A 134288-nucleotide genomic window follows, 5' to 3' on the forward strand; every position below is an offset into this window, starting at 1 on the left:
GGCGATATATGAACAGAAGAGACTTGAAAAAGGATATACAAACACTCAGTGCTGTAAGAGGGATTTGGAAAAAGGGGGGAAAGGGCTGCAAAGAAAGAGAGTTCAGAAAGTGGAGGCTGGACCAAAGGAGACAAACCCTAAGAACTGGAGTAAGGCAGAATGAAGGAAAAAATCCCTTCCCTGTCATTTAAATATGAGCAGACACTGGGACATCAGATCGCAGAGACAGTGGGGCTGGTACACACTCCTTTGGCCCTCTGCAGCTGAGGCACCCACAGCTCTTCCGAAAAGGCATGAATGGGACTTGGGTCCTGTCTGGCAGGTGGCAGCAGTCCTTGACAGGGATGGTGAGCAGTGGGACAAACACTGGTCCAGAGCCCTGGGGGTTACTGAAATCCCTTCTGGGTCTGATTCCTTTCTTATCCAGTTGGGAGTGGCAAATAAATCTGAAGGGAGGGCAAATAAACTTGGTTTTCTGGCCATTTTCTGTGTCATTGTTCTTCCCCAGCCCGGGTTGGAGATTGGCTGCCGACAGAGGAACAAGCAGGGCAGTGTTCCTCAGCAGTGGCTACCTTCCTGAGGGGCAGGAGACCAACTCCCACTCCACTTCTCCCACACCTCCTATGCAGGGCCCCTGCAGATTGGATGGGGGAAGATGCCATGAGCTCTGCAGTATCACTGACTCTGCATCCAGTGGGCCATGGACAACTGTGTACGAACTGACCTTGCCCCACTAGTTTTTGCTGGTTATCTGTTCACCAGAGAGAGGGTGATCTGCCAAATTGCTCCTGTCTGTGCTGCGAGACCTCTTCTTGTGACAACTACAACTGGGGTCTCTTTTGGTGAGAGAACTCATCCCATACTGCAAGACTTGAGGTTGACCAGCTGCTGATTTGGCCGAGGAAGCGGGGTCTCGATATTTTGCTAGGCTCTCCACTAAGTTTTCTTGTCATCACAAAGTTTCTAGAGTGAGTATCTGCTGTAGGAGTTGAAAATGTTCTTGAAATCCCTTCAAGCTGGTTCCCTGGATCACATCCTTTAATCTTGTTATATTTTATGACTTAGCACTGAAGTGTCTTCATGTTGGGTCTCCAGCAAGGAGCTGAGGCCAGAGCTAGGTTCATCTCATTGATAACTCAGCAGGGCCTGCAAAGATCAACAGAATTTTCACGGGTGACTTCTCATGGTTGAAGGGTTGGTGTTGGTCTATACTAGCCCTGGTAACAAAGAAAAGTGAAGAAATCAACTACCAGAAGCACCTGAAGGAAAGCAAGCTAGAAAATGGAAGATGTGATGGACAACATTCTGGTACATTGAGTGCTAAGATCCTCTTCATGTCCCAGTGCACTAGCAGCAAGAATGAGGATGAGTGAGTGTAGAGAGTCCTTCTCATCAGGAGACCTTCCTTTCTTTGTGAAAGACCCCACATTTGCCTTCAGAAGCAGCTCAGCATGTTGGAGGAAGCAGAGCCTGCTTGTCTTGGGAAGATGCCACAGAGATGAACATGTTGTGATGAGCCCACCCCTAGATTGCAAAAGTCTTAAGAAGGTTCAAATTGGTATCCACTGTCCAGCAACATGGTATTTTCCCTGGACTTGATGTCCTCCACCCTCAGGACACACCTGATCTCCTGCATCCCCTTCCCCACCCTACAGATGCAGGTCTGAATGATGCCCTTTTAGCACCAAAGGGTCCTGGGCCAACTTGTTGCAGCACAGCAGGGTCCTCATGAGACTCTGTGACAAGGACTGGGGACTCATTTAGCACATGGGGAGCACTAGATCCCTCAGGAGTAACCATGCTATCAGGGAAAAAGTGTGGGACTCCTGTCCTGGGGATGCACAGCCACCTCCTCAAACCACCTAGATCCCTTCCAGCATCCCACCACCCCAGCTTCTCAGGGGGGAATCTTCCAGCACCATCTCTGGGGTGGTCATGCCACCGAGAGCAGCCCAATGCCAGCAGTTCAAGTGAAGAGGCTGGCACCACGGAAAGCAGGGAACGTGCTGGTGACTGAGGTGGGGTGGGGGGCTGCTTGCATCCCCTCCCCGCTGCCCCTGACCGACTGTATTCTGGCTCTGAGGAGTGCTTGGCTCCACCTTCCGCCCTTCCCTCCCCCGGTGCTAAGCAGCAAAGCCAGCTAGAGACATCCAGCCGGGGTATTAGTAAAAACCAAGCCTCCCTCCAGGAATGGCACTCGCTTGAGAGCCTCCCTGTGCTGCACGCCCCGACGCCGCTGGGGCTGGGAGGGAGAACAGGGGGACTATTGGGATACAAATCACAGCCCTCGCAGGATTTGCCCGGCACATCGGCCAGCAATGTAAGTTTTCCTACCTGAGCTCGCTTGCACACGCGCACACGTTTGTTCGCGCTTTCCCCCCCCTACTTTCTCTTACTTTTTTCATTTTCCCCAACGAAAGTCTGTGTTGCCCTCTGAAACTAGAGGGATAGCCGCCCTTGCTCTAGACTGGCTTTTTTCTTCAGTTAAGTCAGGGGCATGCTTTTCTAGTGCTTCTTTATTTTTTCTTTTTTATTTCTTTCTTCTTCTCTATTTTTTTTTTAATTCCTGAGTGGGGAGGATAGCAAGGCCTTTATTTTTAGAGTGTTTCTTTCTCCAGGGGGAAATTGCTGCATGGCAGCAGGGACTTTTAGAGGTGACTACAGACAGAAGGAGAGAGGCGGAGTGTGTGGGGCAGGCAACCCAAAGCTTTGGCTTGTCTCAAAGTTAAATTTGGGGTTGTTTGTATCTGTATATTTATAGATATATGCATGATGTGAGTATGTATATGCGTATATACACATGGACAGGAGTGTGTGTATGGATGAAGTGTAGATGTATTTTAAGCCTTTGGTTTATCAGCTGCAAGAGGAGGGTGAGGGATGAGGTGTTCCCACAGAAGCACTTTCCTATAGTTGGGATCAGGGTCTCTGAGTCTGGACCCAGGGCCTGGGCTGATTCCCTTCACGGTGGTACCACCCGCTCAGATTCCCTGGCAGCTGGAATATAGGTCCCTTCTGACTTATCAATACCGTGTTGGCGCTTCCCCTCTCATGCCTCCCCCTGGGAATTTCATTGTACATCTTTGAAAGAAAGGAGCACTTCCCCACACAAGTTTTGTGGCTGTCCCCCATATCCCACTCCCCTGTAGGGTGCTATGCCCAGGCAGGATGGTCTGTGTCTCTCTCCTTTCAGGTCCCCAACCTTCCTTATCCCTTTTGCTGTAGGCCCTTCTGCATATGTCAGTTCCACACAATTGCAGAGATAGGGAGCAATATGCCAATTAATCAGGGGCCCCGACCCATCCCCACCCCCATCGATCACGGGTTTTGCGGTGTGCATGGCAATTGCTTTGCTTGCGCTTTTAGTGAACAGCCCCTGACTCGTGGTCAGCTCTTCAGAGAACTTGGAGTACCTTTCAGCTTTGGTGGTTGCTTCTCCTTTTCTCTTTTCCCCGCTCTTTCCTTTCTTTCCTTTGTTTTTTTTCTTCCTTCCTCCCCTCCCCAGTGAGAAGAAGGACAGCGAGAAGGAAGAGAGAAGGCTCGAGATCAACAATGGCTGATGACCAAGACCTTTCAGAGGTGGAGATGAGCCCAGTGGGCTCTGAAGACCACCACTGTCTCTCGCCAGGACCCTCCATGGCGTCAGAAAACTCCCCACATCTCACTGGTTCTGGGAACGGGGAGATGGGGAAGGTCAAGAAGGAACAGCAAGACACAGAGGCAGATGATGACAAGTTCCCGGTGTGCATCCGTGAGGCGGTCAGCCAGGTACTGAGTGGCTATGACTGGACCCTGGTGCCCATGCCTGTCCGGGTCAATGGAAGTAACAAGAGCAAACCCCACGTCAAGCGGCCCATGAATGCCTTCATGGTCTGGGCACAGGCTGCCCGGAGGAAGTTGGCTGACCAGTACCCGCACCTCCACAATGCTGAGCTCAGTAAGACCTTGGGGAAGCTTTGGAGGTAAGAGCAAGCGGCGGAGTGGGATGTGTGAGGGCTGAGGTCCGGAGGTGTCCTGTGGAGGACTGTGCGGTCATGTGGAAGGATGGAGACTTAGCGGCATGGAATGCATTTCACTTGAGGGGACTTTCCTTCTCTATGGGGAACTTTCCTTCTCTATGGGGAGCATAGACATTGACTGGAGCAAGAGTAGTGGTTGAATGTAGTGAAGGATTCCTCAGCAGAGCTCTCCTCTATCCTAGGAGGCAGACCTTTTCATGTGTTTCCCACTAAGTTTCCCTGTTGTTCCCAGCCAGGACAATTCTGGTCCTCCCCTGCCTGACTGCCTGGAGATCTCGTTTTCTTGGCTTACCCTCCCTGCTGGGCCAAGTTGTGCATAGCAGGAAATGGGCTGAGCTTAAGACTTAAGCCCTAAGTCACTGGTGTCTGCCTCAAGCCTGTTTGAACTCAGGTCCCAGCGCCAGCAGGGTTTCATTTCTGAGCAGTGCCACAAAGCAAGAGGGAAACCAAGTTACAGCTGAGGATGAAGGTCAGGGGAAGAGAGACAGGCAGTCAGAGCCCCACATCCATCCTTCCCAGGATGGTCTCAGTTTTTGCAGGTCATGCAGGTTCAGCAAGATGGGTAAGGAGAGACCTGGCTAGAAAGTGGGGTATGAGGCTTAGCAGCAAGGAAGAGACCTACAACAGTCCCAGACTTAGCAGGCTCTCTTGGAATATGCTGACTCAAATGAGCCACATCTCTCTTTGCAAATGAGCTGAATCTCCCTTTGCACCCAGAGAAATGCCCTCCCTTCTTGCCAGCACACACACGCTTGTCCTTCTGGCCCCATCCGTTTGTGTGGCCATTTTCATTTTGTCTTAGTGCGGATCCTGGGTCCTTGACGTACCCTCTGCTCCTTCCTCCAGAAGACTGATGGGCTGCCCTGATTGCAGCTGGCCCGTGAGTGTGCAGAGAGCTGTCGTGCCCAAGCCAAACGTGTGCGGCTGGCCGTGCCACTTCCATCCCATCTGCCAGTCTCTGCCTATAACCCCACCAAACAGTTACCAACACTTACTGACACAAGTGCCCAGCACAGTCCACTGCCTTGCACCAACCAACGCAAACCAAGGCTCATTCTCTCTCCCGCCCTGACAGCATTTCATAGAGGAAGCCCTCAGTCTTGGGTGGGCCGGGAGACATTCTTCCAAGCAGAAGCAAAACATACTCCGTATAGCAGCTGATGGTGAGGTCTTTTAATTTTGGCTTCAAACCTCCTTGCTTGCAAGGGACCAACCCCTTGGGCATTAGATTGTGCCTCTGCTATGTTAGCCCATTTACCGTGACTCCTCATTGCTTAGTGTAACCCCAGAAAAGAGATTTCTTTGGGAAGTCAAAGGCAGGCTGTTGATTGCAAGTGTCTAATCTGATGCAATTTCCTGCTTTGACCCCCTCTGCCTTCCCTTCCCTTTATCATGGCACTCGCTCCCACCTGGGGCTCTGCTGCCAGCCTCTGGACTGTGAAGCTGTGCTGAAAGGAGTGAGTGTGTGAGTGTGTGTGTGTGTGTGTGTGTGTGTGTGTGTGTGTGTGTGTGTGTGTTTGTGTGTGTAGAATCCAGCTTTTTTGTTCCAAAAATGTTGATTTCAAGGTATCATTCCTCTACTGCAAAATATTGCCAGATGTTAGAGAAATAGTCTCCTTCCAGACACTGCATTTTCCTTGAAAATATAGCAGAGCAGCACTACTCCACAGGTATTGCATTCAGAGTGCAGGGAGACATAGCCACCAAATGTCCATGCACCCAGCTGCCTCCCTGCTCCAAGGGCATGGCTCCCGCTGCTGGCCGCATGAGACTCAGAACAGTAGGACACTGCTGCTGGACAATGGTCAAGGTCCCGGTGTTTCTTAGGGCACTGTACAGCCAGGAGAAGTTTGTGGGGTCAGGCCTGGTGTTCTTGTGTGCTGCTGAGTTTGCCACCTGGGTGCTTTGCTGAATGTCTCCCCTCTGAGTGTTCTGAGTGCAGGCTGAGGTTCTCTAAGCTGTGCCAGAGCAGAGTAAGCTGGGTTGTGGGTACAGGCAGTGTCTGGCCTCGGTAGGACCTCATGTGTGTGTCTTTCTGTGAGGCTGGGGAAAAATACCAGCCACAAAACTCCAGGGAAGGTAGCCCAAAGGCTATAAGGGTAGTAGCCCGGAGACTTGCCTTCCAGCCATGGCATGGTTGGGTCTTCTTCCACTGAGGTTCCCGCTGCCACTATTTACACTGTTCTCACTGCTATTATCTACACTGTCCCACATGTATAGCTCCTACACATCAGTACAACTGCAAGCAGCCACAATTTTTTCTGGATGGCTTGGTCTCAAACTTTTGACAAGGGTCAAAACTTTTGACAGGGCCCTGCAAAGGGCCCTGGCTCACCCCTACAGGGTGGCCACCCAAACCCTACAGCCATGGCTTGTAACTCTGGAAAATGTGGGTTACTACTATTTCCATGCAGGCTGCTCTGACCTTATACAGACAAAGGGCATGTAAGGCAGAGAGGCAAATGCAGTTGAGCACAGAGACTGCCTGCAGACCACTGTTAAACTGAGCATGTCCCCAGCAATCGTCACTGAAAGGGGCTGGGAAATCTTGAGAGGCAGCTAGCAGATGGAGCGGTAACCTCAGTGCCATCCCATGTGCCCCTCTGCAAAATGGGATGCAATGGCCTGGGCTTTTTTTTCAAGCCCAGAATACGCTCCATCTCAGTGCCACCACCATGTCCCCTATAGGCCCCAGTCCTTATTCGAAAGGATATGCCCTGATGGCCACACTACGCACCTGATCCCAAATGTGGTGCTAAGGGGCATTCACCTTCCAAAGTCTGTACCTGCTTAGGGCGTTTCATGGGTGCAGACACCAAATGGGAGGTACTAAAACTGAAGGGAATGTTTCTGTGCTTCATGGTCAGGAAATCTCTCCTAGGATGCTTTCCTTCCCCAGTGTGGGACAGGGAGCAGATCTCAAATGGAGGCTGGCTGCTGAAAATGTCAGCATGACTATTAGCCAAAATGCCAGCCAGCACCACCTCTAGGGCGGAAAACAAGAGAGACAAGGGAAGAAGGGGAGGAAGACTTAATAGGGAGGAGCAAGGGTCCCCAATGAGGGTATCTTTGCATGAGGGTAGGCAGCACCCAGGGAGTTGGTTCACGTGCACAAAATCTAGGGCCGTGGACCCGTAGGAGAGAGCCTGCCTGGCTGCTTTCTGCTCCCAGCCAGCCCTTGCCTTGCATCAGCCCCAGTGCCCAACCCCATCACCGCACTGACTCATTGCCAGCTGAGTCCCAGCACAGGGTCGGGCCTCTGGCTGAGCCAAGGTGCCTGGCACGCAGAGCGGCGCAATGCCAGGCAGCAGAAGGGGAGGCTGCAAGAGGTGGGCAGAAAGATTTTAGCCCTTCTTTCTCTTCCCAGAGTGCGGCGCTGGATGCTTGCCCCTCTCCCCTCAGCTCGGGGGTGAGCATTTAGTGTCGGGTTCGGATAAGCCCCATGAAGGGCATTGCTCTGTGATCCATAACTTCTCTGCCCGTGCGAGATTCCTTTGCATTATGGCCTGGGGACCATGAGGGCAGGAGGGGGAGGGCAGGAAGCAAGTGAAATCCAAATCCCCCCAAATCTCCTGGCCTTTGCCTGCTCGCACCAGTTTCACTTTGCTAAAGCCGATTTGAGTTCTGATCCCGACAGGAGGGAGGAGGGAGCAGGCAGCCTTAGAGACCAGAAGGCAAAGATGCAGGGAGTGGACTTACCTCTGTCCTGCTGGTGGCACTGCCCGTGGGCTGCTGTCAAGGGGAGAGGAGATGAGGCACTTGAACATAGCTCACAGGGCAGGGATCTGACTCCTGCATAGCCTCCAGCAGCTCTGGTTCACACCATACACAAGATGGATTTCAGAGGTTGAGCTTTGCAGGTTTTGCCTCTATTCTCCATATCCCAAGTTCTGCAAGGATCAAAGTTTTGCCAAGGCAAGGTCACTCCCAGTCCACGATAACTACAAGGGCTGGCCCTTGGAGAGCTGTCTGGAGCAGCACAGGCTGAGGGATTAGAGCCCTCCAGGACGTGTGAGTGTGGTATACGGTGGCAGGAGGGAGACAGGAAAGCTGGTGTTGGATTCATGGTGGCTCAATTGCTTTAATCTCCGGGATTAAGGCAGTGGAGGAATGTGGTGTGTGGCCGCGACCTGCTTAGGCTGCCCGGAGTGAACCCAGGTCAGCACTATGATGGGCTCCAGCCCGTGCCACACACCTTCTGGCTGCCAGATGAGGGGATGCACAAGGAGCAGGAGGAAAGTGGGTGCTTAGGAACCAACCCATTACTTGCTGGTCCCCTCTTTGATCCCCCACCAGACTTACCCGTGTTTTCCTCGAGCCATGCCTCCTCTTCATCTTCAGTTTTTTGGGCCCGTTCAGGCCTCTATATCTTCCTCAGAGCCTACAGTTTAACAGAATTGGTCACATTTTAGTGCAAAGGGCTACAGGGGTGCCAAGGTGCTGCCAAAGTCCCATCCCATGTAGTTATTTTGCTGGGGACATAACAAATGAAATTTTTTTTTGCTATTTGTGAGCCCTGCTATTCCTTAACAGCTGTGGAGAATTCCCAGTCATGGGAAGACTGGTCACTTCTGAGAGCGCTGGTTTTTGGCTGGATGTAGAATGACCTTAAGTCACAAGAATATTTGAGGAGGAAAACCATAAAATGAAATTGAAGTGCTTCTGGCTGAAACGCTGCTGAAGCCTTGAGCTATGAGTTTGATCTCATCTTCAAGTGCTCTGAGCCATCCTTCCTGTGCACTTCACCATTTCCTTGGAGAGCCTATCTTAAACTAGAGCAGCTCATGATCTGGCAGGAATACAGAGAATGAGCTTACATTTCTGCAGTGCCTTTCATCCAGAGACCAAAGCTCATCTATTTCTACAAGGCTAGCAACATAGCGGCTAAATTTTTCACAACTGCTTGGCCGAGTTCAAAAAAGGCTGGCCCTTTGTGCTTCAGCCTTTTGCATTATCCATGTCTGAGGTGAGCAGGAGCTACAGCAATAGCAGAATACACTGTTTCTGCCCCTTCCAAAATTTCTTTGAGTCCCTTCTAGGATATTGCAACATGATTAAAGGCCTAGCAAGCTCCAGACAACAACATGGATACTGTGGAGCCAACACCAATTGCTGCCATTTTTGCTCAGTGGAGTCTCAAACTTGGAGTAGAGCCTACGGAAGAGTGGGAGGTTAACCTGGAACAGAGTCTGGGGAAGAGCAAGAGTCATGGGGAAGGCAACACTACAGGTAGTGATGGTGTGCCACTCTACCTTTGTCCAAAGGATGATCCCAACTGCCCTTAATTTGCACAAGGTTTTTGAAAGCAGCTCGTCCAACCTTATTTTACACAGCTATGAAAGGCTGTGCTTTGCCCTTTGGTGATATAAGAGAGGGTGTTAAACTTACTGAGGTGAGAAGCATCACACAGGTGGGGAAGGGGGACCCAACACTAGCACCAACCAGTGTCAGAGCCTAAGGAATAATAATGAGTAGGAGGAAAACATTACTGTCTCCACTGAAACACTCCAAGCTTTTCCTGTTGTTCTGGGAAGTACCCTCAGTGGGGCAACACCCTGGCATTTGGATTTACACGCTGTGTCCCATAGTGCTGTGTATAGGTGTTTTTTTTCTGACATATCTGCCCCACTCCTTCCCCTCTTCTCCTCTTGACCACCTTGGTCTCTGCAGGCTGCTGAATGAAAGCGACAAGCGGCCCTTTATCGAAGAGGCAGAGCGGCTGAGGATGCAGCACAAGAAGGACCATCCTGATTACAAGTACCAGCCCCGTCGGCGGAAAAACGGCAAGGCCACACAGGGTGAGGGTGAAGGCCAGGTGGAGGGGGATGCTGGCGGGGCTGCTGCCATCCAGGCCCACTACAAGAACGCCCACCTGGATCACAGGCATCCCGGTGAAGGGTCGCCCATGTCTGATGGTCATCCAGAACACTCCTCAGGTGAGTCCCAGGTCTCTGTGAATCTATTGATCTCTTAGCTACAGTCAACTCAGAGGCTCAAAAAAGACAAGTCATCATGGTGAAAGCCTTGGCAAGGGGGCTCAGACCTTGCACAGAGTTTGACCCAACAAGCTCTGCTGGTGTCAGCAGTTCTGGGACGTGCCTGAGTTTTGTAGGCACTTGCATTCTTCTGGTCTCGTTGCACCCTCCCTTTTTTCCACAAGATGACATAAAAAGGTTTGGTTTAGGCTATTTCTTTCTCCCTCCACTGAAGTCTCCAACCAGACAGCTGTTGGCATACTGGGAAGAACAGAGTTATGTATAGAGCCAGGCATAAAGCAGTAACTCACCTCTTCTCTCTCTTTCCTCCTCAAAATGTTCTTCACATTGCAGGTCAGAGCCACGGGCCCCCCACACCGCCTACCACTCCTAAGACCGAGCTGCAGGCAGGCAAAGCCGACTCCAAACGGGAAGGGCGTTCCCTTGGGGAAGGGGGAAAGCCACACATTGACTTTGGCAATGTGGACATTGGGGAGATCAGCCATGAAGTGATGTCCAACATGGAGACCTTTGATGTCAATGAATTTGACCAATACCTGCCGCCCAACGGACACGCCGGCCACCCAGGCCATGTCGGGGGCTATGCGGCAGCGGCGGCTGCTGGCTATGGCCTTGGGAGCGCCCTGGCTGCAGCCAGTGGACACTCTGCCTGGATCTCCAAGCAGCATGGAGTCTCCTTGTCCACTGCCACCTCATCAGTGGTGGATTCCAAGGCCCAGGTGAAAACAGAGGGGTCCACCCCTGGAGGTCATTACACTGACCAGCCCTCCACCTCCCAGATAGCTTACACATCCCTGAGTCTGCCCCACTACGGTTCGGCCTTTCCCTCCATCTCCAGGCCACAGTTTGACTACCCGGACCACCAGCCCTCGGGACCCTACTACAGCCATTCCACTCAAGCCTCTGGCCTTTACTCTGCCTTCTCCTATATGGGACCTTCTCAACGTCCCCTTTACACTGCCATCTCTGACCCTGCACCCTCTGTGCCACAGTCCCATAGCCCCACACATTGGGAACAGCCTGTGTACACGACTCTCTCCAGACCATAGGGAATGGGAAACGGTGACCGAAGCAGCGATGGAAAGGCTCCGAAGAATCAGCACAGGCAGAAGAGCCTCTGAACTCCAAGGTCACTCAGTGCCCATCCAGTCACCAGAATGCACTGAGTATACCGAAGTGCCTTTCTTGACCCCAGCTATCATTGGCACACCCGCCTTGAGGAAGGTTTATCGTCCTTTCGCCCTTTACCACTTTCATGCAGGCCACACGACTGGCTTGCCACACCTTATTGGCCTTCTAGATGAGGAGGATTCTAGACATGGAGTGACTGGTCTGTGGTGGGTTTTGTGTGCACCATGGACTGTACAATGAGAGAGACTGTCCTTTCCTTCCCCTCCCCAGATTGCTCCAGGGAGTTAGCAAGTGTTTCCAACAGGCTACAATGGCAAGCACTTTGTCACCTACCGCAAGTGAAGGGTGGTTGCTCAGCCTTGGTGAATTTGTAAGAGGAGCAGTAGGGAGGATGGCATGGACGGCTTCCTTGCAATCAGCATCGTGCAGCAGTCCTGCCTAAGATTCACACGTGCATGAATCTTGAACCACTTGGAAGACCAACCTACACCTGCTTCCCTGCTGATTTCCACAGCTGCACCCTAGCTTTTCTCCCCACCTCCTCTCTCCATCCTGTCTCTGTTTAATCTTACACTTTTTCCAGCATGGGGATTTTAAGCCTTGCCTGAACAGTGCATGGGACTTGGGAACAGCGTTGTCAGTCTTAGTGTAACTCATATTACAGCCTGTGTGCACATGTGTGTTCATGAATGGAGGTGGAGGAGAGGTGGGGAAGGACCAGTGAATCACTATGGTGTTGTGGGTGAATCCTCTTTTCTTAAAATTACTCTGTATCATTCATTTATGTCGGGCATTTCTGGCCTCTCAGTCTTTTCTAATCTCTTCAGAATCCCAAACAACCTGTAAGCAAACTTGGTCCTTGCTCTTCCATGTTTGACTGTGCCTTCCTGAAATGAAGAGGCACCAAGAAAGCTACTATGCACTTGTCAACACCCTGAGGTGATTCCAGTACTCTTTGAACCCCCACTCCAAACCCAGGCTGATGGGATCTGTGTCCCCACTCATTTGTTCATCATGTCTCCCAGTCAGTCAACACCTCTCTCCCATCTACACTGAGGATGGAAAGATACTCCTGTGGCTTTAAGCAAGGTAGATACAGGCCCAATCTTGGATGGGTGTAAAGAAGCCTATTTAGGTGCAAAGGAATCTATTTTCCCCTTTGGGTTTCAAACTCAAAGCAACCAGCTCTCCCAGTCAGACTAATCTCCTTTTTCAGTCCAACACCTGAGGACAGTCTGCTTGCTTCTCCTTTGTCACCTTCAGGACTGGGGTGGTTTGTCATGCCAGGGAGTGAACTGGCACAAAACTCACTGCAGGAAAAGATGACTCCTGCCAATTGATCACAGAGACCTTTGTGGGACTGTCCAGTGCATATTCCAGTCTAGAAAGAGACTTTAACCAAACGTGGACTGAGATGGGCGCTGCTGTATCCCTCTGCTGATATGACTGTCAGATGCCTCTCCTGCCTCCCTTAGCTACAGATGACTTATCCTTGTGGTGTCTGAAAAGATCACGTAGAATGTTTGCTCCTTGTACGCATGTAACTTCTTCCAGCCCTGTCCCCTTATTTATGCAAGTAGCACCTTCCTCCCTCACCTCCCTTTCCTCAGTCTCTATGCTGTCCTAGCACCATTAACTCTGCATTAAACATATGGAATAATAAACTTAAAAGTTTCATTTTCACATGTCTGGGTTTTTTTGACGTCTTCTCTTCAAGTCTCTGTTTTTTCCCCCAGTAAATGTATGATGGGTCACATCACCACCATAAGGATCCTGTGCACAGCTTTCCTCTACCTTTCAGGAAAAGGACACAGGCAGAACTCTGGCTGACCAGACCCTTTCATGGAGGTGAAGCTCATCTTCTGCTCACACCCCAGCTCCAATCATTGATTCCGTAAGAAGTGCACTAACACTGATTTCTGTTCTTCAGCTGAAATTCAGCACACGCAATAAGGAGCACTATTTTGCATGTGCTTCACCCAAAAATTTCTTAGTGTAATTGTTAATGCTCCCTAGGATAGAAGTGTGGGATTTCTCATCTTGGTTCCTCATCACCAGGTAGCAGGTAACATACCTTCAAAAAAACTTCCCCACATACACAAACTTTTGTATTTTGGAAGCAACCTTTAGTTTCTCTGTAGAAACTCAACCCCCCAGCCTCTTGCCTTCCACAAGCAAAAACGTAAATACAAACACTCACACACACAGAGTATATTCCAGATTAGATGTATAAACCTTCTTACTTGTTGAAGACATTCTGGGTATAGTCAGATCTGAGAGGGTATCTGAAGTTTCCGGAAAGAAAATGTGTAGCAGGTATGTTCTGTGCTTCAGAACATCTCTTGAGGCTAACAGCAGGAAGGTAGGAGCCCAACTAAGAGAGACTCCACAACAATTACAGGTTGATTCCAAAGGGTTTCAATGCTGATGCACGTGAGCAAATACAGTGAGTTTGTGTTCACTAAACACTTTATGGGCGAGTAGAGTGAGCAGAACATCTGGGAACACATTCAAAACTTTTTAAAAAGCACAGCACTATTTGGATGAAGTTCTGTATAGGGTCAAGAGCATCCATAGCAGAATGGCTTAATGGATCTAATAACAGTGATGCCAGCTAAAGAGTTCTGTGCAAAATAGGACTGACCATTTATGGAGAGGAGAAATCTCTACCCCAAATTACAGGCTTTAGGAAGAGCCCAGGAAGGAACTACTGCACTGCTGATCAGGTCAGGACTGTGTGGGGGGAAGAAGGGAAGCCATGGTGGAGTTAGGGGTATGAGAGCTGATCACAGGGATGTGAGAGAGAAGTGACACGGCATGGATGAACAGAAGAGTGGAAAAGAAAGTTCGTAACTACACCTAAGTACCCTTCTCCAGCTCCTCATAAAGCAAATTAAGAAAGCAAGTAGGCTCTGCCTCGACCATTCTCCAGTGGAAAGAAATGCTTCCTCTCATGTAGGAGGATGCTCACAACTAAGACAGGACTGAGAATGCCACTGGAAACAGAGGGGTTAATCACTCGTCTTGCAGCCTAGCAGGAGCTGGCCCGGCATCCTTCCCTATCCCTTTAATCGTATCTGATACAGATGCAAGGCTGGGGAGGGGAGGCGGGTAGGGAACAAAGAAGCCATTTAAAAAAAAAATCAAAAAAAAGGACAAGAAAACGACCCCGCGCTCCATGGCAGACGCCAAAATGATTGCACAAAGGCACCATTTCAGGGTTGAAATTTCACCGCACCAACGTGATTAAAGGATTCCATGGAGGGTGGGGGGAGAGGGCTGAAGGCAACAGTGCTGCAAATTAACCTTTTCTTGGTAAGGATGGCCTGGACTAGGAAGCATTTGTGTTCCTCACAGTCAATCCCCTTCCCACACCTGTGAGCACCTCCACATCCCCTTTGACCTGTCAGTTTTGCCCAGGACCCATTCAATTCTTGCATTATTGCCTTGAAAACCAGCCCCTCCTGTGCACATCAACAGAAGATGCTCAGACTGGTGCTTTTACAGGGAGCAGTAAGAGAATGACATTCATGGTTGGTTATATGAGCAGAGTTCCCAGGCAGGTGGGTATAAACTCCCTTTGGGACATGGATGCTCATGTGCAGGCACTGACCACATATGCAGCATGGAGAATGAACACTTTATATATACAAGCACAAGCTTTAACACAGATTAGCTGGAAATACTCTTTCTAGGCCAGTGTAAAAAAAAAAAAATTAATATAAGGCAGAAACCATAGGTGAGGTGCACCTTCCCCCTTCTTCTCTTTAGAAATAAAACCTGAAAATTCTGAGAGCACTTTTTAGTAAGAAAATTAAGAAAGACTTTATGTGTTCTGCCCAAGAGCTCAGATCTTCCTCACGTAGAACAAATATCTTGATGCACACAGAACAAAAAATGAAAAGTAGGTAGCTGTTGGCTGGAAGCCCTTGCAGATTGTAAGGCATCCACCCAAATCTTCACTCGAGCATGTTACCTCCCTGCACATCAGAGGTAAGAGTGCAGGTACCTAAAGGGGCCAAACGACTGATCTTTCATCACACTACAGATTAAAGGAACTTCAGGATTTGACTACTGTTGTGCCACTGTAAGAACCACCAGGGTATGAAGTGAGATGGCTGGAGAGCACCCACCCCTCCAGACCATCAGTTCCACCGCGTGCCAGAGAACGGCTGCACAAGGAGCGAGCGAAACAACCACCTACAACTGCGAAGCTGGTGGGGCTGCAAGTGGCGACTGCGCTTCCGGCTGGGGCAGTGCCACTGAAAGGGGATCCCCACTTCTGATAAGCGGTGGGAGCAGAGAAACAATAGGTGATTTGATGAGAGTGCTCTACGATACTCCTGAGAAGCCCCACAGTCAGCACTGGCCAAAGAGGAAATTGGGAGTTTCCACAGCAACCTGCTCAGGGCACAAAGGCCCAACTGTCTAGGGAAAAGCAATGAAGGTGTCTCAGCACTCTCATTTTAAGAAGGAACAGCGGTGGAAGGCTGGAGTCTTTCTGAAGTCAGTGTACCTGCAAGATCATTTCTGTACAGCAGGAGTTTAATTGTATATCAGTCCTATAACCAGGGAGGAGCAGTGTTGGAGGAGGAGGAAGCAGTTACAGCAGACTTTAGCCTAGCTAAAAGATAAGGGGGAAAAAAAGTTGCAAAAAAAGCATTGCACTTGGGTCCCTAATTTTACTAATACAGCCCATGACACAGAGAGAAAGAATAATAGCCAAGCTGTTACACAGAAAGTCATCTCTGGGGCATGTAGGACTGAGATGAAAGAGGAAGTGGGAGGGGAAAAAACCCAAACACATTTAACTTAAAATGAGGAGATTTAAAATTTATTTACATAAATACTAAACAAAATTAGAAACATTCCTGAAAAAGAAAAAAAAAAAAACAGCTGGTGGCTGGAGTCTGATCAGTCTGTGATAATTAACTCATCCACACCCCAGTCTTCATAGCTCCCATCTGGCAGGTAACGACGGATGATTATGGGGATCTTGCGTGCTCTGCAGGGAAGACAGAGAGGTGAACAGAAATATCAGAGCCTTCACTGTATCACTTTAGCAGGCAGTGGGAACTCAGGTGCTTGGTGGTTTCAATAAGCTCATCATACTTAACTGAGGGCTGTGTAGCACCAGTGATTTGATATGATATAGTGAAGTCCCAAAGCTTTAAAACAGTCCCAAAGCACTGAGTGCCCTTAGGCTACAAACACCGAAGACCCACAGGTCAGACCTCTGTTGCTAGTGCAGGAATTGAGCCCTGTGATCTGAACCCACCATGAGACAACATCAAGTATCTAACACTGATATAGGGGGAGAAGCAAACTGTGGGACAGCAGGGAGCTCTGCTGTGGAAAGGCGGGCCTGCAAATGGTCATCCAAAAGCTGCCTCTGCTACAGTCAGAAAGGATTTATTTACCTTTCTGTAAGCAGGGGCCAAGCACAATAAGCCAAGCACGCAAGGGTGCAGGAAACACACATTCTCACCAGACTGACCCTTATTTTAATTTTTGCCAGGACTTCATTTGAACACAGAGGTCTGTTCAGATGGTTGCTTTGAAACAATTCCATTTGGGGAATTAAACTGAGTCTGGAAAGATGAGGACCTTGAGTTTGCATCACAGAAATAAAGAACACGGGGACTGTGAAGTAGAAGAGGTCCAGAGCACTCCTAATCATCAGTATTTGCACAAGCAACTAGGATGGAAGAGAGCAGCTGTGGAGAAGCTTCAATGTGAAAAAAGGGGAAGGTAACTATAGAGCTTACTGAAGGAAGACAAATTTGTCTTGGAATAAACTGCTAAATGCTGGGATGAGGAGAGGATTGCTGGCTTTATGGGAATCAATACACTCACCACCAAATCTGTGACTTACTTGAGTTCTTTCATGGCAATCAGCAAGGGGTCTGTCTCTCCTTCCAGCTCAACCATCACAGGGGCACACATCCTGAGAAGAACATCAACAAGCACTTAAATAAACACACAGAAGAAAAAAAGGGACAGCTCAACATCTGTCACCTGTACAATGGTCAATAAAGGAGAAGGGTGAGACTGGCAAAACTGATTTGCTCTGTTACGCACTTCAAGAAGAAAATTCTCCCAGCTGGCTACAGAAAGAACTTTTACTTGAATGTTCTTCTTGTGCCATCCCTCAGCCTCTGCTGACCAGCTCATGCTCAAGGACTGGTCAAACCCACACTCATCTCCCTCTGCTGTGCTTAAACATGAGGAAAAGAGCAGTTCTACAATTAATCCAATGGAAAGGGTGGAACTGCTGTATATTGAGCATGCCTCCTGCAACTCCAGCACATCTCTTATGTTCTGACTTGCTCACAGCTTCCAGGCTTTTATCAGGGGAAGAAAGGGGCTGGATTTACAACATACTTTACCTCTAGGAAGCAAAAAATTATGCATTTTGCAATGGATTGTGATGACACCCATCTACTGGGTAGTGGCAGCAGAGAAACCTCACGTTACATGTGGGTGAGGCCACGGGGGCTGCTCGCCTGGGTTCAGCACCAAAGGCAGAAGATGCAGGTGAAGCAGAACCAGGTGGCAGAATGTTGTGGATTAAAGGCCTGGCATGGGCCCATCTCATCTCCCCCCATCTTTCTGGCCTTCTGCCAATTGAAAGAAGTGCACAAAACAGGTTCACAGAGCAGAGGCTGTGCAGAGAACAGCTTGGAAAAGTTGTAAGGAAAGATCTGATCACTACCTGCGAGCTTCTAAACAATACAGAACAGAGGCTTCATTTCAAGGGTGGATATAACCAAGATGAAACTCAAAAACTTGTCACTGCCTAACAATCTAATTCAAAATGCAGTTTTTCCAAAAGCACAAAACTTTTTGATATTTATTATTATAATAAATCTAAATAGGAAAACTGATTGAGAGCAGCAAGCCTTGACAGCACTTAAAATAGGTTCTAAATGTTATTACCTATTATGAGTGAAGCCTTATTATTGCACATTAAAAACTTACAAGTGCAAACATTATTGCACTTTAAAAAACTTACAGCTCGCCACAACAGAACTGCACTTAAAGTGAATTTCAGGTTGGTTTCTCCTGTCCGATTCCTACAGCCCTGTGGTATCAACTGAACACATTTTGGAGCATCCTGCTTTTACATAACAGTTTTTACATAACAGTTATGAGCTTTCCAGTCCACATTGGCTCTCTTAGGAAAGACAGAAATCAGAATCGGCATGTCCCATTCTGTACTAATTTTTGCCTGTGACCTAGGAAAATTCACTGGGGCTAATAAATGCTCCCCTTCTCTAGGCACAAGTAGCACAGTCTCAGCCAAGGAGAGACACAGAGACTTCAGGTGCAACTAAGAGCTCCACGGTTCTGGGCATCAGTGTTGACCAAGAGGATGACATGCAAGCTCAGCAGCCATGCAAAGGATCCAGGAGTTTTTAAGGGAAGAGGAAAGCACGTTTCAGTGCAAAGGGACACGCAGCTGTGGCGGCGGTGGGGACACAGCGGGCAGTACTCACGCTATCTGGAGAGCACGGGTGCCCAGGACTCTGGCTCGCTCGTACTTGGTCATGTAGGGTGTTGTAATCCGCTTCTGGTTCGCCTGCTGTCGCTCTCCCGAGGGCAGGATTTCCACGTTCTCCTGTCCTTCCTGGTAGAAAGCAGATCGGCACCGCAGCTCAGCTGCGCCCGCCGCCGAGGCCCTGAGGTACCGGGAGGGCTCCCGAGGCCTCCCCAGCTCCGGCCCAGCGGGACCGGCAGAGCCGCGGGGCACTCACCTCCTCCGCGTTCTCCAGGTCCTCCAGGCCCTCATCCTCCTCCACATCGTCGAAGTCGTCCCCATCAAAGCTGCGGAGGAGACACGAACGTCACACGCGGGGCCGCCGCCTCCCCCCGACCGGCCCTGAGGCGCGACACGCCACTGCCGCCCCCCCTCCGTGCCCCCGGCCGCCCCGCTCTCACTTGTCCTCGTTGTCAGACATGTTGCCCGCCCGGCGGAACTGGGAGGCACTTCCAGGAGCCAGTTCCGGGCGCTGCCGTGACGCTGCCGGAACCCATCCGATGCCGTTGCCATGGCGACCGCCTCCGTGTCCTGTCCGCCAGCCCGGTCGCGCCGCTCGCCGCCCGTCGCCATGGAGGCGCTGGGGACCGCGGGCCGCGGCGGGGGCTCGAGGCCGGGCAGGTCGGCCCAGTACAGCCCGGGCACCCGGGAGCTGCTGAGAGGTAACGGCGGAGCGGGGCCCCCCCGTGCCCCCGTGCTCCGGCCCGCCGTGCCTCGCCCGAAGGAGAGCGTCCCACCGTGGTCCGGGAACGGGGCGGGCCCGTCGCTGGTGTCGCCGCCCCGGCTGGAGTCTCCTAAACCTGCATGTTCCCCATTGGGTTCGGGTCGTGACGGGGGGAGGCCCCGGGGCGGGTTCCCCAGCCCGGCTCCGCTGCCTCTTCACCCACACGTCGTGTTTTTCAGCGATGATGGAGGAGCTGAAGCTGACACATTCCCAGAGGCGATACCTGATGGACTGTGTGAAACGTGAGTGAGGCGCCCGGGCTCTCCCGACCGCTGCTGTGCTGTTGGTGAAGAGCTTTTGCCGCTCACCTTGAGACGGAGGCGTTCGTCCGCAGCCTGCTTGGATGAGCAAGTGCTTTAAAATAGCAGCACGGCAGCTGCTGACACGCTGGGATGTGAGGGGTGAGGTGTCCCTAAGGGTCATCCAGGAAACAAGGCACAACATGGTGACTTGAACCACAGTCTGTCTCGTACCAACGACCAGGGTGAGGCATCTGTGGCATCTGGAGTCTTTGCTTGTGATGCTACAGTAGACCAACAGGCAGGTCTTCTGCTGGCACTAGGCCAGGATCCTTGTGGTCCCTTCTGTGTCGCTTACTGTTATTTTTGGTTTCTTCCCCAGGAGGAAATGCCCTGCCCCTCCAGTGGCCCTCCACATCCAGCAAACAGCCAGTGCCTGCTTCCTCCCCACCAGCCTGTCAGCCAAGCAGGCTTCCAGCTAGACCACATCTCCGACCTGCCAAGGTGTGCCAGGCGGGAGATGCCTACACTCGAGAGAAGTTCAAGCCACAGCCCACACGTAAGTTGCTGATAAATACACAGTGACCCTTGGACCCTCTCTTCCCCTTCTGTCCATCCCCTGCCTGCAGTCTCAGTAGTGGCAGAGTGTATCTGAATTGCTCCATGTCCTCATGCTTTTGGTCTTTAGAGACACTTTAGAAATGGATCTCTGACAGAACATCTACTTTAAGTGCTTGCTGACTTCTGCCCCCCAGCTTGGGGTGGGGACAGGCAATAGGGACCTGCACAGTCCTTGAGTAAGAAGGAAGTACTATGTGACTTTCTAGCACATAAATGTGAATCAAACCTCTGATGTTGGTCTGATTGGCTCTGTCCACTTGTGTGGTGCTTCAACAGTTCAGTCCTGGGATGGACTGATGTTAATGTAACACCTCCTCTGTCACCGTTAGCAGGGGAGTGGTGTGGCCAGGCTCCTCCCTGAGGAGACAGGCTGATAATAAATTCCTTTCCCTTGGCATTCACAGGAGATTTGGAAAAGGAGAAGCAAAGACTTCAAAACATCTTAGCGACAGGGAAGGATGAGGTGGAGGATGAGGTGGAACGGGTGCTGGTTCGGACAAAGGAAGAGGAAATACCTGAGCCTGACCGGTTTGAAGAATGTACGTCTTTACATCCCCTGGAGGGAGGCAGGCAGGAAGCCTCGGAAGCCAGCTCCCTCCGAGGGCTGGGGTGGCAGGCTGTGTTGCCAGTAACCTGGAGCCCATTGCAGAAGGAGGCACAAAGCCCAATTTCCAAGAGAAAGGCCTTGCTGCTGTGCTGCTGAGATCCAGCCATCCTTGCAGAGCTTATACTGCTGGCAGATTAAAGCTCCCTGGACTGCCTGCACAAAATGAACTCTGCCAGCAGGGGAATACCCTAAGGATGTGCAGGGTGACCTGGGCAGCAAGCCCAGATACTGTGTGTCTTTCCCCAGCAAGCATAACTCAACATAGATTAGGTCACTTTCCAGCCTGACTATGGTTTGGGCTGTTTCACTCCAGGATCACAGCAGTTACACTAGCAAAGCTTAAATGTTGAGCAAAATTTTAAGCAGTGAAAAACTTTGGCCTGAAGAGTATGCTGGGATAGCAGAACCCTGCTTAATACCTCTCTGTGCTTGAATCTTCAATGTATGTGTACACCCCAGCCAGCCCTTCGCTAGCCAGGACAGCTCAAAGATGGGCAACACCAGAATAACGTGTACAGAAGGGGTGCTTTGGTCCCTGCTGCAGGGAGCCAGTGCAGCTGGCATCACACATGCTTGGTATCCTCCAAAACTTGTCACAAGCTGAGTGTTGTCCTTCGCACATCTTTGACAGGATTTGGACCAGCTGGCTGCAGGTCTGTGCTGCAAAACAGCAGCTAATGTTTCCTGCCTGGTCCTGGGAGCAGAGATGGTTGAGATAACTGGGTGATGTGTGTCAACTAATGAACCTCAACAGCAGGTTCTCTCTCCATCCACAGACTGGCTAAATTGCCCACAAGCAACAGAGAATTGTCTGTACAAAGAAAACCAGAAACCTACCATTCCTGGAAGTTGGGGAGGAGGAAGAAGTTGGGCAGAGGGGACATTTCCCATTGTGGAACGGTCTACTGGGGTATTGTGAAGATGTGCAAAATGAGTGTTAAGAACATCACCCTGCCTCTGGTGGGACTGCTGTTCAAGTTGAGCTAGGAAATTGAGGGTTCAGAACTAGACAGAAACATGTTTTCTTGCCTTTTGGCTGTATCCTGTTTCCACAGTTCTTTCTCTTATCCATTAGTGGTGAATGAAATTCAGGACAGGAGGGAATTCCTGGCGCAGATGGAAGCTCTAGGACAGGACAAGGAGTATAAAGGGATTGTCCTTGCTGAAATCTCACAGGTACGCAAGGGTCTTGTCTGTACAGTAAGTGGAGGGAATGCCTTGTGTCAGAGACCATAAAGCAGAGACCTCTGGTATCTGAGCAGGGAAGGGGACAGAGAGCTGTTTCCCTTCATGGCACAGCTCAGGCGTGAATTTGGGGAATGGTGGGTAGAGGTTTTTAGCCTTTCTTTTCATCTCTGCGTGTAACTCAATCAGGGAAATTGAACTTTTGTTCTTGAGATTGGCAAAAGAAGAAAAAAAAAGCTGATGGCTTTCTCCCTGCTCAGCCCTTTCTCTTTGTACTTTGCAGAAAATGCATGAGATGGAGATCATTGACAAGAAGAGAAGTGAGGAAATTAGAAAGATGATGACAAAAGACTTCCCTGGTGGGAACAAATCTGATCTCCATGACTAGCCAAGGACAAAACACGAGTGCAGTTTGTTCCCACCTTTTCTTCCCAGACTCTTGGCATCGGAGTCTTAAGGACTGGTCTTTTCCCAAAGAGGGGGCAGCACCATCTGTTGCCCAGCGGGCAGGACCAATTTGTACATAAACGGCAACAGAAGTTGTTGTAAAATCCTACCCACGCACCGGATCCCCTCTTGCTCAACAATATTAAAGACATGGAACCCCATGGCAATCAAAACATAACAAAGCAGAGCCTCCTTTGCCTATGCAATGCCTCAGTACAGCAATCCACCCATAGAAATGTCACTCCTTCCCATCTACCCAGAGGTGGAGGTTTCTCATGACAGCATGATGCTAACACACACACTGCCACCCACACCTGCAGCCCACTCGCTGCTGTCCCTCCTGACTCAGGGAACAATTCAGGGAATGGCTCTGCTGGCAGAAGGCAGGGAGGAGGATGCAGCTGTGTGGCCTTGCGCAAGCATGAGCCCCCTCCCCCGACATTGCTGCAGGTCAGTGTGACTGTGCATCAGCAAAGCTCTGGCAGCAGCTGAGCTGGGCAGTCACTCAGGAACACAGCTGTGCCGAGCAGGGAGAGGGGATTTCAGACCAGTGCCTGCTGCTCTTGGCTGTGGGTTTGCTGTGGTTTTTTGGTTCCTGAAAGCACGGTATGCAGAATAGCCATCAGCTTCCCACAGAGCCTGGAAATGGCTGTTTGCTTACCTCAGACATACCCACACCTTTGTACTCTAGCAGGCTGAAGCATGATGCCTTGCTTTTCCTGTGCAAATCCCAGCATAAAGTCCAGTTTCCAATTTCCTTAAGATCCCATCCTCTGCTTCTAAGCAATACTCTTGTCAGCCACTCACCAAAGCCAGGCAGCATGCCGTGTCCAACATGACTACACAAAGGAATCAGAAACCTAAGCCAAGATCATTTTTTAAATCCAATGTTTCTTTTATTTCTGTTCAGGTGAATGGAAGTCACGGAATTAGTACAGTATAATTTACAAATCAATCTTCTGATTGGGCGTGGGGCCAAGGGGTGTCAGGCTGCAGTGATCCCAATGGCCTTTGGCAACAGTGACATGACAGCAGGCTCTAAAGCAAGTCTGTTTCTCCTTGGAGAAGGGTTGTGCTTTGGGGTCTCCCCTCCCCTACCACTGCTCCTCATCAGCATGCTGGGGTAGGGAAAGGTGAGATGGCATCACCAGTGCAGGGCTGAGCTGGCCAGCTCCCAGCCATGGGGGCCACACTGGGGCTGAGGAGGGGCTTGGGTCCCTCTGGTTTTGGGAAACGAGGATCCCTTTCCAGAATGCCATGCCAGCCACCTTGCAAGGCACTGCTCGAGAGCATTTTGGCTAAAGCCTGTTGGGTTTTTAGAAGGGACTGCAGCAGATGGCTCAGGGCTGGTTATGTCTAATTTGCTAATGAGAAGGCATGATGAACAGCTGACCAACCAAACACCCATGAAACTACTTCTGGCTGATCCAACAATTCAATAAATAATTCTCCTCGCCTTGGAAGAGAAGGCAGGAAACAAAAATGGAAGGAAGGAGGGATGGTTGGAAGAATACCACCCCCCATTCCCTCCTCCAATGTACACACACGCACACACACAACAAATAAAATAAGGGGTTTAAAGTTTTAGGATGGGTTTGAATTCATCTAGTAAAGGAGGTGTAAAAAATAACCAGCCAACACCTGCACACTTTTAAAGTATACACCGACGAAGCTGGGTAAAGGTCAGTTGTGACCACGCCTCTCTCCACAGCCGCTCAAGGGTGGCACTGGTGAGCAGGGACACAGCCTAGTGCCCCTTGCCAGCGCTGAGTCAGTCTTGAGCTTTTCTGTCCTTGCCCGGAAAAGGGACGTTCCTCCCTCCCCAGGAAGGCAGCAGTGGTGTTTAGCAGCAGTGGGGGTCCTGAGTAGGGCGTGTGCGCTATGTCCCAGCAGCTGTACACTGTCCCCTTGGGTCCTCTCAGCCTTGTGACAGAGCCCACCCAGCCCTAGCACTCAAGGGAGGGGACAGCTCAAAATAAATAGGGCACCAGTTATTTTTTTGGCTATGGCTCTAGAGCCTTGTGACATGGGAGTGTTTTCTTAACCTTTTAGTTTAGGCCAGTAAAACCCAAAGAATCCTGATTCTAATGTCAGAGTTTTCTCCCGAAGTTAAAAACGGGACAGAAAGGGCACAAGAGTGGGCAGTCAGGGAGGGACAGGGAGGCCCAGTCCTGGCAAAAGTCAGAGGCACATGGAACTGTCACAGTTAGAGCAGGAGAAAGGACGGGGTGCAGTTAGTGCAAGTTTTCCCACAAACACAAAACTCCTTGGCTTGCTTCTCAGTTAACGACAAGAACGCGCAACGGGGTAATGTATCTGAGAAGCAAATCCATCTTCTCCCCGCCTCCTTAGCAAGGCTTCATGGAGGGGATGGCCATGCCCCTCTGCAGCCTTGGGAAGGGGAGCACTTTGGTCAGACTCCCCCACTCTGGGCTGAGGGCTGGTATCTCCCTGGGGAGGGAGCAGGGAGAGAGGCGAGCCAGCTGCAGAGAGGCCAGGGCTGTCTGGCAAGCACTTCCCTCCCACTGCTGGTGTTCCCCTGCTCTAGCTTTTCTCCTTGGGTGACTTGCTCTTGGAGTCATGCTTGTTGCCCAGCAGCTTAAGCACCTTCATGGGCTTGAATTTGCCTTTCTTCTTGCTCTCAGTCTCCGTCTCCCTGTGAAATTCTGGGATTGCAAAGGGAGGTTGTTACTTTGGGATGTCAGTGGTAGTACAGACACATGCATGACAACAGAGCCAAGAGAGCCATGAGTCAAAGCCCTCCACTGTATGCACACTTCTTTCTCTGATAACAGCAGGGAGCAGCACAACTGCAGCCCTACGGGAAATTCTACCGAGTTTACAGAGAATAGATTCAATCTCTCCTGCACACAATTTCACAAATGGCTCGTGCTGCCCCTTGCTGGGGTCAGCAGTGAAAACATCACTCCAAAAATCTTCCCAACTGTTTCTTACCTTTCCTTTTAATCATGGCTTCCAACATTTTATCCTCCTCCTCTTCTCTGAAAGAAAGAATGGGAAAGAGGTCAGCAATTCAGCCCTGAAAACAGCTGCTGTATTGTTTAAGGCTAGAGAGCCTCCTATTTAGAAGCCACAGAGGGGCAGATCCATCACTGTCTTGTGAGCATTTGCTACCAGCAGGTTAAATCCCACATGCTGCACTTAGTGACCTGTCTTTCCCACACGAAGCATTCAAAGAGACAAATATGGGGAAGCCTGAGAAAGACATCAGCAACATGGACATCTTGGGACACCCCCACAAGTTGCTCATGTGGTGCTGAGTCAGATGGGCTATGCTTTTCCCTTCTCCAGCCCACCCCACTCCTCACTCACCTCTGCCGGTCCTCATCCAGGCAATTCACAATGGCATTCCTCTGCTCGATGATGGTCACCAGCTCCTGCATCAGCACCTTCTCCCTCCCTCGGTCCTCGTCAGTCCAGTCCTTCTCTACCCACCCAAACCCCAAGGAAGGAGAGGCAATTACAGGGCTGAAGGAGCGCTGAAATTCAGAGCTTTGGGGCAGAGATCCCCAGCATGATCCCCTCTACCCTGCCATGTTGTGGGGCAAGTTGAGCTGGTAGTGCTTTGGGGACAGAGCCCTGCATGTGGCATCCCATCGGGACAAAAGGAACGTGTCCCTGCACAATGCTGGGGCACACAATGAGATGGGACAGTGGTTCTAGACCCAGCTGATTGTGCCGGCATCCCTACAGATCTGCCTCTCTTCACCTGAGACCCACCTGGACAGAGGGGAGATGATGCCCAGGGGAAAAATGATCCTTGTGGGGTCCCTTCTGATTCAGAAAAAGGGGTAACCCCACCCAGAGTGGGGTGCTTTACCTGGCTTGTTGAGGAGGCACCGCAGTTCATACTCCACGTCTGACTGCCGCTGCTCCAGATTCTGCTGCTTGAAGCTGCAAGGGAAGGGGGAACTGTCGGGAACCACTGCAAGGCTCCAGAGAGCAGGAACATCACCCCAAAGTATGGGGTGAGTTTGGAAAGAACCACTCAGATGCTGATCTTGTCCTGCATATCCAGGGAGCCAAACACCAGCAATGTGGGAAATGACTGGATGGTAGGCCTTGAATTTGAGCAGTTGCAGCTCTGAAGTTGCAGAGGAATGTAAACAGCTCTAAGGAAATATTTACTGCAATGCTGGATGGAACAAAGGTAATGTAGCCGAGACCAAAGGTCACCAATCAAAATGTGTATAGTGTCACCAATGACAGCATGCACAGTGTCTTCAGTGTCACCAATGAAAGTATGTACAGTGTCTTCTGTGTTACCAATGAAAGTATATACAGTGTTTTATGTTTGAGACTTTTAACCAATTATGTTTGTAGCACGATAGTATACAAAGAGTATAAAAGAAACATTTGAGAGGAATAAAGTAGCCATGTGCCTTTCCCTGCTGAGTGCATTCTTGGCCATCGTCAAAGCAAGGACCAGCCCTGGCTGCTCAAGGCCTTCCTTAAAGAGATACTGCTGGGGCTCTGGTGACTTGTTGTGGATCAGTTGGGTATATTTGGAAAGATTTGTCTGCTTACCCTTTCTCCCTCCCTTTCTAGGCAAGGAGGCCCTGTCAGGCTCTCCCTTGGAAACACTGTTTCAGGAGGGCTGAGAAAGGGCTCCCTGAAAGAGGGTCAGTGCCTCTCCACACACTTGCATACACTTACATGTAGATGAGCTCTGACTCATGGCGCACTAGCATGTGCTTCTCATGGATGAGTTTGAACCAGTCCACAAGCAGGCTGTCCTCAGGGTTATCTGCCAAGCAAAGGGACAATTCAGAGCCATTCTCAGCCCTGGTGATGCAGGCACCCCATCACACTGCAGCAGGCTGGGCTCTGCCAAGCCAGGAGACAGGCACTGGGCTATAGCCAACCCAATCTCAGCCTGTTCCTGAGTCCCAGAGAGAGACCTTAGCTTTTCTCCCACCTGTTTTAATTCTAGGGACATCTCCATGTCCAGGGTATGGTTGTGACCAATCTTGGAGCCCAGCACATCCTCTTTTGCTCTTCCAACCCCAGCATCAGCAGGGAGGAAGTCATTGCTGCAATCTCTTTGGGTGGAGAGAGGGCAGCCCTGAGGTCTATCCTGCCCCACACACACAGACAGCTCTCCCCACATACCATTCTCAGCACTGCGAAGCTTTTCCTCCAAAGCTACCCCACGGTGCTCCAGCTGGTCCAGCTGATGCTCAATGGCATCCATCTCCCCATAGATATCTTCTTCAGGGATGTACTGATCTGTCTGCACCTGCCAAAGCATAAACCACCAACCTCTAGCTTCCAGTGGTAACTCAAGGGCTAGTCAACACTAACAGGGCCAGAAGAACAATAGAATATTCCACCTAAGTGCGGATCTGAAATCCCCACCCCATCTGGAGCAAAGGGAGACCATGGTGCTGCCATGAACAGGGTCTAGTCTACACACCATCCTCCCCAGCCACAGCCGCCAGCTGCGTCCCTGCCCACAGATGCATCAGCAGGGTGCATGTATACTGCTACAGCCCTGGGGGGTAGCAGAGAGCTGGCTTTTCCCTCCCTGATTCTAAGGGCCCTTTTACCTTGCGCTTGATCAGTGGGAAGCCATGACCTGGTGCAGGAGGACGCACTGGTTTGGAGCCCTTGGGAGGTTTCTTTGCCGAGGGGGAGGTGGCAGGTGATGGCTTCCGGTTGAAGGGGTTCTCTTTGCAGGAAGACTGGAGAGGAGGGACAAAAGGAGATACATGGGCATCGAGGAAACAGAATGGATACAGCATTCCAACAGCTGTGAATGAGCAGACAGGGCAGCCCTAGGGTTTATCCTGCCCCACATCCTCCTAAAGGAGGAACACAGCACTTGTCTTCACCAGCTGCCAAGCCATGGGGCAAAAAGCCAGCTGTGCTCCTGTTTGGCATCAGTTCCCCAACTTCTCTCCAACAAGCACGCTGAATTATTTTCCTTCACAGTTCCCTTCCTATTTGCTCTGAGCAGATGACATCCTGCCTCTTCTCTAGCATGGGGCAGGCAGAGTATGAGTAGAGACACCATTTAACAAACATACACTTGAACCTTGCTTTCAGGGGGTCACACATCAAACCTACCAAAGGGGCAAGCTTGGAATCACAATTCCCCTGTGACCGAGTGATGGATGGGGAAGAAAAGCCCTCTGATCTGGATGGGAGGAAGGTCACTATCTCACCTTCAGCTGTGGTTTGGGTGAGGAGGGTGTCTTGGGGCTTCCAGCTCCCCCCTCTGAAGCCAAGAGGATGGGTGTAGGGCTGGCCCCAGCTGGAGGCTTGGGGGGCAGCCGGCTGGGGCTGGTCTTTAAGCTGCCAGTGGAGACGCTCCTGCTGGCATGCAGGGTGCTGGGCTGCATCTCCCCACTGAAGCTGGCCAGCTCGCTGGAGGAGGAGAAGGAGGAGTTGGTGGAGAGGCTGGCTGGAGCAGCAGGGCTTTCACAGGAAGAGACACTGGCCAGTGGCGTATCGGCACTAGAGGTCTTGGCAGCTGTTGGCGTGTGGACAGTGGGCTCGGAGGAGCTTTTGGGCACTGAGGCCTCATCGGTGTCTCCCAGCACCTTGGCTGAACTCTCAGAGTTGATGCTCTCAAGGCTGAGGGCTGGAGATGGTGTGGAGGATGATGGCTCAGAGTGTGACAGCCTGGAGATGGGGTGGTGGGCTGCAAAGCAAAGGGAGAGCTCAGGAAGGAGTGAAGGGAGAGCCAGGAGAGAAGGGAAGGGTGGTATACACTGGACACAGGGGTCAGCACAAAAGTCTTGCCTGCAAATGCTGTGCTCCAGTGGGTAGAGAGGACATGGCTAGTGCAAGTTTTAGCACAACCATCACTGCATAAAGGCCTGGCCTGCCAGTGATGCTGAGGCACCCGGGAAGGGGGAGCCTCCAAGGGGATGCATAGGGGTTGCAGAGGAAGGATAAGGGAGCAAGGGGAAGCTCACCTAGTGGGGAAGCATTGGGAGCTCGTGGAGCTGGCCGCTTCTTTGTCTTTGGGCTGCTGGTGGGAGTGATGCCGTACCAGGGGTGGAGAGGCTTGGCAGTAGCCTCGCTCTGCTCCTGCTCAGGCATGCTCTTTTGGGCATCAGCACTCTCCTCTTCCTCCTCATCCTCCTCCTCAAAGGGGTTGTAAGGTTTGGGCTCTGTGGCATCAGACCTGCTCTCCTCACTCCTGACTTTCCCCACCTCCTCCCCATCCTCCTCCTCTGAAGTCCTACTTGGAGTCTCATGGCTGTTGCCTGGGGGAGGAGGGGGAGCTGGCTTCTTCTTGGGCTCTGCTTGCACTAAGGCCATCCATGGTGGGTCCTTGGCTCTTGCAGCAGCTCCACTACTGGTAGAAGAGAAAGAGAAGTTGAGGCGGCAGGGAGCGGAGACAAGCAGGGATGGTGAGGCACTGGAGAGGGACTTAGCTCTTGGGGAAAAGGACAGATGGAACAGGATATCTCCCACGCAGAAGCAGCTTTACCATCCAATGAGTCTTCCCCAGACACAGTGTCTTGCTCTCCATGGGCAAACCTATGGGCCTGAGGGAAGCACAGTCTGCCTGACTTGCCTGCTGGACCCAGTGTTTTGGTTTCTGAATATTACTGCTTCCATCTGCTAGGCAGTGGTAAAGGCTGAGCTTTATGGGCATAGCTGGTCTCCCCTCCCTGACACCACTACTACACCCAGCTCTGCTCCTCAAGCTGTGGACAGAGGGGGAGTTGAGATGAGATATATACCCTCTGTGGCACATTCCTCTCCAACATCCGAGAGTCCCAGGGATGCACTCTTCTTTGCTAACTCCTGTGGCTGAAAACACTGCTGGTCCTCTGGGGGCACAGCCCACACCATGGCTCAGTGAATCACTGCTGGTCAGGAAAGTGGCCACCACTTGCCGCACACACCTGCTCTTTGACCATTGCAAATGTGGGATGTTTGTGCAACCTCTGTCCCAAAGGCAGGCAAGAATGAACCAACAGCAGTGGGCTCCTGGGTAAGAGCCCAGAAGGTGTAAAGGTTGCAGCCAGACACTCACAATGACCCTGGACTGGACCTTTCCCAGGACAAACCCTCCACAAGGCAGACAAGCATCCCCTTCTCAGCACACATAAGCAGAGCCATTTCAGAAGACACTTGGCCATCTGCACATGCCACAAAAATGCTTTTATGAAGCCCTCAAACACTTAACAAACCCTGAGGGACAAAGGGCCTGGGAGGTATGGACAAACACTGTTAGCCTGACCATGCTGGGCTGGCACCTATTAGGAAAGGGACATGGTCAAAGCCTACATCCTCCTAAGAACAGGGCCTGATGGTGGTGGTAGAGAAAACCACAGATGTGCTGTTACCATAGCCCCAGCTTGCTATGGATTTTTCAGGGATCTGCAAGCAGAAGGACGTACCGATCAGAGGAGCAGGGTCTTCCTCGAGGTTTTGGGACAGGGGGACTGGGTTCAGGTACTCGACCTAGAAAGACACAGGGTCAGACTGTCACAACACCAAAAGGACATGAAGAAAGAGGTTAAATCAACACAAGACACCTCTTACACATCTTCCTACTGGTGGGCAGCTATTCCCACACTCTGAAGACCTCAAGGCATTTCTCCTGCAGCTAGTGCAGCCAGCTAACCCCAAACATTCCCTTTGACTTTTTCTCCCCACCTCACCCTCAGAGCTGCACCTGGAGACATGATGTGCCCCATTTATCCCCACACCTGCAAACTGCTCTAGCACTGCCACCTTCCCTCTGCACTGGCAGCAAACTCTGTAGAGCTCTGGAGAAATATAAGGGAACAGGCAGGCATGAAAGCTAGCACTACTCTCTCTGCTCTAGGGATGGCTGGCAATGGCTGGCAGTCAAGGGCTTAGTGTCTGAGCCCAAGATTTATTCAGAGGTAGAAGAGTGTTGTGCTGCAGAGAAGGAATGAAACTCATCCAACTTGCAGCCGACCACTTTGGCTGCTGGGAATGTGGAGGGTAACCCCTGCCACCACTGTGCCCTCTTACCGTTCACTATGCCAGGCCCACCCTCGCTGCTCTCGCCCTGGAGAGTGGACCTGGGCCGGGGGACGGGGTGAGAGGTTGGAGGGGAGAGGGCCGAGGCATCGGTGGCCTTCCTTGGGGCAGGGGTGGGGCGCGAGTCTCTGAGCTGTCCATCCAGTGAGCTGGCTTTGTCCTGGGTGAGCACCGCGGGCTTGCTGGGGAGGGGAGGTCTGGAAGGAGTTTGGGAGATTGGTGTCCCACTGCCTGTGTGAGCAGGGGGCATTGCTGTCTCTGCTTTGCTGGGTGTGCTGTCCTTCTCTGCTGGGCCAGCCAGGCCCTCTGCAGGCGTATGGGTCTCTGCCATGCTCTCCAAGGAGTTGCCACTGTCCTTCCCCACCTCTGCTCCTGCAGGGAGGGCATCCTCTCTCATGTTGTCAGCCCCAGTCTCAGTTCTTAGCTCTGGTGACTGTCGGTCTGGGCTGGGCCTCCTCTCTGCCTTCCCACTCATGGCCAATTTACCACGATGCTGTGTGCAGACAAAAGTCCCCGCCTCTGACCCAGGCTTGTATGACCCTGGGAGCAGCGTGCTGGAGCACTCCTTACACCTGCCAACAAGAGGAGAATGCTCCATGAGATGGGGGATACCATCCTGCCCCTCATGGAAGGCAAGGCACCTGGGAGATCCTTGCAGCGACATGGAGTTAGTTCCCACCCCTGCTACTAAATCCTAGTGTGGTCTTGGGGGAGTCATTCAGAAAAGAAGAGGAACAGAGAAATGTCACCATGCCACTGTATGAGCCCATGGGGAGTTCACAGCTCAAATACTGTGTGCATTTGGGTTCCTCCTTCAACTCAGAAAGAATTTAATAGATGTAGAAGGGCAACAGTTGGTATTGGCATATGGCATGGTTTCCAGACGTGGAAGGGGGAGAGGGATCAACCATTCACAGACATGAAACAGGGAGTATCAACTGGAATTAGGGAGCAGCTTGTTCCAAACTGGCACAGGGAAGCTGATGGGCTCCTTTGCAGGGGTCAAAGGTCCAGGTGGGTTAAGGAACCATCAGACATGTTTGTAAAACAAACCCCCACAAACTCTGATTATTAAATAAAATGACATCACTTCCAACTCGGGAAATTCCTGCTCTGGAGGCTTCAAGAGCAGTCAGGAGAAACAGCATACAAGGCTGGCCCGGTCTCATGCTCACCCTCACTAATGCTGACCATGGCACCCAACAGGGCCACAGCATTTGGCTGTAAGGACACGGGAATTAAGCAGTGGACCGTTCATACACTCTGCCTTGCCTGTTGAAACTGGGCTAATAGCTTCCCTGTCCTGTGCTGTCTGCCACATCTCCTTGGATCATCCACTCTTTCCCCACTGAGCCTCTGAATGCTTCCTAATGAAGCCCTTCAGGCACAAGACTAATGCACAGCATTGGCAACTAAATCAGCCCTTTTCCACCTGGGAAGGAAGGTGGATAGCATACATGAAAGACAGCCAAGGGCAAGGGCTGATCAAGCACTCCCATGAAAAACAAGCTTGTTCCTTCTTGTCCAAATACCTGGTACTTGCAGCAGCTGGCTGCCCTACACTGCAAGAAGATAGCTTTGGTGAGGAATTCTGCTCTGGGCATCCAGTTGACTGGGATTTCCTTTGAAATGGAGAGCAGAAGCGTGAGGACACAGAGGCTCTAGAGAGAAGGGGTATGATGAAATGAAGAGTGGCATGTTCAGACAAGGGGAGAAAGTGATTTGCTTTGGATTTATCTCCATCAGCCCACAGGAAATGCTGCCAAAGGGCTTCATGACCAAACAGCATCCATGAATCAGCACAGGAAAAAAAAACAAAACTGAAAAAATGATAAGAAAAGCATGAGGAGGCAAAACATTTGGGATAAAATTACAAGGATCTCACTGCTCAGTCTGAAGGGCCATCAGCTATGCTACGGCAGATATGGCACCTCTCCTACTCCTGGCCATGAAGACAGTGGGAATGCTGCACCTGCACCCCAAAACTCCTGCTTTTGCCACAGGTGCAGACAGGAAGCTTGATGGGCCCCAGCTTAGCTCCCCTCCTGTGATGCTGTTTCTATGGCACATCTCCAACTGGCTTAGGCAGGTGAAAGAGGCCTCCTGTATCTTCACAGTGGCTCAATATTTCTGTCCTGAGATGCCAGCTCTTGTCCTGTGGCCCATGGGAGAGATCTCATCCCTTCATCATCAGAGCAGGGAAAGCAAAGTGAAATGATTTCACAGGTGCTACAGGTAAGGACCTGCACGCAGGAAGTAACCACAGAGCTGCTGACGTCTAAACCCTCATTCCCCAGTTTGTTAACAGCTGCAGCTCTCCAAATGCTCCCTGACAGCTCAGCACCACCCAGGCAGCATGGAAGCCTGTATATCCAGTTGAGGATGTGGAGTGTAGGTGGAATGAGATCTGTAGGATGATGTCATAACTTAGACCTCATTGAAAAGTGAAGTGGAGGTGGTCCTGGGTAGGCAGGTGGTAAAGAAGCAGAGCATCCTTGTTCATGTGACAAAGGAGAAGCTGAAGAGGCTGGGATCCCAGAGGGAAACGACAAGTCAGCAAGTGAGGCAGGGAAGAAGGGAGGAATGGAGTACAGGGTTGGACACAAGGGGCTAGCCAGACCTCTGGGACAGGGCAGGTGGCAAGAAATGGAACATCTTCAGTATCATTTCAAGCACTGTTGTTGATGCTCCACATTGCCCAAGGACACAGACATGCAAAGACGGGGTGCAACTGGCCACAGACCTGCAGTTTGCCAAGGAGATTGGCCGCCCCACCAGGCCTGGCCATGACATACCTGAAGCAGTGGCGGTGGTAGAGCTTGCCCTCGGCCAGGTAGCGCTGGACCAGGTGGACGTGCTGCTGGCAGGCTGTGCAGGTACTGCTGGGCGTGGTGCGCTGGGACCGCTCCAGTGGCTCCGAGGGGGCATCATCCTGTGACACAACACACAGGAAGCTCAGGCTGGGGGCCACGAGCTGCTCCCCAGACCACAGATCCTCCAGAGCAGCTGCTCCCTGTGCAAGGCCCATCGCTGAGGGCTTGTGGTGCAGTTCAGGGGTTGACCTCAGGGGCTGACAACGCACAGAACAGCTGCCCCCGAGGCCAGGCACAGGCAGGCTGCCTCTTCCCAAATTAGAAGGGGCCACTTCAAAAAGTGCCTTGCCCCCATTTATGGCTGAAGGGATGTGGAAGGGACTAATCTATACCCCAGGCAGCAGGGCCCTGGAAGACACTGAAAAATGTCCCATCCCAGACATCTGCTAAAACCTGAAATAAAAGGCATCTTTTCTGCTCTTCTAGTCTCATATTCCCGCTCTTGCCTTATCTACAGGGTTATCTTCAAATAGGAAGGAGTGTTTGTGCCCTGCGTGGCTCAAGGAACCAATTCAGCCCAACCTCTTGCCTGCCAAAGACCAATTACAGTCCACAGACTCCTAGAGAGAAATCACCCTCTCCACTGGATCCCCCAAGGAACCAAAATCCCAAACACCCCTCAACTCCCAAAATACACAGGCAGCCCCCTGCAAAGATCCACTGTACTCTGACAAGCTCTCTCTCATCTCCTCACCCACAGTGCAGGGAGCACCACTGTCTCAGGCTGGCTTTGAATCAAGAAATTGGGTACCTGTGGTGCTGAAGGACTCTCGACCGCAGCCACAGGTTTCTTGTGGGACAGCAGAGGAGGTGAGGAGGCAGCAGTTGGGCGCTTCATAGACGGAGGGACGCTGGCTGGAGGCAGAAGGGAAGGAGGATCAGGCACTGGGAGCAGCGATGACTCACACCACCCAAGTGGGGGAAGGGGAGGGGAAAAAAAATAAAATCATCCAGCCTTGTGACATAGGATGGGACTTGCCGCTCCCAACACTTCAGTGCTTATTTTAAGTGGAAGAGACGAACACAATCTAATAATGGGTCAGCTGTAAGGCTGCCAGAGAGCCTGGCCCTGCTGTGGATCCCCTTCTGTGGCCCAGGGATACCAGCCTCCCACTGTGATTTTATTTACTCATCAAATGCTACTTGGCTTCCTTGTAATTGACTCCCTAAGCAACGGTTAAAGCCCAGAGCACCTGGGGTAGCTGCTGATGTATTATTGTGACCCACTGGGGCCCAGGGCTTCCAGGCTGTCAGTAGGTCTGTGAAGCATCTCTTGCTGTCAGGGCTGGAACTCACATACCAGGCCCAAGCAGGATTCCCTGGCTGGGAGACCAGCACCCCTGGAGAATTACATGCAAGTGGAAGAGATTTATCTGATGTTGTGGCTAGAGAGCAGAACAGAGGAGACCTGGAGCCCTCGTCTGTGAGCTCAAGTTGCCATTGTAGGGACAGATGAACTGATCTGAAACACTTCACCCTGGCTCCACTCCCTCTGTCCTCCAGTCACTTTACATGCACCAAGGTGATAAAAATTAGCTGCATTAGGTGGGCTCCTATCTAGCTTTCTCCCATTTTAGTGGGTTAGAGCAGATCACAAAGGGGTCTAGTGAGCACCGGGGGTGGTGGCCAAACCCAAGCAGCAGGAATGCAGGCAGAGGGAGGAGAAAGGCGTTTCTCTTTCCACAGCCTGAGCTGTTATATCACTCCCCACCTCTTGTGAAACCTCACCCTAATGCACGCCCTCCTCCAGGCCTTCCTCAGGGGCACCAGCAAGATGCAGGAGAGGCAGGTACTACCTGCTCCTCTCCTCCCCCACAAGCACACACAGCACCCAGTTGCCACAGGAGAGAGGAAGCAAAGGGTAACGCTGGGTTTCCTGTACTCAAACGGGGGCAAACTGGAAGCCAGAAGGGTGGGAGGACACTCACCTTGGCTGGGGTTGTTGAAATGGTTGTAATACTGAGACACATAAGTCATGATGCTGAGGCAGTCAGGGACTTTCATGGAGACCATATCATTAGGATCTAGAAGGGCTGGGATGCCCAGCTCCCGCTCTGCCAATTCAAAGGCCTGGAAGAACAGCAGAGAGGTATTAAGGAGAGAAAATTGGTGCTTTATGGAAAGTAACAAAGAAATTAAGCTGGAAGGACCCTGCAGAAGTAGCAAACCTATGGCATCCCTGATGGACAGAGGCTCCAGACATGCCACCTGACTAGAAAGGTAGCATCAGAAGTAAGGTTCCTTTCAAGTTTTCATTGAATAAAAACCCCAGCATTTTTTCAATCTGTGAAAAGGGCACACCAGCAGTGCCCTCATGCAAGAGCCCAGCAGAGCCTTGGCTGGCACCGCGAAGGGCGGAGGGCTGGCAGACATTTCCAGCAACAGAGCCAAACACCAGCTCTACTGAGCAGTGTCCCCAGCCACCCCACGTGCTCATCCCACAGAAATACTGACACTGCCCATCCTTTCATGCTCTGGGGGGCCACATCTTCCCCTCCCACTAACATAGCCATCCTGACTCAACATCCAGCAGCCTGCCATGCACAAGCCACGTCAGTACTTTTCCGTGTCTCAGCAAGCAGAAACAATGACATTGTGATAAGAAGCACACAACTCCAGTTGCATACACAGCTACCTGAAAGGAAGGAAAGAAGGAGGGAAAAAGCTGCTTGAGAGCTTCCCACTTAGCAGTGTATGTGGATTACTGCCTATACACTGTGCCGAGGGCAGCATACCCACATTCATCATCAAGGGAGCAGGGGTGCAAGACTATGGTGGGGACTGAAGAGAAGGTAAGCCAGGAGGAGATAAGAGTTGTTTGGGCACTGAATGGTGAGGTACCAGGTGCACAGTGTGGGTAAAGACTGAAGGTGCCTCAACTCTGGGGCATGAGATGCTGTGCAGGGTGTGGGATCTAAAGAAAAGGGATGGAGAATTAAAAAAAAAACTGGATATTTGCAGTTACTAGGGGTAAAAATGCCACCTGTTGACACCCTGCTCTGCTCAGCCTGGCTTTAAGATGGTTCTCTGGACTGAGCCTTGCTGAATACATGGCTGCAAGAAGCCAGGAGCAAGGAGAGATCCCACCTAATAAGACAAGATACCTGTGGTATGGGTCTTGAATGGAAAAAGCTGCTAATGGCTGAAAGAGGCCAGCTGGTCTAGGAAAGGATGTGCCAGGACACAGTTGGAGAGTCCTAATCCTATAAATCCAAATCACAGAATGGCTAGGGTTGGAAGAGACCTTGGAGATCACCTAGTCCTACCCTCTGCTAAAGCAGGTTCACCCAGAGCAGGTTGCACAGAGTTGTGTCCAGGCAGGTTTTGAATATCTCCAGAGCAAAAGACTCCACTTCCTCTCTGGGCATCCTGGTCCAGCTCTGTCACTCTCATAGTAAAGAATTTTCTTCCTTGTATTCAGATGGAAATTCCTGATGGAACTTCCAGTTTGTGCCTGTTGCCCCTTCTCCTGTCACTGGGCATCTCTGAAAATAGTCTGGCCTCATCCTCTTGATATTTGTATGTAGCTCAACTCATCTTGGAAAGGTGATGGGTAGGGTCTCTCCACAGACTACCAGATGGAGCCTTTAGCAATTAGGTCTTTCTCTCATTAACAAAACCAGGGCTGTTGCTGCTCTGTCCTACCAATAGCCTCTGGAGTTGGACACCTCCCCATTCCCCACTGCCTGCTTCTGCTACTGGCTCCAGCTGTCCCAAGCAGCAGGGTAACATTGAAGACCAGGTTTCCAGCATGACCTTCCTCTCTGCTTATGCCTGGAACAAAACTAGCTTCCATTGCCTGCAAGTCTGGAACAACTGATGTCAAGATGATGTTGCACCATTTAAATCTTCACCTGAGATGTTGTCTTGACAACTGTTAGGATAACCAGTACAGGCTGGATGCCGATGTTTCAGATTCCCTTGTTTCCAGAGAAGCTCCTGCCTGTCACTTACAAACACAGATTTTTCTTACACCTTCACCACCGTCACAAACTCCTCCCACACTGCATGACTTCCATCAAATCATTCTCATGTCCCTTCTTCCTTCTGTCGCAGAATGGGGACTTACCAAGCGGTTATTCTCATAGACGTCATCCTTGGAGAGAGAATCAAAGTCTCTGAAATGAGAAAGCACAAAAAAGCCACATGAGGTGCAGAGGAAAAGTGCCCCTATGCCATTGCATGCAGGTTCCCAGGACAGCCAACCTTACAACAACTCAACACGTAAGACTCGAGATAAACAAAACCTTGGCAAAGGACATTTCAGCTTGCAAAGGGACAAAGAAATCAAAGGGAAATTGCAATTAAAAAAAGAAAGCAAGTCCCAAATGGGTGGTGATCAGGAAATTAAAATGTCATTCTTGTCTCTCGTTACCCTTGAGATTAAAGGGGTAGAAATACCAGGACCATGTTTCAATCAGCACCAAACACTGCTGCACTGAAGGGTGCACAACATCACCCCAAACCTGCTCTTCCAAGGCCACTGGCACAACAGCAGGAGGAGGATGGGGATGCAGATTCTTTAGAGAAGGAGCCACCTGTGATATATCTGCTCCTCCAACAGGGTCCTTAGACAAACCTCCTTGCAACACCTCAAGGGATTTAAGGTCACTCCAGAATTTGGGGTGACACAGAAGATCTTAAACTGCACTTCTGTCCTTGCTATCCCCCCAACCTTTGCAGTGCACACATCCTCAGCTGCAGTCTTTAGAACTGAATGCAGGGTGCTCAGGGCACAAGGGGGAACCTCAGCAGTTCCCAACTCAGGTACGTTTTGTGCATTTCCCTCGTACGCCTGGATCCCTTTGGGGGATCAAGTCAGTCAGGCCACAGGGACTGATTAATTGCCTTCACCAGAGGAGCAGAGGGCAGAGAATTACAGTGGTCTGCAGGCTTTCAGTAGAGGGGGAGCAATACAGGAAGGAGTAGTTATGCCTTTCGTATGTGTATGTGGGTATAATGTGTGAAAACAGCATCATGCTGAACTGCTTACAGCCCCTTCCTGCCAAGGATATCAGCTTTGTTACCAAAAAAAACCTTCATGCAGCAGCTTGGTGTGCTGCAAGCTGGATTCACAGGGGACGAGACAGTCCAGAGAGGTTGAGGGTTAAGTGAAGCCACCCCAGTGGCCCACAGAGAGGTGCCAAAGCCTGGGACACTGGCCCAGAAACACAATTCAGATTAGAGGTGGGGAGTGTGAGCCCCACCCCAAAGGTGGTGTGCAGGAATAGGGCAAGATGGTAAATCCTCAGCCATTCACCCCTGGAGAGGGGCTACAGAAACCTCCCTTCCTCTATCCCCCTCTGGGTTTTATTGCCTTTTCCTGTAACATCAACAGAGCCCATCCCAGTGTCACATGGCAGGGCAACCAGCCCCTTCTCGAAGCCCCTCATGCAGCTTTCCCAAAGATGCAGAGGAAGTCTGTGATGAGCTCAGGAAGATTTTCCCAGCTGCTTGCACCACCATAATATTACACTTCCTCCGTTCAAAAGCAAGAGGCTGATGGTGCTGTTTCCTTGCAGATAAACGAAGCTGCAGCCGCTCACTGCTGTGGGAGCAGATGCAGCAGACATGCAGCAGACATGGGCTGGATGTTCAGCTCTGTCACCCTTCTTAAAGCTGATGTGAATACATGTACAGAGCTCAGCCTGCTCAAAATATCACAGCTTTTCCTTCTCTACACACTAGTGGGCAAAGGCTTCAGCTGCAGCCTTCACTTTCATGTGAAAACTACTGCCTTTTTTGTACTTATAAATAGTCTCCACTGAGAGTTGTTTTTTCCCTAAGTTTTTGTTTTGTTTTTTTTTGCCTAGAGAATGCCTTTAACCTTGCTGTGTTTTTCTTTTAAAGAAAATGCCAGCTTGGAACACAGGAGAGCAATGACAACCCAGTTATATATCAACTGCCCTCTAAACATTCATGACCTTCATTTTGAATGCCCTCACTTTCAGGATATGGGAGTGGTGTAGCTGGAAGCGTGAAGACTCCTTGGTGGGCTGAGTTGGGAGAGTATTTTCTGTCAGAGAAGACAACATGTCCATTCCACTCTGCTCCAGCACACCAGAGCTGTTTTAGTAAACCAAGGCAAATCCACCAGGGAAAGTGGATGCCAGCAGAGAGGATGTGAAGCTCAAGAGGTAAAGAGGGGCTACCAAGCAGCAAGGCATTAGAAAATTTTTTCCACTAATGTAGGATTGCACACTCTCAGCTTTACCCGAGATATTGAAGTCCATCAACACAAGGCCCCGGGGATCAGTTTAATTCAGTTCCTCTCCACTGCATTTCCCAGCTCCCTCTCCGAACAAGCCAAGCAGGACCATGCTGACCTGCATCACTCCCCACATGAGCACTCCCATATGCCACTCGGTCACGTGGCATCCCTGTGGCTCCAGGCACATTCCCTGTACCAACGCAGAAGGAGTATGGGCTCTCAGGCATGGGGGAAAGCCACCCCAGACATATCCCTGTCCTCTCTACAAACTGCCTCCTCTGTAGAGAGCCCAGAACTTGCCATTTCACAGTTCTGTGACATGTGGCTGCATGTCACATTATTTCCTTGCCCTGATCTCAGCAATCTTTCATCCAGCCATGCTCAGGCTCCTCTCGTGACAACACACTGGCCCAAGGGATCGGATGTAAGAACAGGCAAGACTCTGGCTATCCTCAGCTGAACAACTGTCTTGACTCAGCAAACCCCAGTGTCATACCATATCCTGGAGTAATATTTCTATGCAAATAACATCCCAGGCACTTACCTAATTAGATACATGCAGAGCCACTAAGCACTCTGGGGTTTAGGGCAGCTGCCAGGCAGCACAGCAGACCCGGGGAAGGGGGAAGGGTGTGCCGTACAGCTAAAACCAGAGCAAATTCCTGGATTCCTCAAACATAAATCATGAGCATTGTAATGGCAGTGCCGCATAATAAGCCATTCAGCTTTCCAGGTCTTGTCAGGGAAATGCAGGCAGTACATGGGAGGGAACAAACAAGATTTGTGATCCTGCCTGTAACCAAACCCTCGGCTCTAGGGACACAAAACAGCGTTTCTAAAACAGCTCTCGTCTCCTGTTTTCCTCAAGTCTCCATCTCTCCCAGCACTCAAAAGGCATGAGCCATGCTCTTTTATTCTTCTCCCCCCTGAATGCCAAGATCCTCCCCTGAGCTCCAGGGAGGCTGTACAGCTTGGGACACTGAAAGATGCTCTTTGCTTCACTAAGCTGCAGCAAATGCCCTTGTAAACACTAATTTCATGCTTCAGATTTCTAGAGCATTGAGCAAACAAACTCATTAATCCCCAGAGTCCACTGTCAAGTTGGTCTGGATGTTTCCAGCTTAATTGACAAGGGAAAAGGAGAGGTCAAATGTCTCATCTTGAGATCACACAGCCAGCAGTGTGGTCAGAGGTTAAATCCAGGTTTCCCATTTCCCTGACTGAGACAGTGAGGCTGTGAAGTCCAGCGAGGTGTGTACAACAGTGAAGCTAGAGTCAGGGGCTTTCATCTTCATGGTTCAACACACAGGTCCCACAGGTGTGTACCTCAGCCTTGGTGGTCACTTCAAGGCACCTTTAGCTGGATTCAGAAGACGCTGAGCATTTCCAGTCTATTTCTTTAAAAAACCCCAAACCTATATTGTTTCCAAGAGTTCTGTGGAACCTGCTCCAAAGCTCTCCAGGGCAGCATCTCTGATACCATTTGCCTTATCCCGATGAAACTGTGTTCCAGTCAAGGACCATGCGGAAAACTGCCCTCAGTCTCACTTACCCCTATGGTCTTTCATGACAGCCTCTTCCTCAGCCTGTCCCCTACCAGCACAGCAGCACAGTGTGGGTGCATCTGGGCAGGGTCAGACAACCAGGACAGGCCAATGGCCACCACAGCAGCAAAAGGTTGGGGGGATCAGAGTGGCAGAGGAGTGGTGTCACACAGGTAGAGAAAAGAGCTTCAGCTCAGCTCTTACGTGGATGAGCCTATTCCTCCCCTCTGCAACCCCAGGGGAAGCCAGCAGGAAGCAGGGAAGCAGCTGCATACAGAGGAACTCCAGCCTTTGGGGAGCAGCGCAGCTGCCTTGTGCGGGCCAGGAGAGCCCCGCACAAAGGAAGACCACACGGGGCCAGAAACACACTCGCAGATCCCTGCCAAGTCCCATTACCAGGCTGACTGAAAAGCACTTTAGAAGAAAAGAAGGGCAACCACTTTTCCTCTGCCGTCAGGAGATTTACTGCCTCTGATCCAATCTTCCCACTTCCAAATCGGGACAGGCTGAAGAAGCTGGAATCAGATGAAATGATGCTGCTCTCCCGACGGCTGTCTGAAAATCCTTCTACAGCATGCCATGTCCTTGTAAGGCCCTGGGCTCTGTCTCTACAATTCAGCTCGTGCAGAGGACCTGTGAAGCTTGTAGTTAGGACATCTGCCAGGAGCAGATTTAAGCCCACTGACAACTAAAGAGCAGGCTGCTGCTTAATGGGATGGTAAATATGGTTAATGGGAAACCATCAGGTGGTTTTAGTGGTATTTATCGTAAGCTTTTGCTGAACCTCTGCTTTTCAGTTCCCAGTTACTGTGCCACTTACAAAAAACACTAATAATTGCAAGTGTTCCTGTTGTTAGTTTTCGTCTTCCCCTCCAGCAGCCTTGCAACTGGGAGTGTTTTCAGAATTTCTATTCTAGGGTCAGAGCGAGCCATACCACCTGGGAGCTGTCAGGACACAAGACCACATGGCTCCCTCAAGACCCAGGATGCAAGAGCGATGCAAAGGCACTGTGTGTCTCGGCTCTCAGTGGTTCCAGAACATCACGCTGAGGCTTTTGTGGCAGCCACCTGAAACACAGCAGGCAGGAGTTTGTTTTCCAGCCCACCTGTTCAGCTCTTGTGTGTAAGGACACAGGCCTGCTTTGCCCTCTCGCAGGCACCGCAGCTCCATAGTGGACTCATAGTCAACCCTCTGCCTGACAGAGGTTGCTATCACGGCAAAAGGCCATCCCTTGGCCATCTCAGAAAAGAAAATTTGGTCAATTTGGGCAACCTCAGAGGAAGAACTGCCAGTCCCAGAGCAGAACACGGCAGGGGACACATCACCTCTGTTGGCAAAGGAGCACATGCACGCTGGAGGCATGGCAAGGTGGGGCAATGCCTACCTGCATTGCAAGGGCTACCAAGGATTAGAATAGATGGGAGCCGGATTTCCAGCACTGCCGGGGCACACAGGGTTACAGAGGCAGGTTGAGGCAGATTCCTTGCAGCGGCTCAGCCAGTTTCTCCAGCCTGACACCGTGCCCCCAAGCAATCCCAAACTCACTGTCTGCCTCCTGAAACTCACATTCCCCCTCAGAGACACCCAAGCTGGGGGAGGCTAGTGAGGTTCCACACCCCTGCTGGTGTTTGCTACCTCCTGCTTTCACTGCGGCATCTACCGAAAACAAGCTGGAAGCAAATGCAAGCAGCAACCTGGTTCAGGGCTCTACACGTTTCAGAGCGGCTGCCTCTGGCAGCTGGGAATGTTCCTGTGCCAGGCAGGGCTCTGGTCCTCATGAAGTGTGAATGCCCATCTCTTGCTGAGGAGAAACACTCCCACTCCCAGGTGCCAACACCATGCCTCCTCCCTGGCAGGCAGAGCTCTCAGTGGGGTGTATGGATCTAGCCCGCCTCCATGCTCTCCTTGGCCTTAAATCACACAACTTCTAACTCTGACCTTGACGGGTCTGCAGGACCAGATCAGAAAGCTGGTTTGCTTTCAGAAAGTTTTGTTTGCTGAAACACAAAATGACAGAACGATTTGGGTTGGAAGGGACATGAAAGATCACCCAGTTCCAACCTCCCTGCCACGGGCAGGGACACCTTCCGCTAGGCTGGGCTGCTCAGAGCCCCATCCAGCCTGGCCTTGAACACTTCCTGGGAGCATGGCATCCTTTACCTCCGTACCCAATTATTTCAGAAGGCGACGGAGCCACGGCTGTGCTTTCTGCCCCTGGGCCCCTCACGTCCGTGCCCAGGGAGACTCCGTCCCTCCCTGCCAGCCAGCCTGGAGTCGCTTCCCACGGAGCTTCCATCCTCCCCAGCCCCCTGCGAGCCCTCCAGCAGCCCCCGGGACCGCTGCAAAGAGGCACGGGCGGCCCAGCCCCTCCAGAGACGGGGCTCCCGGCACCCCTGTCCCCCAAAACCCCCGAGCCCCCGCGGTCCCCGGGCGGGGGCCGGAGCCCCGCGGCGCCCCGTCGGGAGCGGCGGGCACGGCGCGGCCTGCACTCACAGGAGGTCGGGGCGGTGGCGGTGCAGGATGGCGCAGAAGGCCAGCCCATCGCGGAAGGAGGCGCTGAGGTCGCGGATGTCCACGCCGCGGTAGCCCTCGCACTGCCGGCGGCACCAGGCTTGCAGGGCGCCCCGCGGACCCGACATCGGCGCGGCCGCTCCCACCGACGCCGCCGCCGCCTGCCCGGGGAGGGCGGGGCCTAAGGAGGCCGGGCTTAACGGGGCGGGGCTTGGCGGGGGCCGGACACATGGCAGCCAGCGGGTTCCCGGGCTCTCCGCTTCCCGCGAGCAGGGCAGGATGCTGGGAACAGCACCCGCTCGGAGAAAGCTGAATTCCAGAGGAAAGCCCCGGACAGACGCTGCAGCCTTTTTTACACTCAGTCCCAGAAGCAAGGGGAGTACTGCAGGCAGGAACTGGAAAACCCACCAGGCAACCTCATTTCTGGATCCTCCTCAGTATTAGACGTAGGCTGCTCCCCCTCTCAGCACTCCCAGGGGCATAAGCCGTGGCAGCGGAATACGTGTGGGACGTAGGTGGCTCCCAGGGTAGGCTCAGGGCCAAGGAGAGCTTTGAAGATAAGGACACTTGGAGTCACAGGCAGCGCTTCACAGGAAGCGGTGGAAGAACCGGAGGAAGAGTGCGATACAATCTCAGGAACCCATCGAGGGGATGGGTTGTCAGGAGAGCTGGCACGTATGCTCAGTGTGATGCTTTGACAAGAGGGAGGGAAGCACACTATTAAATGCTACTGTATTTTGCGAAACATTTTTTTTCACTTCCAGTTTGGCAAAAGGGGGCAATAGCTACCTCTCTGAAAGACCAAACCGTCACACTGATGTTGAGCTTGTTGCTGCCAGTTCCAAATCTGCAAGAGTCCCTCCTCTCCAGTCCTTTCTCTACTCAGATCTCCTGCTTAGCACCCCTCTTTCCTCTATTACACTGTTTCATTGTATCAGTCCACAGCCCCAGAACTGTAACAAGAAATAAATTCTTTGAATGGCTTGCGCAAGCTGCCACTTCAGTGCCCCAGATAAGCTGTGGTGTAAATCACAAGAAAAACTACTCTGTAGCGAAAAAGGAAATGAAGCATTGTCTCAGTTTTGTAACCACCGAGCTGGCTGCTCTGCATCCCCAGGGCTGCCTGACAGCGTCTTCCTGATGTATCCTAAGGGACAGCAGGATCAGGGATGTTTTCTTGACTGTCTCTTCCAGGTTCCATAATCACACTCACCCCCTTCACAACTGTAGGTCAGAGACAGAGACACAGAGTACATGACCCCATACTGTGGTTCCCTCTGATAAAATCATTTTGTCCAGAACCACTTCCACTAAGTGAACCCCGCTGCAGCAGGCAAGGCTTGAGCTCCAACCACCCCCTCATCTCCCTGCTGAGCGCCTTCCCAGCAGCAGTGGGGTTCTGTTGATGCTGCTGAATGCCCTGCATTCCTCCAGCTTCAAGCAGTGCCAGGCACCACAGCTTACTGAGCCCATCCTTCCGCCCTGTGAGAGCTTCAAGCTCCTCCTGGCTCTGTTCCACCAAGTGCCAGTCCCGCTCAGTTAACCTTCTGCAGTCCCTCAGAGAAGGCATGGAGCCAGGGAGATCAGTGGAAGCTGCTCTGGCAGACAGAAACAAAGCAGCAGCATATTTACGCTACCTGAGGTCAGCCTGTAACCACTGGAGTGTTTCAGATGATAAATATATGCATTAAAAGTCTGTAATTCCAACATGCCGATCACAGATTAAAAACAGACCAAATCCCAGTAATGCACTGGATTCCTTTGCTATGCTATGAACTATAATTGATCATGGAGATACCTGCCAGAGGTTCTCCTGTTGCATATCACATCCACCTGAGCAGATGTTCTGGGAAAGATTTAGGGTTTGGATAATAAGAAAGTAGGGCAGTTGCTGTTGACAGCTATGCTTACTGTGCTGCTGTTGGTAAATACACAGAAGCTAAAGTGACAACCCTAAAAACAAAAGGGAGCAGATTCTCCTTGGTATGAACACGGGTCCCATGGGATGCTGCAATGCAGTGGCATCTCAGTCTTTTAACTTCTTAATGGTATGGCTGTCTCAAACCCTCCAGAACTGGAGGTAGTAAGTTCTTAGCATCCATAACAATAATGGCAGCAGCTAGAAGGCCAACAAGAATTGCCCATTTATTCTCACTCTGTGCTGCCTGTACCCTGCCCGTCCAGAATACTTGACTTTGTGGTGGAAAACAGTTTACTTTTGAGCAGTATCTAGGACACTGGAAACTTGACGCTCATTCAAACAGCATATAATCCAACAAAGGTTAATTATTCCCCACTTCTAAACAGAATCACACACAGAGCCAGACTGGGCTGCCAGGACCCCTCTCTCAGTAGAAAGGAACAAGAGGGAGAGGTACAGAGAGGCAGGTGGTGTATCTGAAATACGCTTTGTGTAGCTTTCCTATTACACATGCAGGTTTTCCTCTTGCACCTGTTTCCACCACTTAAACACCAAACTATTTAAAGACACCAAGAGGAGAGGGGAGAGGGTGTGGAGGGATGTGATTCATTCTTTGCATTCTCTTCCCCTTCTTTACATGTCCTTGATTTCCCTTTATGGGGCTAGTTTTCAACTTTTTCCTCTTTCAAGGCACTGCAAATTTGTGGCTGGAGAGCTGGGAAAATTTGCATTTAAAGGGTTTTAATAAATTAAAAGCCCTTGGGGAGTTTTCCAAAGAAACTGAATTCCATTGAATAAAGGGCCAGATCCTGGGCATCACTTGTGCTGAAATAAAACACAACCTCCAGCAAGGACATCTCATCAGATGAGAGTTAATACTGGTTGAATGTTTACAAAAATCCTTCCCCTTCCTTCAAAAACACATCAATCCTTTTTGGAGTGTTTCTACATCTTAGCAACTAAAACTAAAAAGAGGGGTAGAAAGGCAAAAATGCAAACTTCTAGGAAAGCAGCTACAACTCAGGCTTATTCAATGTGTGGTGTAACAGCTCTTCCTGTATTCTGTGAAGACACTGTGGAACAGCTCGTTTTCTCCCCGTTAACCAGTTCTGCAGCCTTCCCTGTTTACTGTGCACAGTGACTGTACAGAGCCCTGAAAGAGATCTGCTCCCTTCTGTTACCTGCAACAGCATGGACCAAAGAGAGCACAAACCAACAGCAGCTGCCCATGTCTCCAGATGCAGTTATATTCTTCCACAGAGGAAAACTAAATCAGTAAATCAGATACCAAATGCTCACCAGAAAAATTCCACCAATTTATTAGATGTCTTGTCCTTGGTGAGATAGCTTGAGCCAAACAAGTCTGCATATTTAAATACAAAAACCCTTCAGAGTCACAGGAGATTCCAGAAATGCCAGAACCCTGAGCTCCCTTCCCTCAACACAAAGAGAATAATCTCTCCCACCCACTTCTCTGCCCAGGTCTGCACTTCATCCACCGAAGTTTTAGGGTCTCTGGCCCATCTTCTTTAGGGTTCTGTTCAGCTGGAATTAGAGAAAGCAAAGGTCAGAAAAATACATAATGATTCACATACACTACTGTTCCCCTCAGCAGACTTTATTCAATGCTTCTACTCCTCCAACTCTTTGAGCAAGTGCAGTGTGTGAAGTAGAAGGGGAACAAGTAAAACTCTCCTCCTCTCCAAGACAGCAAAGGAAGATGTGGGGAGAAAAGAGGATGCAAACTTCTAGCACTGGTATCACAACCCTGTATTGCTCAAGTCCCCAAATCTCAGGATTTTGCTGTCTAAGCTTCCAGTGCACAACAGCCTCTGTTGGGAAAGTGGAGCAGTGACAGAATGTCACCTCCTGGCCAAGCACAATGCTGAGGTCATCTGTGCTCCTGGAATCTTTGAGGCTACTTTCTAGAGCCATAGTTATGAGGTTAGAGATATGATTTTGGTTGTATTACTGACAGAAACACAGCAATAGTCTAGGGACAATGGAGTCAGTGTCCTTGGACAGTAAAACCCTCTTCCTTTTCCACTGTGGCTCAAATGAGCACTTCTCACAGAAAAACATACCATTCTTCAAAGGCCAGCAGCTGCTGCTTAGAACACCTGCCTTTGCCCAGTGCCTTGCAGAGCAAGGGTTCACACCAGCAAGGAATCACACAGCTGTCTCACCCAAGCACGGCTACTCCAGGGCCTGCACAGCCCAATGCTTGCTCCATGTTTCTTAGAGAGCTACACAGCTCTGCTGCCCGGGCCTCACCTCCTCAAACTTGTGGATCTGGCGGATGAAGAAATCTCCATAGCGTCGAGCAACCTTTGTGTCTGCAATATGGATCATGTCCTGGGAAGAGAACAGCATGAGATCAGGAAAAGGACTGCGCTAGCATGGAGACAACAAGAACTGCTAAACATGAGGAGCAAACTAAGGGGCTTCACTCCAGCCCTGGTTCAGCATCACACATATCTAACCTGTGCTAGTACCACAGTAACCATTCAGCTTTCTGTGGGCACCATTCCCTATACCTTTGCCTGTCACGGGTTCCCAAATCACATTGCATTCACATCTCACATTCTTGCACACTCTGCCTATTTTTGTCTCTCTTTGCAGCAGTTTGACAGTTCCAAGCCCAATTCATGCTTCCCTCTTTCAGCAGCTAAGAGTCACACTATATAACAGGAGCGCTAGGCTGAGACACAGCATGAGACCTTGCAGAAAGAGGTCTGCTCTAAGAGCCAAGAACAAGGGGCAACCTAGTCTCCTTCCTAGCAAAAAACCTAATGGTTACTGCTGTCTTCTCTAAAAACGAAGTTCTCCAAGACTACGCCCACTGCTGCTGGAGCTCCAGTGGCAATATGGTGACATGTCCATATACCTCATGTTTAGATTCCTTCTAGCCAGAGATAAATGCTCCTTCAATGAAAAGTGGATCTGTAACATGACCAAGAAACATCCCTGCTTCATCAAGTAAAGGAGAGATGTGGGGGGCACCTATGAAATTGACAATTCCACCTGGCCTGCTGACAGCACTGTCACTTAATTGTCACCTCCCAGAAAACACTGATAAATAAACAGTTCTCTGTGTCCTGGGGAAGACACTTAGGACCTTTGTTTTTTAGGTATGCCGACTGCCAAAGCTGTCTGTGACATCCCATCAGTCTTTACCCATTGACTCTCCTTTTAAGCAGGACTACAGCTTCACCATGGGCAGCCAAGCCCCTCACATGGCAAAGGAAGAAGGGATGTTTCACACAGGATGGAGCAAGACCAGATGCTGCCAATTCCACAATTTCCTGGGTGAAAGAATTTCCTAGCCAGCAAGGGCAGATACCAACCTTGTCAATATAGAAGTCAACCTCAGAGGCAGACTGGAACTCTCCGTCAAGGGCAGATATGCCACTGGTCCATACCAGGTTCTTCATCTTGTGCTTGAAGACGAGCAGCTGGATACGAAACTCCTGCTCTGTCAGGTCTAAGAAGCCAGCCAGCTTCGCCACTGGCATAGTGGTGTAGAGCTTGAGGAAGCTACGGATGGTGGAGAGCTGGGCCTGCTGCTGAACCTCATCAGCAAAGACCTTGAGCTGCTGCAGGAAGGGCTCCTTGTGGTAGTTGGGGTGCACGTTGTCGTAATTGGGCACCACAGGGGAAAGGAACTTGGGGCAGGCGTAACTGAAGAGCTCCTCATAGACCTGTGCATCGCCCTTCTGCATGCGCAGCATCTTGTCCCCGTACTTCTCCCGCAGCTGCAGGTGAATGCTCTCATCGATGCGCATGGGGTACATGGTGAGGGCGATGGCCAGCAGCGCGTGCATCTGCTCATTCTGCTTGTTGATCTGAGACAGAGAGGAGAACCTGTCAGCCTGACAGTGTGCTCAGGCTCCAGGGTGCTGAAGGGAGCCAGGACCTGCATTTTCCAGAGACAGACTTTTACCCAAAGCACTGATGGTTCTAATGCTCAAGGGGGACAGCACAATAAGCAGTACCTCTGGGCAAAGCAGACAGATCAAGGCTCTCACCAGTGAAAAAGAGGGCTGGACAAAAGGAAAGTACAGAGTGAACGCATCCAGAGCCATACAGAACCGGGATGGCCAGAAGCAGGTTTGACTGCTTTGGTGCAAAGAAGTGCAGAGAAGGGAAGGCAGATAGTTTAACAGCCATGTTCTGGCGAGGGATAGTTATCAGGGAGGTCAGTGAAGCAAAAACTGTGAAGGAAGATTTATCTGAGTGTGTAATGAAACAGCTGTGTGGCTGAAAGAGACATATCAAATTTTTGAAGTGTCACAGAACTAAGACTGGCAGGATTTGGCTACACAGAGTTAGAAATAAATCATGAGGATGAAAAGAAGACAGCAGCAGCAGGTAGTAAAACAGGCACCAGAGACAGCTTAGGTGGAAGGAGAAAGGAACTTTTGTTACAGCCATATCTGTGAACGATTATCAGATAATAGAAATATATCTGACAATGGTAGCAACCTGAAGCGCAGAACTGGACTAAGAACATGACTCAGTCTGAAGAAGTGTCAACAAGAAAATCATTAGCAGCTGATATTCAGTAACAACCTCGTCTAGGGGGAGAGTGCAAACGGAGCTGGGGTAACAGTGTGGGGAACAAGCAAAGTAACTACTGACACAGCTAAGAGGAAATATTGCCACAAATGGCAAAGGAGTTCAAAGGATCCCTAGTCACCACTGCCAGCAAAATAAGGCTAGACTATTCAACGTAGGCTATCAGGTGCTGGAGGAGGGGCAGGAAAGAAGAGTTTTTTCTTTTGGGAAGTCTAGTATATTCTATCTCTTACCATCTCATACTTGTAGGTCGTCCTCTGAAACATGCTCTTGGTCCTCTGGATGTAGAGCAGGATGTTGGCAAAGACACGGATGGCATCCTGGTAACGCCGCATCATAAGGTATGCGAAGCCCACGTAGTAATAGGTGGTCACCTGGCACTCGGGCACCCGGGAGTACATGCTCTGACAAGGAAGAATCAACGTGCAATGTTAGAGGGGAGACAACAATCCAAACAACTCGTTACCCAGAACCCAGCCACCTATGCTTTCACTCCCTTCCCAAATATAGAAAAGAGAGGGTTAATTCAGGATACCTCACCTCCCACCCATCCCCGCAGCAGCTTCCTCATTGTTAATTAGATCATCCCATTTCCTATGTTTTCCAGTTTCAGCTTCCTGCAAGCAGAGAACTCATGCAGTGTGCCTAATATTGGTCTGCTCAGTTCCCTTTCCCCCTGTTTCATTCCACATCCTGTGCCAGACAGCACATACATAGATCTGTGCCAAATATTGGGCCAAGCCCATGTTGCTGCTGGACTTCAGTTAGCCACAAGCAGCACCCAATTCTAGGGCAAAACCACACAAGGTGGGAACAGGCATGGTGAGAACAAAAGCCAAAAATACAAGAATGAGCCATTGACAAAGACAGGAACAGTGTGTTCAGCTAGTTACCACTGTTACTGCTTACATTTCCAATGATATTCCCTGTAACAACACTGCCTTCCCAACACAGCAAACGCCCTAAAAAACTAGGCAATTGTGCTGCAACAGCATCAGGCATTATCATATGGCTTGATTTAATGCCAAAGCTCCAGCTGAGCCCAACTACAAACTCCTGACAACTACAGCAGATACAAACAGTATCCTCAGCTGGAAGATTCATTATGGTAATCTTTCACCAGCGTGTTTGAATAGAGGCATTTGGAAGACTGCAAGAGAGGGCTTAGAACATGTTGTACTACCTTCTTGTTGAGCTCGATGTTCTCCAGCACCTTGATGGCTTGGTAGTAATCTCCCAGCAGAGAGTGCAGACGCAGTAGCCCAACCAGGCTGAAATAGCCCAGCATCTTGTAGAGGGAGTGGCGACCATATTCACCAGCCACGCTTTCAGGGTCACCTAGGAAAATAAGGAACCACGCTGACACCCTCCAAGAAAGCAAGCTTGCCTTTCAGCACCTCTATGTTTACAGGCAAAAGGAGCAAGGCCTCAAATGTATCACCAGAACTTCTCAGCTAAGGCCAACAGAACCTGGTCCCAGCCAATCCAACCCTTGATAATGGGTTTGATCCAGCTCCCAACCAAGTTAACTGAGTTTGGTCAAATCAAAGCAAGGCAGCACAGACACCAGTGCTGCTTGGCACCACCCAGCTAGCTCACCTCCACTTGTATAGACCTCCAGCTGTCGGTTGATGTTGGATTTGTCCACCAGAGAGTGCAGCACATTAAGGACACTGTGGACGTTCCAGATCTTGGGGTTGGAGCGAAGGAAGTCAATTTCCTCTTCAGACTTCTTGGCTGTCTTACAGCGGTACTGGCTGAAAGACTGGAACTACAGGAAAAAGCAGAGATTCAAGGACGAACAGCTTGTTTGCAGATGCTCAGCTGAGTGCACTAAGCTTACAAGTTGCTCACACAAATGCGATACAATAAAGTAAAAGTTGCATGAAAAAAATAAAAAGAGTTTCATCTGAGATCACCTGGAAATCAAAATGGTAAATTATATAACTTTTAAAGCACGTAGGGAAAAAAATGATACAGTACAAAGGGAAAAGGCCAGAAAACAGATTGAAGCAGAGAAATATCTCTTAGACAATTAGGACAGGCAACTAAACACAAATTTGCTGTCTGAACAGGTAGCAAAGAGAATGACCAAATCAGAAGATGAGTCTGCATACACACATCTTTTTTCTATATATGCACATATCCCTTTTTTCATCCTTAAGCTTGACAAGACAGCATTTGAGGAATTACAATATTTCCTAATGTTAAGATCTTAGACCAGAGCTTATTTCAAAGCAGGTCATCAATCTCTCAGTGCAAGCATAAAGGCCCAATTGACTAAGAAACACAAAACTTGTGTTCTGAAACAGAAATATCCACAAAAGTTCAGGACTCTCTAAAGAGCTCACCGAAGTTTTTTTTTACGTGTAGTGGTATCCTCACTATGAAAATCACAGCAAGAGAAGAGATGGAAAATTCATACAACTAATAAAGACAAAGCCACCCCAAAATGGTCTAGACTTATAGCCACATACCTGGTATATGAATTCATCAATGATATCCCAGAGCCACTGGTTAGGCAGTTCCAGGGGAGCAGGGCCATCGGCATCTGCAGAAGAATAGATGAGAGGCTCAATACCTTGAGCAAGAACAGTGGCAGAACTGGAGGAGTAGATAAATTAAAGAACACAAGAATTTCCCTGAAATGGGAGATGCAGCAGTAGATGAATGAAGCTTCCAGCAGGGCTGTGATATGTAGCTTCTACTACCTCAGCTGCTTTCACTTTCAAAGACTATGAACATGCACAAGGTTAATCTCTAAAGTGTGACGGCTCTGCAGCAGCGATTCTCAGAAGCTGTACACAGACTGTAGGGGTTTATCCCAACTGATCTAATCTCCACAAAAAGCCTGGCAGGGAGTCACAAACACTAAAATTTGCTCCAAGGGGAGTCAACAACAGTAAACAGTTGCGAAAACACTGCAAGTTCCTTTAGCTTAGTTTTTCTTTAGCTTCATTTTAATTTTTAGTAAAAGTAGATCAAGCAGTTCTCAGGAAGACAGAAAGCTAAATAAGTTTTATTCTTTACAGTGTTTCAGAAAGCACTGGGAACTATTTCTGCTTTTTATGGTTTTAAATTCATGGATGCAAACTGCTCTTCATTCAGCAAACTCAAACATACAGAAAGCTCGTAGACTACTTCTCCCTCTGCAATCTATACACAAACATGTTGCAGTTCTTCTGACCCTTTCTCCAGCTCCACCCTCTCCATCCACTCTCCCTCTCCAAAAATAACAAACTAGACATGGATTGCAGCAACTCACTGAGGATGTAGTTGAAGAGATTGCAGTAGTTGTAGTAGGATTCAAATCTCTGCTCCAGTGTGGGCCCCCCCTGCAATGAGAAGTCAGCACAGTCTGCTTTGTTTTGAGCACCAAAGAGGGAAGTTCATGGGCAACAGCATACAAAGGACACTGAATAGTCACAGCAGTGGAGGGTCTCTTTCAGAAGTGTTAAAGCCAGTATTCAACTAGGACATCCACCAGCATCACCCAGAAAGCCTGAAATTGTATCACTGTTGTCCCATAGAGCAGGGCTGACTTTTCCTGTACAGGTAGCTTCTCCCAGGACAATTGAGCAGTCAAAATTCCTGTGAATATTGTGCATTAACCTTCCCTCTTCCCCTCTCTGCTGCCCAGACTTAAGAACTTCCTATACCTTCACCAGCGTTCCTTCCTTCTCCCTTTATGAGAGGCCTTAATAAATCAACAATTCTGTTTCTGGACAGCATTTCTTAACACTTTGACCTACTGGTAAGGAATCACTCTCTTCCTAGAGTTATCTCCCTTGTTCAGCCTGGAGACACTGAGTCTGAGAACCACCAACAGCACAGTTTGAGAAACCAGTTTCTCCTGCTAAAGCCTTGGATTAACACAGCACTTTTTAAAGTGCTCATTTCTCCACCCTCTGGTCCATAGTAAAATTGCAGTTATTACTTATATGCCCCGTAAGTCATGTGTCTGTTCAGCTTTTTTCCTTAAAAAACCAAGTACTGCGATTTTCTCACTGCCTTTAAAGCAGCTTAAATAAAAAAAACCTGAGGGATTTGTTTTGTTTCACAGAGCATTATTCCTTCCACTTCCTCCTCCTGTATCCTTTATGGTATCCATACTTCCCTCTTTGCAAAGCACTCTGACCCCATGAGGGGTTTTTAATCACAAATAATGCACCTTCCTCTTGTGAAACTCCCCTCATCCACCTGCTCATCTGAAGAACAAAGAGTCACGAAGAAACACACAAAAAAAGCAATTAAAATGTAAATTCAATTACCTCCCAAACCCTCCTTCTTCCCTAACTCACTAACTCACTGAGCAGCACTGAATGTCAGTAACAAACAGCTTCTTAAAAACTCAGATCTGTCTTCCGATTCATTTGAGCTATCAGGGAACCCTGCACACTCATTATAACCAAGCCTGAAGAGACAGCTAATGAGCCTCAGACAAACAGTCAAGTCTTTCTTGCTTTTCAGCAATCAGTGAATCCTCACCAAACTAACAAAAGGCAAGAATTCTAAGTTTCCCTAGAAGCAATGTGACTCACAGCTCACAAACCCATAAATCCTGTCTTGCAAAAACTGTGGGACCACTGAAACTGTGGTGGCAGCAAGATTTGGCAAGTTTGCTGGCACAAAGAAACCAGCATTCAACCCACAGGAAGACAAAGGGCCAACACTCACGCTGACTTTGGCGTAGATGTGCCTGTAGTACAGCTCCTTGTATAGGATGAGGAAAACAGCATCTGGAAAAGATGACAGAAGGGGACATGAGCAAGCCACAAGGCCTGTTAGCCTCCTGCCATAATCATAAAGGGAAGCACTTAAGGATACTTCGCAGTTTGACTCCTTGCCAGGCACTTGCTGAAGGAGCTGCCAGAGTGGACAAAGACAACTGACTCAGGCGCCAGCAACGCTGTGCACCTGCTCACTCATGGATCAGAAGGATTTAGTTCCTTCTCTTTCCAACAACCAAAGAAAAAGACTTACCGTTCCCAACCTGAGGGGCAATGGCCTCAGCCTCTGGCCATGGGGTGTTCTTAAAAAACCTTTCTGTCAGTTTTGTCCAGCTGAAAGACAAGCACACGTGGTATGAAAAACCACTTTTCAGTATGACAGTGATGGAGTTACAGATGACAACAGAGGCGCCTAGGGTTTGATGAAGGCTGAGCACCACCACTACCCCCTGTAACTCCAATGTTGAGGCAAAGAACAAGAACTGCAAACTAAGTAGTTAGTCTTCAGTTTATCCCTCAGTCACGGAACAGCCGTGCATGTTACTTTGTTACTTCCACATTTTCTTTATGGTAAGGTGACACAGCAGGAGTGGAAGAGTATCTGTAAGGAACACACACAAAAGTTACACCTCACAGCTTTCTGCAAACTGCCTGGCTAGCATGACTGAGGTTCCTTTCTGTAGCCTCCATATCTGTTAGGCCAGGGTTGATATTCTTCTTTAGAGGGGTCACAACTCACCTATACTTATGTTAGTCTAACAGGCTGGAAATATCTGGGTTTTTTTCCCCCCAGTAACCAAACCAAACCTATTTTAGAGAAAGCCCAAGTCTGGAACAACACAGGTAGCAGCAAGATTTAGTAAGCCTTTCCTTTTAAGGGCAGGGTGCACTTTCATCCCAGTTTAAACAGTGATTCCCACTTGCAGGAAGGATGATGTTGTACCTGTTCTCATAAATGTCCTGGATCTCGTACACCTTCTGGTCAATAACATCACTGGAAACTCGGCTGGCCTGGAGCTCGTACACCTTCTGGTCAATGAGATCTGACACCGTCTTGTGAAAATACTGAATGAAGTTTTTGATCACTTCGGGGATCACTTGGTAGGTCTGCTGCTCGTACTGGCGCTCGTAGGCCAGGTCTTGCTTCGGGTCTCCTGCGGGGAAGGTGGAGCAATGAAGCAGCCGCCGCACGGCCTGGCCCGGCCCCACAGACCCAGCCGGGCGACGGAGCCCCCGCGGAGGCGCGGCCCAGGCCAGCACTCACCCGTGTGCATGTCATAGTCGTTGGAGTACGCGTAGGGGTCGTAGGCAGCCTGTGGGAAGAGGGCGGCAGTGAGTGCCCGCGAACAGCCCGCCCGCACCCCCCACGCCCTCCGCCCCCCGCCCGCACCTCGTTGTCGTAGTCCTCCCCCGGGTAGGCCATGGCGGCGGCGGCGCGGCGCGGAAAGGGCTCCGGCCGGAAACGCGGGCCTGGGGCGCGCACTAGGGCGGGGCTCGGAGCGGCTCGCTGATCGCTTCCATTGGTTAAAGCAACTGTCCGTCTTCAGCTCCCTGAGCCGCCATGGGCTGCCTGCGGTCCGTCCCTCCCTCTGATAGGAGAACGCTCCTGCCCGTCAGGCTTTCCTGGTCACCGCCTCTCTCCTCGTCTTCATCCTTGCCTGCGCCTTCCCCATTGGCTGCACTCAGAGAGCGAGGCGCCTCCCATTGGTCGAGCGGATACGGCCCTCCCTGTTGCTATGGTGACGCTCCGCCCCTCTCCCCCGGCCCGGCCCGTGAGGGGATGGAGGGTGGCGGCGGGGCCGACGCGGCACCCGGCGCGGGGCCGGGGCCAGAGCCGGAGCCGGAGTCGGAGTCGAGGTCGGAGCCGCAGCCGCAGCCGCAGCCGGAGCTGGAGCCGGAGCCGCAGCCGCTGGTCGGGCTGCCGCTGCTGGAGCCCGGGCTGCCGCTGGGGCCGGCGGCGGGCGCGCCCCTCGGGTACCTGCACGTCCTGTGGCAGCGGGAGGAGCCGGCGGGCAAGATCCCGGCCCGCCGCCTGCGCAGGGCCGCCCGCCTGCACCGCCGGCTGGGGCCCACGGGCAAGGAGGCCCACGGTGAGAGGGGGGGGCGACGGGGAGCCGCTGTCCCGCCCCGGGACAGCTCTGCCTTCGGCCGGCTCCGCATGGGAAAGGGGTCGGATCTGTTCTGGGGGCGACTTGGGAAGGCATCCCTGGTCCTGCCAGGGGAGGGTGCCGGTCAGAAGTGGGAGGGCTTCCGGAGGACACGAGGAAGAGCTGTTCTTACCTGGTGGCTTGATCTCCGGCTTCCCCTTCTCCTGAGCCAGGAGCAGCAGCGCGATTTGGCCCCACACCTGGGCTCGAGCACCAGGATGGGACGTTCCAGTAGGGAAACGCAGCTTTCTTCTGTGCTTCTTAGTAATTGCTTTCTTTTCTCCACAGCTCTGAAAAGGCTGCGTGAAGCTGCCAATAGCAATGATTTAGACACAGGTAAGGCTTCTGTCAGTCCCACTTGGGATCTCTTCCTGGAAGGGCAGTATGTCAAGGACTCTTATTTTAGGAGAGGACAAAATGGGTGCTGATAGTTTGTGGACGTGGTGCTTTAGATGCTTCAGATCTAGAAAATGCTCTTTTGGAGCCCAGTTTCATTCTCTGATCAGAGTGGGGCTGGTTATAGTGTTCACTTTTTCACTGCAGCTGGTTCATAGAGTTAATTTTCCAACTGCCTCAAGCTAAATCCGCACTGCACTGTTCCAGCTGCTTTAAAATGTACCTTTTGCCCAGTTGTAAGCAGCAAGAGAGTAATGTTTTGGTTAAGGTGGAAAAGCTGTGATTATCTAAGCCACGCCCTGTAAGATGAGGCAGTGGGACCCAGTAGATTAGAACCAGGACCAGAGATGGACTCTGCCTCTCACAGTGAACTCAGAGAAGGCTTATGGCCTATCTGTTACTCTCTTTACCTTTCTAGACTGTGGATTAGGTGGGGTTTGATATGAAGTGTCCAGCAACAATATCTGCCCCTTTTCATTGTCCCTCCTTAGACTGTGCTGTCCCCTCAGCTGTGCTTGCCTTTTATCAGGCCAGTCAGTGAACAGAATTGGAAACTGGTTCGACTTGTAGAAAATCCCAGTCCACCAGATCGGGGGGAGGTTTCAGGTCCTTCAGCCCCACAATACACCTTCTTTCACAAACTAATGGGTAAAGTTCATCTGTGGGTTCTGTCAGTACAGAAGGGCTGGGCTTCAGTCAGTGAGTCAAGAGCAAGAATGAAAGAACGTGGCTTTATGGAAGTCGGTTTCAATCCATCTTGGATGTGAAAGACAGGTTCCCCTATTTACAATCCTGATGTGTTTTCTGCACTCTGCAACCTGAGAAAGTGCCTGATGATTAATTTATTCTTCATCAACAAGTAAACATCTTTGCTGTTTCCTGTGGTGGCATTGGGTGGGAGAGGTTATGTCATTCCTACTGGCTTCAGGGGAGGACTAGCTAAAGTGTTCCCCATTAATGGTTCTCACTGGGGGCACTCCAGTCTCCTTGTCTTTCTTCTGGAGTATCAAACATCCCCTGTTAACGCCACTTCCATCTTTTCAGGTGTTCCTTATAGTTCTGTGCCACACTAAAAGCAGGAGGTGTACAGGAAGAAATTCAACTGTGGCTATAATTCGATCTCTGGAAGCTGAGATGAACGGTGACTTTCAGTGGTCTGAGCTATCTAGTTTCTGTCTCCAATACTTGACAGTCTTGGCTGTTGCAGGATATGCTGCTAAAGATCTCAAAATATAGTGAACCTGTCAGCATTTTTAACAGCTACATAGCGAGCTCTATTTTATGCACTCATCAGGGTTACTCTGTCAGGGTGATCTCAAAACAACAGGAGTATTAAAATGACCCTTACAGTTGTTCTTACCCATGTTGCAATAGATGCTATTTTTATGTACCTAATCTTTGCAACCTTTACTGGTCTCTTTGCATTGCTCTTGTAGAGTCAGTGCACTCCCCTGCTTGCTACCCATACTGTAGCCACCATTCCCATACTTTTGCCACACCGGGTGTGGCAAAAAAACAGGAGTTTCGGATGGATCTGGGAAGGGGCATAGTCAAAACAGGCAAAAAAATGGCATTTCTCACTAGACATAGTTACTCTGTGAAACTTTGACCACGAGTCCATATTGGTGTGAAAACTTTACACAGGCACAGAAAAGGACCGTGCAAATCTATGGGGAAAGCCCACGGATTAGTAGTAAGCACAGGATGCTAACTCTAGCTTGGGAAGTGCCTGAGATACAGATGAGTAAAGCTGAGAGTTAGCCCCACATCCTTCCTGTCTTTTTATACTCTTCTCTAGGCATTTGCTGCAGATTGTCCTTGGAACTTGAAAGTTTGGCTAGATGGATCCTTAGCCATTAGAGTTGTTGGCTTATCTTTCGTGGCAACGTGTGGAAGGTGGCAAAGGCTGAAACAGAGGGTGGAGGTTGTGCTGCCTCAGCTGGTTCTGCTGAGCGGGATGCTGGTTCAAGTCCCATTGACTTGGCAGCTGACAGCACATATATCTACCCCAGAAGAACAGATAGCATTACCCCTCTCTGATCAGGTGCCCCTTCAGCTTACCTGCTTTCTTCTCCTCCTTGGTGCTGTCAGTGCAGCAACTCTTGGAGGATGGAACTGATCCCTGTGCTGCGGACGACAAAGGCCGGACCGCCCTGCACTTCGCCTCCTGCAATGGCAACGATCACATCGGTGAGTGGGGAGGGGGAGTTCTGCCTTCCAACCTCTCTGTGGCAGAGATTTCAAAGGATGCTCCTTAGTTTGATTCAGCATGTGACAGAGATTGCTCTTTTGTGTCAAAGTTGCCAGCTGAACTCTGGCCCCAGGGCTTCCCATGTCCCCCTGTTGGAGGGGGAGCAGGACCTCCCAGTTTTAGGGCTGTACTGATGCAGAGGGAAGGGTGTCCTTCTACCCTATTCTTCCCCTCAGAGAGCCCAAGGGCAGTGACACTGCCTGACTTTGAGCTGGGTCCTTCTGCATTGCTGCACAAACCCCTGTTCCCTGTCTCAGTAAGGAAGCTGATGAGCTGAAGAGAAGCACCTGTAGGCAGCCTGGTGGCTGCAACGTGGACCTGTGGCCCATACGGGCCTGACCTGTGGGGCAAAGGGAAGGGACTGATGTGGTTGTTTCTTTGTTTCCAGTGCAACTGCTTCTGGACCATGGGGCTGACCCAAACCAGAGAGATGGGCTGGGCAACACCCCCCTACATTTGGGTAAGTGCCACAGAGATGAATTTTGCATGAAGAGATGTGAGGTGAACACCACCTTACTGTTCCTTTCCTCTCCACCTTCCTCTTCCCTGTGCCTCAGAGTATGCATCCCCAGATTTAAGGACCTAGAAGGGGCTCTTTGAATTTCACTAGCTTCACTCCTCACAAAGTTTAGGGTCAGAAAAAAGGTTTGAGAGAATTGATTTCCCTCCCTCTGCCAGCCCCATGGAGCGCAAGCTCTGTTCCAGAGGGAATACTCGGGCTTGAGTGTGAGGTTATCTTAGCATTTGAGCTGTTCCTCTTTCCCATGGCAAAGAAGCCTTTGGGAAGCTCAAGCTCCGTGCTTGAGCAGGAACTCATTTTTGCTAGTGCCTCTGAGTTGTGTGTCCTGTGTTTTCCCTCCCCAGCTGCCTGCACGAACCACGTTCCTGTCATCACCATGCTGCTGCGCGGAGGTAACATTTCCTCTATAACAATTACAGCCTGTCCCTTTCCTGCCTGCCCTGTTGATACTCCCCAGGGACACCAGATCTTGACAACAAATCTCACTTTCTGTCCTTGCTCGTGCATCTTGCAGGGGCCAGAGTTGACGCCTTGGATCGAGCCGGCAGAACCCCGCTGCACCTCGCTAAATCGAAGCTGAACATCCTGCAGGAAGGACTGTCCCACAGCCTGGAGGCCGTACGCCTGGAAGTGAAACAGGTAAAAGAAACAGTGCCATGTTCTGGTAAGGTGGCGGAGCCCCTGGCAGCATCCTGCACCCTTTATTTAAATACCTGTCTGTAGGTTCTTAACCACTGTGGGGAGAGTTTGACTTTCCCTTCCATTTTCAGAGACCTTCCTTTTTCCCAATCTCTACTCTAAATTTTTGCAGGACCTCCCTTGGCTCTGGTAGGCCAAGGATGCATTGAATATCCTAATTCTCGGGCTGTATGGAGCACTCCTTTTCTTCAACCACCATGTAAGACAGATGCCTTGTGGCAGGAGAGGGACCACAGCATGAGGCTGTAGCTATGGTGTGCACATGCAGGGACTCTGTATTTCTAGAACAGTCTACCCTGTTCCAATATGTGGAGCCATGGAATAGGAAAGCAGTTGTGAGGTTACAAATGCACAGGGCATGGGCCTCACATCAGGAGTCTTATAGGAGCCACAAGGATTTTCATCCACTGTGCACAAGCAGATCCTGCTGGAGTGGGAAGTTCCTGCTCCTCACAGTGAGGGAAGCTAGCTAGCCATAAAGAGAAGCTTGGTGCTCTCGGGGCTAAGCCTTATGCTGCTTCAGCTGGGCTTATCTCTCTTCCCTGTTCCTAAACCAGACACAAGGATCACAGGTAGTCCGTCTGTGGCTGATGAATGCCTCTGGTGACTCACTGGGCTCTTGTGCTGCCATTAGTGCTGTGCAGTTGCTTTGCATTTGTTCTTCTCTAAGGATCACGTACTCTGCCATGTGCTGCAGCATCAAGGCTCTGTACTCGGTGATCTAAGTGCAATTTAATTTTTCCTGTAAAAACGCCTCAGCTTGGTGCAGCTCTCTGATGTTTGCCTTTTATGCCTCTTGGTTTCAGATTATCCAGATGTTGCGGGAATACCTGGACCGTCTGGGGAGGCATGAGCAAAAGGAACAGCTGGATGACCTCTGTTCCAGGTTACAGATGACAAGCACGAAGGAGCAGGTAGGTGTCGTTGAGCTACTGTGACTCACCTTGTGTTGTGGCTCCTGTGTGTAGGAGAATGCAATTGCATGAGCAGTGGATGACATTAAAGACATGGTTATGGAAATGTTTTTGTTCACATTGGGTCAGGTGGGCAAGTTACGTGATGACTCGTACTCCTTTAGGCTGGAATCGAAAATGCAGAAAGCATTGCTGTGCCTAGCAGCTCAGGAGAGAAGCTGAACATCAGATGGGCTGAGGGCACAGTCATTTTAAGGCCAGGATCAGCACAACCACACCAGGTTGCAGGGCGTGTTTGGTTTTTTTCCTACAAAGGATTGGCCCTTAGAAACAGGCTTAGAAGAAACAGCCCTGATACCACTGAGTTTTAGGTAATGCAGCAATATGCTTTTATTTTAAGGACTGGCTAAATCGCACAGGGTGGAGGTTAAGCATTGACCTCCTGAGGAATGGGAAGAACTCCCGTTGCCTTACATTAGGGCTTGTTTGATCATGAGGATAAGAACCCTTCTACATGATTGTTGGGACCAGAGGGATCCTGTCCTAGCATAAGCTCAGCACGGGCATTACTGGCAACCCTAGTTCAGGGGTAGTCCCTGCTGTGTCGTGGTTTATTCTATGGTGGCGAGTGGCTGTACAGCTGCATTCCCCTGCCTAACAGCCAGCTGTATTCTTCTGACAGGTGGATGAGGTTACAGACCTCCTGGCCAGCTTCACATCGCTCAGCCTGCAGATGCAGAAGATGGAGAACAGGTAATGGGCTTCCAAATCATCTTCCTGATGCAGCAGAAGAGGCCTTAGAGAGAAAAAAAGGAAGCTGAAGCTTGCTTCCCAGATCGCTGAATAAACATTGCTGCCAGCGGCCTTTCCTGCCAGACTGACTCTCCAGTGGTGCTCAGACTGTTCCTGTTGGTGCTGCCCCAGCTGCCTCACGGGGAGGCAGCAGGCTTTGGACAACAGAGGCAAGAGACAACAGAGTGCCGCATCTGTGACTTTGGGGTAAAAGAACTGCTCTACTTTTTATCAGATGGGCTGGTGATGAATAGGATACCTTCTCCAGAGATATTTTGCCTTCTTCTAAGTACTTCAGCTTGATGTAGGTGGTGGCTGATGTCATGTACAGTCACCAGCCCTGACTAGTGCACTCAGCAGCTGGCCAGCATCACAGAAATGCTTGAAACGGGCACTTTTTGCCACCTCCATAGTGCTCAATTGCCTGAGAGAGAAAGTGAATACCTTGGACAACAGAAGGCTTTGTGCTGTGAGAAGCACACACGCTTAATTCTGCATGCTAGCAGCTGAGCAAACATACTGCTTTGAGAGACATGCACTGAGGCTTAATCCTCACCTTCCCCAGAGCCTGTGGTCAGAGGGCAGAGAATCTGTCTGGTTACAAATGGGATACAGCTTTCACTGGCCTCATTTTTTAAATCACTGCTGCAAGTTAGTGCTTAGATACTACAGTGTAACACTTGCAAAAAATACCCAGGTACGCAGCTAGCAGGTCAGAGCTGCCCTGATGCAAGAATAAGGTTTGGGGGGTGACAATCTTAACATAGTTTTAGGTAGACATCTACATCTTGCAAAAAAAACCCCACCATAACTGACTTTTGTGTTTCCTGTTACTGGCAGTCTCAGGCAAGGGGTCCCGTTGTGACAGGAGGTGTTGCACGTGCAGCCGTATTATTGGGCTGGGATGGATATGGGTTTATGTCTGCCTCAGCAGCACCAAGCCCACTGGTCAGCAATCCTGTGTTTCTTGCTTGTCATGCAGAGCCTTAAGTGCAGTGTGAGAAACAAATCATGACTTCTGCTGGGAGTCTGAAGTGATGAAGCTATGCAGTGAATTGATCTTGCTGCTCTCTCACTTCTGCCCCTGTGGTTAGTAATGAAGATTTAGATTACTTTGTTTTGGAGCAGGGATCATGAAATCCCATTGATAGGGTGCCAACAGCAGCAGGGAGCAGGAACATGCCCAATAATAATCTGAATTCCTACCTGTGTACCACACCGTGGTAGTGCTGGTAGCCATACCCATTCCACAGCTTGGGAATCACTGGTTTGGAAGAGTGCCTTATTAGGATTCAGCTTAAACATGCAGCAGCCACAGTTTGGAGCATTCTTCAGAGACCTTTAGATCAGCATGCTCTCTGATATCTGCCTTTTGTCCAGGAAGAGATTAAGTGGACCTCTGTGTTCAAAGCTGAGATACCAGAAATAGGCATGGCTTTTAGATGAGTTCATCCATGAGGTGCTGGAGAACATGACTGGGACCAGCAGTCTTGTGGTTGGTTGGGCTGGAGCTGTCACTATGAATAGTGGTACTTCGTTATGATGTGCTGGATGGGAAGGATGCCAAGGAGGTGGGAGACAATCTGACCTTTTTGTATTTTAAACTTCAATAAAATCCTGTCAGCCTTTTAAGACTCCTCAGCCAAATTCTCTTTTTCAGAGCAGCCCATTTCTCTTTCTTTACTGTATTTTCCAGGCCCCACGCACAGCACTGGACTTGGTAACTGCTACTGTCATAGCTGGTACTGAAATCAGAAGCGACAACACAAAATTGTTTGAATTCAAACACTTCTCTGTTTGCAGATCAAAGTACATGGTTGCTGACTGACTTTTTCTGATCCTGACTCCCACAGACAAGAAATCCAAACTTGAAATCTAGGCATTTGCTGTGAAAACCGAACAAATAGAGGAGAGAGATTCTCAGCAGAAGTGCTTCTGCACTCTTGCAAAGGTATGGAGCTGGTGGGAAGGTAGTGGCTGAATTTGTGCCTTGCCCCATGCTGGATAAAATGGCTGTGCTGTGAAGAGGCAGCAAAGGGATGAGGGACTGGGGAGGGACATCTGGGCAGTGCAAAGAATTTCCAGTGTGGTCCCTGTGTAAGGAGCAGGTGACTTTCATGTCCAGCCTTTACTTACCCTATTTCTTCCTGTCTTCACAGCCTAGTCTTGGTGTCCACATACACCCAGCTATCAGCGCTTCTGCCCTCAACAGCCTTGTTGCTGAGGAGACCATTAAGGTGCTCAAAGAGCAGGTGGCTGAAATGCTCTTTAACTCTGCAGTTATTTTAGTTGCTGATGTTGTCTGCTAACTAGACACCCCTTGGAAGCTTACCTCAAAGCGGGAATACATCTAGCTGGGACTCAGAGTGAAGCTTTTAGCCTCAGCACACGTGATGTTGTCAACAGCTCTTCAAGCTTTTGTCTCACCTGGCACTGGTTTTTTTCATAACAGCTCCTGACAGGGGAAAGGTGGGGGTGCTGCAGACAGCCAGAAGCAATTATCTTGCTTCTTGTGCAGCACTGCTCCCTCCATGGGAGGACGATCAATAATAAAACAAGCAGGGTTATAGGAAGTTTTGCTTCTGCTTTAACAGTAACACCAGGTAAGAAAGACAAAAGGGTATCTGGTTTTCAGTAGGGAAAAAACTGCATCATGTAGGAATCACATTCTGTGAATCACCACACTTAGTTCTGCTTTCCTGCCTCAGGAATGAAGCACTGGGCTGCTGAGAGCCATATCATGTGTTTGGTACTGGATGGAGAAAAGTTTTATGTTTCTTTGCATCAGCCGGTCATGCCAAAACCTTAACTACCCTCTCATGCTCAGCAGCTGTATCTAGAACAAGTTAGGTGCTGGGGAGGGAAAGAAGACGTTCCAGGGGAGGAGGAGACGGTGGCTTCACACTTCTAAGAGCTGTTCACCGGCACTGTCTGTTTTTTTTGCTGCTCCTGGCCTGGAGAATTCAGCTTCTCCCAGCAGCTATTCCCCCCATCCTTGCACCCTGGGCCACAGATTTCCGTGCACAGATTTCCCTGCACAACCCGTGAGGCTGGTGGCAGCTTTCTGCATCTCCCAGCGGTGTCTGCTGCAGCAATGGAGAATAGAAACAACAGCACAGGTTTCCCTCTGCTATTTGTTTTGCCGTTATAATCAGTTCAACCTCCTTATTTTCTTTGTACCACACCATCAAACGCACTTCCTAGATCCCTTCCTGAGCAGTGATGCATCCCTGTCCTCAGGGCCATGATATTAACTGGGACTTGACTCTAGGCCTTGTTCCCCCTCACCCCTACCTGACTTCCAAATACCCTCCATTTCCCCTCCTCATTCAGAGCATGGCTCTGCAGGGATGTGCTGAATCCCCAGCTACTGAACCCAGCAGCAACCTCCCTGGCTCTACAGCCGCTGCTGTGCTATAAGATGGTACCAAAGCCAGCGAGTAAAGACTGAAAACCTGCTTGTGTCTCACTGAGGACTCACAGCAGAAGCAACAGCCCTGAACAAAACCTCCCAGCAAAGCCACATGGATGTTGCTAAGCAAAAGGCCTTTTTCTGAAGCAGCCACTCACCCATGCAAGCGAATGTGAAGCGCGCACTGTAATGTGTGTGAACATCAAGAGTTTGTTCAGCTCTTCAGCAGCTGAAATAATTAATCTCTAACATCTGAATTCTTTTATTTCCTCCACCTTTGCCTTTCTAGCACACTCCAAATCCAGCACTGCAATTATCTGTGCTGCTAAGGAAGCCCAATGAAGCATCTCTGGCAAACCCCATGAAGCATCTCTGGCAAACCTCCCACTCTTTCATCTGCTTCCTCTGCTCACTCTGTGAGCAAGATAGATCTCTTCTCCTTCATCACAGGAAGGTACTTACAGAAAGATGCCTTCTTCATGTGGTGTGCCTGGCCCACGTGGGAGAGCAGCCCTAGGCAGCTGAGGGCTTAGGGGGTGAGTAGGTGGAAGAGTCAGTAAGTTTTGATTAGGAAGCTGATAAAAGAGGTATGGCAAACAGCGTTCCTTTGGTTTTTTTCTGAAAGCTCTGAGAGGGGAAGAGGGCATGTGGTTGTTGGAAGAATTAACATAATCAGCTGTCAACCTGCTAAGGCCGATTGTGGATTAGCAACCAGCAGCTAAATCCAAAAGCAAGTAACCAGAATTCCCACTCCAGGACTGCCAGATTTGCATGCAGGGCTGTAAGCACGATGAGCTCCTTGGCATCTGGGTCTGACACCTCCCAGCAGTGTTGGGCTCATGTCACACATGCCAGGGAGATGCCAGACACCAGAACCAGTGCACAGTTGGCAGGAACTAAGTTGCTCCACAGAGAGGAGATGGTGCCGACCCCTAGCCACAAAGCCTCAACCTGCTCACACCTCTCCCATTTCATCTCTGTTTCAGCTCTTGGAATGGCAGTACTCGGCAAATGTGGCAAACCAACCTCTGCAGGGTTAAAGATGAGCTCATCAGCCTGGGTGATGACAAGTAGGAAAGAAAATACAAGCAAGGAGTCATTAATTAAGGCAAGAAGCTAGGAGCAGAGACTGCAGAATGCTAATCAGTCTGGAGGGAAGGCTGCGTGGAAAGCAGCAATGAAGCTCCTTCAGCTTTAATTAAATCTAACTATATCAAGGATGTGACATCTTTGCTTCACCTCTGCTTTTGAGCTGAGAAACCGGTTGGAGCATGTATGCTGTTACTGGGCAGACAAGAATTCCCTCCTGGCTCCAGAGCCTTCCCAACTGAAACTCAGTGCCTGCCCATCCTGCTCACATGCTCCCCAAAATCAGGGCTTAGCACCAGGCAGAGCTTAGGGAAGGGGCCTGGGGCTTGCAGCCACTTGTCACATTAAATGCACCTTCTCCTAAGGTCTTCCTTGTCTTCTCTGCCCTGTTTTATTTAGGCTTCACCCAAATGTGCAGCAGTCAGTTCTGAGATGATCTGCTTCCTTTGCAAGCTGGGACTAGGAGGAGCAGGATCAGGGTGAGAAACAGCCCAGCCGCATCTGGGCAGGAACAGGCAGCATCCAGCTCTACCACATCACTCTTCCTGACTCCTGTTCCCTTCTCCCTCCAGTGCTTTAGGCTGTGTAGTGAGTCTTCACCCATAGAAATGATGTAGGTATTTGTGTTGCCCAGAGGTGGGTTGAGGCCATGTGAGCTGGCCACCAGCCATGGCATCATGTGCAAAGGGTGGCTGTAGAACTTGCTGTCCCGGGAAGGTGGGTAAGGCAATCTGGACATGTTTCTGAAAAGCATCAACTGCAGAGGAGTGGCAGCCATCATGAAGGGAGGGAGCTTGGAAAATCACAAACAGGGATAGGAGGCGAGGGAGGCTCGAAGTGCAGAAAGCAACATCAAGCACTTGAATGGAGAAAGAAAACTAATTCCCTGCACAGCTCTTCAGCTGGCCTCCACACCCAGAAAAATGGGTGTCCTTGGAGCTGAGCTCCAGCAAGGTCTACAACAGCTTCAGCAAGCATTAGAAATACCACGTCACCTGGGAATTTAGGAGCAGGCAGGACAAAGCAATAAGGAAAGATTTACGCAAACAGAAGTAGGGAATAGAAAGAGAACAGAAATAAGGGGGAGATTGTGGCTCTGCTCACACACATCACAGCTCTGCAAGCTGCCTGATGTCACTCAGCCCTGCTGCACAATGTCTACAGCACTGACAGCATTGGAGGGCACTGCTGGGACCAAAACACCTTTACTTTTTACACAACCTCCAGCACCATGCATGGGGACAAGTGAAGACACCAGCAGATTCTGCAGGCCATGCAGGGCTCAGGACACCACCGATGGCAACTGCATAGCTTCCCACAACTTAGCATTTGATGCAGCCTCGTGCTGGCAATTGGCTCCCAATGATGATCTCTCTCCTCTCTGCCAGCTGGGACTCCTCAGCATGAGTTCCCTCGCTGTTTCAATTAGCTAGAAAGAGAGGTGTGGTCCTTCCAGATTTCCAGGCTACAGAGTCTGCTGTAGCACCCAGTCCTTGCGTCTCCACCTGGAAAGTCAGCCCATAGGTCTTTGCTGGGAGGAATATCTCCATGAACATGATAACTGTGGGCAGTGGGGTGTAGGAAAGTGAACTGCTGTGGAGAGAGAATGACCTGCCTTGTTCAGGGCAAAGGTGTTCATTCTGAAACCTACTGGTGCCATGACAATCTGTAATTGTTTCCCATCTTCAGTGTGCCCCACAATGTCGCTGCTTTTCACAAACACTTTTTGCCAAGCTTTCCCTCTTTCAACCTGCTATTAAGAAATTATGGGTGCAGATCTGCCTCATGTTAAGAGTTAAATACTCAGGATCCATACAGCACTAATTAAATTCCATATGTAATTAAGGAAAAGGAGGGTTGTTGCAATGACTAAGTTTACTGTGAATGTCGTGAGTGGTGATGGCAGGTCTCAGACATGGCTACAGGATTGTGGAGGAGGTGGCTGAGGAGCTCTGAGGAACTTGAACTCAGTGGGTTTGAATGAGCGAGCTCATCTCTCACTGCCAACATAAGACCATCTCAGTGGGGATAAGGTATGGGTCTGATGATCCTGAAAACTCTTGTCGTGCGGTCAGAAACTGTGATGCTAATGGATATTCCTTTCTTGCCTCTCTAGACCCTTTCTAGGGCTTCTTCCTGTTTTTCTTCTACAGCATGACCAAAAGCTCCCAGGCCACAGGACTGAGGCTCAGGGGCTCTATCTGTGCTGGCAAACAGGATCTGTCTTGCTCACACTTGCAAGTCAGGTGCCATCACACACCTTGTGTTCCTAGAGCAAAACTGTCTCATCCAACGGAGGGTGGCCTTGGGTGGTTGCAGTCACCTGCAGCACATGGACTTGGCACACTGGGAAAGCTGAGTATCCCGCTTGGTCCTCCCCTCCCCTCTCATGACTCATGTCATGGCCACGTGACAAAATGGGAGCTATGTGAGGTCAGCCAGGCACTGCAGCAAACCACAGCATTGCAGCAATGCAAATCCCACCGGCTCCCTCCCTCCCACATGTGCTAGACTGATCAAAGGCCTTGCTTGGACATTGTTTTCATGAGCTTCTCTGGCAGCCTGATGATGCAGAAAAATGCTGGAGAAAGATGTTGTGGGGCTGGAGTCCCAACACAGCCAAGTGATGCTCACCCCAGCTCTGGAGCAGCAGGACGCTGCTAGTATGAGGAAAAGTCTCCTGCCAAAACATGGGTGCTCTGCCAACACATTGCTTCCCACCTCCCTCATGCCCTCTTGTCCACCCTTTTGCCATCTGCTTGTAGCCCCTCACTTTGCACTGCCTTCTCACCACCACTTTCTGTCCCTGGAGATGGCTCTCACCCAGCCCCACACATTTCTTATTCATATTGCCCCCCCACACCAGGTACTCTCACCATCCCTCCCTTTCCCTCTCTCTACTTCTGTCTCCTTCTGTGACTCTCTTAAACACTGGCAGTGCTGGAGTCATATTAAAACCCTCAGCTTTGCTGCTTCTGGGCACTTCTGCAGTGTTTGCAAAGGCAAATAAACCAATTGCCGCCATGCTAGTGAGTCTGTGCTCAGATGGTTCATGCGGCCTACACCACCTCCAACCCAAACTGCAGAGCCCTGTGCACGGCAGAGATTGTATCCAACACACAGCAAACAAGGCAGGAGAAGGCAATTACCAGGTTTATTAAGGTCAAGCAGGGGAGAAATTCCAGCAACTTCTGATTTCTTGTCCCGCCCTGCCATCCCCGCAGCACTTCCCACTGTCAGGCTGGGAGGATTCTTGGCCCTGCTACAGGGTGTCATTGAGCTGCTGCCACAGCTAAAGGTTTCTCCGCAGCTGCTCGGGGCAGCAGGGACAGAGCAGGGGAAAGTTTTTCTCCCAGGTGGACATGGGTCCCACAGCTATCCCACAACAGTGGCCAGTCTTGGAAGATATCCCAACCCCCTCAGTGGTGTTGGCCACATGCTCTCCTGGAAGTCTTCTCCACCATGTAGAAAGGAGCACTAAGGATTGAGCTAAGTGCATATGGGGGTGATGGGCCTGTTTCTTTCTCCTTTGCCTCACCATGATTGTCACTTGGCTCTACAGCTCATTTTGCAGCTTGGCTACTTTCTTTTGCTCTGGTGACAGCCATCAATTCACTCACCATCGTCATCATCACATAGAAAAAAAATGTCTGGCCAAGTGAATAAACAGTGCGTGTGGGGCTAATATCGCTGAATAACATCACTGCTCTGAGAGCAAGAGGACCTTCAGCCCCAGAAGGAAGGGATGAAATTCCAAGTAGCAAGCAAAGATCAAAGAGGAGGCAGCAATCCCTCAGAAATTTGAGAAAGGCAAACAGAACGTAAGCAGAGGGGTGGATCAGGTAGAACAATGCTGTGCAGATTGTCTCATCGAGCTGTTGGCACAGACAGCTGACTTCCTTGTGCACCAGTTCAGTACTGGCAAAGATCCTTTGATCTGGATGCAGAGGCGAGGGAAGGGGGCAGAGGTGGATGAAGGCTGCCCCTGGCACATGGCACATAGGAAAAAAAGGGCATGTGGGCAGGGGACAGTGTTTCTCCACTTGGGGCTCTCAGGAAGAGAGGCTTCCAGCTACTCTATTCAGACTCAGGTCCCTGTGAACTCCACCCTTCCCACCCATGCTCTGATGTGACCTTAACAGCCTGGATTTCCTACCAGGATATTTTCATTTTGGTTTCCTCCCTCTCAGAGTTTCAAGTCGTTGCACAAAATTAGCAAGTTAGGAAGTTGGGAAATGGAGTCCTTAAAATGTGTTGCAGGAATGCTGCTCAGGTCACTTGACATCATATTAACATGTCCTTCTATTCTGCATCTGGTTAGGTGGATTGTGACATTCCTAGGTGAATGCTGTGGGCCAGGAGTGAAGGTGGGTGGGGCAATGGGTTTACCATTGCCACAGGATCTTTTGGTGGCTCTGCTGCATCCATTCCCCTCTGCCTCACATTATTTGGCCTGTTTGGGAATAGAGTGGCTACTCACGGTCTGGAAAATGTGTTTCTTCACTTAGTTCATCTGTGGTGAACAGTCAGAAACTCCTGAGTTCCTCTTAAAGTGGTCATGTCTAGGGAATGGCAAGCTGTTGCCAAATGTTCCTCCTCCAGTATCCCCTTTTTAACAGAGACCATGGCATCTTGAAGCTGCTGAGTCCATGCTCTGGCATGACTGGCACCTTCATGGTCCCTCTTGCTGGTGTCTTCTGGGACCTGGGTCACCTCAGTGTTGCCTCCATAGAAACCTCTGGTGCTGTTGATGAAACCTCTGTCCACATTGACCATATGGAATTTCCTTCCAACTCTCTTCTTCTTCTTCCTGGTCTTGTTCTGGAAGAAGAGGCAGGTGAAGACCTGCTTGAAACGCTTGCGGAAATGCTTGGAGATGAGGGCGTAGACAATGGGGTTGAGGCAGGAGTTGGTGTACGACAGGCAGTGGGAAGCCAGGCGGCAAATGTAAGTGGCTCGGTTGAAGGGGAAGTGGCCAAACCAGAAGCAGAGGATGACCAGGTGGTGGGGCAGCCAGCAGAGGCAGAACAGGATGGCCACAGCCACAATCATCTTGGTGACCTTACGCTTGGCCTTCCGGGACTCTGAGATTCTTTCTATGGGGTCTACGGAGGTCCACAGGAACTTGACAGTCCTAATGTACGCCAGGCTCACCACGGTCACGGGCAGGAGGTATCCAAAGACAAACGTGAGGATGTCCAGAACCTTTCGGCGCTGGTCCTCCCAGATGGGGACACAGATGGGCATACCATGGTAGTGGATTATCTGGTAGTAACTGAGGTAAGGCCCTGCGAAGAGCAGCGACAGTGACCAGATTGCTGCAATGGCCACTCCTGCGTTTTGGGAGGTGCGGAGGTCACGGGACTTCAGTGGATAGCGAATGGCCAAGTACCTGGCAAGGAGGGGAAGGAGATGGAGAGACCAAACACAAGATGGGTGAGATGAGGTATTTCTCCTGCCCTGTGGGGATGCCATCTATGCACCCCTACCCGTGCAGCCACCCATCCCTCCCCTCTGCCACCTCTTGGGAGTGAGGGTTACAGTGAATTCACAGCTATATCAGGGTCATTCCAACAGTGAGGCTGAGATCTCCATCATCCACTCTGCTGTACTAGCTCAGGAAGGGCAAGCAGTGTGTCTCCTGAACCAGGGAAGAGAAAGACAGGAGCAAGACTCTACTGTTTCCCCTGAGGTGTGTTGCTGTCCCGGGGCTTTTGCTATTCTTGGTTATGCATGGTGGACACTCCTCCTTCCCAAGTGAGGGTCAGTAATCAGGCTGAAAACTTGGCTTCGTGGAAGGCGAGGGCATGGAGAGTTGGCTCTGCTGGCTCTGCCCCTGGGGAGACCCAACCTGCTATTTACAGGACATTCAACAGGGCAGCCTTTCTCCCACCTCTTAGCTCAGGAATGGCAAACACGTTGTCTCTGAGCTGAGAGTCTCAAAGGGAAGGGGAGACTTACCTGTCAATGGAGACGGCAGCCAGGGTAAAGCTGCTGGCATACATGGTGAGGTAGATCAGGAAATGCACAGCCTTGCAGGCAAAGGCCCCAAAGAGCCACCCATCCAAGGTGTAAATGGTGGCCTGGAAAGGGACACAGCAGATGATGAAGCACAAGTCTGCCACAGCCAGGTTAAGGATGAAGAGGTTGGTGGTGGTGTACTTGACTTGGCCATTCTGCAGCAGCACAGCCAGCACCAGCCCATTCCCCACAGTACCCACAAGGAAGATGAGGGAGAAGATGATGGGCACAATAATCCCTGCTGCTTGAAACTCCAGGCTGTCAGAAGAGATGTTCCATCCCTCTGACATCTCCCCACCTGACCGTGGGGACCTGCATGGGAAGAAAGAGAGAAAGCTCTAAGGTGCCTGATTCTAGCCTTTGACACCCATATTTCTCCAGAGATGCCAATCTCAACCAGCTGGTTAAATGATGACACTAAGATCCTCATGATGTTGCTGGCAAGAATGTTGTTGGGATCAGTCAGCTCACACCTGGCTTGAGCAAAGCTGAAGCCCCTTTCTCCTGCCCAAATTCACATTCCCACCATGGCATCTCCTGTGCTCCCAGCCCCCTGAAGGATCCCCACTGCCCTACCACTTGGCCTCCTCTATATTCCTCCTACAATCCCAAAGCTGCTAAACCTCTTGGGATTGCTTGCTTTGGCAAGTCTAAACCCTGGCTAGTATTCAACCGGGCTTGTCCACGAGGCTGTGGGGAAGGGGGCTCCCATGGTCTGCGAGTGGTCCTGGCACACTCAGCCCAGGGCTGTGCCACCTCCGTCAGCAGGGACCTGACGCCTGGATCACACCCCACAGCAGCAGCACCCCAACATGCTCTTATCACGAGGGAACTCCTTAAGATGGGGCCACCTCCACTCTGGAACTGGCTGCTCCTTGCTCCCGGTGCAGTAGCTATGCTCTGCAGAGAAGAGGCAATTAAGGGCACCTTTTCATGACACTGAGAGGTGGTAATGGGCTGGATGGTGGCAGCTTGGTGAGGAGCTGCCTGAAATACAACGATAAACACTGTGAAGAAGTGTGTTATTACCACTGCTCAAGGTATTGTGATCTGCTGCAAAACTTCCTCCAGCCCTGAGTAACACTATGCTCAGGCAGGGAGTGCCAACAGCCTATCTCCAAACGAGCCTTCCCCTTGTTTGCTATCACTAGAACAAATTGTCCTTCTCCGAGCAATAACTGAGAGGGAAAGACACCATTATCTAGCTACTGTTGACATGCAATTAACTCGGTTTTGGGTCATGCAAGCTCCTTCACCCCATGCTCCCCCACGCCTCAGCTCACGCCACTTTGTTTTCCCAGCTCCTATGTGTATCACACCAAAAGACTTTCTCTGCCTCTCTGGCTCTTCTGTCCCCTCTGTCCTACTGATAACTATCCATCTGGCCCCATGAGATCTCCTCAGTGAAGCAGAGGAGCCTGGCCTCCCTCTGGGCATGCATGGTCATCAGGGTGTCTCTTCTCAGGGAGCCTGAGGCCACCTCTCAGCTTGGAAGCCGGCACTCACCTTTTCAAGGAAGGGCCTGGAGCTTTGCCACGCGCTTGGGGAGGGGGAGACCTCTGGTCCAGCCCAGGTGATGGTGACAAGGAGGATGCAGACTACCAAAGAGTTTGTCCAGGCAGCTTGGTCACTCCAGTCACTCCTGCCTGATGCTCCGCTGCCTCCCCCTGCCTGCCACCAGCTCTGCTCTCTCTCCTTCTGGAACTCCTCTCCTTTCTCTCTGTCTCCCCCTTTTTCCCTCCCTCTGCTCTTGCTGCTGAACCATAGATCTCTGTTGATTTTTTTTTCCCCTTTCTCTGAGGTTGGGTTTGGATTTAACTCCTCTCTGCCCAGCTTTCCTGCAGGCTCAGCTGCTCCTTGTTCCGGTGAGGAAGGGGTGGCAGAGAAAAAGCCCACTATTCTCTGGAGGGAGAGAATGGAGGGGGGAAGGGTCCCATGGACCCTGGTGGCCACCCCTCAATGCTGAACGTTCAGGGTGTCTTATCCAACACCTCCAGAGAACAAGAATATTCCGCCACAGCGAGCCTGGTCCCTGCCCTGTCCTTGGGATAGGGCCCTAAACCCTCTGGAGCATAAGCAATTAATTGGTATTACTGGCTGTTATTAATTATTGTTAATAGCATGGCTCTGAGCAGATTGAGCCTCTCATGCAATGTCTGACCTGGGGAAGGAGGAGAATGCAGGTTTTGGTTTCCATCCAGCCCAGATCTGCACGCCACCAGTGCTGCCAGGGCACTGCAGGGTGAGGAGGGAGGACAAGCCATCAAGGGAGGCTATCTCCAGAGGTTCAGCTCTATCACAGTTGCCTGGGACAGCATGGGTGCTGGCTGATGTGCCAAGAGATGACAGTGACCCACACAGCCCTCCTGCCCTGCTGCCATGTCCACCCTGGTGACAGGACCTATACCCTGAGGACTTCCAGGTATGCTAAGACTGAGTGCAGCTAGGTGATCCTTTCCCAGCAAGACTCAAAAGGCCACCAGCTTCCCTTCGCTGGGAAGGTCCTGGATGCCTCTTCCAGTGATGGAGCAGGATGCGGAGAAGGAGGTGCTGGCCCCTTCCCCTCCACAGCAGCCCTGATAGCCTTCTGGGGTCAGTGGAACCCTGTGGCCTGACAGAAGGGATCATACAGCTTCTCGATCCCACATACTCCTGTGGCAGAAGGGAGCATGGTGTCCCCGCCAGCTCACTATCAGCTGCTGTAACCAGGGAAAAGGGGAAGGCCGTGTCTTGGGACGTGGTGATAACCCGGGGGATGTGGCGGAGCACAAGCCGGTACCCTGCCACAGCACTGCTCACCATGGAGGGACCACACCGCTGCTGCCTCCTCCTCCTCCTCCTCTGCCTGCTCCCACCACTGCCTCTGGAGGAACCTCAGGATCTGCCACTGACACTGTCCAGCACCGCTGACCCCACTGCCCACCTGCTGCGCGGCCGCCCCTCAGCCCCAGTGCGGCCCTACAGCCTCTCGCTGTCCCCTGAGGATTACCACTACTCCCCCAAGCCCCGGCACCTGCGCCCTGGGCGGCTGCGCCGGCTCCTAGGCTCGGCCTTCGACCCCTTCTGGATGGCGACCGAGGAGCCCCGGGGTCGCAACAGCAGCATCCTCGAGGAGAACCTGGAGTCCATGAGCAGGGACCTGGCAGAGGGTGCCGGGCGCTACCGCCGCAAGCTGTGGCGAGAGGTGGAGGGACTGGAGCTGCCCAACCTGCTGCCCCCTGGCCCGGGGTTGCCCCCTGAGCTACCTGGGGCCCTGGCCCGCCACCTGCAGCAGTGGCTAGTGGAACTGGCTGCCTGCCGCCTCACCTCCACCTGGGTTGACCTGGGACCCGTCTTCTGGCCCCGCTGGGTGCGCCACACTGCTTGTGACACCAGACCCCCTGGCTGCTCCTGGCCCCCTGGCATGATCTGCCGCCCCACACAGCTCACTCGCATCAAGCTGCTGGCCTGGCACTGCTGGGTCCCCCAGCACCCAGGCCCACCAAACTGCGCCTGGCGGCAGATCCCCTACCCTGTTGTGACTGCCTGCAAGTGTTCCTGTCGCTGAGGGGGCTGCAGGGGGCTATGGAGGGACCCCATGGTACCTGTTCTTGTAGCCAAAAGGCCTGAAAAGGCAAGAGTCTGCCTGGATTCGCCCTTGGATCTGGGGGGAATCCCCAAACAGAGAAATAAACCTCCAGAAAGGAAGCGCAGACGGCTGCTGTCATTGCTCTTTCTTGCCAAAACTCTTGGGTGGGATGCAGCTGCTTTGCCCCTTGCCCTCCGCAGGGAGGCATTAGCGCCAGTGGAGGCCCTTGTGCAGCATTTATCTCCATCAAAGGATGCAGAATGGGAAAATCATGGAACCGAACAGCAGGCTCAGACCCTGTTTGCATCAGCCCCAGATGACTCAGTCCAAGCTGGGGCATCCCTGCCTGCCTGGGTAGGGGAGTAGGCAGGGAGTGAGGGCAGGGAAACGTCAGCAGGGAAGGGGTAGAGGGAGGTGGGTCACAGCTCAGGGTGGAATCAGTGGTGGCTAGAGAGACTGTAGGGCATCAGCAGGTAGAGGGGCAGTTTTGGAACTGCAACGAGGCAGCCTAACAAGGATAGAAGTAGGGGGTGGACAGGGACCCAGGGCTGGAAGCATCTATAGGGCTGGGTGCATATGGAAATGGGATGGGATAGGACAGTCCTCTACTGGGTAAGATACATGAACCCCCCACCTATCCCATGATGTGAGTGACAGCTCCAGACTCAGGACTGTCAGAGTAGCATGTAAGGTCTGAGGTGGGTCAGGGAGCCTAAGCTGGGAACTGCATCCTTGAAAAGCAGTGTCTGCCTCTTCATTCCACCCAGCAAAAAGTCCTCTGCTTTCTGGGCTAAAAGCTGCATGGAGCTGTAAATCACATCTAGGCTGGGAGGCCTTTAAGAAATAAAGAGCTGGAGGCTTTGCCTGGGATTGCAATACTAACATGATGCCTTGCAGTTGATGGGCGCTGCATTATTCATTTCCAGCGTGCCATCATCTGACCCTCCTGCTTTCCCAGGGCTCCAGCGCTCCCCAGTCTGCTCCCCAGACAGCTCCACAGTCTGCAGCAGAGCTTGGCCTTGAAGCAGGCAGAGAGGCAGAACAGTGCAGGGAGTTGGCTGCCGAGGGGCCTGAGAGATATGGAGGGGAGAGGGAGGTCGGTGCACCTGGTGAGGGGGGAGCCCCCATGTGCACACAATAACAATTGTGTGCGTCACAGGAGGGGGGCTGCTGCTGCTCTGGCTTGCAGCTGAGCAGCAAGACATCTGTATGGCTGTTCTCCCATTCAGGAGGACTTAAAAGCTGGAGCAGGGTTAAACTGTTTGGGTTAGCTGCCATGGACAGAGCAGAGACAACAGCAAGACTGCCTGCAGAAGGCCAGGGGAGAGGGGGAGACCAGGGCTGGGGACCAGCAGGAGAGAGGTGCTAGGGAGCATGGTACAGGTGTACAGTGGAGGTGTGCTGGTAGGGGGGAGCAAAGGGGGGGCGTGTGCACATGCATTGGGCTTAAAACAACAGTGATTCAGTTTAGGGTTTCAACCCCCTGTACCAGATCCCATCTGGCTGAAGCTTCATCTCTTCCATGTTGCAAGAGGGGCCTGAGCACATCCCCCTGCCCTTTCCCCATTACATTCTCCATGTCAAAATACTGCCTGTTGAAAAGGGTTTGCAACACTGTGAGTGTGTCTGGTGCCACAAAAGGGGAACTCCATATCACAGTTTATCAGCAGGCAAATTAAACAAAATCAGCAGTTATGCTACCAGCTGTTCTAACAAGGTCTGGTTGCAGCCCTATCAGAAACACGTTTCTCCCCTGCCCTTTGCAACCCCGGATTAACTCCGGTATTCTTCTGCAGTTGCTCTGGTTCAGGTCAGACATGCTATTGCCCTGTAGCTCACTCCCTGACTGCCCAAGGGCATGTAGCAATTTCAGAGCAGGTCTTTGCTGATGTGACTCAGTGCTCCAGCACCTAGGCACAGCACACTCCATTCCAGCTGGAATCTGTCTCCAGCTGCAAGTACTCATTCAGCACGTGGGCAGGTGGCAGGACACACGTGACTTCTAGAGCAAAACTGATGCAAACAAAGCAATCCTGTGATGCCCAGGACCCACTTGTTCCTGCTTTAATGCTCAAATGCTACGCCAACACAGCTTGGAGGAACAAATCCAGAGATTCCTGCCTGATGGAGGAAAATTACAGGTTTCTGTGCCCTGCTCTGCCTCTGGCTGACACAGACCCTCTTGCCATGCTGCTGCCCGCTGCCCGATGGCCCCTCTGGGGCAAGATGCCTTTCCCAGGGCAGTTTTGGGAGCACCACAGCAACTGGCAAAGCCTTATAGCTGGTCCTGGGGACCAAGCAAGCCTCACATCTAACACCCGAGAGCAAGAAGGAGAGAAAGCAATACTGGAGTTTTGGCTGGCCCATGTCCTCTTTCCCTAACCAGCTGCTGGTGGCACAGATTGCAAAGGGCTTGGGAAACACCCCTGCCTTGGTGGGGAATTGCAACAGGCAGATCTGCCAGTGATGCTGCTGGACCCAGAAGAGAGCATAGAAGAAGCAGGCAACCTCAAAGCACACCAGCAATGCTGTATTTCCATCAGCAGGAGAGAACAGGAACTGCAGTGCTTCAGCATCTGGACTGAGGCTTCAGGGAAGACACAGCAGAGTGTGTGGTCACAGCACAGGAGGAAGGGGATGGGGTGCAGCTCCTGAATGAGAAAACAAGAGGCAGACAAATATCCACTGCACTGCAGGACACCTTTAATGACACAAGAGCTGGTTGCCAGCGCTACTGCCAGCACGCTGCAACAGCCACGGCCTCCCGCAGGCTGCCGTGCCTTGAGGATCAGTCCTGTTTTTGGCAGCGTGCTGCTCAAGCCCTTTTCCCCCCCAGCAGAGGCACTTGGTTGTGGGCAGGGATGGTGCCGCAGGAGGTGTTTGCTGGCCCCTCAACGCAGCGCTCCGTGTTTCCGTCCCACCTCGGTGAAGGCGTCCACACAGCAGTCGATGTCCTCGTCACTGTGCACGGCTGAGATCTGGACCCGAATGCGGGCCTTTCCCTTGGGGACCACGGGGTAGCTGAAGCCAATGACATAAATGCCTGGGAAGGAAACACAGGGAGAGTCAGAACTGGCTGGGAGGGAGAGAGGCAGGTTGATGGGTACTGGGTGATAGAACGGCTTTTGGATCCTCCCTCTCCTCTCAATAACCACTTCCAGCCTTCAGGGTTTTCAAGTGCCATCTTCTCCCAAGCATGGAAATGAGGGTTACAGCCAGTGATGGGGGATGGAGTCCAGCATGGCAGGACAAGAGCATCAATCTAAACCCCCTCCCCAGTAGAGAAACAAGAAACATCTGGGGGAGACCAGGAGGATGTTTGCAGCTGGAGAGTGGAAGAGTTCCTTATGATGACTTAAATTTGAGATTTCATCCAGAAACATCCTCTGGAGGAGGGCTGGTGGTAGCATCACCAACAACTGTCCCTTCCCTCAGGGAATGTGTCTGCACACAGAGCTCTCCCCCCCAGTTCACCTCTGTTCAGCATGTCCTCAGCCATGACTGAAGCCAGCCGAGCATCCCCCAGCATGACCGGACAGATGGGGTGGTCTTTCCCCGAGATAGTGAAGCCAGCTGCCGTCATCTTGCTTCTGAACCTGGTGAGGAGAACAAGAGGATTAGTAAAAACTTCATCACCCCTGTCCTTGGGGACTGCTGCCTTTCTTTCCCCTGAGAGCCCTGGCCACTGGGGCTGGGTGAGTTTTGCTCCACTGTGCATCCTCTGGGCAGGGAAAAGATGTCTCTTCCTGGAGTGACCTCCTGCCATGTCCTGCTCACCAAAATGGGACTGCAGATCCTTGAGGGGTAGATGTGTCCCAGCACACAGGGCATCCAGATATGACATACCTGCCTGCACATCTGTCTGACACACACAGGCACATCCTGGAGCTTCCCCTGAGCACCCCAGAGCTCTGACTTGCAAGCTACCTTTACAGCTATCACAAGGGAGGTGGGGGTGAATAAATACACATAGACAACTCATTCCTAATGAGTTCCTGCTCCCACCCCAATATGGCCCTCTCACCGTTGGGTTTTGGCAGCCATGGACTGTGCAATGGCATTGCTCTCCATGAGCAGGTCCAGGGCCTTGGATGCACAGCCCACCACAGCAGGGGGTAGGCTGTTGGAGAAGAGGTATGGGCGGGACCGCTGGCGGAGCAAATCGATGAGGGGTTTGGGACCGGTTGTGTACCCACCTGCAGATGAAGGAGAGAGAATTGGACAAGGCACCCCAGGGTGACCTGTTGAGAGTGGGACTTCTCAATAAAGCCAACCAGGCCTAAAAATCACAGCTGATGCTTTTGACCAAAAGTTTCCACTTTGACACCAAAGGCAAATGCATGAGGAGGATGACAGTGGAAGGAGCACGTGCCAGGATCTCCCTTGACCCTGCAGCAGCGTAACAAACGAAGCCTCATGCCACCAGCAGAAGAAGACAACACGCATTTGTTGCTGTATCATTAGGTAGAGGAAGAAAACATAAGCAAATGCTGTGGAAGCTCTTAAGGGCATGCAGGATCTTGAACAGAAAAATGCATTCACCTGCAGCTCCTCCAAGAGCTTTTCCCAGGGTGGAATTGATGATGGTGACTTTGTCCATCACTCCCAGGAGCTCATCAGTACCCCTGTAGAAAAAGAAATGTCACATTATCAGCTGTGACAGCACACACCAGGGAAGTTGCTTGATGCCTCAAGGGAAACAAAGTGCCACTAGCCAGGTCTCTGGTGTCCCCCCTTCAGGAAAAGGAAGAACAGCCCTTTGTGATAGTACCACACAAGTGTTGACTTTCCTCTCCTGCAGAAAGGCTACGCTGGGATCTTGTGAGATGAGAGCATGGGTTCTTCATCCCTTACAGATGGGAGAGTGCTCAAACTTCCCACACAGAAGTTTCATAGTCCAAACAAAGCATCAGCTGTTGTAGGTTTCACTAGTGGAACCAACTAGATGTAGTAAACGTGCTCTGCAGCTTCATGTTCTCCAACCCAGAAAGGCAAGATGAGGCATGGCCATCCAGCTGTGAGCTGTCTTGAAACAGTGCTGTCGACAACACCACCACATTCACACCCAGACTAGCACAACTCATGAAGCATTCAGTAACTGTTCCCTCCTCCTCAAGCCATTGTGCATTTACACACCTCAGTGCAGTCAGACAGATGTTTTTGCAGCTGGTGGGACCACAGAGACCACTGGGACAGAGTGACAAGATCTACCTCAACTCATGGGATGACTACCATGCCCCAAGGAAGGAAGACTACAAGACAAATAGATCTATTTGTCTTGTAGTCTTGTCATAGATCCTTATGATGACTTATATTTGAGAAAGTTCAGTACAACTACAGGGTCTGAAATATATTTGAGTTCTGCCACCTCTTGTTATTGATGAAGTGCCACCAGGAGTGGTATCCCTTCTCTTAAAAGATGCCTTTTGCACCACCATTTTGAGGGAGGATGAAACACCTGCTATGGCCTTGGTAAGAAAACAAGGCAAGTGTCCTTGCTTAGTTCTCAAAACAACACATGAAGCATCTCTTCTTGGCGAACACCTGCATCATGTGCCCTGCTTGGCATCTGGAGGAGCTCCAGGCGATGGAGGCAAAAGCTGCCCCGAGGAAACTAATCAATCTGTGCAAGCTAGCTCCACAAACCTAAGAATTTGAAATTAGTATCTGACAGGAGAAGGATTTGGGAATCAGGAAGTCCAACTGCTTGCCAGGAGAGGCAGATGAGATGGTCACACCATCCCTTACACACTGAGAAGCAGTCGTTACTTTGGGATGGGTCATTGCTAAAGTATCTCCCTTCAAACCCAAAGGTGAGGTGCAAAGCCTCCAAGAAATGGTGACTCTGGGAGTCCCCACACAAAATATGTTGGTCATCAGCACCTTTGGCCTTGCTTCAGGATCAGTCAGGGTAGGGGGGGAAAGAGAGTAGAAACAGTCACTTACCGACCATTGGGTCCCAGGAAGCCCGTAGCATGGCATTCATCAATGAAGACCAGGGCATCATACTTCTGGGCCAGCTGGCAGATCTCCCTCAGGGGTGCAATGTCACCATCCATGGAGAAGGCACCGTCAGTTGCCACCAGCCGCAGACGATATTTCTGTTAGAGGGAAAGAGGCATCCCCGGGGGTGAGGATCTCACCCTGAGGAGAAGGGCTGGCAAAGGAGACCAGGACATACTCTTAACTCCTGTAGGGAGTCGATATATCTAACTGAAATGGGGGGATTTGCATTGCAACCAGCTGCTTTGCCACCTTGTCTATCCATGCCTGTCTGTGCCTGTCGGCATAAACAATGCCTATTGCATGGGAAAAGGTAGAGCTCACCATTCAGGGCTGGTTACTGCACAGGTAGCACAGCTAAGTGAGCGCCCTCGTGTTCGGGTGGGAGCAGACCTCCATACCTGCGCTTCCTGCAGCTTGGCCTCCAGGTCCTGCATGTCCATGTGCTTGTAGCGGTACTTGTTGGCCTTGCACAGGCGGATCCCGTCGATGATAGAGGCGTGGTTCAGTTCATCCGACAACACTGCATCCTCTGGGGTCAGCAGGGCCTGGCCACACCAAACAAAAAGGACCATCCTTAGCTCTGTTGTGGCACCTCACCAAGATGTTTCAGCCCCTCTCGGTACAGAGGACAAGGCTGCAATTGATTGCAGCTGCCATGTCTCTCCTGGCACTGCTAAATTTTCCACTTTCCTTCCCAGCCACCTTATCCCCTGATTTCTTTAGGCCAGGCTCTTGCCTGTGGCTTCTGAGCTCAAAACCTCCCCCCTAGCAAGCCTGGAGGATCACTCTTTCCCTCACCTACACTTTAAGGGGAAGTACAGATCTCTGAGGAAACAAGAGCCCTCCCCAAAAGCTGGAGCTGGCTGGGGACAGGGGAGGTGAAGGCTGATTAAATGCCTCTGCATGGCTTCCCCAGTCCAAGGACCCTAAGTCAGGGCTCTTCACCACCAGTCACTGCCATCTTTTCTGGCGCACACAGCTCACATCAGAGCCTCTGGAAGACACAGCAGGCACATCGCTGTCCTCCTTCCTCCATGCACAACACACAGGAAGCCCTACAAACCTCAAAGATACCAGCGTTGGCATCAAAGCAGCTGGCATAGAGAATGGCATCTTCCCTCTGGTGGAAGCGTGCGATTTTCTCCTCCAGGTCCTTGTGAATGCTCTAAAGGGAAGAGAGAGTGAAAGTCAGAGGTGGAGCAGCACAAGTTCTTGCTTGCCCACTGAGGTTAAATGCTGACTTGCAAGGGGAGGAAACAGCCAGGTTTTATTCAGAAAAAGTGTGTGTGCATGGGAGAAGTTAGTTGTGTTCCCTAAAATATGATTATGGTTTTGGATGCCAAAACCTCAGCAGGGAGTTCCCCAAGCACAGGGGAGCAGCTCTGAGTTTTCTTTGCACTTAACCAGCCAGCGCTCTGAAAGGGCTCCAGCAGGGATAAACTGGGGTGGGTCTGACAGAGCCACTTCAAATCAGGTTGACTGTAATTTTGACCCACAAGAGAGGGAAAAAGACGTTAATTTTCTGAATTCAGAGTGGTGTTTCGTTTCTTTGCTCTCAGGTGTTGTAATGGTTTAAACTGGCATATTTCCAGATCTTTGGCTAGTGGGGACCTAGCAGGCTCTTTTTTTCACCGAGCCACGTGTACCTTACGGCTGTGCACGCATGCGAGTGTCGAGAGGGGAGTCTGCGTGGACACCCTGCGAAAGACTACCGCGGTGCAGGGGATGCTGCCCGGATGCCCGGTACCTGGGTACCGCAGATAAAGCGGACCGAACTGAGCCCAGCGCCGAACTTCTCGAGGGCCTCCACGGCGGCACGGATCACCTCGGGGTGGCTGGAGAGACCCAGGTAATTATTGGCACAGAAGTTGATGATCCCTGCGGGAACACAGAGAAGCGGGGACATCGCACCGTGGGAAGAGGAGGCCGAGAGCCCCCCTCGCCGCCGCCCGCCCCGCACGCACCGCCTCCGCCGCCCGCCAAGCGGAGGTGGGGACCCTGTCGGGAGGCGATGACCCGCTCGCTCTTCCAGGTGCCGGCGCCTCGGATGTCCTCCAGCTCGTTCTCCAGCCGCTGCCGGAGCCGAGCCGCCGCCGCTCCGGACGCGGCCCGGGGGGCGCCGGCCCCGCCGGCCCCCCCGCCCCGCAGCGCCCGCACCGCCGCTGCCGAGCGCCACATCCCGCCGCTCCGGGCCGCCCCGGGGCGGGGCTACGGCGGCCAGGCGGCGGTAATTAACCACGGCTTAATTACAGACCAATGACCATTGGCCGCCGGGGCACCGCCCCCCGGCGGGCGGGGAGGGGAGGAGCCGAGCCGAGCCGAGCCGAGCCGAGCCGAGCCGAGCCGGGCGGGGCGGGGCTGCTGCGGCTCCGCCGGCTGGAAGGCACTCGGATACCTTCCCTGGGAGGCGTTCCGCATCTTCTTTGGAGGAGAGGCTCTGTCCCAAGGGGTTTAGGCAGCCCAAAGCCAGGCGATTTGGGATGCCCGGAGTCTAAAGAATCCTGGAGAAAAGGCACCCATGGGATTTAGGAACTGTAAGGGGGTCGTGGACTAGGGCCTGAGGAGTTTTGGGATTTTGGAGCAACAGGGAATCATGGACCTTAAGGATCAACAAGCCCAGGGGCACTAGGTGCCCCCATCTAAGGGATTTGAGGTCCTCAGAACAAGGGACTTTGATCCTAAGTGGGTTATGGGTGCCCACCACTGTGGATAATGAACCAAGGGTCTGTAGGATTGGGTGCATCCAGCTGAGGGTCTGTTCAGGATTTACCAGGTAAAAATTAGATACCCAAGCCCAAGAAATTTGAGTGCCTCTGGCCAAAGGGGTTTGTGAGCCACAGGTCCAGGGGCTTTAAACACAAGGAGTCATAGAATGATAGAATGGTTTGGGTTGGAAGGGTCCTTAGAGACCATCTAGTTCCAACACCCCCAGCTGTGGGCAGGGGCATCTTCCATTAGACCAGGTTGCTCAGAGCCCCATCCAACTGGCTGGAATACTTCCAGGGATGGAGCTTCCACAGCTTCTCTGGGCAACCTGTTCCAGCTGGACAAAGTATCTCCATCCTCCACTACAGCTGACTGGGGAATACTATGGCCAGAGTGGTTTAGGTCACTCATTCCAGGGCAATTAGGCACCAGGCTCTTGAAAGGCATTCAGGGTCTTCAGCTTAGGTGGTGGGAGCTTTTGGTCCAAGGGTCTTACGAACAAGAGCCCTAAGGGATTAGGTGCCTCCAGGCCAAGGATTTCAGTACCCTGAAGTACACAATTTGGAATCCTCCATGGCTGAAAGAGTCAGGCACTGTCTGCCCAAGTGATTTAGGAACAAGAGGCCAAAGGATTTGGGATCCATTGGGGAGGGTGAAGATGCTGGGCTCACGAGATTTAGGCAAGCAAGCCCAAGGGGACTGGGCACCGAGAGTTTTTGGGATTTCAGAGCTCCTGGCCCAGGTAGTTGGGGATCTTGATGTCCAAAGAGGTTAGATGTCTCAAGCCAAGAAAGATTAGACAACTTCTGCCTGAAGCTCAGACCCTGCTGAGCAGTGGGGCCAGCCCACAGGCTCCCTGCCAGCCCTAGCTGTCAGGATCACCCCGCCCTGCCCAGGGAGGGGCTCTGGCAGGGGCCAGGCAGGCCCTGGAGTCCTGCCAGCCCCCACTGGGCACAAAGCCAGAGCCCCAGGTGACAGCAGGGCCAAGCTCAGCAGTCCTGCCTCACTCTGTCCTGGCTGCCCACCCGAGCCTTCCTGCAGAGCTGGCCACTGCCGTGCTCGGGATGTTCCTCTCTAGGGAGCCAAGCCACTTATGGCCATGTTTGTCCTTTCTACCCAGGGTGATCCTGCTTCCCACTTGATGGGCACCTCCAACTCCTTGAGAACCAAGGTGGACAGACTTTGGCCCTGTTCCACCTCCTCCATCCTGTCCCTGCCCCAAGAATCCCTGCCACCACCCAGCTGTGCTGAGGCAGCTCCACAGGCAGACAGGCAGCCCCATTGCCCAGCTGGCTGCTGGTTATCTCCAGCACCAGCTAGACCTCACACCCAGCAGCCCAACATACCCAGGGCAGAGGAGGGAGCCACTTTTCCTCCTCCAGGGAAGGCTGAGGATTTTGCAGCCGTATGTTCCCACTTCCCCACCAATGTCGGCAGAGTCTTTGCCTGGCCCCAGCAGACACATGAACCACCGGGAATTGGGGCAGGATCAGGAACTGAAATCCTGTATGGCCCCAACAGACATACGGAATCACCATCACTCCCAACACACAACAAGCAGCCCAGCACTAAAAAAACCCAAGACATACACACAAGAAATTTCTGAGACATCAAAATGAAAACCAGACCAGTAACTCTTAAAAATGGGAACTCTCCATACTAAAGATGTTCCTTTTTTTCATTCATTAACTGCCTTATTTTAGTGATTTCCATTCAGCAATAGATCAATTCTTTATAAAATGCAATAGAAAGGGGTAAAAATAAAGGCAACAGCTATTTACAGAACCAACAGGGAGAGTACCGAAACGCCTCTAGACTTCTTCACTTCTTCTTGGGTGACTTCCGGGCGCTGGACTTGGCTCTGGGTTTCGACCGCTTTGCCTTCTTGGGTTTGGACACCTTCAGCGACTTGGCCTTAACAGTCTTTGGCTTCTTGGCTTTCTTCGGGCTGGACCTCGACTTCTTCCTCACTTTCCTGGTGGCAGATTTGGGCTTCTTTGCTGGTGACTTGGCTTTCCTGGACCTAGCTCTTTTCCGGGGTGAAGTGGATCTCCTGGCGGCCTTCTTCCTCTTCTTGGCCGGGGACTTCTTCGCCTTGCTGGCCTTGGCCAGGCGGAAAGAGCCGGAGGCACCGACCCCTTTGGCCTGCTTGAGGACTCCGGCGGTGAGCAGGCGCTTAATGGCGAGCCTGATCTGGACGTCGGCGTTCTGGCCCACCTTGTAGTGGCTCTTCACGTACTTCTGGATGGACTGTCGGGATGAGCCGCCACGGCTCTTGTCGGCCCGGATGGCTGCCGTGATCATGTCCGTGTACGTGGGGTGGGCTGCTGGACGCCGCGCTGACCGGGCCCGCTTGGGCTTGGCGGCCGGAGCCGGGGCTGGGATCGGGCTGTCGCTCATGGCGAGTGCTTCGTTCCGCGATGCCCCGCTACGCCCTCGCGGCAGGAAGCGTGGTCCGCCTGGCTGGGGACCCCCGCCCCTGGGCGGGGAGAGGCTGGGAAGGGAGCGGTGGGTGAGTGAAGCCGCAGCACAGCCGGTGCCGCGCTGCCTCCCGTGCCCCCGCCGGTGCCTCTGCGGCCGCGCCCGCCGCGGGCTCCCTTTAAAGCCGCGGTGCGGACCGCGGGGAGGACTTCCCCGCGCGCGCCACCCGCCGCCGGTGTCCCCGCGTGTCCCCTGCCACGCCCAGACCCGACCCGCCGGGAGGGACAGGCAGGGACAGTGCGGGGGACAGTGTGGGATCGAGAAGAGTATTGGGGGGAAACACTGGGACAGGGAGGGACGCTGGTGGAGTCAGTGCGGGATAATGAAGGACAAGCACTTGGAAGGGACACTGAGTGGGGCACTCTGGGACAAGGTGCATTTGGAAGGATATTGAGTAGGCACGAGGAAGGACACTGAATAGGACATGGTGAGACAATGGGGAGTACTTATGGACACTGGGAAGACAGGGACAGGCATGGCAGGGATACTCAGGGCAACATCAAGACAGACGGGGGGACACTTAAGGAGGACACAAGGGGTGGGGGAAGGACACTTAGCAGGGACACAAGGAGACACCCAGGAAAAATACCAGGGCACAAGGAAGAACACCAGGCAAGACATCAAGGGGACAAGGAAGGACACAAGAGGAGACACTGAGGGTCTCACCAAGGAGAAAAGGGAGAGCACTGGGTGCAAAATCATCTCAGCAGCAGTACTCCACGGCCAAATACCTCTGCCTCCTCCTCTCCCCCTTTGCTTTCCACCAGGTGCTTTGGGGACACCAGCTCAGCCCTAGCATGTGTATGGTGAGGGGTCACAAATAACAGCCTGGCCCCTTATTTTTAGGGGACACACACAACTCTTTGTGAGGGGACAGAGCAGGGACATGTAACAGTGGCAATCAGCCATCCTTTCCCCACTGGATGAGCAGTCGGCTGTTCCTGGGAGATTAAGTGTAGCCACTATCATCATCTTGCCAGTAGGATTTAGATGATGTTTTCCCCTTATTTCTCAAAAACATGCGGGTGCAGCCACCTGGTGCCCACTGACACACCATGAGGTGCTCAGAGGTGAACCTCTGTGCCTCCAAATCCCCAGCATAGCATTAATGTACACAGCAAGCACCTCTTGGTAACTTCTATGTGCCCTGGGTGCCCAGGGCCATGAAAACCACCAGCCAGGGACACACAGAAGTACACATAAAAATCAATATAGATACATAAATACAAAATATAAATACCAAAATAATAGAAATTGAAATAATAGAACAAATAGAAATAGCAGAAATAGAGATAATGGAAATTAGAAATAGAATCATAGAATCATAGGATGGTTTGAGTTGGATCTGACCTTAAAGATCATCTAGTCCCAGCTCTCCTACAGAGACAACTTCCACTAGACAGGTTGCTCAGAGCCCTATCCAACCTGGTCTTGAACACTTCCAGGGATAGGGCATCCACAACTTCTGTGGACAACATGTTCCAGTGCTTCACAACACTCACAGTAAAGATTTTCTTCCTAACATCTAATCTAAACCTGCCCTCATTCAGTTTAGAGCCGTTCCTCCTTGTCCTACCACTACATAGAGATAGAAATAGAATAGAAGTCTTTGATACTCTCTTCCTGGAGAACACAAGTACTGTGTGAGGGCCTAGCCCGGGAGGAGATACTCGGGCCTCTGATGCTTTCCCACAGATGGAAGGGCCACCGAGGGCATCTCCTTGTGCCTCCCTCCCTGGTGCAGCTTCACATGCCCCATTTCATTTGGGGAGTGGGAAAGGTTCTCAGCATTGGCCTTTTTAAGGAGCAAATTGCTCCTAATGGTAGAGAGAAATAACCACCCTCTCACCTCCCCTGAGGTTTGCTTTTGTTTTAAGACCTAGTGAATACATGGCTTTTCATCCCATATGGAGAGCATGGGCAGGGGGCTCTGGTGGCCTCTGTACAACACTTTGCCTGGCCAGAGGACGTCTCATTTTTCCTATCTGGGAATAAACTGCCAGCACTGGCTGCCTGCACGTAGGCAACCCAGGCACATGCAGATAAGGCACCATCTGCTTTTATTTGCATCCAAGTTTTTAACTGTCAGAAGCAGCTCACCCATACTCCAAGCTCTGAGGATAGAGGAGAAGGTTTAGGGGGGGTTTAGGAATTGGCCCCCGAGGCTGGCACAGTGCCATGGTCTGACCACATAACCTCCAGCCTTAAAACCCAGGCAGTCATTATCTATATAGTGCAGTGATGTGGAGGCAAAGGAGGGAGGGAGGGGAGGAAAGGAGACAGAGAGGGAGGGGGCAGATGCTTTACCTAACTTTGGACATCTTAGGGGTCTAATCTCAGCTGTTCACCTGGGCAGTTCTTGCAGCTGATCTGGGCTGCTCAGCCTCCTCCGGCGGGTGCCGCTGCTGGCAAACAAACACCCTCTCCCCTATACATGGTGGTTCTGGCCCTTTCATCCGGACTAGCTCCCTAACTTTTAGGCAGTCAAAATAGAGGGAAGATCCCGCTGGAGGGAAGGTAGACAGGTGGTCACAGCTCATCAGGCTGCTGTTGGCCTTGTACATGGTGGGTAACCTGGTCAAAATAACCCGTAAACACCCCACTTGATGCTGGAAAACACCCCTTGAACCTTGCACTGTTTTACCTATGCATCCTTAACACGAACTGCTCAAGACTGAGAGGATTTTCCAGTCCCTGGTAGGATGTCAAGGCTGGAGGTGGAATGCAGATGCTGCAGAGCAATGCAAGTCCTGTTGCTTCTGGGAAGTGGGGTCCAGCACTGCAGGCACCCCACTGCAGGTAGCACAGGAGGGTTCATCCAGAAGGAAAAGTTATTCCTATGGGCCACTCACACCATGGGCCACTCATGCCAGCTTGGGCTCATGCCTGTGTTTTTGGCCACAGGAACCTGCCACCATGCCCAGGACAGGGTGGGTTACACCCTGCAGTCACTTTTCTCCTCAGTAAAAGCTACCCAACCACTCCAAGCCTCCTGTGCCTCCCATTTCTGGCATCAGTCAGCAGAGATTGGGAAATACCACTTCTCCGACGAACTCCAGAGGACAGAGCCTGGCAGAAGAATCCTCTCTGTAATCCTATTTACCTTCTCCTCCCTCCCTGCACTGTGTTCAGCCAGACCCCATGGGGATTTACACAATTCCAGCTGCAAATTTTGTCTTAAATGGTCAAACTGTCCACACTGGATGTGCTACAGATCTGCTGGGTAACAGCCTCTGCCTTGTAGGGGCAGGACAGCTGTTCAGAGGCATCCAAGCGCACCAAGGCACTTCTGGAGATTATTGCCAATGACAACGTCTCATTTTACTCAATTTCCATTTTCAAAGAGACTCAAAATCACCAGCAGTGGGACTTGGTCTTGGTAGCAGTCAGATCCAAGTGCTTCTGTCCTTTTTTAATAGCAAAACTGGGAAATTGGCTGATGTTCCAGCCATGTTCATCAGAGCTTCAGCCCTGAGCCCCCGACATACAATGCAGTGTGGTCAGCCCAGCATGAAACCGCTCAGCCTGGCCAGTGCTACTGGCAGAGCAGGCTTGAAAGATGCAAATAAACAGCAAAGGGGCATTGTCTCTGGCTGCTGGACTTATTACCACTGTTTTAAAAGATTTATGAGTTGGTTTTTAAGGGCAAGCTCCTTGTGGGAACTGGGATGCTGGCTCTCATGCAACCACAGTGCTGCACAGCTTTAGGTTTTCCCTGTGCTTGAGGCTGGGACGTTTCTCACAGCCACAGTCCAGCTGGGGCCAAGTGAATGGGGTACAGTCATTGCTTTGGGATGCTTTTGGGGCTCTGCCGGCCATCATGCCTATCATCCACGGGCATTTTGGTCACCTCCTCTCCCTGCCACTCTTCCCCCACCCGGCTCCCCTGCACTCAGGAGATAACGACACACAGACGACAGGGTGACCATATCGCCCCGACGCAGGCGAGACAGGGGCAGCCTGATTAACGCTGCGCCAGTTTTGGAGGCGGAGTCCCCCATCACCCTGGGATGACGGGATGCTCGTGCCCTGCTGGTGGCTGATCTGCAGCCGCAGAGCCTCAAGGAGGGACAACTCTACCACATGTCACGCGCCCACACATTTCGCCTGTGCTTACACGACACATTTATCGGGGTTAAGCAGCCCTGGTCCGAAAGGCAGAAGAAAACAACACACCGCCCCAACAAACCAACCCAAACACAAGATACCAAACTTTCAGGGAAGGGGTGGGTGAGCGTTGTGCAAAACAGCAGTTTGCAGTTCATTCCTTGCTTGCCCCATGTCCCACTTTTGGGGGTTTTGTCTCCCAGATGTAGGTACAACCATGCAGACTGTTGTTTTGGTGGTTGTTTTTTTTCTAAAAACCTCCCAGGCATCCCCCAACCCGCCACACTGTGCTCTGAACCCCATTTTTTTCTCTCCTTATTTGTTTCCTACCAATCTCCATGGCAAGACCAAGCCCTGCAGCCTGGAAGCAGCTGCCCTGACCTGTTCTATCACCTCTCGCCTTCCTTCCCATCCCAGCCTCCTGTGTGCCAAATGCTTGTCCCATCCCAAACTCAATGGCAACAGCTATGTCCTGCTGTGAGGCAGAGGAAAAAGCCTGGATCTTGAGCAGCGCAGGGACAGGAGGGTTTCTAGGCCAAGGGCAGGAGGCCAAGAACCACCTATAGCAAGCCCTGGTGCTCCACAGGTGCAGTGGGGAGTTGAGCTCATTGCTTGGACTCTTGCACCATCCATTGGGTTGCCCAAGGGCCTTGTGCGCTTGACCAAAGCCTGCCACCCAATTTAACCAGAATTTGTGACTTACAAAGAGGCTTGCCTTACCTAGGGAAAGCAGTTGTCGTAGCCCTTCTTGGTGAAAGAGTGGGCCTCTATTTGTCTGCACACCCCAGCCCCAAGGGATGCCAATACCATGGCAAGGTGATCACATGCTGAGGAAAGGGTGCTGCCCTAACTACCCTCATTCTGGTTGCCACCACGTTCTTACACTGTGCTTCCATCCCCATGTCTCACAGTACTCCATCCTCCCAGTTGACATATCTGTTGCCTCTATCCAAGAATCCTCCTTGACCCTTTCGTCCTCCCCTCTTCAGATGTTGCCCCCAGCCCCAGCATGTACCTGCAATTGGGGCTCTTCTGTAATTGCCAGCAGCCTATTTGGGCAATAGCTCCTGTTTACATTGGGATGGGGCTGAACAAGAAATAGTCACCCTCAGGTTCTCCACTGGGACAAAAAAGTAATATGCTTCATCCAAAAAAGAGGAGGAGGAAAGCATTTGAGATCCCTCTGATCTCCCCCAGGACCTATATATACTGTTTACTCTGCCAGTAATTTGCAGCTCCATGTGCCCTCCCAAAACTGGATTTACTAATGGAGCTCAGGCTCAGCTCTTCCTCCATGAGGCTGAGAGTCCATGTGGAATTTTGGGAGCAGTGTGGTGAAGCAGATTACTTCCCCCCTCAAAGCCAAAGGTGAAAACATCTGGATAATGGCACTGCAGGGCTCCTCTCGCTCTCTAGCCAGGGGCTGGGTGCGTTCCTGCTGCTTTCCCTTACCAAACCCTGAGGGAGGGAAGCAACTGGTCAGTATGACCCAAAACCTTGAAATTACCCTTCCCCTCACCCCTGTGGATTAGGGCCACATGGCAAACCTTCCCCTCGAGGAACACATTTTTCTCAGCGAAAGGGGAAGATTTTATTAAGTTAAAAGTTGAAGGGTGCAGCAGAGCAGCAGCAGCTGCCACCTTGGGGAGGTTGGCTCCGGCGGGTGCAGTAGCAGCCTCACAGCTCCTCTTCTCCAGAAAGGAGAAGCCTCGTGGCTTTGGGCTCCTGCCAAGGCGGGTTCTTGAAGGAGCCAAAAGGGCAGATACGGAGAGAGCTTGATCATGCGGACTCTTGCCAAGGTGTCCTCTTTCAAATGTCCCAGGCAAGCACATCCATGGCAGGTGGCCCCAGCATCTCCCTCCTATGGCTTGCATGTCTTCTCCGCAGGTCCTGGGGGGTGGCACGGGGAGGGGAAGCATGGTCCTTGCCGTACATCCCAGGGGACCGTGGAGACATTTGGAAGAGAGGGAATACGTGCCAAAGGTGGCTGTGGGGCTGGGAGCAATGGGGCTGGGGAAGGGGGAAAAAAAACCAGATTCTCTTTTTCAGGTTAGAAAAATGCTGGTGATGTAGTAAAAGTTTTCCTCCTCCTCTTCCCCTTCTTCCTGTGGGGAAAAATTCCTCTATAAAATATAATTTTCACATATAAAAATCCTGAAGAAGGTGCATGTAAGGAGCCAGTCCAAACAATGTGCTCAGGTATGCAGGCAAAAAGGGTTCATCCAAAAAGCTTTGGGAAGGGAGTGAGGAGGTTGGGGGTGTGTGGGATTCCTTGCCAAGGCGATAACAGATGGGATTCAACCTCCCTCTCCCCACAAGTGAGGAATGGAGCAAATACAAAACTAGAACAGATAACAAACGTAGAGCAGACCTAGAGAGAGAGACAAAACAGAAATGGTTTAGAAAGACTCCACTGAGCACAGAAATACCGACCTTTCTGCTCCCTGGAGAGATGGCTGTCTGGTACCCTGCTACAGACCCACTCATTTCAGTGCCCATCAGCAAGCGTTGGTGGAACAAGGTGACCCCAATTCCAATGGCCATGGCATCCAAGCAAGGGCAGAAGCAGTACGGACAACAGGATGCCCTTGTTCCTGTCACCCTGCTTCCCTCCCCAGCCACGGCAGGGATATCTGCAGGTGAGTGTGGGAGAAGGGCTGGGTCTAGTCAGGGCTGCTTTGATGTAGACCTAAAATTTCCGTTCTGTGATAGGGAAACCACTTCAAAGATGAACAGAGCAGAAACACAGCCTTACATGGGGAATGTGCAACTGCCCCCACATTGTCACCCAAGCCACAGGTCGAAGGCCAGCATTTAGCTGGATCCCACATCCAGCCTGGTTGAGCAGCACTTGGTGCTGGCTGCATCAAGAGCAACACAGTGAAAAGGGGGCTGAAGCCCTTGAGAGAATGTCAGGGACAACAGGAGGGTCAGGGGTGCAAGAAGCAGCGAAGGAAGAGTTTAAGCCTAAAGTTTCAACACTGAGTGGAGCAGTAGAAACTGGCAGCTTCCATCGCCCTGTCAATGTGCAGCAGCCAGCCTCAGCCAGCTGCACCCGCAGGGGACATCACAGCACCCTCAGTGCTCACCGTTACTTGCCGACACTGTTGCACAGCGACTCCTTCTCCTGCAGAGCCGCCATGGCCAGGCGCAGGTGCTCCTTCAGCTGCTCGATCTCTCGCTCTGAGCGCACCTTGATGTGATTCAGCTCTGCATAGACATCTTGGTATTTCCCTGAGGCAAATCTCTTGTCCTGCCAAGGGAGGGAGAGATTCTGGGCTGATATTAGGGAGGGCTGCGGCGAGGCAAGCCCAGCAGGTGAGAAGCAGAAAGCTAGCCCTGGGTTTGAAGCCCATCCCAATCGGGGCCATGCAGAAACTATTCAGAAGATGAGCATGGAGGTAGCACTTTGCAAAACCTGGGCTAGGAAGGAAGGCAGAGACTCTGGTGCCACAGCAGTGGGGATCTGCAGCATCAGATTGATGAGGCAATGTGGGCTTTACCATGGCTTGTGTACATGTGGAGCAGCCATATGGGAAAAAAAACACCACCAGGGATGCAGGCCACTGAGAGAGTTGGGCCCAGCTGCTTATATGGCAAAAAACTTACATGAGTAAATTATAATCTCCTTGAGCATCACTGAATCTCAAAGCCTCTTTTAGGTTCTCCTTTGGCAGGGTCTTTGAAAATCCCTCTGAATGAGTTGCTGCCAGTGGAGGGAGCAGCACGCCCAGAAACAGCACCCAAGGAAATACATCCACCCAGAGAGGGGATAACTAAGGGAAGCAGAGTGCTAGGCAGGCTTCATCCAGGTTTCCCACTTGGAAAAGAAGGGCTCCTGGCCTGTCCATGCTTGTATGTGCTTATATCTGGGTAAACCAGCAGTGAAGTCTCTGTGACACTTCCCTTCTACAAGGTAAGTCTATGCCAGCCCATGCTGTTTGGAGCTGCTATGTGCTCTGCAGTCAGCAACGACAAGGAGCACAAGAGGGTTTGTCCTGAGCATTCATTAAACCCAGCTGAACCCTGCTGATATGCAGCCCTGGTGCCCCCCTCCCTCCCCTCTCCTGCTGATTTCCCAGTAACTCCCAGAAAACACCACCTTTTGCATCATCTGCAGCTCCTCCCGGAGGCACTGCACCTCTTTCTTTAGGTACTGGAGCTCGTTCTCCTTCACTCGCAGCAGCACCTGGGCCAGAAAGTGGGAGAGGAACCAGAGGTGACTCAAGAGCCACCATCTCGGAAGGGCTGGAAGGCCCTGGCGCAAGCGCGATGGTGGGAAAGGAAGGAAGGACCAGAAGGGCTGGGGCAGGAAACGGCGCAAACAGCCTGAGAGAGCGGCAGAGGGGAAGCTTGCATTCCTGCTTCCTGCACCATCCCCGTTGCTCCATCCGGCACCCCACTCCCCACCTGCTCTAAGCCAAAACCGTTGAGAGGAGAAGATTCCCCAGAGTGGGTAGGGATGGAGGCAGTGGGGCAGCCAGGGGGACCCCCATACCTCCAGCTCGCAGGAACTCCGCTCATTGTTGTGCGAAGAGCGGTCTCCAGAGCTCCGTGAGGAAATAAAGCTCCGCAGCTTCCCGATCTCATCCGAGAGGCGGGTCTGCAGCTCCTGCAGCCAAAGCCAAAAGATGTCAGAGTAGCCATGGCACAGGCCTCTCTACTGTCCTGACCCTTCCATCTTCATTCCAGCCCTACTCCAGCTTAGACACCATTTTGTAACTCCCTGTCCACAGCTGAAAGCAGCATCTACAATCTGCAGAATACATTTGCCATATTTAACACCACAGTTATGACAAGCCCAACTACAATCTCTCATTCTTAATCTTCTTCTGACAATAAGATCTCAGAAGGGAAGAAATATGAAAAAATAGGGGAGTTCTAACAGAGGGGCTGTGCTGTGTGAGGGAAAAACATGCTTCACAGTGTCTGCTAGCAGGGAAAGCCCTTCTCTTGCCTGATTTTTCCGGAGGAGGTCCTTCCCCTCCTGCTGACAGCGCTGCAGTATCTGCTCCCGCTCCTCTGCCTTCTGGGTGAGCTCCCCAATTTCCAGGCACTTCTGGGAATACTGCTCAGAAAGCACCTGCAGCTCCCGCTTCAGGGAATCCACGTCCAACCTGCCAAAGAGGCACCAGCTCATCACTGCCCCAAAACCCTTTCCAGCTCCCGGCCACCGGCATCACCCTCCCCCCTGCCATGGCCAGCCTCTGCCCACATCAGTCATTAGCACACGACAATGTTCTCTGTGGACCAAGGCTTCAGTTTCCACACTCCCACACTTGAGTGTGGTGCTTCCAGGAGCTTCAAGACATGCAGGAGATATCTAGGAGCTTTCCATAAAGAAAATAGAGGGAAAAAGCTGTAGGGAAGAGGGAAGTGCTACAGGGAAAAGCACCAAGTAGGAGACAAACCTCCCTGCTCTACAGCTCCAGCAGCCCTGGGATTCACCACTGGGTACCCATCACCCCCGAGGAGGGAACTGGGGAGGTGGCAGGAAGAACAGTTGGGGGCTAGAGCTGCAGAGAGAGTACAGTGACACTAGCACAAGGCAGCATCACTGGGAAAGGGGAGCAAGAGAGGTGCTTTCTTACTGGTGCTGCTTCTGGAGGGCTTCTGGGAGAGAGCTGCATTGCTGGAAGCTTCGTGTCCTGCCTAGCTCCTTATTCATTTCCTCCCTGTGGGCTTTCTTCAGCGCTTCGATGGCTGCAGAGGGGGACAATGGGAGATGGGGGATCAGGCTGTGCCAGCTTTAGTCGGGGAAACCACACCAGGGAACTGGCTAAGCTCTTGCCACTGCAAGTTCCCAGATCTATCTTTGCAGATTCCCCCTCCTCCTCTTCTGCCCTCAGGACAGCCCCCACCTTCTCCAAACCCCAGGATCACCATGCTGCCAAGGAGACTAACACAATGTGGGAACTTCCTACCACCTCTGTCAGCCCTGTCCACCTACAAGAAAGCGCTGGCCCCCTCCCACCCATCCACAGAGGCAAGACACCATTTCCTGCAGTATCTTTACCATGCCATCTCCACCAGCACCACAGGTCCAAGGAGCACCAAAGCTCATGCTCCAAGAAGCATCGGTCTCACACCAGTAAGATCAACAGAGTAGCTCCAGATGACTGGAGTGACTGGCTTCTGGCAAGAGACATTTGGGAGAGGTGGGAGGGACCCAGCTGAGCAGGGGCACAGCTTGACGCGTGCTCCTACCTGCTGCTGTCGCCGCTGCCTCCTCTGCCAGAAGCCGCTCCTTCTCCTGCCGCAGTCGCTCCAGCTCCCGCTGGTGGTGCCTCTGGAGCTCCTCCATCACTTGCTTGTGGGATGACTCCATCTCAGCCAGGCTACGCTCACAGGCCTCCTGTTGTGTGGAGGAGAGGAGGGCTGAGAGACCAGGAAGGAAGACAGAAGGGCTTGGGCCAGGACAAGCACCTGGCTCAGCTGATGTTTGCCTTTGCAAACCTCACCCAAGTCCAGGGACACTTTGAGAGAAGTAAGGCTACTTCCCAGGAGGGTCTTTTCCTTCTGAAAGTGAAGTAGCACTTTAATCTCTGAACACAACCATTTGAGAGGGACACACATCTTGCAACCCCTTGACGCTTTACAGAGGAAGAAACATTCCTCTGGCTCTTAAAACTAAAGTAGCAAGACAGGAACATCCCTCTTGGGCCAAGAGTTGGGAATAACGCGCAACGCCACAGTCCTGACCCTCCACCAGGCTGCACTGCCTGGCTGAAGAAGATCAACAGAGGGAACTGCATCTCAGTATCTGCCTTTTAAATGAAGCAGCATCTCCCGGAATCAATGAAAACTGAGCCTCTTCTCCTGAAAAGTGACACTCTGCACTGCCCTGAGGCCCGACAGAGGCTGTGAAAGAGCCCTCCCCACAGCCTAATGGTTAGGGATCCTCCTCACACAAATCGCCCTCCTTTCTGATAGCTCTGAGACCAAGGGGATAGTTCTTTCTACGCTGAGTGCTGTGGTTAACTCAAGATAGAGCAAAGCAAAGCGGTTCCCACCTTGGCACTACATCTCTGCTCCCCCTCCAGCACCACCCCAAGCCTCTCAAAAAGTATTTGTTCATCACCAAACCATGCCTTTTCTTTAAAAAGCCTGGGGCTCAAAGACAACAGCAGAGAGCTAGGAAGTCATCACATCCTCCCACAGCCCCTTGCCATCCCATTCCTTCACCCAGGACTAAGGCAAAGGCTGATACAAAGGACACTGCAAGACAAGTGTATGAATGCAAGTCCTTGCTGGCTACTCTTCTCTACTGAGATGAGAGAAGCTCACAGATCAACCAAAGGAGAGGAAAAGGTAAGGAATCAATTTGGTGATCTGTCCACGGACTGGCTGCAACCCTTGGCAGAGAGAACAAATCCTTTGGGGAAAGGTCAATTTTGGCCTCAAATGTGAAATGCTGGCCTTTTGAGAAAAGTTATTAGGAAGATAAGGGAGCTCCTCCCCACTGCTTTTGCTTTTTTTGACCATAAAGAGGCCTGTGAGATGCAAATATTAAATCAAGATGACAGAGAGACTGGTAAGTGTCCAGGCTGTGTGCCACAGGGCTTGTGGGTTTCTTTATCTGGGCTAGGTACAGCCAACCCACTGCAACAGACTTAGCCAGCTCCAGTTTCCTGCCCTGCCAACCTCCTCATCCCGGCATCTTTCAACACATAGGGCACATCCTGAAAACCCCATTGCATGGTAGAACAGCAGCCTCCCCACAGGAAATCCCTATGGGATGTGACCCTGCTTACTTTGGATGAGTCTGTGAGAGGGAAAAATAAATAAACAAAGCAAAGAGAGAGGCTGAAGCATGAGCAAATTCTGCTTAGCAGCTCTCCCACGTGCCGTCCTCAACAAATGGCCTGTGCTGTCAAAGTGACCTTCAGGACTTGAGCGGTCCTGACAGGGATTAGAGCTCCCCAGGGACTGACTGACTGCTTTTAAAAGGCACTCATGAGCCCCTATTAGCAAGAACCACAGCAGCAAACCACGGGGGAATGCACCAGAGGCTCTGCAGAAAGCTGCTGACCCGCTCACGAGCTCACCCCCCAGCCTAAGCCAGGTCAGTATTGTATGCATGTGCAAAGTGGGGGACAGATCCTGCACCTCTCCCTTAACTCTTCTTCTCTTTGTTTATAATTCTGGTCCCTTTAAAGCCAGACAACATCCACCAGCCTTTATGTAATTAACATTGATTACAAATGGGCCCAGTTAGGGTCACCATGACAACCCAATGATTAGCAATACCTGCTCAGCAATAAGCTGAGTCCCAACAATTCCCAGTTTGGTACTGGGAGTGATCCCAGGGTCCTGTGTCCTGCATCCTGCTCACCTGTGAAATGTACCCTCGGGGCACATGGCTGTCTCCCTGGGATGTTGCTGCCTCTCGAAGACTCTCATTTCTGGCCCGGCAGGACTCCAGCTGTGCCCGCAGTGACTGGATCTGTGGAGGGAGGAGAGAGATGGTCAGCAAAGAGTAGAAAAGTGCCATGGTCTGACCAATACGCTGCATCCAAACCCTGGGTTTAAGGATGGGAAGGGCCATGCATGGCCAGTGGGGACGTCTGCTTCCCTGGCAGCCTGCCAAGGGACCAAACTGGCAAAGCCAGCCCCAGCCTGGTGAGTGCTAGTAAGAAAGGGAGGAGACATCCCAGCTTCCAGAGGTGGATTCATGGTGGAGGAAACCACCACTGCATGGCTCCTTTCAAAGACTGTCAGGTGAAGTGCTTGCAGGCTTGGGAACAGCCAAAGAAAGGCTGTGCATGTGTCCTGAGGAAAAACATTCCATGCAAACAGTGACAACAAATAAATTATCCTGAACCAAAACGTGGTCTGGGGAACCTCTCCAGGTGTGTGACAGCAGGCCTCTGGCCTCACCATGTTGCAAAAGCATCCATGCACTTGACAGGTGGCAAATGGAGCCAGAAAGAATGAACATCTTCCTGAACCTCTGCCTTGTTCTTCTGCAAAGCCTCCTGCTGCCAGGGACCATGCCAAGGGGCCACCAGAATCCCAGTTTCAGAGAGGAAGGATGCTCTTACCTCCTTTTTCAGTGCCTCGTTGGTGTCTCCATGGCCCCCCTTGCTCTGGTTCAGCAGTGCTGTCAAGGGCACTCGCTGCAAGTCCTTCAAAGGCAGGCGTTCCAGCTCCAGCCACTTCTTCTCTATCTCCTCATTCAGACGAATCCGCTGTTCCTCTGAAAGTGGTGGAGGGGGGAGGTCCTGCTCCCCGACCTTGCGGGAAGAGTCCCCTGCTGGGCCATCGCTGTTTGTGACCCTGCCATCAGGGGTCTCAAACCATTTCCGCCTCTCCTCCGAACGGATGGCCAGATCCCGCTCCAGCTCCTCATACTTGGGAGTTCGGTCGGAGATCCTCAAGCTCCCTTTTGTCCTCTGTGAGGACCCCTGATTCCCGGGGTCCTGTGGCAAGGGAGACAGCTCCACATAATCAAAGGCATGGCGCTGCCCATCTGCCTTCCAGTGACTGCCCTTCGAGTTCCCCTCGGAGCCCGAGCCCGAGCCTGGCCGCTGCTGCTCCTCCATCCGGAGTGAGCCTTTCTGGGGAACACAGTTACGGAAGGAGTTCTCCTTATCGCAGTCAGAGAGCCTGAAACCAGAGCAGCAACTGGTGAAGCAGAGGCACCGTTTGGGAAAGGATGCCAGCAGAGGCACTGCCAACTGCCCAAGGCTCAGCCCTCTCTCAGCCCAGCCTTATGAAACCCCACCCTGAGCATGGAGCTGGGCCTCTAGCACCCCATCCCTCAGGGAAATAGGTTCCTCCACAGGGTGGGGAAGATTGACCCCGGTTGCAGCTATGCTGGTGGAGAAACCAGTCTAAACTGATGTGGCGAGGCAAAAAGCAGGTGCAAGACAGGAAGCCATCGGGCTGTCAATCCCTGTCACCAGCTGGTGTAACCAAGCCATTTTCAGGAGAAGCAGAGAGCAGGGCTGATCTGGGAGTGATGAGATTTCCAGAGGGGTCTTCCTAGTCCCTGTCTGCCAGGGTAGAAGGGCAGCAAGTGGGAAGAGGAGAAGCAGCACAGGGCAGCTCTTACTTGGTGACATCTGGAGCACTGACTGGGCGCACATTCTTCCTCAGGGCCTCGATCCAGTTGCGCCGGATGCCCGAGGTCATCGCTGACAGGGTGAAGACGGCATCCTTTGTCTGCAAGAGGGAGGTGACAGAGGGCCCATCAGTGCCCAGTGGAGATGCAGCAGCTCCCACTCACTCCTTGAGACCTACAGGACCCACTTCCACAGGTAGTGAACAGTGTTAGAAAGGCCATCTGCTGTCTCAGGCTCTTGTGGCCACGTGGAGGGGTGGGAGAGGAGACACACTGCTTGAGGGGAAGCTCGTTACACATCCTCTATGAGACCATCTCCAAGCAAAGGCAAAAAAAACTTTGCTGGCACATTGAGCCAAATATATGCTGGTGCAATCCAGCTGTTCAGGTGCTGGGAGCTGGATGCCAGCACTGGGGTACAGCAGCAGACCACAGGGAAACCCAGACCATGAAGTGCACAGTCCTGAGCACCCACCATTTTTTATGCTGCCTTAGCAGCTGCCTCCTGCTGCTACAGCAAGTAGCCAAGGACAGGACTGTACTGGGGCTGAACCCAGGGTACAGGCTGCCACTCAGAGCACAGTGAGCCAGGCTACACCAAGGTCTGTAGTGCTCGCCACTCCCTCCTTGCGGCTATTGAGAAGTTGTCTTGGCCAACAGGTCAGTTAAACACTCCTGGCATTTAGCTTAGTTCGTGGACTGCCTCCAGCACAGCCTTCTGCCAGCCCTGCAAAGCCTCTTTCTTCTCCTTCCTTTGCAGGCGGGCAGCACTTGTGTCCCTGAGCACTGCCACCCATGTGTCACCAAACCAGCCTTGCTGGGCCACCATCCTGGCAAAGGATTTGCTCGAATTGCCTCTCAGCATCTTGGCATGGGGAGGGAGCACACATTCCCACCCAGCATCCCTTGGTGCTACTGCTCTGTGCCCAGGCAGTGCCAGACACTCACGTGTATCTGGAAGCCATAGTTGCGTTGCACTGCAAACTCTGTCACATCCGTGCAGGAGCGGAGGTCAATTTCTCCGTCAAGGTCATCAGCCTGCAAGCACAGCCACCCGCGAGGACATCAGTGCTCACTCAGCTTTGAAAAAGCCTCCATCACTTGTCAGCACCCTAAACAAAGTGCGGGCCACCTCCGTCTTCACCCCACAGTTCTCTTGGAGCCAGGCTCAGCTCTCCAGAACCCAGGCTCAGTTTTACAGCACACCTCTTCTAATCCAAGGGCAGCCAGCAGGGTGGAGAGCATCAGAAATGCCCAGCCACAGAATCAGCCCTTCTGCTCACCTCCCACCACCAGCAGTCCCCCCAGACTTCACCACCCCACATCACCCCTTGGCAAAGAGCAGCTTGCCACTTCCAGTGTCCTTCAGGAGGACACGATACTGCCACTTCTCCCTGGAGCACACTTGGTCACACCAGGGCTGTGCTCTTCTACCCCCTGGACAGGAAGGAAGAAAGGGCTGGAGAAAGACTGGCCATGCTTACCTCCTCTGCGTTCGAGTCCCGGTAATACCTCAAGCTCGAGTCGGTCAGCACAAACCAATGTTTCTTCCACTGTAGGCGGATCAGGCAGGGAGAGGGAAGGGAAAAGACAGGAGGGAAACGGATAGGCAGTTACCAGGAAAAGTGTAGGAACAGGGAGGGACTCTCCGCGCTATGACCTCTCAGCCTTCTCCTCTCCCTCCTCCCTCCCAGATCCCCCTCGTGCTCCTCAGATGGGAGAGAGACACTCTGTGAAACTCTGCATCCACACATGGAGTGAGGCACCTTCACCAAAGGTTTCCCACTGCCTTTCCCAACAGGAGAGACCTCAGCAAGCATGGGGGAAGGAAATCAGCTGGCTCACAAGGGATCTCTAGCAGCGAGGGGTAGGGGAAGAAGCAGACTCATGTCTCAGGCTTACCTCTCCCGGCTCGTCCAGGATGGACATCCATCCCTTCTTGAAATTGAGGAGATCCGGCTGGAGAGAAAAGGACAAAACAGAGAGTTACTCTCTTGGAGCGACCAACAAAAACACTTTTTATGACAGGGGGTAGAAGGCGAGTCCCCAGTGACAGAACAACAATGGGAATATCCTGGCATAGTTTTTAGGAAACTCATGGGGGTATATGACCTGATAGCAAAGGAGAACTGGGCATAGCTCTCAGCAGCAGGTAGTCATTCCTGTAAGAGGGAGGAGGAGATAAGGAAAGGGGTTTTAAAAAAAAAAAAAAGGAAAATATGCAGCAGGAAGGTTTCCACAAGGTGCCTCAGAGGTATTTATTCAGACACGGGGAGGCAGAGACAAGAAGAATGGGCAGGAGGGAGTGCTCCACCACCACTGATGGGGCTTGCCTCAGAGATGGAGGCAAAGTCACAAAGAACCAGACACACCTTGTCCAAACCCTGTCTGTTTGTTCCCCAGAGCTATGTCCCTCCAGTAACTTCACTACTGATCAGTTATTAAAGACGAGTAGCTCTCTACAAAACAGCCCTCACCAAAAACGTATAGGAGGCAATTCAACAGCTGTGAAAACATGTTGCCTTTAAACGATGTGCCCCAGGGAAGAGATGAAGTCAGAGCCACAACCGGTGCTTGATCCTTCGTCCTGTCTGAGACTGAACCCCTTCCAAGGCTCAACCCTCTCTGAGATTCTGGGGGCCCTTCCCTTATTCAACTCCTGCCCCCTCCAACTACAGAGGCTGCCTCCTGCCCAGCCACAGCTACTGAAGATGAGGATAAAGAGAATTTCACCCCCATTATCCCATGCCAGAGTTTCCCCATACTCCCTGCCTCCTCGCAACCTCATGCCACTGGTGCAGCATCCCAACCAGTTTATCTCCTTTCCAAGGTGGAGCACCAGGGAGCTGACTCAGGGGAACCTCTGTCCCTGGCTTTGCCCTCAGCCAAACAGGCTTGAGCCAGTCCCTCCTCCCAGTGCTGTTGGCTCCAAGGAAGTTGCACCACCAAAGAACTCAGTCCAACATGTCTTCTCCCCGAGAAGCCAGAGTTTGCCAACCTGCCCCTTCTTCTGCAGCTGAATCAGGCAGGCACAGTGTAGGAGAAGTGTCAGCACCAGACTTGCCAGTCCCAGGGAAGCCACCAGCAGTCCCCATGTGTCACAACCATCAGCTGAGACTGAGCTAGTGAGAAGGGGTGGCCACTTCATACTCCCTAAACAAGCCCAGTGGCTGGCCACAGCTGCCCCACAAGCCCAGCTCCCTGGCCATCCAGCCAGGATGAGGCTTGCCCTGCTTTCATCTCCCTGAGCTGCTGCTCTTGGGTTACACCCAAGGTTATGGGGCAGCAAGAGCCGAGAATGTGCCGGCCCACCCTGGCGCTCCAGCTATTGGTTTGAGCAGCAGCAGGGAGACATGCCAAGGGGAGGGTCAGTGGCTGCTACAGCTTCAGGCCTGGCCAGAAGCATCCGGCAGTCCCAAGCTCCCTGAAAGGGAGGGAAACCAGAGCAAAGGACACAGGGGGCTCCCAAACCTCACCTCCTGCTGAGGTGACAGGCACTGCTGGCAGCTAGGAGATGAGGGGGATGCATGCATCCCCATCAACACAGACATCCTGGTGGCTTCACTGCTGCCCTGAGAAAGCACCCTGAAAATTAATTCTTTCCCCATGGCAGCAGCTCCACCCTTTTTCCCGTTATTCCTTCCAATCCGGTGACTTCAACTCCAAACTCAGAGCAGTGGGAAGGAAGGAAAGGAGGCAAAACATCAAAGTGCAACCTCCTCCCTCCTGGGACACGTGCACTCAACAGAAGAGAGATGGGCAGGCTCCACAGAGGCGGAAAAACAATATAGGGAGAGAGGGAGCGAAAGGACTCCTGGCTGGGGCTGTCGTATGGATCAGCTGGGTCTCATTGAGGAGTTACAATCCCAAAGCATTAGGTGCCAAAATAATTAATATTAATGGGATGTATGCCACTGGAAAAACTGCCACAAAGTCCTGCCAGAACCACTGCCCCTAACACAGTGCTGAGGCCAGAAAATTCCCCTGGGACGGCTTCTCCCAGGCAGATGAATTGCACAGGGCTTCTGCTCTCCCTGCCAGCCCCAGACACAGAGCCAGAGCTCTACAGAATCATCTTTGGACTATTCTTGTCATAGTGGGGCCAGTACAATAAGTTGAGGCATCAGTTGATGCTCAAAGTGCCTACAGCCATTTTTCTTCCTTTCCCCACAGCCAAATCCAGTTTCCTTATCCAGCATAAAAAGTGCAGGACTCTGGCAGAGAAGAGAGCGGGGTTCAAATAGAACCCCTCAGAGGAAATGGCCCAACAGTGGGAGGAGGAAACATCCAGGAAAGCCAAGCTGCTGGGAGAGATCCGGGTGCCGGAGACGCAGTGATGTGGCAGGATGCACCCCCAGCAAAATGCACGGCCCTGCAGCGCAGCTCGGGGCTGCAGATGGTGAGGCTTTGGCTTGGGAGGTGGCAGCAGCAATTTTGCCCAGTTGCATCCATACCCGTCAGAGGTTTTATGTTCAGCCCTGTAGCTGACCAGTCGGAGGCACTGGAGGGGGTTTCAAGCAGCTGGGGACATAGGTGAGATCTGGAAAGACTGGCTTGCAACAGCAGGTTAAGGAGCAGCAGTTGCCTGCTCTGGTTGAAGAAGGGCTACAGGGGAGGTGATAACAGCCTCTAAGTATCTAAAGAATGTAAACACCAAAGAAGGAAAAGGGACAGGGTGGGAGCGAAGGAATGGCTCCTGGGTGGTACTAAGGCGCCGAGATGGAGAAGTGGAGAAGAGGCTGTGGCAGGCTGAGAAGGCTCAGTGCCGGAGCGGGCAAACGGGATAATCAGATGTCTCCTTCCATCACCAGCCTCCTACTCTTCCTGCTCACAAAGGCTCCTCAGGACCCCAGGTCCTGGAGCACTGCTTTCTGTCATCTCCAGGAAATGGTGCAAGGGGCTTTCAAGCCTCCCGGAAAGCAGAGAGTCTCCTCCAAAAAGGGAACCCGCTCCACAAGGCGCGGGCCCCAGGCCAAAACACAAAGCAAAATCACTCCAGCTCAGTTTGGTGAAAGCAAAATCGCTTCCAGGCTGGGGCACACATGCAGCTCCCGAACCTACACGTGCAGCGAGGGCCAGCGGGCGACAGGCTCTCCCTTTCCCACCGTCCCCGTGCGAAACGCCGGCGGGCACAGCCCAGCCTGTCACTTCCATTACCCCACTTTGCTCAACATCCTTCCTCCCGCGGCCGGCAGCCGCCTGTGCCAAGGAAGGTTCGCCCCAGGGGCGGGATGTTCCCTGCCCCAAACCGCATCTGTTTCCCACAGGGAGCAGGAGTTCCCCACTCCCGAAGGGATACGAATTTCTCGTCCGACTGCGGTCATCGGTGCGGTGAGCTGGCCCGGCCTCAGCCCGGTCCACGCTCCCGCTCATCTGGGTGGGGTGGTGCCCACCGGGAACCGAGCGGCCACGGGGAGCCCCGGGGATGGGAAAGGGAGCCAAGGAGGCACCGCCACAGCCCTTGAGTCCCGGGGCCAGAGTCCCCCGGGGAGTAGCGGCTCCAGAGACACCCCGAGCGGAGGGACCCCCGGAGCTGGCGGCTGACAGCTGGGGGCCCACCGCCCCCTCCCAGTCCCGGGCTGCGCCCCGAGCCTCGGGGGAGAAGCCCCCGCGATCCCCGCCCGCCAAGCCCCGAGCCCCGCGGGCCGGTCCCGACTCACCGTCATGGCGGGGGCGCCGCGGCCGGCGGGGCCGGGGCCGGGGTCGCGGCGGGGCCGGGCGCTGGCAGCCAGGGCGGCGGGGCGGCTTCAGCGGCCGGGCGGCTTCCACGGCCCCACCATGCCCGCTCCGCCGCCCGCCCCGCGCTCCCCGCTCGTCTCTTTCCTTTTTTTTTCTTAACAAAAAAAAAAAAAAAGGAAAAGGAAAGGAAGGGAAAAAAAAAAAAAAAGAAAAAGAAAACCACCCCAAAAAAACTTTTTTTTCCTCCTCCCGAACTTCCTGGGAGGGCCCGGGCAGGCCAATGGCAGCCGCCGCCACCGCCCCGGCCGCCCGCAGCCAATGGAGCCGCCGGGGCGGGCGAGGCCGCCGGTCCGCACGGAAAGGGGCGGCGGCTCCGGGAGGTGAGGGACGGGACGGGACGGAGGCGATGCTGGGGATGAGCAGTGTCGCCTTTCCGACCCCTAGGCCCGGGCAAAGGTGAAGCCCTGAGAGAGACGGGCTGAGCCGCTGCTGCCCCGGGAAGGGACCGTCGGGAGCCCAGCCCTTACCAGGCAGGGTTTGCTCTCAGGCTGGGATTTTTCGCAGGCAGGGATTTTTAGCAGTACACGCAGTGGGGTCCTTGCCTTGGCTCCTGAAGCTGCTCGGTTTTATGCCCTGACCCCTCAAATGAACTCCTCTAGGCTCTTGGCAGAGGTGGTAGCAGGTCATGTGGGGGCTGCTGGTGCTCCTGGAAAGGCAGTTGGCCTCGGGAAGGGGAATTGCTAGAGAGGGTCCCAAAGGAAAAGGGCCAGGGGCTGTGTATCACAAAATGCCAGGCTCTACTGTGCAATCACACCGAGGCTATGCTGCTTGCTGCAAGGCAAAGAGAAGGTGCCTGGCCCAGAGCTTAGTGCTGAAGAAACCTGGCACAAGCAGGGTGATCTGGCCTAGTTGTACGTAGGAAGTTCAGGGCTTTGGGCTCCTCTCTGGCCTGGGGCAGTGAAGGGAGGGAAGGGATGTCACCGGTTTCCAGTTTCAGAGGCCTTTGGCAGCCTCATTCCTGGCTGCAGTTTGTCCTTGTATAAAGCACAAAGCAGAGGACAACCTGGCCGAGATGACTGATGCACACAGAGGGGGACAGAGGCAGGAACTCAGGTGCAGCTGCCAGCTACATGGGCTCCCGGGACACTTTCTGCAGCCCTCCAAAGCTGCTCATGCCATTTCTGGTATCCCAGGAACACCAACACAATTCACCATATCTACTTTCATGCCACTAAAGCCCACTTCATCCCTGTAAAACCCTTGGTGCCATCATAGCACCAGGCAATAATAAAGTGAAGGAAAGCAGCTACACTGAGATTTTAGTCCTAAGCCTGTTACTCACCCTTCTCTGGCTTTATAAACAGTCTCTGTGACTCAGTGCCTTCCCCCTTCCTCTGTCTTCCCCAAGAAATGGGCAGAGGATGCAGTGAAGGGGAGTATTAGTGACCATGGTCTCCAGGAGGTCATGGGAAGACAGCAACATGCTAAGCCTGCTCAGATCAAGTGCTGGAGACCGAGGTCCTGCCCACAGTGTTCCCCAAGGAAGGGCAGCTGCCCTTCCTCACCATTCCCAGGGGCTGGCCCCTACCTTGTGCTTCTTACTGGCATTCAAATGTGGCTGCGGGCTTCCTGAGGAGCTGGTGCTGCTTTGCAGTGGGAAGGTGCTTCCACCCAGCTGGGGCTGCAGGGAAAAGAGCAGGAGCTGAAGCCATCAGGGTCTAGTCCTCAACTCAGCTTCCCAGATCTGAGCATCTGCTGCCTCCTGGCATGGCCCAGGAGAGAAAGCATCCTCCCTCTTCCCAGTGCCAGCCAGGCAGCTCAGCTCCCCTGGAGAAGCAGAGGATCCAAGGGAGTCAGGATGCACAGAATGCAACCCAGGGGACCCACGCACTCTGTGCTTGCCAGTTTTATGCCTGCCACGGTCCCATTACCTCTGGCTCCTGCCCTACTCACATGGTAAATGAGAAGACTCTTGTTCCCCCAGTCACTTTCCAATGGCTTCTCTGGGTTGTTTGTGTTTCGGGTGTGCTCAGGACCCTTCCAGTCCTCCTCCAGATGCTGTGCTGGGCTCTCAGGCCTTTTCCAGCTGTCATCTGGCCGTAGTCCTACATCCAGACCTCTAGCGGGGCTTTTCCAGTCTCTTTCCAGCTGGCGCATCACATCTGCATGGCACACGGTCATCTCTTGGCGCTTCCAGTCCTTCTCCCACACCTGTGCTTGGTGGACATCCCCCCGACCCTTCCAGTCCTGCTCCAGTGGTCGTGTTGGACTCGTGGGGCGCAGGGGCTTGCCTCGGCCTTTCCAGTCACTGCTGGTGCCCTTTCCAGGCTGGGAGGATGTCAGCTTTTCCCGGAGGCTCTGCCAGCCACATTCAGATGGCTTCCTGGGCCCTGAAATGTGCAGTGGCTCCCCTGGCTTCACCCATTGCCTCTCTGCTCCCCGCACCAAACTGGGAGGGGAGATCTCCTTTTGGCTTTTCCTCGTGCTCTCCATACATCTTGCAGGACTGAGGGACTGTGGGGGTGGCCCTGCCCAGCTCAGTCTGCTGTTATCTGAGACCTTCCCAACACCTGTGGGGTGCAGGGAGTCCCCTCGGCTCTTCTTCTCCAGTGTTTGCCGTGTACTCCCTGCCTGCCAAGTGGCTCGGCCCCTTTCTGAGTTTGGGGGACGGCCAGGCTCCCCTCGGCTTCTCCAGCTTTTCTCAGAGCGACAGGGGGGGCTCACGGTCTCCCCTACCCTCTTCTCCAACCTGTGGGCTGGGCTTGCAGAGCGTGGGCTTCGGCTGACTCTCTCCAGCCAGCCAGGGCTGGCAGGGCACGGGGAGTCCCCTCGCTTTCTGCTGGCCTTTTCAGAGTGCCGAGCTGGGCTGGGGGAGCGCAGGGGCTCCTTGGGGTCTCTGCTGCGCTGCTCAAAGTGCCAGGAGACTCGCTGACTCTAAGGTCATTAAGGAGAGAGAGAGCAGAGAGTCCTCTTAAAAAAACCCACACTAGTTAGCAGAACAAGACAGGATTAGGGCTGGGAGGTGGTTTGGTCAAATGGTTGCCCAGAGAGCAATTGCATCCCTATGCATGGAGCCAGGTCATACTGAAAAGAAGACTCCTGCACCCAAAGAGTGAAAGGGCTCCTGCAATTTAAGAGTCAAGGATCCCAGTCTATGACAAAGGAAGGGCTGGGATTAGAGCAAAGGGGGAGCAGGGGAACGAAAGAGAGAAGCATGTGGCAGAAAGAGAAGAAAATGCGGCTGGAGAAAGCAACCCAGCTTGAAGAGCTGGGATGAAGTCCTGCCAAGCCTCACCTCCCTGGGCAGGCTGGGGCTGGACTGCCTCCGAACTAGGTGGCCTTTGCTGAGTGGCACTGGTGTCTTGCCATCGAGCCGGTCCACACGGCCCTCCTCCAGAGCTTGGAAGGCCTCCAGCGTCTCTGATTTCCTGTGGACACACACAGTTTGTCCAACTGTCACCATGCTCAGCTTGGAGGCAGAGCCCCTGCAGATCCTGCTCCACCTTAGCCTGACCCCACAGACCTCCACCTGTCTCAGACACTGTGCGCCATGACCTCTCGCTGTCCCCATCGCTTCAGCCACCTCAGCTTTTGTATTCTGCTGCCTCACGCATGTTTTCTTCACACCATTCCTCATCTTCCCTCCATCTGGTCCTTTGCATCCCACCCACCTGTTGAGGATACTTCCCCAGTCTCTGTTTATGTCCCCTCCTGCCCCATGCCACCAACACTGGAGCTGCTCTTGCTTCTCCAGCCAAGACCTAACCAGCTACTATGTACTTCTTGGTATACCTCATCCTTTCCTGAACAGCATCTACAGTGGATGCTGGATCGCTGGGGAGGTACTGAGGGAACAGTGGGGCTGGGGAACACTGCTTTCCTTCCCTCTTCCCATGAGGAGCCCTGCTTTGCAGCACATCCTCCAGCTTCCAGAAGGTGACTGTGAGGATGAGGAAGGTGGGCAGGTCCCTTCCATCAGTGCAGCTTTTGCTCCACCTTTCCAATGCCTGCCACAATGGGTGAGCTCCCCAGGTTGGATGGCGCTGAGCCTAAACCCAATCCTTGCTTTAAGGGAAATGTAAGCACAGCTGAAAGCTGAGCTTTGCCATCTAGCCCTGCTCTCCCTATGAGGCATGGCGATGAGGAGGTGGGGGCCCCATGAGAGCAGAGAGGGGCCCTCTGACTGCTGTGGGTCCCGTTGCTTCTCACCTGCGTTCGCAGCCAAATATCCTCTCCACCTCCACTCGGCCAGGGCTGAGTGTCCGGGAACCGTAGCGGTCAACAGCATCCCGCTGTGCGAGGCGCTTGGGCTTGGGCAGGTCTGCCAGCACTGTGTACTCCTGCCTCTCCAGCCCGTGCCGCCCCTCTGTGCCCCCACTGCTGGGGTGCCCACGGGACTCCCGCACCCGAGACCCAGCAGGGTGCCCACTGCCACCAAAGGGGTTGCTGCGGGCCGATGGGGAGCCTGCTGGGGCATGCGGCAGGGTAGATGCCCAGGGAGGGTCAGTTTTCCGGTGTTTCGGCCAGATTTCCTCACGTTTCTGGCTGGCAGGACGGTGCTCTGGGACGGGGAGAAGGCCGTTACTGGGGGAGGCACGAGCGACACGGGATGCCACCACGTCCACGGCAAAGCAGGTCTTCGGAGGAGAGCTAGAAATGGTCCAGGAGGGGAGAGATAAAACCCAGACTCCCTCCAGGCAGGGTGGGAGCTCTGGGACACAGCACTGCGAGCCAAGGGCATGCCAAACCATGCAAACAGAGAACACCTGAGAGAACACCTGAGAGATCCAGGGTTTGTGGTCAGCACACACAGAGATGGACTCTCACATGGTGCCCATGGAGGTGTCGAACACCTTCTGGGACCACAACTGGATAAAGAGATGCTAAATCTCAATAGAGGTCTACTGTGAACTTCAGAGACCCCTGGGTAGAAAGCAAACCAGAACTAGAATCTCACACGGGAACAAGCAAGAGTACCTGCTTTCAGTGGGCAGATTTCTTTCCTAGAGCCCTGGGCTTCAGTTCTTACCCAGGATCCAGAGCGAACGGGCTGAGCCCACCTGGGTCTATCTGCCTGAGGGGCTTGCGACCGCACCTCCTCCTTATGGCCCATGTAGCTCATCATGTCCCGTTTGCCTGATCCCAAAGTGTTGTCCCACAACCGGGTCATTTCCCCTTCCTGGGAGACAAAATAGGGCAGATATCTGCAAGGGGGACCAGTAACTTTTGTGGGCTGGAAGGATGTACGAGCATATATGAGAAGTTACAACCTGTTCAACCCAAAGCTGCCAGTAAAAAGGAACCAGAAAAGCAGCTGCGTGAGTGTAAGATGACCCCAGACCAACAACGACAAGAAACAGCATAGACAGTCCACATGGGGGAATCCAAGAGTGAATCTCATGTGCTCTTTAGGGGGAGAGCCTCCTTTGTGGAGACTAAGAGTCTCGGCTGATCCCCCCTTGCATCTCAGGACCTTAGAATCATAGAATGTCACAAGTTGTAAGGGACCCATCAGGACCATCAAATCCAACTCCCTGCACATGATGGGCTCCTTTTTCTTTCTGCGGGAGAGCCAGGGGGGTGAATTCAACCTGTCGGCGTGCGCAGAAACCCTCTGAATGTGCCCAGCAGAAGTGACATTGAAGGGCCAAAGGGACTGGGGAGACCAGAATAACCCAAACCGCAAGAGATCCCCATCTCACCCTGGCAAGCGTGGAGTTGGCTTCAGCACAGGTGCTAGGGTCGGTGCCAGTTTCTCTGTGCTCACCCTCAGCTCCGGGGCTGAGTGGGGGATATCGCCTGCTCTCGTGCCAGCTGTGGGGCAGGGAGAGAGGACAGCTGGTGGTCAGCAGAGCTCAGGGGCAGGTGGCAGCACTGGCAGCCCAAGCCACATTGGCTCACTCTCTACTGGACGGGCAGAGGCTGGCAGAGCCCATCCTGGGACCACTGGCCTTGCTCTGGAGGGAGTGAAGAAGGAGGACACTCTTTCAGGGGGCCCCCTGCCCTCTCCTGGGACAGCCAAGAGGAATGGTTAGAGGACATGATGTGGGGATTTCTCAGTCCTTTTTCCCAGGCACCAGTGTGCAGAGCATCAGGGAGAAGGTGTCTGGTTTCCCCCTGCTCGGCTTCCCACTCCCCCTCCTCCATTCTTCCCATCAAAGGGGCTGGTTGGAGCAGCACGGCTCCCAGCTGGTACTCACCGCTCTGTCCCCTCCACTGGGCCCACGCACACGTACACCTCGCACTGTGGGGCTAAAATATGGAGGGCGTCCCAGGGCTCTCCTGGATCTGGGTTGCTGCAGGCGTCACGCCCTGTGACCTCCACGGCATGCTCCTGTGAGGAAGAAGGGGATGCAGTGGTGCTGTCAGCGTGTCAAGGATGAGGATGAAGGCTGCCCTTCGGAAACGCCTGCTTCTTCTACCTCCTCTGAGAGCAGCCTGGCCTCCAGGGCTCTTGATATCTCATCCAGCCCACCGTTGAGATTTTTCTCCTATTCCAAGAGGCCAGAGAGGCCCAGCAAGCTCCTATTTGATGCTGAATGCTGCAGACATCCCAGAGACTGCATGTGTGGATGAGGGCTCAGGGAAACTGTCCCCCCATGTTGACGCTGATGCTGCTGGCAGCTGCTCTCCCTTGCCACCAGGGTAGCTCAGGAAGAGTCAATGGAACCAAGAGGAAGGAAAATTTTTGCAGAAAAGGCTGTGGTCCCAGCCTCTGCCTCTGTCAGGGCTTGCAGGCATCTCAGCATCCTCCCTGGCCCCGTTATTTGCAGGGCTTATGAGCAGCAGTGGGGGAGGCTCCAGGGAGTCAGCTGTCTGCACTGCCTTCCCTCCAGCAGTCTCGCCTGCACTGGGATTCACTTAGAGGTGACAGCTCTGAGCAGATAGCGGGTGGAGGGCTGAGGTAACCTTAGAGGGCCCAGGGCCAGGACAAGAGAGGGAGAGGGTGAGAAAGAGAGAGGGAGGCTCATTACTATTTCATCATCCCTGGCCAGTCGCTCCTGGAGGACGGCAAACAACACGAAACCCTTTGTGAACATGAAACCAGCTGTTGCCCAGTCGGAGACAGCCAAGTAGCTTGTGTGTCCAGCCCCATCTCAAAGGACCATGTTGGATCAAGGTATCTAGAGTCCAAGATCCCATGAGATTCAACCCTCTCATGCCTTCCCTGCTTGGAACAGCTCACTGCAGTTGCCCCAGGGCCAGGACTCAGCCCTGGCCCTAAGCCAACAGCAGAGGCCACAGGGAAATCGACCAGGACCATATTTAAGGTGAGGAAAACTGCAAATGCCAGCAGGCATCAAGCAGAGATTAATCCAGGGTGCATCCTTGCTCTGCCAGTCCCCACTTCCCTCCTTATAGCTTTGCACATGTGACACCCCTGCTTTCCTTTCCAGGATCTTTCCCTTGCACCCAGTGTCCAGCCCTTCCCCGCTAAGGTGGTTCCCAGCTTTAGTCTAGGCACAGTTAAGGGGATTCCTGTGCCTAGAAAGACTCTCTCCCCATGCAGCTTTCCCTCCAGGACATTTAGAAATTCTGGCTGAGCCTTTTTCTTAGGGATTTCCATCTCTACAAAGATAGGTGGAGTCCCAATAGAGAACAAAGGGGCCCTTAATGAAGTATGCATAGTCTCCAGGTGGGATGGAGTAGCTCACCTCAGTAGCATGCTGGTGAGCCCCTGCAGTTCGGAAACAGTGCTGACACAGGCTCTTTGCAAATATGTTGGCTTCAAAGTTCATGCAGGGCACGTCATCCACTGAATCAGACATGGTTCCATAACAAATGAAGATTTTTGGCTGCTGGGCTCCTGGCAGGGGGCAGCCAGGAGGAAAAGGAGGAAGGAACAGCAGCAGAAGACCAGAGCTTGGGGTCCCCCAGCCTCAGGCTCCTGTGGAAGCAGGGATGTTATTCCCAGGTTGAAGTTTCCTGCTCTCAGCTCTCAATACTGGAATCGAAGGGAACCCAGGTACAAGGTGATCAGTATGATCCATATAATTACAGCTAATAAAAGGGTGTGCTCTAGCAGGGACCACTTTTAGAAGGGGGTATTGCACCCTGAAATGACTGGTGACATTCCCCAATTTGGGAGTCCTTGTGAACAGAGAGAATGATGCGCATGACCTGCTATTGTGTTTGATGGAAGTTTTCTTTCTTGAAGCTCTGTTAAAAGTCACAAAAAGAAAACCTTTCTTCTTAACTATGTTGCCCATTAAGAGATGACTATAAGCGGCTTAAGAAATTTGGAAACCCACTGAGACTATTTCTAAACTTGTGCTTGTCAGGTAAAGCCCAGATTAGACAAACCTCCTTGGGAAGTGCTGTGGGTAGGCATGACCTCCTGTTGGAGCTGTGCTGGGAACACAGTGGTATTTAGCTCTCTCAGTGCCAAAATTTTCCCACTAAAATTTCTGAGACCTTTAAGATAGCTGATTGGAAAACTGTGAAGGGCAACAAGCATTGCTAACACAACAGCTGGGCTCCACACTTCTGTCCTGTTTTTTTGTAAGCATCCTGCCCACTATCACCTTCTCTGTTCTGCAGGGTTTGAGAGTGAGTCCTTGGATTTGAGGATGTGATCTATGCTGGGAGGGCTCTGCCTAATTTGTTCGGAGGAGGCACCAACAGGACAGGAAGTCAGTCCAGCATCCCTGCGGGTGAACATGCCACTGCTGCCCTAAACATGGGCACTCGGGTCAGAGCAGCTGACCAAAGGCTGCTCCCCAAACTAACTGGGGCCAACCGTCAACACCAAAATCAAGTTATAATTTTTGTTTCTCAGAGCACTCATTTGCAATACAAGTTGCACTAGTGCTGGTCTTGCAGCCTCCCTCCTCTCACTGAGGGATGTTTTCTGACTTGTTCACACAAAATGCTAGACAGGTGCCTAAGCAACCCCTGCCAGGGATGCAACACGAAACACCCCAACATCGCTGCCCTCCCCTGCCCATGGACTACCACCCGTGGCTGGAGCCCCTGATACCCCGCTGCCTGATGGGCAAATCATTGCTCCCCACATCCCTCGGGGCCTACTGCCAGGATAATGCTCTGATCCCCAGGGCTCCTGGCATGCATGCATGCATGCAGCCATGCTCAGTGCTCCCAGTGCCCCCAGTACCTCAGCTTCCCTATGGCTCCCAGCACCTCGCCGCCCGCCGCGCTCCCCCCTCAATGAAGCTCGCCGTGGGAACCGCGGGGCGCCAGGCCCCGCCCCCTCACCTCTCATTGGCTGCCGCCGAGCAGTGATTTGCATATCGCTCCCTGAGTGGCCGGCGGCGCGCGCGGCTGTGGCGCCCACGGGAGCGGGCGCGCACGTGTCGGTGGCGGCGGGCGCGCGATCGACCCGGCCCGGCCGGGATGGGGGGAGGCTGCGCCCGGCGGGGGCACCGGGCCGCGGATCAGCCCCCTGCCCTACCCCTCGGCTGCAACTCCCCAGGGACCGCCCCACCGCCTGCCGACGGTCTGCCCCAGTGCTCCCCCGGAGGCAGCACCTCAGGAGTTAGCCCGAACCCGAAACAGGTGCCAAAGCAGCGGACTCATCTGCGAGCACTGAGAGAGCCAAATGCCACCGTGTTCCCAGCACAGCTCCAACAGGTCATGCCTACCCGCAACACTTCCCAGAGAGGTTTGTCTAATCTGGGCTTTACCTGACAAGCACAAACCCTGCCTGACCCTTGCTATTTCTACTGGAACGTCCTTAACATCCTCCATTGCTCCTGCTACAATTCAAATTCCTTCTCTTCCAAATTCCTTCTCTTCCTGTAAGCAATACAAAAAATTCGATTTCACTTTTTGTTTGCTCATCGAAGGCAGTTCACAATCCACTCTTCAAACCTATCTTCCCCACGCAACCCCTTATTCAGCTCCCTTAGTCCCAAAAAGTTCTTGTCACTCTCCCAGTAACTCTTTTTCCTTGAGTTCATTTCTGGAAAACAGTGCACTACACAGCAATAAATACAGTGCACTATCACACATCTCATGCACACCCTGCAACCATTCTTCCTTTGCGCTGCGCTCCAATTTTTTCCCAACTGTCTGACCTTTTTGGCTCTCAGTCTGGTTTTGATCCTCTGTAATCCCAATTATATTTTTATGTGTGCACGTGTGCGGAATCACAGTCTAGCCAGTGAAAGCCATCATGCATGGAAACCCCAGTGTGGCAGCCCACGTCAAAGCCTTGCATCTCTGTGCGTGCCCGGGGCACACGCACAGCAACGCGCGGGTGCCCGAGGTGACCCAGCTGCAGAGCCACGCGTAAAAAGCCTGTGGAAAAGGAAGTTCACAGGAAGCTGCTGGTCTCGGCTTTTCCTTTATGGAGCAGCAGCTGCACTAACATGTTAATATTTGCAGGTACCTTATATTTGGAAGTGGCCTTCTCCTGAACAGCTTGAACTTGTTTGTGAGCAGCTGGGGTGGGGCGGGGGAACCAGAAATGCTCAAATCCATCTTGAAAACAATGGGAAGCAGCAAACAAGAATTTTAAGCCAGAGTCTGGTATGAACTGTGATGCATCTGGCAAACAATTCACTAACTTGCATGTGGGAATTCATATCCAGGATTCAATATATCCTGGGGTAGCCCAACTGCACACCCTGTGCTTAACAAAGACAGCGGGCTAGAGCTGAGTCAGTAATTTACATTACAAAATAAAGCTTTAATCGATCAAATGGAGAAATCAATAGTGCAGTGAACAATCCTGATGGTTAACGCAGCACAAGATTTAACAGTTATGTTCTCAGTTTTTCCATATGCTTTTTTTTTTTAATATCATTTGAAAACTCATCTTCCAGCAGGAACTGGAAGCTTTCAAGGAGGCTGTTGGAGATTTCAGCTGACACTAGCTGACACTTGAGAAAGATGTTATTAAGGCCAGAGAAACAGCAAACTAAAAGTGAGATTTTTCCAGCTCACCTGGCAGCAAAATGACAAAAACTGAATTGCTGCTGAGGTCACTCTTAACATCCCATCAGGATTACAATGAGGTCATCCAGCACTGTCTCAGCTATCATGCCAGGCTGGCTGTCTACAGGCTGGGGAAGGCAACCGACCCATATTCCAGAGTCCACACTCCAGCAGATTTCAGAGACAGATGGTGCATTTCCTTTACAGTGACCTTCCCAGGTCCAGAGCAAACTCCTTGGATGGGGAAGCACCTTCTGACCATGGTCACTCCACAAAGGCATTACGTCCTGGAGAGAAGGGAAAGCTGCCTTAAAATCCAGACCAACGGTGTTACACTCTGTCCTCTAGCTTTGAGCTGCAGTCCCCTTGGTGTAGTACACCTCTCCAGACAGAACTTCCCTCTCCTTCCCTCCTCCATCCCTCTCAAACCAAACAACACAGAACACCATAGAGCATGTAACTCTCCCAAACCAGAACAAGAAATATTTTATGCTCCACACATAGCACCTCTTGGACACTTTGGATGAGATCCAGTCCAGCATCAGACTTTTGGCCTTGCCTGAGTTTTGGTTTTGCATCTCTGAAACACCCAATGACCCCAAGTGAGACAGGTAGATAGATTACGGTAATGCATTAAAGCCCATACCCTTTCTGGAGTGGTCTATAAGGCAGTGTTTAAGAACTGTTTTGGAGGCAAGGAAACCACACACACTTTAATGATGTGACTGAGATTATGCAGCACTAGTGCCCAAGAACTCATCCCAGGATGGGACTTGGAATCCAAGCACACAAGGCACCCCTGGCACATGGGATAACAGTGTCCACTTCCCCAGCATTTACCTTCTTCAGAAGGGAAAGGGAGGTACAAAAGGACCCCATTCCTTACCATATGCACGTGAGCCACGCAGTTCCCTTCAGAACTCTCTCTTTAGCAGAAATTGTGTTGCTGCTGTCAGTGTTGAGGTTGTACTCTCCTCCTTAACACACTGAAGAATTTGTGTGTGCACACATAGTTTCTCCAAGAAACTATGGAGAGATACATGGAGGATGGTGCCATTTGCTTTAGTGGCTGGTGGCCATCAACACTGTTCTGATGTTCCTCCACAAAGCCTCAGGCACCGGTTTACTCTTTTCCCTCCCATTTCTGGCATCAGGAATCTATTTACTTGTCCGTTTCTGGGTTCCAAATTTTTTTGGTGTGGGTTTTGGACACAGAGGCCTTTTCTTTCTTTGTCATTTCCTTGCCAGTACACATATGGCATGGGAGGAGGCCTGGCTGACAGAGGCAGAACGGCCATTTCCTACAGATACTCCAGGACAGAGGCCAGCATGCTGCCTGGGCTCACTCTCCTCAGAGGATTCACTCAGAGTTTTGCCATCAGTATTCCTCAATCTCGGCCACGCAAACATTTTTTTCCCCCACCCGCCAAATGCAACCACAGTAAAAAACATACACTGAAGTCCTAAGAAGAAAGGCAATTAGCTGCTAACAACTGCAGCAGCCCTGAGGTAAAGGGCAAGGGCAGCCTCTGCCACTCCCACCCTGGAGAGGGCCACCCACATACAGCAAGGGCATTAGGGCATTTCATACTCCTCTGAGCTATCGCAGTTAAGATCGGCATATTCAGCAGACAATGGAATGAGCCGTTCCTGCTCTGGCTGGCTCTGCCTTACCACAGAAATAGCTCCTAGCTATTCCATTTTCCAAGCACCAGTGGATTTCAATATCCTTTAAGCACCAGGAATTACCTCCCTCTCTTTCCAGCTGGTACTGGCATTAGCACAGCTCCTGTTATGCTTCAGATAAGTCACGAATGGTTTTTTTCTTAGCAAAACGACTTCAGATTTATTCAAAAAGTTACCCAACTTTACCTGGCACAGGTACAAAACAAAAAGCACTCCTGCATTCAGGTGTGGCATGAGACAAGATGACACCATGTCTCCATGGAAAAAGGATTTACTGCACAGCAGAAATGCCAGGGCACTGATGCAGGAGCGGAAGCAAAGCTCTTCCAAGTCTCTCAAATTGCTGTGATGATGATGTGCCTGTTGCACTCTGCCCTAGATCCTTTTCTTTGACAAAGCCAAATATCAGCTCTGAAAGGGGAGGCCCAAGGACAGAAGGGTTACACCAAATAGCAAATGTGACCCTCAGCAGAAGTTTTCAAGAGACTCTGTGGCACTCAGACACTTAGCTGGAGATCAATGCAGAAATAAATCGGAAGAGTGTCTAGTCACCCTGGCCAGTGCTCCAGAGGCTAAAGAAAGGCTGAACTGGGCTCACTGCTGGTCAGAGCACCAAGTAAACAAGCTGCTTGCCCACAACAACAGGGCCCCAAAGAGCAGCAGGCTAGACGTGGAGCACTGTCCCAGCTGGTGGTTTGAACATTAGTTTCTCCGTTAGTCTTGGTCACGGCCCATTTTGCCCGTCAGTCTCCGTCGCTGAGTCTTGGTGGTTCGCCCCGTGCCGGACTTCTGGATTTTCTTCCGTGGACCTTGCCCACGTTGGGATCTCTTTCCTTTTGTCTTTTTCTGGCTGTGCATGTGCAGCGTGGCAGTAAGAGCAGAGATTCTGTGCAGGGCAGAAATAGAAAAATGTTTGGGGACTAAAGGCTGCAGAAACAAGGCGACACCACAACAATAGCAGAAGAGCCCTTGTGTGACTCTGCAGGAAAGGATGCCAGCCGTGGCATGCCCGAGAGGAACTCCAAGGTGTACAGGAAACCTGCAAGCCTCCATGTGCAGTAACAACCACAATTAATTTTGGGATCAGTGGGCTGGCCAGACACTACAGAGTTAAGTAATTTTCCACACCCTCAGAGTAGTAATAAAACCTGGATACTGAAAAATGTGGAGAACGTCAAAGCTTTCAGCTTTAAGATCTTTTGACCTTCAACCCTAGAGAGAAGTTCTGCATCCTGTAGTATGTGCCGAGACGAAGGACTAGGTAAAGAGGAGAGCACGAAGCCCACTCTCCTCCTCCAGCCGCTGTCACCGGAGCCCGCGGGATGGGCCCGGAGCGTCCGGGCAGCCTGTGCTCCGCCAGCGGCCCCTGCTGGCTCCTGCCCGCAGCGACCGGGCAGCACCGCATCCCCTCCTGCAGCCACGCCGCGAATCCGGAAAGCAAATCCAGTCCTCTGGATCAGCTTCCAGAGACTAACAGCAGCGAAAGCCTGAATGAATCTATACATACTTGTCAGACAGGAAGGGGTTTCTGGACTTCTTGGGCATTGCTCTTACAGGCTTGTTTGCCACCTCTTCCCCTTTCTCTTTCTCTTCTTCTGATCCATCACTTTTTCCCTTAAAAAGAAAACAGTTTTGTGATTCTGGCATTTCCATTGACTTTTCGGTTTCATCCTATTTTGTGAACCATCTAGTCACAGATGAAGACTTTTTAATTCTCCACATCCCTTGCTATCCAAGTCTCAAGGTTTCTTATCGCAGTCCCTTGGAAAGGGATGACCAGTGACCTATAGTAATCTACCCTAAGATCCTAAAACTTCAGCATGATCTTAATGGCCGTGCAAATGAAGTCTAAATTATGAACCAAAGGTCTCAGCTTTTTTCTTAAATTACTATCAAGACCTCTTTAAGTGGATTTTCAGATTAGAAGATGACCTTACAAATGTAAAAGGTTAACACAGACACTTCACCAAAGAGCTCAAATCCAGCCACAAGTCATGAAGATTAAAAGAGATCAAGTCAAGCAGTACCTGAGAGTCTCTATAAAACAAATATAAGATCTCAGTTACAATGTATTTTGAGAATAAAAGCAACCACAACCAGAACTAAATGGTTTCCTTATTTGTGGTCCAAGCACAGGACCATAGAGAGAGAAATCCCTCCTAACAGTAATTTTTCTGGACAGGACACGGGAAAGAGCTTGTGAACAGTCCACACAGCAAAGTCTGAAATCTTGCTGCTTGTTGTGTTGTATCAGCTTTTAAAGTACTACAGTGTTGCCATCCAGTCCTGTGCCACCTTTCACTTAATCAAGGTCAGGTGGAACAAGCAAAGGATTCCAGGGAGTTTGGAGTGAACTATTCACAGGACATTTCCTCCTCTTTAGAGGCCCAACATAAGCCGTGGAAAAATACGAAAGTTATGAGTTTCCCTTTTCATCCCTGTTCCCAGCCAGCTGCAAGTCTTTAGGCATATTCAGGGAGCACTAGCCAGCCCTAAGAATGTTTACAGCTGATACAATCAGAGAGGTAGCAAGAGGCTTTACCACAGGGGTGGTCAGTCCCAGCTGGCGTGCCCCTGAGAGGTCGAGGTCACTGATGGTGGTCACTGTTACGATGTGGTTTGGGTGGTCAATGTTCACAGACTCTGTCCGAGATGTCACCAAGTGCTCCAGTTCATCAGCCTCATCTGGGAAGACAAAGAAATCCTGCACTGCAAAGTGCCAAACTTGTCACGATTTACACTGCTGTTCCTGCTGCACTGTGCTGGGGAGGGGTGATACCCAGCCATCGCAGGCAGGGCTTGAACACCAGCACTATAGGCATGGACGGCAAGCTCATTCTCCTTGCTGTGGGGACCCGGGTGAACACCTTGGAGATGCCCTCCCGCCTCCTTCCCTTCTGTACAACCCTCCTGTCCCCCAGGGCCAGAGGGCTGTGGGGTCACCACTCAGATCGCTGCCCAGCTTCTCAGGGTGACATGGGAGGAGCGAGCAGCTGCTGTTTCGGGACAATGTGCAAGCATCCCTGCCCCAGCCCTTATCACCCCAGGACCACAGGCATCCCTCTTTCTTCCCACCCGAGGGCCCAGCACGTACCGAGCGCCTCCTCCCTCTCGCTCAGCATCTTCAGGTACTCCTGGTGCCGCTGAAAGATGAACAGGTCACTGCGGCGCCTCTGCCGCCCCTCCTGCCCCGCTTCCAGCCCACCACGGCGGGGAGAGGGGGGGGGGACACAAGACCGTTCTCTCACCTCCTCTTTCATCTTTCTCTGCTCCTCTTTTAGCTTCCGTTTGATCTCCTCCAGCGCCGCTTTCCTCCGCTCCACCTTCCGCTTGTGGAAGCCGGTCAGGTACTCCCTGCCGCCGGCAACACAGAGCCCCCCCTCGGCTTTTAGCGGCCGGGGGATGCCGTCCTTCCCCCCTCCTCGCCCTTGTCCCGCCCGGCCTCACCTCCGCCTCTCCTCATCGAAAGTCAGCACCAGCCGCCCCTCACGGCCGCCCGGGCCCTTCTTCTTCTTGCGGCCCATAGCGGTACCACGCTGCTGCCGCCGCCGCCGCCCGCCCCTTCCGCCGCCGCGGGGCCCGAGGGGCGGCCCCTGCCCCGCCCGACATTTTGTGCCGCCCGCCCCCTCCGGCTCGAGCAGGGCAGAGTAGCCAGGGTCATGGACGTCCCAAGCTCCTGTTCCCGGCCTTAGCATCCAGCGTAGAGTGGACAGGGGGTTGCGTCAAGCATGGGAACCTCCAGCTCCACTCCTCTTCACTTCCCTCTTAGCAAAAGATTTTATGGCACTTCCCGGTGCGGACGTGCCAGTGCAGCACCCGATCTCACACCCTGAGATTTGTTCTGCCGCTCCTGAGTGATTTAAATCTACATCTCTTTAATAAGGGTCACTCCTCTAAATAGTTTAAATTTGCAATTCTTCATTTGAACATGCTTCAATAAAGCTCTGAGCTACTGTCATTGCTTGGTGTTAGTGATGCCTGTGCTGCTCCTCTTAGCCAGGGAAGGCAATTGCAAGGGACGGCTCTGACACCGAGTATCCAAGATGCAGGACCTGGCTGGACTGCTGTGATTTTTGTAGTGGTGGTGAAAGGTACTGGCATGAATTCGTGGGGGCATCAAGACTGCCATGTTTTTGGCTGATGGCTAAGAGTGACTTTGGCTGAACTCTTGAACCTTTATTACCCCCCTGTTCTTGCCTTAAAAATGGGTGTAATGCCTCTGTGTTGGCCAGCTGACTTTGGTAGAAGTTCTTGAAGTGCTGTAGGGGCAGCCAAAGCCAACTCCCACCAGCCCACAGAGTGTGACAAGTCCTGACACAAGTCCTGTCACAGCCTGGCAGCCACTTGTCCAGAGCCAGCTCTCCTTTATCAGCTCGCTTGCTGCTTGTGCTCTTTTCCTGGCCCGTCCTTTCACCAGCAGAAATGCGGAAAAACCAGTTCTGTGGTTAATTGCTGCACTTCCCTCCACGCCCATGGGGCAGGTCTCCTCCTCCTCCTCACTCACAGTCTGGGTGCACTTCAGCCTCCAGCCTCTTTGCCCCTGCCTGTGCTCAGCCGGCTCAGGTGCACCGGCAGGCCTCCGTACCCTTTCCATTAACCTTAAGGCTTTTCTTGCCTTCCCCTTTTCCCTCCGTCTGCCAGAGCTTGTCTCTCTGGTGGCTCCTTTTCCCTTGGGCAACCCACTGCGTTGGCCTGCAGGTGCATAAGGCACAGGCAGCTGCCTTCCTGGCCCTGTCCTGCCCTGCCTGCGGGGATACCATTAGGAGAGGATGGCCGGAGGAAACGAGCGGAGCATGAGGGCCCTGAAGGAGGTGTGGAAAAGAGCAGAAAACTCTTTGTGCGCAGATTGCGGGAAGCCAGGTGAGTGGTCGAAGGATGCTGGAGGAAGAGTTGGAAGCAAGGAGCTGGGGCTGGTCTCTAGCAGCTATTTGATGCTGGCTATCTGGACTGCACAGGAGCCTGGGGTGAAGAGGAAGGGAAGACATTGCTCTGGATATTCGTTTCCTCTCCCTGGACGTGTGTTGGCAAGGGAGCAGGAAGGAGATGCTGCAACAGCACTGGTGGGAAGAAGGACAGGGATGTGGGAGTGCTAGATAAGCAGGGGCTGCATAGCTGCAGCACTGTGGGTTGTAGTCATGTTAGCTCTCAAATACAAATCAAGGTCATGCCCAGTCAGGACCTGACAGGAAAGCTCCCAGTGAAATCCTAACTTCTCCAGAAAGAAGGCATGATTCAGGAGGGCATTGTCTCCTCCATGACTCAGCTCTGAACTGACAACCTGCCACACTCGCCTAGGAGATTACATTTACTGAAGGGCTAGCCCTCTCAAAAGGGTACCCAGTTTGAGGTCCTACAAATGCTGCTAAAACCCCCCAAACGGAGCACTCAAGCCAAATTAGGACTGGACTAATTAGTACCATTTTATCTTATTAAATTCTTCCAGGAAAATTTTAGATTCAAGGTTGTTTTCCACTTCCTGAACAAGATACTGTTGAGGGTTTGCTATGATGCACTAAACAACTCCTAGAGTCTTTTCCCAGAGGTGGTTTTATTTTCATCTTGGGTGACCCTTTATGCAAAGGGAGCACTTTGAAGTTTTTCAAGGTATACATTAATAAAGATTCAGACAAAGTGGTTGAAACAGAGAGAATGAGGGACTAATAGCTGTGTTTTTTCCTGATTGGCGTCTGTATCTTGGGTGTTAATTAATCAGCTCAGATGAAACTATCATCACCCAGCTCTCTGTTTCTCAGGACTACATTCTCAGGTGGGGCATATCTGCCAGGAAAATTCATCACTTCTAGTCATACCCTTTTTTATACTGTCAGATCCTGACTGGGCATCCTCTACTTTGGGTGTCTTTATATGCCTCAGCTGTTCAGGAATTCATCGCAACATCCCTAGCATCAGCAAAGTCAAATCCCTGAAGATGGACCACTGGGATGATGCTCAGGTGCAGGTGAGATCTTTATCCCCATTGGTACATCAGGTGGGTTGGGTCTAGGCTATACACCAAGTGTCCTGGAAAAATTAGCCCTTTGGCCTCACAGGGTTGGAGATGTAATCTGATTTAACCTGTTCCTTTTCTACTCATGCTCCTGATACTCAATCAGGGATAGCTCCCCATAACTCACCGGGAGAGGGAGGATGCACTTGCCTTATGTGCCTCCCTGTGCCCTGTTACTTTATGGCAAAGGCAGAGCTCCTGCAATGTGTCTTGCTAAGGCTAAGGGTCTTTGTTGCTCCAGGTTACTTATTTTCCACTTGCCAACACCATCCAATCTCAATGTCTCCTTTTGATTTCAACAGTCCAAGGGGAAAATCTTGGGCAATTCCATTCTCTGAGAAGAGTTTCCAGATATAATATGATTTTTTGAGAAAAATGGCATTTATAGAAACTTGACTTCTCCCCGTTACAGTCCCCTCAACTCACTAATCTCCAGGGGACTGAAAATATTTTCTAGAGATCCAAAGAAAATAATCTGTATCTTGTTGCTCTTTGGAAGAGGACCGAAGAGGTTTGGAATGGCCTCCCAGATGGCGTTGCAGAGCTGCTGTTGAACTCTCCAGATGTGGGGCATGGCAGCAAACCCACTGAATGTGTGTGCATCCAGCCCCACGGAAGTGACATTTATGGCATGCTGTTGATTCAGGTGCAATCAGTGTAACGTCTGAGAGTAGATGAGACCTTTGAGACCCACCTCTCTGTAGCCAGACTGCTGGGATGTTGCAACGGAGAGGAAAGAGAATGCTCCATTAGAGCTAGATATGCATCTAGCCCTGTAGTGGGTTAGAAAAGAAAAAGGTCCACATGAGTCTGCATCAAAGGCAAGGCACTAACTCTCTGTCTAACCCTACAGTTTCTGGCCAAGCATGGGAATGCTGTGACTAAAGCCACATACGAAGCTCACATCCCTATTTACTATTACCAGCCAACCTACAATGACTGCCAGTAAGTTGCTGCATACAGAAGGGGGAAGGGCAATTCTCTGTCAGTTCTTCTAGTTTGTTTCTGAGTTACCTGTCACCTCTCTCCTTAGAGTGCTGAGAGAACAGTGGATACGGGCCAAATATGAACGCAAAGAATTCACCGAGCTGGGAAAACAGCTGCCATATTCTGATGGTAAGAGCAGAGCACAGCATCAAAACGTCCTGACTGTTGCCTTTGCTGGAAACTTCCCACCATCATGAAGTGTCAGTGTTGCAAATCCCACAAGTACTCCTGAGAACCAAACTGATACTTACTGGGCATTGTTTTGGGGGGATTAAATTGTGGGAAGCATAGGCTGGCACTGGCACAGGTTGCATCCAATCCTGGTATTACCAGCTGGAATTTTTCAAAGGCATTTGATGTTCTGATGGAGACAGACCTCTGCAGTAAGGAATTTCTGTCCTATTGCATGCCACCCTCTCTAACCATGGCTGTTGGCTTTGAAATGTCACTGCCAGTGCTGTGACAAAGGGTGCTGCAGCCCAAAGGCCTGCAAAGTCAAGTGGGAAGAGTTCTGGTCCCGCACCAGAGTCTGCATGGGCCAGGACTCTGGTGTTCACAGGAGACAGCTCTCATGCTATCAGAGGCAGCAGCGAGAGAAAGACTAAGAGGTGGGAAGAATCTGGGAATGTCTTTTGGTGAGCGTTTATCTGAGCTGCAAACCCAGGAACACCACCATCTTCAGTTGTAAGTCAGAGGTGACACCTCTCAAGTGTTTGTTCTCAGCAGTAGTCCATCATATGCTTTATCCCAGAGGGGTGGCTGGGACCCCTGGCTGTGTGCAGCTCTCTGATGCCTACAGTGCTCATGGGGGGTGCTATTAAAAGCGGCTTTTCTGCTCCTAGGGGTGAAGGAAGGCATCCTCTGGAAGCGAGGTCGAGACAATGGGCAGTTCCTACCCCGCAAGTTCCTCTTGTCTGAGAGAGAGGGATGTCTGAAGTATTTCACCAAGCAGGATGTGAGTATGGTGGTCAACTCCCACCTCAGGGAGTACTCCACCCAGAGCAGCAGGGTCACAGAGATGTTCTGATTTCCTACACATGTTTCTGAGGTTGCCTTGCTTAGCCCAGCCCGGGGATGATAACAGAAATGTCACAGAGGAGAGGGGTCCCCTTTCCACTGTCAGGGGGACATTTCCTCATGTTCTCCCTTTGTGCTTCCCTCACCGCTGAGAAAAGGACTGATCTTTCACTTCATCTCTATCTGTTTCCCTGGATGTGTAATCCTGCACCATCCCTGGAACCAACCCCATTGTGAGATAAGTTGGCAAAAGCCTGTTCTCTGGTTGGTTTTGAGAAGGGCTACTTTTCTGCTCGTTCATCTCCCTGAAATGAGTGGGGCAAGTACTAATATGCTGTCACAAAGGAGGGGATGGCTCAGGGTAGGGAGGAGCAGGAGGTGTCCAGAGGGGACCTGGACAAACTTAAGAAGTGGGCCAATATGGTTTAACAAGGCCAAGTCCTGCATCTGAGTTGGGCAATCCCTGGTATCAATACCAGCTGGAGGATGAAGGGATTGAGAACAACGCTGTGGAGAGGGATGAGGGGGATAATGGATGAAAATGTGGTCATGAGCTGTCAACGTGCATTTGCAGCCCAGAAGCCAACCGTAAACTGGGCTGTGCCAAAAGAAGTGTGACAGGCAGGTTGAGGGAGGTGATTCTTCCCCTCTACTCCACCTTTGTGAGACCCCACCTGGAGCCCTGCATCCAGCTCTGGGGCCCTCAGCACAGGAAGGTCATGGACCTGTTGGAGCAGGTCCAGAAGAGGACCACAAAAATGATCAGAGGGCTGGGACACTTCTTCTGTGGAGACAGGCTGATAATGTTGGGATTCAGCCTACAGAAGAGAAGGTTCTGGGGAGAGAGGTTCATGTGGCCTTTCAAGTATTAAAGGGGATTTATGAGAAAGATGGGGACAGACTTTTTAGCAGGCCTGTTGTGATAGGACAAGGGAGATAATGGTTTTTAACTAAAAGAGGATAGATTTAAATTAGATATAAGGAAGAATTCTTTTACAATGAAGGTGGTGAAACACTGAAACAGATTGCTCAGAGAGGTGGTGGACACTCTATCTGAAAAAGTTCAAAGTCAGGCTGGACTGGGGCTCTGAGCAACCTGATTTAGTTGAAGAGTTCCCCGCTCATTGCAGAGAGGGTTGGACTAGGTGGCCTTTAAAGGTCTCTTCCAACCCAAATGCTTTTAGGATTCTATGATTCAAAGAGTGGGCTCTTTCCTTTTGAGATCAGTTAGCCTTTAGACTGGCTCAGCTGTAAAGTCAAAAACACTCTCAGTGTTTCACTGGCACTTCCAGAGTAGGCACAGCTCAAATCTAAATTGGGTGGGTTCGGCCACTGTTTGGTCTTGAGCACACCACATAGTGAAGGGTGTGTGTGATACATTTTGTTGGGAAGGGTCAGTTATTACTTTTTAAGATCCTCTGACCCTGTCTTGCCACACTTAGTCAATAGCTCAGGTCTCTTTTTTCTAGATTGCTCATGCGTGATCAATGCCATTCTGTTTTCAGGCCAAAGAACCCAAACTTAATGTTAAAATAGATGTCATCAATGCTACGTTCCAGCCAGAGAAGATTGGGAACCCCAATGGCCTGCAGATCACCTATCTCAAAGACAACAAGACCCGTAATATATTTGTCTACCATGAAAGTGGAAAGGTATCTGGTTTTAGCATCAAACACTGCAAAGCCAATGAGGTGCTTTGAGAAGCTGCTGATATTAAATAGTGTGAAACATGGGTAGGATGGGGTGTGTGAGTGTGAGTTGCTGTAGGTAACAGGGCGGGTTTCTGGCTCTGTGTTTGTGTATCTGTGGGAGAGTTTTGCTGCAGGGAGCAGGGCAAGAGCACTGGCTGAGTTGGTTTGTGTGGGAGGAGCTGCTGTAGACCATGTGGAGATGTGCTGCCTGTGCATGTGGGGAACGGGTCAGCCGTGCTACAGGCCTGTCAGTCTCACTCCAGTGCCTGGGAAAGTTGTGGAGGTATTGAGAAACACCTGAAAGACAATACAGTCATTGGTCACAGCCAGCATAGTTTCATGAGAGGAAAGTCCTACTTATCAGACCTGATTTCCTTCTGTAACAAGATAACCCACCTAGTTGATCAAGGGAAGCCATTTGATATAATTTTTTTTTTATTTCAGTAAAGCTTTTGATACTGTCTCTCACTGTATCCTTCTGGACAAAGTGTCCAGCACACAGCTGGATAAACACATTGTGTGGTGGGTGAGCAATTGGCTCACGGGTCAAGCATAGAGGGTGATAGTAAATGGGATAACATCAGACTGTTGACCTGTCACAAATGGGGTTCCACAGGGCTCCATCTTAGGCCTTGTGCTCTTCAACATCTTCATAAATGACTTGGATGTAGGATTGGAAGGGATACTAAGGAAGTTTGCCGATGACACAAAACTGGGAGGAGCTGTTGACCCCCTCAAAGGCAGGGAGGCCCTGCAGAGAGACCTTGACAAATGAGAGGGCTGGGCAATCACCAACCATATGAAGTTCAACAAGGAGAAGCGCTGAATTCTGCACCTGGAATGGGGCAACCCTGGATGTTCATACAGACTGGGGAATGAGATGCTGGAAAGCAGTGCCATGGAAAGGGACCTGGGGGTCCTGTTTGATGGCAGGTTGAATATGAGTCAGAAGTGCCCTAGCAGCCAGGACGACCAACCGTGTCCTGGGGGGCATCAGGCAAAGCATCGCCAGCTGGTTGAGGGAGGGGATTGTCCTGCTCTGCTCTGCACTAGGGCGGCCTCATCTTGAATATTGTGGCAGTTTTGGGCACCACAATATAAGAAAGATATTAAGCTGTTAGAGAGTGTCCAAAGGAGGGCAACGAAGATGGTGAAGGGCCTTGAGGGGAAGCCGTGTGAGGAGCAGCTGAGGGCACTTGGTCTGTTCAGCCCAGAGAAGAGGAGACTGAGGGGAGACCTCATTGCAGTCTACAACTTCCTCATGAGGGGGAGAAGGGGGGTAGACACTGATCTCTTCTCTGTGGTGACCAGTGACAGAACCTGAGGGACTGGCCTGAAGTTGTGCCAGGGGAGATTTAGGTTGGATATTAAAAAGAGGTTCTTCACCCAGAGGGTGTTTGGGTGCTGGAACAGGCTCCCCAGGGAAGTGGTCACAGCACCAAGGCTGAGAGAGTTCAAGAAGTGTTTGGATTATACTCTTGGTCACATGGTGTGACTCTTGAGGATGGTCCTGTGCAGGGCTAAGAGTTTGTAGTTAGCATAGGGCTAGGTGAATTTAGATGGCTCACTGTTGCTCTGGCTAAGCTTTCTATTCTGTCCTTTTCCATTTTCAGGAGGTAGTGGACTGGTTCAATGCCATTCGCTCTGTGCAGTTCCATTATCTGAAGGTAGCATTTCCCATTGCCAGTGATAATGAGGTAAGACAGCACTAGAACGCAGTGCTAAGTCTCCCACTGCTTATGTGATAAAGGAGTTCATTAGTTACTATTATAACCCCAGGTACAGAAGTGGAAATTGCAATGTCTAGATAGAGGGATGAGAATGTATGTTTAAAAGGGCCTGTGGCAGTCAGAAAACAACTGCTTTCTGCTGTTTCTGGGCATTTTGGAAGCAGAAGTGACTCCTGGCTAGGCAGTTCAGGAAATATGAATTTAGAAGATGGCTGAATTTGAGGGAAGGTGACTGAATTGGAAGGGCAGAGGGGAAACGAATAGCAAAGAAGCACAGCTAGGTGAATGTTACTCTTGCCTTTTTGTCAGATTAAAAATCGTCTGACGAGAAATTTCTTGAAGGAGGGATACATGGAGAAGACTGGTCCCAAGGTGAGCTGCTATGTTAGAAAAAATCTTAACAGGGACCTGCCAGAGAGCCACTGGCTTTCCCAACCTCAATGTTTTTCTCCTGCTCTTTCCCCATTCCCCCCTGACTCTTTAGACACCCGTGGGAACAGTGTGTGTGCACCAAGGGAGGGGAGAATTAAAGGAAGGGGAAGGACACATGTGAAAGTAGATGAAGCCAGAGTCCCTGCTTTCTCCCAGAGCGACAGATCTCTCTGCATGTGTCTGTGTGTGCGTGACCTTACAGGTATTTAGCGTCTAGATCTCTCCTGTCTCAACTTTGGAGTCCTTCACCACAGTCCAAGAGTTGGGGACAGCAGCTGGGACTGAAAAATCCGATACAGACCCCCACTCTCAGCTGAGAAAGGGCGAGGAGGAGGTTGCAGTTAAGGCAGGGGCTTGCTCTAAGTGGTTGGGATGAATTTTGGGTATCCATTCGTACTGCTCACAGCAGAGGGCACTGTACCCTTACATATGTCTCTTCCCTTCACAGCAGAGAGAGGCCTTTAAGAAGCGCTGGTTCACACTGGATCACCGCAGACTCATGTACTTCAAGGATCCTTTGGTGAGGGGGAGATCTGACTGCTGGGCAGCTGCAGGCAACGGTGCTGAGGGCAGGGTCAAAGTGCAACCAGAATCTTTGCTCTTCAGTTAGGGTGGCTTGCAGGTTCCCCAGCTGCTCTGGATGAGCTCTAAGTCTTCCCCTTTCCATCCCACTCAGGTCACATGCTTTCTGTGTTTGTTTCGCTGCCTGCAAACAATGGTAACAGGGAGGGCAGCAGTGTAAAGGTGGTGATGGAAGGGTGACATGGAGGGACAGGAGCATCAGTTTCTCTCTCAGACCTCTCAAGACCTATGCCCTTAGATATTTCTTTTCACTACAGTCTTTGAGCATAGACTCCCTGCTTTTCTGAATTCCCTGACCACCTCCAAAACTTTTTGTTGTTACATCCCTGGTCCTCACACACTCTCTCCTGTTCTTAGGTGCATTGTAATTATTCCTTGATTCTTCTGGATTTCCATAAATCACTGTCTTTCCCTCCTGATGTGCAGGATGCATTTGCTAAGGGTGAGGTATTTGTGGGCAGCAAAGAGAATGGATATAGTGTCCAGAAGGGATTGCCTTCAGGGACACAGGGCAACTTCTCTTGGCAC

General features: G+C 51.8%; 13 protein-coding genes across 18 annotated transcripts in view; 5 read left to right on the top strand and 8 right to left on the bottom strand.

The window, feature by feature from the left end:
• Positions 1 to 2157: 2157 nt before the first annotated feature.
• SOX10 (SRY-box transcription factor 10) lies at positions 2158 to 12831 on the top strand. The gene is made up of 4 exons (XM_027715123.2): positions 2158 to 2320; positions 3506 to 3962; positions 9690 to 9955; positions 10349 to 12831. The coding sequence occupies exons 2-4, from the start codon at positions 3553 to 3555 to the stop codon at positions 11062 to 11064; spliced, it is 1392 nt and encodes a 463-aa protein (XP_027570924.1). The 5' UTR covers positions 2158 to 2320; positions 3506 to 3552; the 3' UTR covers positions 11065 to 12831.
• A 3104-nt stretch (positions 12832 to 15935) lies between these two features.
• POLR2F (RNA polymerase II, I and III subunit F) lies at positions 15936 to 19196 on the bottom strand. The gene is made up of 5 exons (XM_027715125.2): positions 19088 to 19196; positions 18904 to 18973; positions 18646 to 18776; positions 17022 to 17093; positions 15936 to 16151 (listed from the first exon to the last, which is right to left on the bottom strand). Exons 1-5 carry the CDS (start codon positions 19105 to 19107, stop codon positions 16061 to 16063), a joined length of 384 nt encoding a protein of 127 aa, XP_027570926.1. The 5' UTR covers positions 19108 to 19196; the 3' UTR covers positions 15936 to 16060.
• Positions 19183 to 22691, top strand: CUNH22orf23 (chromosome unknown C22orf23 homolog). Its single transcript, XM_027715124.2, has 6 exons — positions 19183 to 19348; positions 19590 to 19652; positions 20032 to 20208; positions 20675 to 20809; positions 21953 to 22053; positions 22346 to 22691. The coding sequence occupies exons 1-6, from the start codon at positions 19198 to 19200 to the stop codon at positions 22448 to 22450; spliced, it is 732 nt and encodes a 243-aa protein (XP_027570925.1). The 5' UTR covers positions 19183 to 19197; the 3' UTR covers positions 22451 to 22691.
• Positions 22692 to 23375: 684 nt separating this feature from the next.
• Positions 23376 to 44790, bottom strand: MICALL1 (MICAL like 1). 3 transcript variants are annotated; one of them, XM_027715121.2, is made up of 16 exons: positions 44629 to 44790; positions 38449 to 38497; positions 36308 to 36449; positions 35131 to 35234; positions 34302 to 34438; positions 31498 to 32078; positions 30894 to 30957; positions 29454 to 29836; positions 28698 to 29176; positions 28080 to 28214; positions 27643 to 27769; positions 27187 to 27277; positions 26351 to 26424; positions 25843 to 25957; positions 25465 to 25511; positions 23376 to 25175 (listed from the first exon to the last, which is right to left on the bottom strand). In XM_027715121.2, the coding sequence occupies exons 1-16, from the start codon at positions 44772 to 44774 to the stop codon at positions 25054 to 25056; spliced, it is 2796 nt and encodes a 931-aa protein (XP_027570922.2). In that variant the 5' UTR covers positions 44775 to 44790; the 3' UTR covers positions 23376 to 25053. The 3 variants fall into 3 exon arrangements, with proteins under 3 accessions (XP_027570922.2, XP_027570921.2, XP_027570923.2); XM_027715120.2 differs by having other exon boundaries at positions 29454 to 29839; XM_027715122.2 differs by lacking the exons at positions 38449 to 38497; positions 44629 to 44790 and having other exon boundaries at positions 29454 to 29839; positions 35131 to 35230; positions 36308 to 36381.
• Positions 44791 to 47862: 3072 nt separating this feature from the next.
• On the bottom strand, positions 47863 to 57510 carry EIF3L (eukaryotic translation initiation factor 3 subunit L). The gene is made up of 13 exons (XM_027715109.2): positions 57266 to 57510; positions 57140 to 57188; positions 56819 to 57029; positions 56129 to 56208; positions 55823 to 55884; positions 54411 to 54480; positions 53623 to 53696; positions 52745 to 52916; positions 52329 to 52483; positions 51379 to 51549; positions 49915 to 50412; positions 48842 to 48922; positions 47863 to 48112 (listed from the first exon to the last, which is right to left on the bottom strand). The coding sequence occupies exons 1-13, from the start codon at positions 57296 to 57298 to the stop codon at positions 48074 to 48076; spliced, it is 1695 nt and encodes a 564-aa protein (XP_027570910.1). The 5' UTR covers positions 57299 to 57510; the 3' UTR covers positions 47863 to 48073.
• A 123-nt stretch (positions 57511 to 57633) lies between these two features.
• ANKRD54 (ankyrin repeat domain 54) lies at positions 57634 to 65228 on the top strand. Its single transcript, XM_027715113.2, has 8 exons — positions 57634 to 57965; positions 58311 to 58358; positions 60510 to 60608; positions 61058 to 61129; positions 61534 to 61581; positions 61704 to 61828; positions 62695 to 62802; positions 63485 to 65228. Exons 1-8 carry the CDS (start codon positions 57656 to 57658, stop codon positions 63557 to 63559), a joined length of 885 nt encoding a protein of 294 aa, XP_027570914.1. The 5' UTR covers positions 57634 to 57655; the 3' UTR covers positions 63560 to 65228.
• Positions 65229 to 71231: 6003 nt separating this feature from the next.
• On the bottom strand, positions 71232 to 75802 carry GALR3 (galanin receptor 3). The gene is made up of 3 exons (XM_027715110.2): positions 75623 to 75802; positions 74057 to 74428; positions 71232 to 73487 (listed from the first exon to the last, which is right to left on the bottom strand). Exons 2-3 carry the CDS (start codon positions 74404 to 74406, stop codon positions 72605 to 72607), a joined length of 1233 nt encoding a protein of 410 aa, XP_027570911.1. The 5' UTR covers positions 74407 to 74428; positions 75623 to 75802; the 3' UTR covers positions 71232 to 72604.
• Positions 75803 to 76598: 796 nt separating this feature from the next.
• Positions 76599 to 77736, top strand: LOC113984827 (noggin-like). The gene has a single exon (XM_027715181.2). It carries the CDS (start codon positions 76650 to 76652, stop codon positions 77661 to 77663), a length of 1014 nt encoding a protein of 337 aa, XP_027570982.2. The 5' UTR covers positions 76599 to 76649; the 3' UTR covers positions 77664 to 77736.
• A 2629-nt stretch (positions 77737 to 80365) lies between these two features.
• Positions 80366 to 85884, bottom strand: GCAT (glycine C-acetyltransferase). Its single transcript, XM_027715180.2, has 9 exons — positions 85655 to 85884; positions 85438 to 85568; positions 84754 to 84855; positions 84089 to 84235; positions 83631 to 83785; positions 82227 to 82309; positions 81709 to 81880; positions 81159 to 81280; positions 80366 to 80727 (listed from the first exon to the last, which is right to left on the bottom strand). Exons 1-9 carry the CDS (start codon positions 85866 to 85868, stop codon positions 80576 to 80578), a joined length of 1278 nt encoding a protein of 425 aa, XP_027570981.2. The 5' UTR covers positions 85869 to 85884; the 3' UTR covers positions 80366 to 80575.
• A 2143-nt stretch (positions 85885 to 88027) lies between these two features.
• On the bottom strand, positions 88028 to 88948 carry LOC113984828 (histone H5). Its single transcript, XM_027715182.2, has one exon. The coding sequence runs from the start codon at positions 88794 to 88796 to the stop codon at positions 88218 to 88220; it is 579 nt and encodes a 192-aa protein (XP_027570983.1). The 5' UTR covers positions 88797 to 88948; the 3' UTR covers positions 88028 to 88217.
• A 5602-nt stretch (positions 88949 to 94550) lies between these two features.
• Positions 94551 to 116565, bottom strand: LOC113984873 (TRIO and F-actin binding protein). Of its 3 annotated transcripts, XM_039384899.1 has the most exons (19): positions 116385 to 116565; positions 114930 to 115063; positions 112939 to 113379; positions 112025 to 112157; positions 110683 to 111663; positions 110318 to 110410; positions 104953 to 105009; positions 104535 to 104603; positions 103999 to 104088; positions 103042 to 103151; positions 102029 to 102593; positions 101320 to 101430; positions 99192 to 99339; positions 98576 to 98687; positions 97942 to 98101; positions 97483 to 97596; positions 97087 to 97173; positions 96074 to 96237; positions 94551 to 95355 (listed from the first exon to the last, which is right to left on the bottom strand). In XM_039384899.1, the coding sequence occupies exons 1-18, from the start codon at positions 116496 to 116498 to the stop codon at positions 96076 to 96078; spliced, it is 3681 nt and encodes a 1226-aa protein (XP_039240833.1). In that variant the 5' UTR covers positions 116499 to 116565; the 3' UTR covers positions 94551 to 95355; positions 96074 to 96075. The 3 variants fall into 3 exon arrangements, with proteins under 3 accessions (XP_039240833.1, XP_027571060.2, XP_027571063.1); XM_027715259.2 differs by lacking the exon at positions 116385 to 116565 and having other exon boundaries at positions 112939 to 114543; positions 114930 to 115019; XM_027715262.2 differs by lacking the exons at positions 110318 to 110410; positions 110683 to 111663; positions 112025 to 112157; ... (1 more) ...; positions 114930 to 115063; positions 116385 to 116565 and adding an exon at positions 108711 to 108721.
• Positions 116566 to 119352: 2787 nt separating this feature from the next.
• NOL12 (nucleolar protein 12) lies at positions 119353 to 124874 on the bottom strand. Of its 2 annotated transcripts, XR_003539654.2 has the most exons (7): positions 124762 to 124869; positions 124563 to 124668; positions 124409 to 124457; positions 123857 to 123999; positions 122822 to 122928; positions 121501 to 122200; positions 119353 to 119915 (listed from the first exon to the last, which is right to left on the bottom strand). XR_003539654.2 is itself a non-coding variant. In XM_027715296.2 (6 exons), the coding sequence occupies exons 1-6, from the start codon at positions 124836 to 124838 to the stop codon at positions 122029 to 122031; spliced, it is 654 nt and encodes a 217-aa protein (XP_027571097.2). In that variant the 5' UTR covers positions 124839 to 124874; the 3' UTR covers positions 119360 to 122028. The 2 variants fall into 2 exon arrangements, 1 of the variants encoding a protein (XP_027571097.2); XM_027715296.2 differs by having other exon boundaries at positions 119360 to 122200; positions 124762 to 124874.
• A 1197-nt stretch (positions 124875 to 126071) lies between these two features.
• LOC113984900 (arf-GAP with dual PH domain-containing protein 1-like) overlaps positions 126072 to 134288 on the top strand; it is an 8966-nt gene continuing 749 nt past the window's right edge. Inside the window, exons 1-10 of the mRNA XM_027715324.2 lie at positions 126072 to 126174; positions 127143 to 127273; positions 128175 to 128266; positions 128355 to 128437; positions 129151 to 129263; positions 130831 to 130977; positions 132630 to 132713; positions 133056 to 133118; positions 133627 to 133698; positions 134187 to 134288. The exon at positions 134187 to 134288 is cut by the window's right edge and continues 130 nt beyond it. Of these exons, the coding sequence (XP_027571125.1) occupies positions 126084 to 126174; positions 127143 to 127273; positions 128175 to 128266; positions 128355 to 128437; positions 129151 to 129263; positions 130831 to 130977; positions 132630 to 132713; positions 133056 to 133118; positions 133627 to 133698; positions 134187 to 134288 (978 nt within the window). The 5' untranslated portion in view covers positions 126072 to 126083. The remainder of the gene's footprint in view (positions 126175 to 127142; positions 127274 to 128174; positions 128267 to 128354; positions 128438 to 129150; positions 129264 to 130830; positions 130978 to 132629; positions 132714 to 133055; positions 133119 to 133626; positions 133699 to 134186) is intronic.

This window comes from Pipra filicauda, unplaced genomic scaffold, assembly GCF_003945595.2.
Source record: "Pipra filicauda isolate LSUMZ 115617 unplaced genomic scaffold, ASM394559v2 scaffold384_size681814_pilon, whole genome shotgun sequence".
Classification (NCBI taxonomy): domain Eukaryota; kingdom Metazoa; phylum Chordata; class Aves; order Passeriformes; family Pipridae; genus Pipra; species Pipra filicauda.

Excerpts from the sequence above, each read along its gene's own strand:
- SOX10 (XM_027715123.2), top strand. The coding sequence starts at position 3,553 with ATGGCTGATGACCAAGACCTTTCAGAGGTGGAGATGAGCCCAGTGGGC. Across the intron at positions 3,963-9,689 it reads ACCTTGGGGAAGCTTTGGAG|GCTGCTGAATGAAAGCGACA; the intron begins GTAAGAGCAAGC and ends TGGTCTCTGCAG. Across the intron at positions 9,956-10,348 it reads TCATCCAGAACACTCCTCAG|GTCAGAGCCACGGGCCCCCC; the intron begins GTGAGTCCCAGG and ends TTCACATTGCAG.
- POLR2F (XM_027715125.2), bottom strand. The coding sequence starts at position 19,107 with ATGTCTGACAACGAGGACAA. Across the intron at positions 18,777-18,903 it reads ACCTGGAGAACGCGGAGGAG|GAAGGACAGGAGAACGTGGA; the intron begins GTGAGTGCCCCG and ends GCTTTCTACCAG. Across the intron at positions 16,152-17,021 it reads ATTGCCATGAAAGAACTCAA|AGCACGCAAGATCCCCATAA; the intron begins GTAAGTCACAGA and ends TCTTCCCTGCAG.
- CUNH22orf23 (XM_027715124.2), top strand. The coding sequence starts at position 19,198 with ATGGCGACCGCCTCCGTGTCCTGTCCGCCAGCCCGGTCGCGCCGCTCG. Across the intron at positions 20,209-20,674 it reads GTTCAAGCCACAGCCCACAC|GAGATTTGGAAAAGGAGAAG; the intron begins GTAAGTTGCTGA and ends TGGCATTCACAG. Across the intron at positions 20,810-21,952 it reads GCCTGACCGGTTTGAAGAAT|TGGTGAATGAAATTCAGGAC; the intron begins GTACGTCTTTAC and ends CTTATCCATTAG.
- MICALL1 (XM_027715120.2), bottom strand. The coding sequence starts at position 44,774 with ATGTCGGGTCCGCGGGGCGCCCTGCAAGCCTGGTGCCGCCGGCAGTGC. Across the intron at positions 35,235-36,307 it reads TTTCAACAACCCCAGCCAAG|CCAGCGTCCCTCCGTCTATG; the intron begins GTGAGTGTCCTC and ends TTCTGCCTCCAG. Across the intron at positions 27,278-27,642 it reads GCTTCGCAGTGCTGAGAATG|ATAACCCTGAGGACAGCCTG; the intron begins GTATGTGGGGAG and ends TTTGCTTGGCAG.
- EIF3L (XM_027715109.2), bottom strand. The coding sequence starts at position 57,298 with ATGGCCTACCCGGGGGAGGACTACGACAACGAG. Across the intron at positions 52,917-53,622 it reads TTGATGAATTCATATACCAG|TTCCAGTCTTTCAGCCAGTA; the intron begins GTATGTGGCTAT and ends TTTTTCCTGTAG. Across the intron at positions 50,413-51,378 it reads CGACCTACAAGTATGAGATG|ATCAACAAGCAGAATGAGCA; the intron begins GTAAGAGATAGA and ends TCTCTGTCTCAG.
- ANKRD54 (XM_027715113.2), top strand. The coding sequence starts at position 57,656 with ATGGAGGGTGGCGGCGGGGCCGACGCGGCACCCGGCGCGGGGCCGGGG. Across the intron at positions 60,609-61,057 it reads CAATGGCAACGATCACATCG|TGCAACTGCTTCTGGACCAT; the intron begins GTGAGTGGGGAG and ends CTTTGTTTCCAG. Across the intron at positions 61,829-62,694 it reads TACGCCTGGAAGTGAAACAG|ATTATCCAGATGTTGCGGGA; the intron begins GTAAAAGAAACA and ends TCTTGGTTTCAG.
- GALR3 (XM_027715110.2), bottom strand. The coding sequence starts at position 74,406 with ATGTCAGAGGGATGGAACATCTCTTCTGACAGCCTGGAGTTTCAAGCA. Across the intron at positions 73,488-74,056 it reads GCTGCCGTCTCCATTGACAG|GTACTTGGCCATTCGCTATC; the intron begins GTAAGTCTCCCC and ends CCTCCTTGCCAG.
- LOC113984827 (XM_027715181.2), top strand. The coding sequence starts at position 76,650 with ATGCGGAGAAGGAGGTGCTGGCCCCTTCCCCTCCACAGCAGCCCTGAT.
- GCAT (XM_027715180.2), bottom strand. The coding sequence starts at position 85,868 with ATGTGGCGCTCGGCAGCGGCGGTGCGGGCGCTGCGGGGCGGGGGGGCC. Across the intron at positions 82,310-83,630 it reads TTCCTGGGACCCAATGGTCG|GGGTACTGATGAGCTCCTGG; the intron begins GTAAGTGACTGT and ends CTTTTTCTACAG. Across the intron at positions 81,281-81,708 it reads ATGGCTGCCAAAACCCAACG|GTTCAGAAGCAAGATGACGG; the intron begins GTGAGAGGGCCA and ends TCTCCTCACCAG.
- LOC113984828 (XM_027715182.2), bottom strand. The coding sequence starts at position 88,796 with ATGAGCGACAGCCCGATCCCAGCCCCGGCTCCGGCCGCCAAGCCCAAG.
- LOC113984873 (XM_039384899.1), bottom strand. The coding sequence starts at position 116,498 with ATGTCTGATTCAGTGGATGACGTGCCCTGCATGAACTTTGAAGCCAAC. Across the intron at positions 101,431-102,028 it reads ACGAGGCACTGAAAAAGGAG|ATCCAGTCACTGCGGGCACA; the intron begins GTAAGAGCATCC and ends CTCCCTCCACAG. Across the intron at positions 97,597-97,941 it reads ACCTCCTCCGGAAAAATCAG|GAGCTGCAGACCCGCCTCTC; the intron begins GCAAGAGAAGGG and ends CTTTGGCTGCAG.
- NOL12 (XM_027715296.2), bottom strand. The coding sequence starts at position 124,838 with ATGGGCCGCAAGAAGAAGAAGGGCCCGGGCGGCCGTGAGGGGCGGCTG. Across the intron at positions 124,669-124,761 it reads TTCGATGAGGAGAGGCGGAG|GGAGTACCTGACCGGCTTCC; the intron begins GTGAGGCCGGGC and ends TGCCGGCGGCAG. Across the intron at positions 122,201-122,821 it reads AACCCCTTCCTGTCTGACAA|AATCTCTGCTCTTACTGCCA; the intron begins GTATGTATAGAT and ends TGCCCTGCACAG.